This window comes from Oryctolagus cuniculus, chromosome 10, assembly GCF_051225735.1.
Source record: "Oryctolagus cuniculus isolate XC-2025 breed Fujian yellow rabbit chromosome 10, ASM5122573v1, whole genome shotgun sequence".
NCBI lineage: Eukaryota > Metazoa > Chordata > Mammalia > Lagomorpha > Leporidae > Oryctolagus > Oryctolagus cuniculus.
The window spans coordinates 111,895,859-112,037,250 of NC_142876.1; the positions used below are offsets into that span (position 1 = coordinate 111,895,859).

General features: G+C 51.0%; 3 protein-coding genes and 1 long non-coding RNA gene across 11 annotated transcripts in view; 2 read left to right on the forward strand and 2 right to left on the reverse strand.

Moving 5' to 3' along the window:
• Positions 1–583: 583 nt before the first annotated feature.
• LOC127492357 (uncharacterized) lies at positions 584–112,636 on the reverse strand. 6 transcript variants are annotated; one of them, XR_016214415.1, is made up of 4 exons: positions 112,382–112,636; positions 108,358–108,541; positions 5,019–5,152; positions 584–744 (listed from the first exon to the last, which is right to left on the reverse strand). XR_016214415.1 is itself a non-coding variant. In XM_089305604.1 (3 exons), the coding sequence occupies exons 1-3, from the start codon at positions 110,338–110,340 to the stop codon at positions 55,924–55,926; spliced, it is 909 nt and encodes a 302-aa protein (XP_089161730.1). In that variant the 5' UTR covers positions 110,341–110,818; the 3' UTR covers positions 44,538–55,923. The 6 variants fall into 6 exon arrangements, 1 of the variants encoding a protein (XP_089161730.1); XR_016214411.1 differs by lacking the exon at positions 112,382–112,636 and adding an exon at positions 110,161–110,809 and having other exon boundaries at positions 591–744; XR_016214412.1 differs by lacking the exon at positions 112,382–112,636 and adding an exon at positions 108,771–109,084 and having other exon boundaries at positions 591–744.
• On the forward strand, positions 23,859–88,765 carry KBTBD12 (kelch repeat and BTB domain containing 12). 2 transcript variants are annotated; one of them, XM_070051012.2, is made up of 7 exons: positions 23,877–23,999; positions 32,096–32,230; positions 32,974–34,152; positions 38,279–38,549; positions 40,547–40,697; positions 68,074–68,271; positions 86,829–88,765. In XM_070051012.2, the coding sequence occupies exons 3-7, from the start codon at positions 33,080–33,082 to the stop codon at positions 87,002–87,004; spliced, it is 1,869 nt and encodes a 622-aa protein (XP_069907113.2). In that variant the 5' UTR covers positions 23,877–23,999; positions 32,096–32,230; positions 32,974–33,079; the 3' UTR covers positions 87,005–88,765. The 2 variants fall into 2 exon arrangements, with proteins under 2 accessions (XP_008258543.3, XP_069907113.2); XM_008260321.4 differs by lacking the exon at positions 32,096–32,230 and having other exon boundaries at positions 23,859–23,999.
• A 14,280-nt stretch (positions 112,637–126,916) lies between the features above and the next one.
• Positions 126,917–128,317, reverse strand: LOC149124419 (uncharacterized). Of its 2 annotated transcripts, none has more exons than XR_016214417.1 (3): positions 128,229–128,317; positions 127,202–127,247; positions 126,917–127,107 (listed from the first exon to the last, which is right to left on the reverse strand). It is a non-coding gene; the product is annotated as an uncharacterized LOC149124419 (long non-coding RNA). The 2 variants fall into 2 exon arrangements; XR_016214416.1 differs by lacking the exon at positions 128,229–128,317 and adding an exon at positions 128,049–128,186.
• A 135-nt stretch (positions 128,318–128,452) lies between these two features.
• The window catches only part of SEC61A1 (SEC61 translocon subunit alpha 1), a 15,976-nt gene continuing 3,036 nt past the window's right edge, over positions 128,453–141,392 (forward strand). Inside the window, exons 1-11 of the mRNA XM_051851785.3 lie at positions 128,453–128,581; positions 128,846–128,913; positions 131,638–131,703; positions 131,789–131,867; positions 132,837–132,968; positions 134,831–134,940; positions 135,202–135,355; positions 138,196–138,356; positions 139,835–140,032; positions 140,580–140,771; positions 141,035–141,111. Coding sequence (XP_051707745.1) covers positions 128,575–128,581; positions 128,846–128,913; positions 131,638–131,703; positions 131,789–131,867; positions 132,837–132,968; positions 134,831–134,940; positions 135,202–135,355; positions 138,196–138,356; positions 139,835–140,032; positions 140,580–140,771; positions 141,035–141,111 — 1,244 coding nt within the window. The 5' untranslated portion in view covers positions 128,453–128,574. The remainder of the gene's footprint in view (positions 128,582–128,845; positions 128,914–131,637; positions 131,704–131,788; positions 131,868–132,836; positions 132,969–134,830; positions 134,941–135,201; positions 135,356–138,195; positions 138,357–139,834; positions 140,033–140,579; positions 140,772–141,034; positions 141,112–141,392) is intronic.

Here is a 141,392-nt window from a genome sequence, read left to right on the forward strand (position 1 = left end):
CTCACTGTCCACTCTGCCTGTCAAAAAAAAAAAAAAAAAAAAGAGGTGGGGAAACCAGGAGCTGATGAAGCCAGGATTCCTTTCTCCTGAACAGGGGCAGTAGCTTTTTTAAAAGAAAAATATTTATTTATTTATCTGAAAGGCAGAGTTAGAGAGAGAGAGAGAGAGAGAGAGAGAGAGAAAGAGAGAGAGAGATTCATCCTCCATCTGCTGGTTTGCTCCTCCAAACACCCACAACAAACATGGCTTGGCTAGGCCAAAGCCAGGAGCCCGGAACTTGGTCTCCCATATGGGTGGCCCAAGTATTTAGGCCATCCTCTGCTGTTTTCACATGATAAGGAGCTGGAATGGAAGTGGAGTAGCTGGGACTCCAACCATGCCACCAGCCCTGTGATGGGTGTCTGTCCACAAGGCTTGAAGTGTCGAGTTCTTTCCTTCTACCATTAGAGGATACCCCCAAGAAGGCACTGTCTATGTTATTTATTTATTTATTTTTGAGTTTTGGGTTAAGATGTAGTATTTACACATTTTTAAAGAGCTACAATACAACTTTTTTTAAAAAAATTTTTTTATTTGAAAGACAGAGTTACAGAAAGAGAGAGAGCCAGAGATAGAGACAGAGAGAGAGAGAGAGAGAGAGAGAGAGAGAGGTCTTCTATCCACTGGTTCACTCTCCAAATAACCGCACCAGGAGCCAGGAGCTTCTTCTGGGTCTCCCACGTGGGTGCAGGCCACGGCAGAGAGCTGAAAGGGAAGTGAAGTAGCCGGGACTTGAACCAGAGCCCATACGGGAGTCCCTATGCCACAGCGCCGGCCCCTACAAGGCGATTTCTCAACACAGAGACTTAGCTTCGAATGCTCTTGCCTGGCCACCGGCCCTGCTGATCCCTCATTTTTTCCTGTGAAGAAGGCACTGTCTTAGAAGCAGGGTGAGCTCCTCCCAGACATCAGGTTGCTGGTGCCCTCATCTTAGCCTGGCCCCCAGAACACTCAGGAAAAAAAAAATGTCTGTTCTTGTTCAATGACTCGGGTCAAGGTGTTTTGTTACAATCCCAAAAAACTTAAGACAGCTGGAAACACCTTGATTTTTCCCTACTATTCCAAGGACAATTGTGGAGGATCTACCTTTCCTTCCATACCCAGACTCTGCATGTCAGCCCCACTGCCTTCTGGCCCCCAGGGTTTCTGACGGGAAATCTGACGATGGCCCTGGGGGAAATGATGGCGTTAGCCACCTTCCTCTCAGCTCTGTGATGAGAGTAACGCAGCTGGTGGTGTCTTGGGCAACAGAACATTCCGTCACAGTATCACGGTGCCAGAAAAGCTGTACCATCATTATGAGACCCATCATTCAGAGGTTAAAGGGAAAGGAATGGGTATCTTGAGCGTAGACATTTGGAGGTCTTCAAAAGCCAAAAGCTGGGAGCCGGCACTGTGGAGCAGAGGGTTAACCCATGGTCTGCAGTGCCTGCATCCCATATGGGCACCAGTTCGAATCCCAGCTGCTCCACTTCCCATCCAGCTCCCTGCTAATGCGCCTGGGAAATCAGCAGACAACGGCCCAAGTCTTTGGGCCTTTGCATCCACGTGAGAGATCTGGAGGAAGCTCCTGGCTCCTGGCTTTGGATCGGTGCAGCTCTGGCCATTGCCATCATTTGGGCAGTGAACCAGCAGATGGAAAATCAATCAATCTCTCTCTCTCTCTCTCTCTCTCTCTCTCTCCCTTCTCTCTCTGTCACTTTCCCTTTCCCTCTGTAACTCAGTCTTTCAAATAAAAAAGTTTCTTTTTAAAGGCCAAAGGTTATTATCACTTGTTTAAACTAGAAAAGACCATTGAGACATCCTACAGGTTTTAATTTCTCAACATCAATCAATATCACCAACCTAAGCAAAAAGCTCTTGGGGTCCTACTTGTACTGAGGTGGAGGAGTCTTGAGAAAACCCCTTTGGATTAACTGCAGCTGTGATTGGTCCATTCCTTGCCCCAACTTCGTAAGGATCCACCATCATAAATTACAAATACGTACAATTCCCTGGTTGGGCTGAGTTGGATCGATTTCATCCTGACTTCATAAGGTGCCACTACTGCTATGTAATTCCGAAAGCGTACATCCAGCTGGCCCGCCTAACCCAGGGAGCCAATTCTGGAGACCTGTGTGACCAACCTAGGGATCCTGCTTGTTGAACTTTTTCCTTCATCTCTTGCTTTGTTCATTTGTGTCTTGGTCCATTTTATTTATTCTTTCCCCCCATTTAGGTTGTTTTTTCCCATCTATTTATTTTTTGGCCACTTTGCTTTTTTGCCAGTTTTAGACTTCTTAGCAGGAGCATGTTTGCAGCTTTCCTCCTCCTGTTGTCAGTTATTTAGCGTCTCGCTGCTTTGCACTGTTGGCGAGGACAGTAGAGCTGGTGCTGTGTAGCGCTCACATCAGTAGCCAGTCCCCGTGGATCCGTGTGTGAGATTAGGGATCAGAGTCAGGGGAGCTGATTAGTTAGTGTTCGTTGACGGAGTAGAAAGAGTAGTTTGAGACAACTGGTGAGTAGAGGCCCCGGAGCGTCCATCACACTCTTGACAGGCCAACCTTCCTGGACACCATCGCCCGGGCCGGCTGCAGCCCAGTGAGGCTCGCCCGCCACCTTGAATGGGCAAGAGGTGGCCGTGAAGATCCTGGGGCGACACTGCAGCCCCTCTACTTGCAGGCAGTGAAGTGGGAAGTGGCCCTCCCGAGGAGCCTGCGGCGCGAGAACGTTACCCGGCTCCTGGAGGAGAGGTGCACGGCCAAGCACGCGCTCCTGGCCATGGAGCTGGTGGGCGGGGGCTCTCTGCGGCACCACAGCTTGGAGCAGGGTGGCCTGGGGGAGGCCGAGGCCAGGTCCCCACTCAGCAAGACCCTATCAGGCAGGGCAGGGGCTCCCGCCACGCACCGGGCGGCACACAGAGACCTGAAGCAGGACAGCCTGCTGCACTCACACAGGAAGGCCCAGCTGGCCGACTTAGGGCTACGCTGGCCAAGGGCAGACTGGTGAGAGGGTTTTGCGGGACCCAGGAGTGCTACACCCCGAAAGTCTTTCTCAAGCAGGACTATGATGTCTTTAAGGCTGACAGGCTGGAGGCTGGGGATGATCCTGTCTGCCATGCTGGCCACGCCGCCGACCCTCTGTGGGAGGAACACAGCCGAGCTGCAGGACAGTGTCCCGTGCAGGTGCTACGTGCTGCCGCGTCCGGCCAGGCCAGCCCTGAGGGAGCTCCTTGCTTGGCTGCCCACCATGGATGCCTGGGAGAGGCCCCGGCAGGGCACCCGAGGACCCTGTCAGGAACTTGCCAAGGAGAGTGAGGTCACCTTTGTGCGGCTCCTGGGTGTTCCCTGGGACCCAGAGACCAGACCCCAGTGCTGCCCGGCACTGGGGCAGAGTGGATGCCAGGCCCTCGCAGCCACAGCCCCATCCCTGTAGCTGGTCTCCCAGAGCGCTGAGAGCCACCCCCGGCCTTAGCCTCCCATGATAGCCTCGCTGTGCAGTTCTTCTGTACCCTCCAACTCCAGAAAGGTCTTGAGCAAGTCTTCCCCTCCCGCCTCCCAGCCCCTGCTGCTGCAGGGCCTCCAGGAGCCCCCCATGGAGTCCCCACACTTGACTCTCCCCTACCTGGCCAGCTGAAGGAGTTACAGGGCCCTAGTCCCAGCCCAGCCCCCAAACCAGTCCCTGTGGCCTCCCCACCGACCCCCAGTGCCAGGAGCGGTGGGGACCACACGGAGCCAGAAGCTGTTGCAGCGAGTGAGCCCCAGGAAGCTGGGGCCAGCCACTGCCCGGGAGGAGAGCCACGGCCGGCAGGGCCCAGCAGGAGGGTCCACAGGTTCCTCACACAGGCCTGCTGCATCCTGCCGGCCCCAGCACCCGGCCCTGGCGTCTGCCGCTGAAGTGTGGTCCCCTGCAGTCCCACCCGGGGAAGGTCAAGAGCAGGGCCCTCGAGCTGAGCTGCCTGAAGGTTTTCATCTTCTTGAGGCTTCTGCAAGTGCTCTCATGAAGAAAAGCCCTAACTGCACGCTGTACTGGGTCCCGTGTGACATGTGGGTCCCGGTGTGCACCCGGGCAAAGTTCGACTGAGTTCACTGGCACGTGGATCACCAAGGAGAAATGTTGTCCCGTGTCACCTGTGTGGGGATTCCAGAAAGGCGGACCTCACAGAAGCAGAGGTGACGGTTCCCAGGCTGCGCTAAGCCACCGCCTGCAGCACCGGCATCCCAACTGGACGCCCATGTGAGTCCCGGCTATTCCACTTCTGATCCAGCTCCTTGCTAATGGCTTGGGAAAAGCAGCGGAAGACGGCCCAAGTCCTTGGGCCCCTGAAACCATACAGGAGACCCAGATGAAGCTCCAGGCTCCTGGCTTCAGCATGGCCCAGCCCCGGCCCTTGTAGCTACTTAGGGAGTGAACCAGCAAATGGAAGACATCTCTCTGTCTCTCTCTGTCTCTCTCTCTCTGTCTCTCTCTCTCTCTCTCTCTCTCTCTCTTCTTTCTCTAACTCTTCCTTTCAAATATATAAAACAAATCTTTAAAAACACACTCCCAGTTACTGCCCGTCTCCGGCTGGGCCATGCTGTAGCTCTGCAGGTCCCGTAGTGCAGGCTCCTGCTCCTCCTTCCCACCAGCCAGGGTCTCGCGGTCCCAGCGAGGCTGACGCTGCTCAGTTCACCCACCGTTTCCATTCTGTGCCCTTCCTCAGGCACAGGAATCACAAAATGGCCATTGTCACGAGGAAAGGGAAATGCGACAGAAAAAGCTCAAAAGTGTCTCAGAATACGCAACCATTACATAATAAAATGAAAACCGGGGTGATGCATCTAAACAGAGACGGGCATTTCGTAAAGGGTCAAGCGTGCGACACATCAGAGATCTGATGTTGTTTGCTTGTACTTTGACAATCCTGACACCACGTCCTAGTTAGGAGCACGTTACTCACCAGCAGGAGTGACGACGACAAGCCCCGACACACAGATTCTGCAGAGAGATTAGTCTCTTACCTTCCCCTCCTCCTCTCCAGCTGGGGTTACAAATAAAAATAAGAAGCCATGTTCCAGGTAGGCAGTCAGGAGGGTTCCAAGAACATTCTGTATTTGGCCAAGATTAGGATTTAAGGCTTATCACAAAAAATGATCTATGAAAAAGAAAGAGACAATAAACAATGTTAACAATCCATCGTAGAAGAATGAAGTACAGGGCACACTGCAGGTGCCTGAAAATATTCGTTAACAAGCGTATGGAACCCAGATCTCGCCGCATTCATCCAAACAGACCTCCACGCGCAGCCCAGGCTTAGGCGCCACCCTGGTTCCCTCCTGGGCCGGGGATCTGATCCAGCCGCCATGGTTACTGCTTTTGAGAACGTGTTTAACTTGGAAGGCCGCGCTGCGCTTTAACTTCACATCTGGCTCGGGGACCGCCCGCTTAGGGAGTCCACGCACGCCTGCGGGTGTTTCCACAAGCTTCATTTGGGGAATTTGCTGCACTCTGGCCTCGAAACACGTGTATGGGAGATTTTTAACATGAGGGGCCCTGTGTGCATTGTTCTCCTTAAATAAATGTACGCAACTGTAAGAATTCGTGTCTCGGGGGTGCTGCTGTCCACAGCTGACTGGGCACATTCCCAGGGAGGAAGTAAGGTCAGCGAAACAGCTGCAACCGTGAATGCAAAGGGGGCCCATGGCCAGGGTGCAGAACCAGTGAGAGTCTGCTTCCGTAGGAACGTGACGCTGCAGAGGTCACCACTCACAGGCAGAAAACGCTAAAGGTCGTGACTCCCACGAGGTGCCTCTTACAGGCCCATGAAATTATAAATTTATGGCTAGCACCTCATAGATGCACAGCTATCAAATGTTTCGGCTGGAAACTTTTCCCTAAACTCTGCTTGGCTGCAAAGTTGGGGAATGCTCAGGTTAATGGTGCCGGAAGCTATGGGACCTTTTTCTTCCTAGACAGCAGTAACATCTGTTCCCGTCTCAGGCCTGCTCCTGCCTAGTTTTGTGACCACAGGTTCATCATGGACAACCTGGGGCTCAATCCCCTCATCTGAAACCAAACAATGACCCGGAAATTGGTTATTTTGTCCCTCCCCACTGCTGCCCAGAATGTAATTCCCAGGCAACTTAATGTATTTGGTTCCGATACTGCCATTCTTTTAGTCAAGGACCGCGAGGAAAGAACGGTCAGAAACAGCTCTCCCTAGTCAAGGCTGATGTTCAGGGTATAGAAAACAACTGGCAAACACAGCCCCCAGTGTCCGGGCACTGCCTCACTGTCATTAGATTTTTTTGTTTGTTTGTTTGTTTTTGACAGGCAGAGTTAGACAGTGGAGAGAAAGATAGAAAGGTCTTCCTTCCGTTGGTTCACCCCCCAAGTGGCTGCTGCAGTCGGCGCGCTGCACCAATCCGAAGCTAGGAGCCAGGTGCTTCCTCCTGGTCTCCCATGTGGGTGCAGGGCCCAAGCACTTGGGCCATCCTCCACTGCACTCCCGGGCCACAGCAGAGAGCTGGACTAGAAGAGGAGTAACCAGGACAGAACCAGTGCTAGATCTTCGTTTGTGATAGCCATAAAATACTTAATAGAGCTGACATAATAATTTTTATCTATATTAGAGTAAAATGGACAAATTAAGTTCTATAAAGATATGTCAAGATTACTGGAAAATGAAACTCTATTTTGGTGCAAAAAAAAGGAAATTCATAGTTTTTCATAATATACATCTTCCATGATCTTTCTGAAAGCCTCTCACATTATCAGTGTGTTTTTGTCTGTTTCTCTTTACATCTTCTTCTTTTTTTTTAAATTATTTGAAAGGCAGAGAGAGAGAGAGAGAGAGGACACCTTCCATCCACCACTGGGACCGGCTGGGCCAAAGCCAGGAGCCCAGAACTCATTGCAGGTCTCCCACGTGGGTGGCAGAGGCCCAGGCACTCCCGCCATCACCCGCTGCTCCCCAGGGTGCACACGAGCAGGAAGCTGGAACTGTGACGGAGCCAGGACTCACACCCAGCGACTCCCACATGGGAAGTGGGCATCGCTAGCAGCACCTTAACCACTACCCGAGTCCTTCTTCACCTCCCCTGAGCACAGGCCTAATCAAGGAGCTGGGGTAGCATCTGATGCAGACACTTACACCTGCTCTATTTTTATGGTGGCTTGTATCCTCTGGCAATATAAGGCGGCAGTTTTGGGCCTGAATTTTACCTTGTGTAATACTAAGATCCTGTTCCCTACACATACACACACATGCACACACACACGCACACGTGTGCACACACACACACTGCCTTGTTGCAGGCATATCTTTACCCATCTTTTTACTTCCAGCTTTTCGACTTTATTTGGTGATTCAGTCTGAAAAATCTTTTCCTGACGAGCGAGTTCTACTCACATTTGTCAGCATGACGTAAGTGCTGGTCCTAGTTCTGTCCTGGCTTGTACGCTTTCCTTTTCTTGGGTACTGTACTTCTATCACATTTTCACACCTTGGAAATCGAGGCGTGTCTTACCGTGGATGCTAAGTCACCGCCTGATTGTCTACATGGCGTTCTCCTGTATGATGACTAAAATGACAGCGATCCTATGACCGAGGCGATCAAACAGTCTTTACCTGGGCACACGCATGTGTGTGCTGTGTCCTCCTTAGTTCCTGGTGCAGTTCGCCTGTGGAGGAGGACCTGCACCCTGCTCTACTGGCCATCTGTAAGAACCTACATGCTGGGATCTTTGCCTCCTTCGGCCAACACGCACTGCTTCCTTCCGAGAACAGGCTTTGTCTCTCCCAATACCCAGCCCCTCTGTCACCCCCCAGTTTTAGTCCCCGGTACTATTTGTGCTTTACCTCTTCCTTCGCAAGGAGAACATGATCTGTCAGTACTAACGATGCGGCAATCCCCAAGTGTCGCCTGCTCCCTCCCAGGACAGAAACACAGACGTTGCGTGTCAGGCGTCTTCCTGTGTTTAACAAAACACCCACGACTGTAATGGCTTCAAGCAGTGAACCATCCTCATCTCCTGCAGGGGCTGCTGGTCTGGGCGAGCGGCCATGTGGGGGCTACGGAGTCCGCGGCGGGCTTGCTCCTGGGAGACCCCCCCCCCCCCGGGTCCAGGTCCATGTCAGCTGAGGCACAAAGCCCGGGTCTCCATCTCCCGGCTGGCCAGCCTGGGCTTGTCCACACGCAGGCTGCAGAACTTCCAGCAGCGAGAGAGGGCAAGTCCCCCTCCCGGGCACGTTTCAAGTCTCTGCTTGCACTGCTTCTCCTATTGTTCCATTGGCCAAATGAGCCCCCGGCCAAGGCCGGCGTCGGCGTGGGAGACGGGTTACGGAGAGTCCACTCCACGCTTCATTCCGTCCATCCTTCCCCTTCTTTGCTTTTGTTTTGGGTTTGTGCTCAGATGTACTCAGCATTCAGCCCTCTTCCGAGGGTTCCCATTACCTCTGGGTCAGAGTTCATCCTCTGGGGTGGCAGTGGCGGGAGGGAACCCTGCCTTCTGGTTTGCACTAAGGCACTGTCAGGACCAGCCGCAGCCCTGCCCTTCAGCTGTCTCTGAGTCGGACAGAGTCTGTGGCTCCAGCGGTGGGCAGGGCTGCGGCTCTGGGGCATGAGGGCTCTGTAGAGAAACAGAACCAATGGGAGACAGATACAGAGGTGACAGAGGACATTATGGGGGCTGGCTCACAGCACTGCGGAAGCCGAGAAATGCTACCACCTGCACCTGGAGAACCAGGAAAGCTGCCAGTGTCAGCAAGTCGCAGTCCAAGGGCCCGAGAACCAGGGCAGCCACGGATGCCACTCCCGGTCAAGTTCAAAGGCCTGAGGACACGGATATCCAAGGGCAGGAGAAGTTGCGCGGCCCAGGTGGAGAGGAGCAAACCTGCCCTTCCTCTGCCCTTCTGCTTCATCGGGACCTGTGACAGGCGGGTTCCGGCTCAGCAGCACCGGGAAGCGCGGGTCTTCTCTGCTCAGTCCAGCACCTCAGATCCTGACCTCCCCCCTCACCGAAGCTCCCTCATAGTCACGCCCAGAAACAACCCATCACCAGCCTTCTGGGCATCCTGCAGCCCGGTCAAGTTAACACATAAAATTGAGCGCCATGTCCGGGCTGTTCTTTTGATGGTCTCACTAGGTCCAGAAAGAACTTCCTCACAGCCAGTAACCGCTCAGACCTCCTGGAGGGGCTCCCACCTCTGCAGCACCGTGCTGCACGCCGTACTCCTGAGCCGGCCGGCTCCGTAGCTGCAGGAGCAGACACCACACCCGGGCTGTGTAACTTCCACCCAGCCCGGAGGTTATACCTCCCTGGCCCTGGATGTGCTTTGGTCCATGAGACATGAGCAGATGAGCAGCAGGCAGAGGCTGGAGAGGCCTCGCATGGTTACATCAACCATCGCCGCAGCTGCCATTTCCACGAGAACATTCCTGCTGAGTCCACTGGTCCAAGGAGCCTAAAGGCTTCCCAGCTCAGCGGGATCTGCAGCCTGAAGCAGCGCCGGCCGACGGGGTCCAGGCCGGAGGAACCCCAGCCAACCCTGCGGCAGCCAGGCACGGCGTTCTCCGCACTTGCCTTTTGAAGTGGTTTTTACACAGCGGCACTGCTGACACTGGGTACGGCCTCTCGGCTTGTGAATATCAGTGTCTGTGGCTAAATCATGCTTGGGGGGGCGGTGGCAAGATGGCACTTCCTGGTGGGGACCCTGCCCTCGCCAGCTCAGGCTGGGACTTCTCCACAGCCACGCGAGGAATTCCACCCACAAGTGGCCAGGAGCCACGTGAGCGCGTGGCCTTTTCGTGTTTCCCAAGTTCTCCTTTTCTTTCCCACTCCCAGACTTTGAAATCTCCTCAGTTTCCTCTTGGGTTGAGTGCAGAGCTGTGGATGCGGGAGTCCGTTAATACCTGTTATTTGAAAAAATTCACGAATGAAGGCATTAGGAGGTCGTCTTTTCTAAAAGTGACAAAGGGCCCCCGGGAATTAAAAGGTAAGCCATTTGTTCTATTTAAATACACATTAAATAAATGCATTTAGATACACCAAATGGCCTTTTGAACAAATCAGCAAAATTATATCTCACCACCATTTTAGTTTGATTGCATCTCATTTCAGATCCAGCGCTAATAATTCAAGACTGACACGTTTTACTGGGCTGCTGGGAGCCCTTGACCAAAGCAGAGGTAAAATGCCCAGAAGCCCCTTCTAGCCCTTCCAGGACTGCTGTTAAGGGAACCGGCTTGGCCTAAAAGAAACTTGTCCCTTACACTAATAAACTCGCTTAATCACTCGCAGAATTAAAACTGGACTCTTAGCTGCTGTACTTCTCACAACTTTTAATATGCTAATGTACATTGTACGGCTCTCAGAGGGGGAATTAGCATGCAGCGATTCCTAAGCCAATTTGGCCCTGGAGCCCTGAGAACTTTCTGAGCCGGGGACATTTGTATGATTCCTATCAGCCCGTGGAACGCAGCTGGAGAAACTCTGATCTTTTCCACTGACCTACAAGGCAATGAATCATTCTGTCAGTTGCACAGTTGTATTTAAAATCCCACCTTCCTGGTCCGACGCTGACTGCCCGGTGGTTGGTCACCCTTTTGATGGCTCCACACTCTTGTGGGCATCCAATGAGGCCAGGGGCAGGAAGCGGTGGGTGGTGGACAGCCACCAAGCAAGTCAGAAATCACCGCAGTGGAAACACTTCTTTGGCGGCACCGAGTCTCACAAGTCCATAAAAGAACCCGTGGGTATCTCGCTATTCACCCGCACACTGGGTCTTTGACCACCAGAACCTGGTAACGGGGCCCGCACTAATGGCCGTGTTCTGAATGGTTCCAAGAATGCTGGGTCTTGGCACTGGCTGCTGGGACTCTGCTCTCTTTAACCCTTCTTGGTGAGGAGCTGTTCTCACATCTCACAGCCTGATCAGCACGGAGGCTGCACGTATATTCACGTGGAGTGAAACAGGTGCAAAATGGCAGAAGTCAGGGTCACAGTGAATTCCCAGTAAACCCGAGGACCACTGAGCCAAGCATAGCCAACCACATAGCACCAGAATACATGAATACCGGGGAAGAAATGATACCAACGTGTCCCTTGGGCTGTTCCCAATTGCACCCCGCTTAATTTAGAGTTATACAAGACAAGCAAAAACAAAAGAAAAATGCCTCCAGCCCAAGTGGCCCTCCAGAGGCATGACCTTGTGCCCACATGGGCTGAGCGCCAAGACAGCTCCACGGAGGCCTGAGCGGTGAAATGTCCTCCATGGGGCAGGACACAGGCCTGTGTCTGCTGCGCTGCCTGCTCCCAGCGCACGGCCCTGCGATGGCGCACAGGAGGCACTCAGCTGTGGGCAGCGGCCCATCCTAAGCACCATGGTAGGTATTCTCACACCAGGAATCAGGCACCCACATGTGAAGCAGGATTCCCGTTCAAGCAATAAGGCATACGCATGTGACATACAGCAGCCTGGTTATAGGATCCTGTACCTTCAGAAGGCCTTGTCCAAGAGCAGGGCCAATGAGGGCAGCCCACCTTACAGTGTGCACCAAGCCCTATGAACGAGTCAGTGCTTAGCCAGTGAGAAAATACAGTGGGAGAGAAGAGCGCCTCCTGATAGTACACAACTCTGAAACACACACTGAGCAAGCAACGCTCAAGAGGGCACAAAGCAAAAACCAAACCAGCAACAGGACAGGCTCCCAAGTGGGGAGGCGTGGTCTGGACCACAGATGGACTCTCAGTGTCGGACAAGTATTCTGTTCTCCCAAAATGATAGGAATACGTTACTTACCCACAATTCGAGATGAAACTATAAAATGAGGCTAAACGATTCTAAAACTGAAGTCAAAAAATACCTAAAGATAGCTAGGAAACTTCTGAAACAGATCAGAAACTGCCCCGGGTGTGTGTTTATGCTGAGATAAAGCCGCAAGAATCGCAGCACAATGCTCCTGAGGCAGGAGCAACAGACTAACAGGAAGACGGCGCACACATGCACGGAAGAGCCATATTAAAAGAGGTTCAACTGCAGGAATGATAAGCAGTGGGAAAAAAAAAAAAAAAAAAAAAAAAAAAAAAAAAAAACACAATTTCTTGCCTAACAGAACAGCACAGGTGAAAAAGACCATGAACAGGTGTTGGCCAAGATGCAGGATGGCGAATACTCCCCAAGCCTACAGTGCAGGCCACCGGGGGAAGAGATGGCAATGGACGTGACACACACCTTCTGCCCAGGATATCCCGTTCCTGAGACTCTCTCAGAAAGCTGCACATGCCAGCGTCACGTCACAGTAATGGTTCGGGTTGCTAAAACAAATGGCCAGCTGTGAGACACAGCTGAGTGAGTTCTGGTTTCCTCTGCTCGGTTCCACGCAGGCCCCAGAAGTTACGATCCATGGTCATGGACATGAAGAGCCGTTGTAAGTGGTGGTGCCGTCACGCCAAGTTCCAGAGGCATTGTGGGTCCCTGTCGGGGGCGGCAGGTGCAGTGATCCAGGTGGGTGTGCTGCACAGGTTGGCTCCCCACAGCCAGCCCTGCCGAAAGGGTTTTGTTCCTGTCGCTGCCGCTGTCCTCTGTGTTCAGAGTGCGATTACCATGTGTATGAGTTCATTTTCTGTTGCTATAATTCAAAACCTGAGGCTAGATACTTGTAGAGAAAATCAGTTCACTGAGTTCAGAGTTTTGGAGGCTGAAAAACCCAGATGAGGCGGTCCCATCTGTTTGGCCTCTGATAAAGACCTCCAGGGCAGATGGCTTCTCCACAGTGGGCGTGCATGGAAGGGACCTTGTGTGGGACAGGAAGCCAGGGGCCAGGCCACGCTTTTGAGAACAACCTGCTCTCAGGCTTCCCAAGGGCAGCACGTGACCCAGCCGGCTCCCACCAGGCCCTCCCCGCAACGTCAACACGGCTGTGCTGAGGACCACGATTCAGGGGATAGCCTCAAACCACACCCAGCCAGAGCCCTGGGCTTCCATAGAACCTTGTTTTAAGCACTATCTTCAACAGAGAAAAACAGGTGGGACCTTAGTGGGCAAGAGAGGCCAAAATTTTGTCACAGAACACCTCGTGGAGAGCCAGGCCTGCTCTACGAGTTAACCTAGACAAAAGGTACGTGGGAGACTGCGGGGATAGTCCACAGCTTTTTGTGGCTGGAAATTCCTTCAAGTGAAAGGAGAGACACACATCCCAGAACGGGCGACCCCGCAGGAGATCACTGAGCCACGCTGATGGGACTCAGGGCTGAACACGCTGACGGCCTGAGGCTCTACCCCGTGTCTCTGCTTGGCCTCCGAATCTCAAAAGCCTCTTGTTGTAGGCCCCCATCCCTCCCCTGAAAGCCCCCCACCTTATGCTCTAACAATAGGTCTAATCATGTCTTGAGGCCCCTGTTTACTCAGGGAAGCTGAAGATGTAGTCACGCATGTGCACAGGGAAGCCGGAGCCCTGCACGGCAAGCCGCCACCCAGGCATGCGTGGAAGGAGAGATCTAAGAGCAGAACCGAGGAGATCAGATGCTGGAGGCCTCTCGGCAGTGAGGGATCCACTGGCCGAGGAAGCTGGCGCTGGAACCCCTCTTGCTAAACCGTACCACAAACAGCCTGGTTCCTAGCCACTCCGGTCAGACCTTGCCTCGCCTGGCTTTCTGCACACCAGCTTCCCCTACCTCATGCACAGATCTTTCCCCACGTCCCAAACCGGGGAGACAGATCTGAGTCACCTTCCTGTCTCGTTCGCTGCTCGATCATCTCAAAACACCCACGTCCCAGATCCATCTTCACACACATCGAACGGTGACCCCACCTCAATCAGTAACAACATGGGCTCCAGGTGGGCAACTGTTGCAATGTATAAAACACAGATTAGGATTACTACAGATTGGTAAACTTGAAATTGATCCTTGGGAAATTTCCAGAATGTATAACCAAAGGAATGGATAGGGAAAAAACCATGAAGCTCTCTACAGGTCAACATGAATCACCCTACAGTAAATAAATAAATGCATGCAAATAAGGCCAAACTAACCTTATTTTCTAAGCTACGTGACAGAAGTGATCATCAGCCCAACGAACCCTGATGTAGCAAAGTTGCTGACTGGGTTGCTAACTCCGTCCTCCTGGATCAGATCATGCGAGCGCAGACTTGAAGGTGGCGGTGTCTTGCTTTGCCTTGGCTGCCCTATCAAAGAACCACAAACTGGGCGGGGTGACTTAACAGAAACGGATGTCTCACAGCTCTGCAGGCTGAGCCCAAGGTCAAGGAGTGCGCAGGGATGGCTCCCTCTGAGGACAGTGACGGGGACCAGGTCTCCCTGGCTGGCATTCTTCCCAGCTGTGTGCCGGTCTCCAACTTCCCCTTTCTGTAGCACCACTACTCACAATGCTTCCATTTGGGCTCAATCGCAGCTGCACAACTCCAACGAGGGCTGAGGGCTTGGGGCTAGGGCTCAATGTCTGGATCTGGGGAGACACAAGCCAGCCCTCACCTGGGCAGGTCCTAGCAGGAGGCAAGACAGCCCCCTCTGGGAAGCAGAGCGTGATGGAGGCCACACAGAGCCCGTCTGGGGAGCGCATCAAGAGGCAGGGAGACAGCACAGGCGAGGGCGGCCAGGCGCTGGGCTGTGCCCTGCTGCCATGCCCCATGCACCATCCCGAGGCCTGGCCTCCTCCAGTGTAGGGTGAGGAGTGAATGAGAGCAGGAGCAAAAGGCATTATGCAAACCAGGAGGAGCCCCACGTGAGCCACTAATCGCAGGCGCCGCCCCCTGCTGGGTGGGATGCCGGGCACATCCAAGCCGTCCTGTCTTTTGCGGCTGTGTTGCTCGGGTCGGGGACATGGGGATTTACTAATTCACTGATCTCATTGAGTGCTCATTTATAAAACATCTTCAGGAGGTTTCCACCCGTTTCCTGTTCTTCACACGAGCTGAGGGAAGAGACACAGTCATCCGAGAGATTCTCCTCCTCCCCGCCCCCCACCAGCAGCCAGCGTGGTCCTCACAAACCCCTTTATTTCGCTCCATCTCCCCTTCCCGGCAGGCCAGTGAAGACGGCTTGCTCTGTTCTCCTGCAGGGTTGGGAATCTCGCCCTCGCCATGGCTGTCGCGGTTTCCGTCTTCAGATGGATGTAAACCTTCTGTCCTAACGTGGCCTCGCGGGCTTTCCCAGGTGTGCCCCTGGGATCGCAGTCCGCGTGAGATCCACCGTCACATCAGAAACGGAGAGGCCCCAAAGTCCAGAACGTCCAGGAAACGCTTCGTCTCTCTTGGCAACCGTATTGCATCAGCTCCCTCTTCCCCTGCACGTTCTGACCTTGCGCCCTGCTGGGCGGGCACAATCCCGCACCTGCAAACACAGTGCATCTTCCTTTCCACCTTCTGCTTAACGACAGCCAACTGCTACTCCTGCAACTAGCACGAGGTTTGTTCGATGGGCGGTGGCCTAAGAATTTCAGGGGCTAACCTCAGATGAGGAAGGAGTGCACGACTACCCGTCCCTAACAGCCAAGGCTGTGTATCAAAGAAGTCCCGACAAAGTGGCATCAGGATGACTTCCAGAAGCGACCAAGAAACCCGGCTGACGACCTTCCCTAACCTCCCCCGAAGGCCCTGTCTCCTTTAAGGGTCCTGCTCACTTGCAGATTGGGGAAAGCGCTGGTGAGACTGCAGAAGTCCACCTTGTGCCCAAGACTGCTGGCCTCTGGAACACACCTATTCCCTGGCAGCCACTCTGGTCTCCAGCATGGAGCGGTGTGGGCCTATTTTAACCATTAGCATTAACTGTGCGATTCACCAGGACCTTTACTGCCGCATCCTGATCCTGCAACAAGGGATGTGGAACGCAGCATTTCCCAAACGGCTCTAACTCAGGACTCCTTTCTCCAAACATCGCAAGGGCTGAAGATCCCACCTCCACAGGTGCTGGCATCCCGTCTCCACCAAAATCCAGCCTTCCTTGCAGCTAGGTGTGGCCAGAGGAAGGAGGTGTCCACATCTCATCTATGCCTGACCCACACAAACCTCTCACTGGCTGGCCAGGGGACCTTGGCAGGGACATCAGGGCCTCTGAAGGGACTTCCTGGAGGAGCTGAGCGCCTTCCTGAGGCTGGTGCCTCCGTGAAAGATTAAATGTCAGCTTGTGAACCACGCAATGTTGAGGCTTGTTTACCCCATGGCCTAAGTCTACGCTGCCTTTCTTCTCTGCTCCCTGAGATTCACCCTCCGGTCCCGACCTCGCCACTGAGATGACCCCTAGTCGGCGAGTTCTGAGTCACACCCTGGGGCTTCGTCCCATTGCTCAGCCTCTTTGCAAAACCGGACCCTCTCCACCATCTCTTCCTCCCCTCTGGGTATCTGCTACCACGGCCAGTCTCTTTCTATCGTCCTCAGGCAGGAGAGTATTCTCACGGTCTCTGCTTTCTCTCGCTGCTCCTTCTCCCCAGCTTTGTGAGCGCCTCCGTCCACCGTCTGTGTTGGTCCTGGCTTTCCTAACACAGCTTCACCTCTCATCTCACGGCTTCTAGCCTCCCATCCACGCAGCCATTCAGCGCCCCAGGATGATGGCAGCTTGTCAAATCTCAGTACCTCTCCTGGCCTTACACCTGTTCCCCACAACTTTATTTTCAAGTTGCTAAGGCATTTCTTCACTTAGAATCACAGGCCGAACAACAGAAGTGGCCATAGTAGTCCTTTGGGACCCTGTAAGTCCCTGCTGTCCATCAGCTTCCCTCCACAGAGGGGCCTTCTCTGATTGCCTCCGCTGTGGTATTGCTCCACCTGGCCCCTCGTCCTGTGTCGTCATTCTCCCAAGCACTGCTGCTGCTTGGGCACACAGTATAATCTCCTTTGCAGCTTCTCTGCCACTAGAACACAAGCTCCACAGGGCACAAGATTTCTTCTGCTGCTGTATCACTGGAACCTGGGCAGTGCTTGACGCAAAGTAGGCGTTCAATAAGACTTTGTAGAAGGAACTGAGGCCAAAGCTGCTTCTACTCCAAGTCAGGTAGTTCGTGAAGGGGTTCAGACTTCAGACAGGTGTTCTGCCTCCGTGTCAGGTTCCTTCCACTGCCCAATCATCCTACATCATCTCAGACTCACAAAGTCTAAAACAGGAGCTCCGCCTCGGGCCTATGTCCATCACTGATAGCTTTATTCTTCCAGGCTGCCTGGTTGAAGACTGATGACCCTGTAGCTGTCTTTGATCTCTACCCTCTTCTGTCATCCAGGTCTGATCTATGGGATGTCTTCTTTCTCTCTGAAAGACGCCTCCTTGCGCACCTTTGACTCTATCCCAACACTGCAGCATCAAGCTCCTAAATAAACTGCTGATTGTCCTGTTCCCCTTCTCAGTCAAATACAAAGCACTGTATGACCTCAAGGCATGAATTCCACAGACTATTTCTAGAAGGAGACCCAAGAAAGCAACCAGAATCCCTCTGGATATGAGGAGCTGGGAGCTTGTCGAATTGGAGTACACTCTTCATTGTATGCGCTTTTGAATGGCATGGATTTTTATCAGTTGTATTATTTATTTTGCAGTTTAAAAAGTTTTAAAATATTGCTTCACATCCACATTTATTTTACAGGATCTTTTTTTTTGGGGGGGGGGAAGAAGAATAAATCTCTCAAATCATCCAGGCTAAAGGTATAACCTGACCTCACTGTCAGGTAAGAAATGTAACAGCTGTAAGATGGAAAGGAGGACCTCTGGTAACAAGCTTGAGAAGAGGGCACTGGTTTGGCTGGGCCATTTATAGCCACCAAGAGCAATTTTTTTTTTTTTTTTTTTGACAGGCAGAGTGGACGGTGTGTGAGAGAGAGAGAGAGAGAGAGAAAGGTCTTCCTTTGCCGTTGGTTCACCCTCCAATGGCTGCCGCGGCCGGCGCACCGCGCTGATCCAAAGGCAGGAGCCAGGTGCTTCTCCTGGTCTCCCATGGGGTGCAGGGCCCAAGTACTTGGGTCATCCTCCACTGCACTCCCTGGCCACAGCAGAGAGCTGGCCTGGAAGAGGGGCAACCGGGACAGAATCTGGCACCCCGACCGGGACTACAACCCGGTGTGCCAGTGCCGCAAGGCAGAGGATTAGCCTAGTGAGCCGCGGTGCCGGCCAAGAGCAATTCTTACAGAGTGGTAAGTGCAGGGGCAGAGAGGGCATGGGTGGTCAGGAGACTCACCACACTGTGCACACATCATGTGCCTTAAATTTTGGCACTGAAGAGAAATGATGAGAGGAAGTCACTGCTTGAGCAGCCAAGGGAACTGGAAAGTGAGATTTTTTTAAGGTCAGGAAAATGTTTCTATTTCTGCAAGCAAATGAGAATTGGACTGATCCTCTGTCCCCTTGCCGAACGGTATCCTCCAAGGGACCACATCCTCTCGATGCACAGCTGTTGTCAGCACCGTCTAGCTGTTGCCGGCACAGTATTGATGCTCAGTAGAGAGCTGTTGAGTCACTAGAGGAATGAATAGATGGAGAGGGAGGCACTGCCCTTCCAATGCCAATGCCAATGCCAAGGGAGTCTGGTAATGGAAAAGGAACCCAGAGTTCAAGTGGGTGTTCGGGGAGAAACAGGGTCACACGTTTGCACTGGCGGGCCGTGTGCTTCGTCGCCACAACCTCTCTTATGCAATACAGTGTGAGGGTCTCTGCTTGCGCTGAGCTCTCGCAGGTGGAAGGAACTAGCTTGGGGCATGACAGCAACAGAGCACTCTGGGAGAGGAGCTGTGATGAGCAGCGGTGGGCAGGAGCATATTATGGGAAAGCAGAAGCTCCCGCTGATTCCTCACCAAAGCCCTTTGCTCTCAAACACAACTGCATTCAGCAGGTGGCCCCATCTAAGTCTGTTTTCTGCTGCTACAACAAGACAGCCTAGACTGGGCAATGATAAAGAAAAGAAATGTATTTCTCATGGTTTGGAGGCTGGGACGCCCAGGATCGAGGGCCTGCACCTGGTGAGGGCCTTCCTGCTGCTTCGTAGCAGGGCAGAGTGGCAGACAGGCAGGGTGAACTCAGGAGCGCACTCCTGGGATAACTAACGCCTCCCATTATCATCAAGGCATCCACGAGGGCAGTGCTCTCCCCAGCCTGTCACCTCTGAAGGGTCCCACTTCCCAACACTGTCACAGTGGCAATTAAATTCCAACATGAAGCTTTCGCAAGAGACATTGGAGCCATAGCAGCCCTCCTGGGTGCTGATCCCTGGGGATGCAGGATGAGTGGGACTGCTCTCTGACCGGGGGAAGCTCACCACCCGGCCAGGCAGGAGACCCTTTACCTCTGTAATGCAATGGGCCCAGGCTATCTCCTGGCAGCCGGGCTGAGCAGGAGGGCCGCAGGAATTCTGCTGGAGACCTGCTCCCCAAAGAAAGAAGAGGTGACGGTGGAGCTGGATGTGGGAGAAAATGGGAAGCTCCCTGACGATGCTCATTCATTTACTCTAAACAATTCATTGAACACCTACTATGTGTCAGGCACCATCCTAGACTCTGGAGACAGAGGGTGAGCAGACACAGTCCCTCCCAACACGTGCAACTTAAGAGAAGCACTTCTGCACATACAGCGCCATGAACCCATGCAACTCTAAACCTGGCCAAGGGCTATAAGGATGTGCAAGGTTTTATGAAAGGTGAGACAAATGAATCTACAGAGAGCACATGTGCCAAAGATCGCTAGCTATGTCATAACATCCTGCTCCCCCCCTTTTTTTTTTTTAAATTTTTTTGACAGGCAGAGTGGACAGTGAGAGAGAAAGAGACAGAGAGGAAGGTCTTCCTTTTCCATTGGTTCACCCCCCAGTGGCCGCTGCGCCGCGCTGATCTGAAGCCAGGAGCCAGGTGCTTCTCCTGGTCTCCCATGGGGTGCAGGGCCCAAGCACTTGGGCCATCCTCCACTGCACTCCCGGGCCACAGCAGAGAGCTGGCCTGGAAGAGGAGCAACCGGGACAGAATCCAGCGCCCCGACCGGGACCACAACCCGGTGTGCCAGTGCCGCAGGCAGAGGATTAGCCTATTGAGCTGTGGCACCGGCCTCCTGCTCCCCTTTTTCTTAATACAACAACACTGGTCACCCAAGAGAGACTCCATTTCCCAGCCCCACAGCTTTATAGCAAGGTTTGGCCATGTGACTCAGTTACAGGCAATGGTCTACTAGCAGGAGCAATGCGGGGGACCTACAGTGTGTCCCTAAAGGAAAGGGTCTGTCTGCTCCTTCCCCCTTCCCCCTGGCTGAAGGCAGTGGGGAGCCATCTTGGAGCATGTGGGCAAGGGTAAAATCCAGCGACAAGAACACACGGGGCGGACAAGAACAGGGAAGACGTCTGGGCCAATGACACCGGAGCCACCTGAGAAGGAGCCTGGAATGTTCCAGGTCCTGCAGTTGTGCAAGAGAAAGTCACCGCCCTCTGGGTTAGGAAACTCATTCGAATTCTCTGTTAGAGCAGCCAAGCTTATGTTACTTATCTCACACCTAAGATCACTGGGCATGGCTTAATTATGCAACAAACAATAGCCATCAGTCAGGCCTGAGTTAAGAAACTGTGTGGACTCTTATCTGAGGGATGGGCATTGGCACCTGCATCCCACACTGGAGTGCAAGTCCTGGCTCCACTCCAGGTAGTAGCTTCCTGCTCACGCACCCCCTGGGAGGCAGAGGGTGACGGCTGAAGCACTTGAGTCCCTGCCACAGGCATTTGGGGAGTGACCCAGAGAACTGAAGATCTCTCGCTTCCTTTCAAATACATAAAATAGAATAATAAATTAATTTAAAATTCTTTAAATCAGTTTTGAATATTCATATGCTTAGGGTTTGAGGGATTCATTTGCTGAGGAAAATGAAATAATCTTGAAATGTTCAGAGCAATCGGGCTTCCTGCAGGCTTCTCGACTTTTAAAGAATCCCTACCTACTGGATGAAGTTGAGTGCGGCCTCGAATACCCTCAGGATGGCTGGCTGAGCACGGCTGCATCACCAGGGAGGTGAGAACCGAGTGCCTTGGCAGACAGGTAACTCCATCCTCCACGCTTCCTGAGATGGATTCTCACAGGGAGGAGCCTCCAAAGGCCCATATCTTGCCTCACGACCGACTGTAGGAAGTAGAGACTGGCAGTAGGGGATGGCTTTCTGCCCCATATTCAGGATCTTTGGAGAAAGGAGTTCCCATTGAGTGACACATGCGCTGTCAGAAGAAAACGACTTGGTGCTCCTCTCTGGTTCATGAAAGCACCTTTACACCGCTAACTCTCCGATTTCATCCTCTTAATAACTTGCATGCAGAAGAGACCCATTACCACCTGCCTGTTCACTCCAGGCCACCAGGCCTCAGGGAGCAAAGCTGGGCCAGGACACCTGCTGCCCTGCCCCAGTCCCCCACCCCCCACCCCCGTCCTTGTCACACACCTGCTCAGCCTCGAGACCCCCCCCACTTCCCTCAGCATTCCCTCGCCATCTGTTCTCCTGGGGACCTGAGCTAGGCACACGTGTGGGCCTCCGAGACGTGGAAGGGAAACGTGTCAGGTATCTGCAGAGGGCAGCGAGAGGGGCTTCCCAGGTGAGCACCAGGAGACACACCAGCAACAAGGCTCTGAGCCCTTCAGACCAAAGCTGCCAGCAAGGAGGGAAAGCAGGGTGTGGTGGCTGCTACAAGTCCCACCTCCCACAGGGGCTCACGTTTGCCGAATCTGATCCTTCTCTCTCCCACACAAAGACGCATATACAGAGAGACACGTGCATCAGGCCTGCCAACCCATTTTTGGAAATCAAGGTCAAGTCCCCTAGTCCCACTTTCCGCTAAAGAATTCTCTTTGATGAAGAGCAATACTTCATTAATCACTTGGCAACTGGATATTTTAATAATTAACCCAAGTCACACAGTGACCAAGCCCAGGATGTAAATTATCGTCCGTCCGGACTCCACACCCTGGCTCTTGCCTTCATGTCCTACTTCCTCCTGATGCAAAGGAGAAAGGTGAAATGAAGCCGCCAAACAGGAAACGGGGTGGGGCGGGGCCGTGCCGGCAGGCGGAGGACACTCCTTAGACTCCTTAGCTTCCCACAGACTCTGGGAAACAGTAGAGGGATCAAAACGGGTGCAGAGCAAGGCAAGGCTGTGGAAATGGAGACAGCACTCACCTCAGTGCCTGTGCGTGAATACAAACGCTGGGAGGGTGCCTCACTGACGCGCAAACCTCCAACAGCCAAGGGGGCCCCCACTTTCCAAAATGGGATTCGCTGCTTCCAATGTGCTATACGCATCCATACAGGGCACACACATATGGAATCACACATATATTGATATATAAGGGTACTTTCAAAAGCTCTTGGAAAATGGAGCTGGGAGACGTTTATTTTGGTACAAAAATTGTGAAATTCGGGGCCGCTGCTATGGTATAGTAGCCTAAGTCTCTGCCTAATGTACTAGCATAACATGTGGGCGCCGGTTCGAGTCCCGGCTGCTCCTCTTCAGATCCAACTCTCTGCCAATGGCCTGGGAAAGCAGTGGAAGATGACCCAAGTCCTTGGGACCCTGCACCCACATGGGAGACCCAGAGAAGCTCCTGCACTGACATCATCTGAGCTCCAGCCATTGTGGCTACTCAGGGAGTGACCAGCCTCTCTCATTGCCTCTCAAATAAATAAAACAATTTAAAAATTGTGAAATTCATGCACATGAGGGGGGTCTTCAAGAAGTTCATGGAAAACATGCATCATGGAAAAAGCACAGATGGCTTCCTATGTTATATATGTGTACATGTGAACACGTTCAGCCTTCAAAGAGGAAGGCAGTTCTGACGCCTGCTACAATCCGAGTGAACCCCAAGGACCTGGTGCTCACAGAGGGACCAGAACCACGTGCTCTGCCTTCGTAAGGTGCCTGGAGTCAGCACACTTAGAAACAGGGTGGAGCCCAGGTTCCCGGATGCTGGCAGGAGGAAGGGCCAGGAAGCTCTTGTTTAATGGGTGTGGGATTCTCTCGGGGATGAGGAAAAACTACAGGGTCTGGATCGTGGTGATGGCCGCACAGCACTGTTAATAAAGGCAATGCACTGGATGCTCCAAGATGATTAATGCTGAATTTCATGCTACATATACTTGACCACCATAACAGTAATAAAAAGGAAGTGGGGGCAGAGGTTAGTGGCGCTGTGGGAGGGACAGCACCAGGGTCCTGGCGCCGCTGAGGATGGAGGAGGGGGCCCGCAGCTGAAGACAAGCTGAACCCCAGGAGAAGCAGCCCTGCTCACACCTGCAGGTAATCCAGCCTGGCTCATTCTCCATTCAGACCTGCAGAGGTGTTAACATAATAAATGTGCCCCTGGCGCTGAAGCCGATTTGGTTTTGTTCTGCTTTCAACTAGCTTACCTAACACTGCAGAGGCCTGGGGCAAAAACCACAAGTTAAGGGCTTCTGTGGGGTTGCCAGGGGTGGCTGGTGCCCTGAATAAAAAAGCCAGATAAAGCCAGAACAGCGAGAAGCCTGGAGCTCATCGCCCAATCACCGAGCGACACACAAACACTGGTCCCACACCCACCCAAACATGCACCCAGGCAAGTGCCCCTGTTTATCCGGCAATCCCACCCAAGGGCCACGTTCCACGGGGCCACACGCACAGTATGATTTTGGCTGTGTCTGCAATCAAAAATAACAATACATGGGCAACTTGTCGTTTTCAAAATCCGGCTTCCAAGTTTTCTCTTGCAGCATGTCCAGCCCGAGGAACGAGGGCCAGTGCAGAATAGCTGAGCTGCCGTGGGAACCAGCAGTGCGGTCCAGGCTGGAGGGTGCACCTGTCGCCTGCGCGGCTATGTCGGCGCCCTCCCTCCAGGCCGCGGCCTCAGCCCTCCCCGCAAGGTCTATTTATATCGTTCGGCGGCACAGGCCCATATTGGGCAGTGTGGTCAGCAGGCCTGCGCCCTACCTGGCCTTGAGCGCCCGGCGGCGCCATCGTGGGCAGCCCTGTGGAGCGAGTGGGGCCGCACCTCAAGCCGGGGCGGAGCACTGTAAGTAGGGGCCCGGGCCGATACCCGCGCCCTCCCAGCCCCCGAGCCCGTGCCCGGGCCACCTCCTGTCCCTGGTGTCCAAAGGCGCTCCCCTGGGGAGGCCGCGGGCGTCAGAGGCGCTTCCTCCCTCCCTCGGGTCCCCTCCTCCCTGTGGCAAGCTCCGGACACCTGTCCCCTCTCAAAGGTGGAGACACTGCTGCCTTCCTGTTCCTGGCGTCTTCCTGGAACCCGCAAGGGGGCCTGGCAGTTAAAAAACGGTTCCTTTAAGTTCAGTAAACACGGGACGTCTCCCTGGGCAACTCTCCACTGTAAAGCCGGGAACATAATTGCCCTGCAGTTCCCCGCAGGATGTGGAGAGGAACTAATGAGCTGTAAGGCGTCTCGGAGCACTTTCAAAGTGGAAAGCCTGCGAGAATGCAAAACATCGTGAGCTTGAAGGGCGGGGGAGGGAGGAGGACTGCCAGCCGGGGATGAGTGCTTCCGCAGTCTGCCACCCCAGGGGAAAGCCTGGGGGCTACCTGGGGGGGGGGGGCGGCTGTCTGCAGAGCCATCTCCTACCAGCATCTGCAAAGACAGGACTGGAGCAGGATGATGACCCTGGAACCTGCTGAGGGTGGGATGCAGGGGGTCCAGGAGGGCTTGGAAACTCACCTGCAGGGATTGCAGGTGGGGGTGGGGGTGGGGTGGGGGTAGGGGTGGGAGAAACAACAGCTTATGAATCACAAATGCTGGAATGTTTCAGCTTTGCATAGTGACAAATAACTGACCAGAAAAGAAAAAGGAAAAAAAAAACCCTCTGGGGCCTTTGCTGTGGCATAGGTAATAGGTTAAGCCTGCAGCGCCAGCATCTCATACAGGCACTGGTGGGAGTCCCAGCTGCTCCACTTCCCATCCAACTCCCTGCTTAATGGGCCTGGGAAAGCAGCAGCAGATGGCTCAGGTCCTTGGACCCCTGCACCCACGTGGGAGACCTGTATGAAGCTCCCGGCTCCTGGCTCCCGCCTGAGCCATTGCAGCCATTTGGGGAGTGAACCAGAGGATGGAAGATCTCTCTCTCCCTCCCTGTCTCTGTAACTCTGCCTTTCAAATAATTAAAAATATAAAGAGAAAAGAAAGAACCATCGGGGCAGCCAGCTCATGAGCTCTGGCGTGAGGGAAGCAGAAACAGGCCGGGGCTTCCCGTGCTCCCTGAGGACAAAGGCTGACGCCCAGACAGCAGGGGAGGGCTGAGGTCTGGGAGTTCCTGTGTAGGGCAGGAGAGGCAGGTGGGTGTATCCTACTGCACCCAGCTGCAGTCAAGGGAATGACGGGATGATTCATTAGACTTGGCCCAAAGATGAGCAACTTGGAGCATTAAACATCACTTTCCTAGGCAGAGGAATAATCTTCAGGATACTGCTTTATTAAGTTTATGTTAGACCAACATGGAGAAAAAGTTATGAATTTGTAATTTAGGACTAAACAAAGCCTTAATATAATTGAACAAACCATACTGAGCATCTCTTATGTGCCAGGTATCATTCTTTAAAAAAAAAAGTTATTTATTTAAAAGGCAGTTGATGGAAAGTGAAGGAGAAAGAGAAATATTGATCTTCCATCTACTGATTCATTCCCTAAATGTCCTCAGTAGCTGAGACTAGGCCAGGAGGAAGCCAGAAGCTCCATCTGGGTCTCCCATGTGGGTGGCAGGGACCCAAGTGCTTGGGCCATCACCTACTGCCCTCCCCCCCAGCACACTAGCAGGAAGCTGGATTGCAAGTGTAGAGTAGCAGGGACTCGAACCAGGCATTCTTAGATGGGATGCAGGTGTCTCAAGTCTTAGCTTTACCCTCTGTGCCACAGCACGCACCCGCAGGTATCATTCTTATCAGACCAGGCTGGCAGATTGGTAGGCCAAGTTGTGGTTTCCACATGCATGGGGAAGAGGGACATTCTGACAGAGAACAGCAGGTGGATGGGCGTCAGATTCACTAGTGGCCCAGCTGAAAACAGGCCGGGAGAGGAGAGAGGAGAGGGCAGAGGTGCCGGATGGTGCGGTCTCCTGGAGTCTGGGTAGAGGGTTGGAAAGAGGCACAGTGTTTTTCAAAACGTGGAGTAATCATGTGGCCCACGGCAATCACCAGCTTATAAGAGGGCTTTGTTCTCTGGCTAGGACACTGTCTGATCTAGAATGTTCATGGTCCTTGGCTTGCTAGGCAAAGTCACTGGAATTTTGGAGTCCTGCCCCAGTTCTCCAGTCTTCGGTTTTTCCCAAAAGAAACCAAGGCTGTGGTGTGGATCCGCTCTATCACCACGGTGACCCCCGTCCCCACACCGCTCACCTCTGTGGGAGCAAGTGCACGCCCGTCAGGGATCCAGAAACTCCTTCTCCCACCCAAACAGGGGCGGGAACAGCGCCTGCCTCTCCTCACACACGCTGATGCCAGGGAAATTACGAATGAGCGAGGGTCCAAGGCAGCTCCCCTGCACACTGAATAAGGGGGTGGAAGTCTCTGTATCATCCCGTCACTCATCACGTGGCTGCCGACACTGCAGCGTGCTAAAACACAAATTCGGAATGCATGTTCTCTCTCTCTCTCCATGCATAGACGGATAAACAGATACCTCTATCAGAGATATATTTTAGTCATTGGAATATATACATTATATATTATTCATATATTATATATATCAGATATATGTTTTATTCATTGGCTATATATTCATTGGAATATATATATCTGATATGCCTGTTAGGTAATGCACAGACATGGTTTTCAATGTGAGTTAGGTCTTCAGAAACTTTGAAAGACTTTAGTGTTAATATGGTCTCCTACTTTTAGCTCACTTTGTGCAATGTTTAACACATGCACCCCAGCATAAGGAGTGAGACGGAATGTGCTGGACTCCTGTGTTACACAGGTGAAGCCCCTCGTCACCCACCAGCTTGCATGCCGTCCCCCCGCCTGTCCCCTAAGGCCACTGCCATCCCAAAGACAAGGTCCACCCCTGCCACTTCTCTTCATGGTCCTCCACCACAGTACGCATTCTTAACAAATCATTTTTTAAACTTATTAAAACATAATCCCCAACCTAACAAAAGCTCCAGAAAGCATACAAAAAGCTCCCCCATCCCTCTGCTGACTGCCCAAGGGTTTCTATCTGCATTGTCAGAGTGGATCAGCTGTTCACTCTGTATCGCACTGCCTGTGTCTAGTCTACCACACGTCCTGTCTGTGGGACCCACTCATGTTGAAACACAGTTTCCATTCAGTTCTGCTGTGCCCTGGGCTCTTGGGCGCACAAACACGCCACAGTCTGTTTGTCCTCCCATTAATGGATATTGAGGTTATTTCCAAATTTTTGCTATTACAGTGCTGTGAATTCAAACTAATGAAACAGTTTTTATGGAAAAGCATATTCCTGTGTCAGTCATTGTCTAGAAAAAGTGGCCAAAGACAATAAAATTAAACATCATCAAAGCAAAACATGAGTGGTTTAAGGAAACTGAAATTTTTGCACAATAAAATGTATAGAAGTTCACTTCTCAAAGCTGAGTATCATGGACATGGGTCCAACCGCACTTGGGATTTGCGAAGTAATTGGGCTTTATTCTCATGATTTATATTTATCCCTGCTACTCATTTTTCTTCATTATTATGGGTCCTGATATTATGAAGGCACCAGTTCAGTCTTGTATAAATTGGAGCAGAGAATCACTTCCCATTGATAGCACTGAGAACATTTATACATTTTGTTTTGCTGATGAAAGTAGAAAGTACTCCCGGCCTCATTGCAAGAAAAACAGTTGTTGTCAGCTTTCTTCATCTCCGAGCTGCGTCTGCAGCCGGTGATTTGTGTATGTACCGAAATATTTTTACATGACACGTGTTTGTACAGGTGACGGGCTGCTTCAGCTCTACAGAGAGAACTGCATATTGTACCTTCATGGCCTTATTTAGTTCTGCCAATTCTTCTCACGTAATCCTCAAAATGAATCCCAGCCAGGCATAGCAGCAAAGATGCTGCTTGGGACGCCTGTACCCCATACTGAGTGCCTGGTTCAAGTCCCAGCTTCCTGCTAATGCACACCCGGGAAGACACAGTGACGGCTCAGGTAGCTGTACCTCTGCCACCCACGTGGGAGACCTGGATTGAGTTCCGAGCCCCCGGCTTCCGCCTGGCCCAGCCCTGGCTGTTTTGGGCATTTGGGGAGTGAACCAGCAGAAGATGCAACAAATCCGCCCCCCTCTCACACACACTTCTCTCTCTGCCTTTCAAGTTAAATAGCTAATTTTAGAAAATGAATCCCAGGTGAGGATAGTGGAAGTTAAAGTTCAGATTGCCAGATAGTACAAGAGGGATTCAAACTCAGCAACCCAACCCAAAACTCCATGTTTCCAATCCTTGGAGCTACCCTGTGCTACAGACCTGTGAACTATTTATTTATTATTTCTTTATTGCACATGTGGATACCAAGGACTAGTCTCATTATTTACATATGTTGCTTCCATTTTATAGATGAATAAACCAAAGTTGAGAAAGGTTATATAATTTTAAGATTACAATAAGTAAGTGGCTGACCCGGAATTCAAACCCAGGGCTAGGTCCCTGCAAAATCCCCAGCTGCCAGGCCAGCGTCTTCTGTGCACCTTACACTACAAGAAACAGTGCTGCAAGTGGTTTTTAAGTGTGGTGCTCGCTTCAGTGCCTAGATATTTTCTCAGGACTTTCATGAACAGATCCCTTTGCTCTGTAAACCCACAGCAGTTAGAGTAGCCTCGGGGGTTGTACAAAAGGCCACTGGAAGAAAAAGATACTTGGTTAAGTGTTTGTGCCATTAAAATTATGTAATAAATAATCTTGAGAATGAATTATTTTTTAGAAGTTCTACTTTCTGTTGCTTATCGAAGTCAATGTTAGAGAGAAAGAGAGAGAGAGAAAGAGAGAAAATGCATCAAAGTATTTATTCAAGAAATTGGTCTGCAGATCTGCAGACAACCAGATGCCCTCAGTGAAGTAGCACCATTCTCCTCTCAGAACTCTTCACCTGGGTTTCGGCAGAGGTGGAGATCCAGCGCCCACATGGGATGCTGTCCCGCTTGTGATGTAGAAGATGGATTTATTTATGACATCAGAACTGGAGTTGGCAACCTGCTATTCTTGTATAGTCGATGACCCAAGAATGGCTTTTGTAATGGCAAGTGGATTTTAAAATCAAGAATCGTCTTTTCTGAGACGTGAGACTCTGACATGTGAAGAGACCTGAAATGGCAAGTCTCAACACCCGCACACATCTGACTGGAACATAGCCAGGCCTCTTTGTCTACATGTTGCGTGTGCAACAGCAGTGTTGGGTGGCGGCGGCAGGGACTACAGGGCTCAGAGCCTGCAAGATTTACGGTTTCCCGCCCTTGCACTTCAGCAGGTGGTTGCCAGGGCCGACCTTGAGTCAAACGGCATTGGGTTCAAGACTGAGTTCCGTCACCTGTAAAAGCCATTTAAGAAGAGAAACTCAGAAGACAAACGAGTGTGACTGTTGCCTTTTACCAAGGAGAAATGAGGATAAGTTGAGGCTTCTATGGCTCTCCTACTTGACAGTGTATAATAGAAATCTAAGAGTTTCACAAAAATGATACCGCATTAGACACCTTTAGAAATCTCGTGGAAAATGTGTTAGGAGAAAACTATGCATAGATTTCAAAAAAAATTTTTGCACCAAAATAAACACACCTTTTAATTTCACTTGTTCCACAAACTTTTTGAAGGACCCTCATATAATTATAATTAACTTAGGCAACTTTTCTCAATTTTCCTGCATATACCACTTCCACAAGTAAGGATTTTAAAAATATGAGAGGAATAGAGAGACACAGACAATGCTCCCATCCACAGGTGTACTCCCCGGGAGCCTGCGAGGCCCGGAGCTGGGAATGCCATGCAGGTCTCCCAACCGAGCGCCAGGAACCCCATTACTGCAGCCTTCACCACTGCCTGCCAGGTCTGCCTGAGCAGGAAGCTGGCGTGGGAGCTGCAGCCAGGCAAATGCAGGCGTCGTGACCTCCAGGCTCAACACCTGCCCTGAGTGAGCGTTCTTCATTACCACCCCCAACTCCAGTTCACGCTAGTTTAAAGAGCAAAGGGAACAGTTCGTCTCCCAAAGCTGAGTGATACAGATAGAAGGCGTCCTTCAAACTCCATTGCCCCGGCTCTCCTCCTTCCTGCCCTTGCTGGCTTTCAAAACAGGGCTGCAGCCATTCAGACCTCCCATCTGGACAACAGGGGCACAGCCCTGAGCTACACTCTCATTGGTTGATCTCAGCTCTCCCGCCTGTCCCTGGAATCCAGGGGAGCAACGAGGGAGTCGGTCCCACCCCAGGTGCACCAAGGGAAGACAGGTGGACACCGAGGGAACCCTGCCGCTGTCCCCTGGAGAGCTGTTTGTAAGATGCTACCCATCGTGTGCTTATGAAGAAAACAACCACATGGTTCACTTGTTCTTTCATTGTCCCTGAATAAATGTTACCTGTGTTTTTGTTAAAAATGACCTCGCCACCAGATAGCCCAACAAGATGTCATGGCTCTTCCTTCACAGACACGAAACCCCAGGGCTATGGGCTGAACACCTGGGTCCCCACATCTTAGCTGCCCCCAGGCACCCAGCACCAGAACTTTGGGAGCTGATGAGCTGGAATCAGCAGCAGCATGCCGGGCCATCTGGAGGCCACGCGTGGTCATCGAGCACTGTGAGGGCTGGTGTCCTCTGGGGTTCTTGTCTAAACGGACAAACGGAACGGGCGAGATCTTCGAATATTTCCTTACAAGAAGGCATCAGGCTTTTTGTCTCTGAGTAGCAGCTGTCACGTGTGATGCTGACTGATGTGTCTGCGTATAATGAAGCCTCCGTCTGTCACCTGACTGGGGCTGCTCCTAGTGTGTTACAGCAGAGTTCAGAAACAAAACCATCTCTTAATTACCCAAGACTGGATCGCCTTTGGACAAATGTGAAATACATAAATGCAAATGTTCATTTTTAACCATAAGCCCTCACCAACAAAGTCTTAAGCTATTAGTGAAATAAGACTGAGCCATTAATGCAAGGAAATCAGAAAGAGGGCTGGGCTCCTGTTTCAAGCATATGACTTCCAGCACTGACTAGTTATTATATCATTCTGCAAATTCCAGCACAGTCCTTTTTGTGTCTTACAATGCCATTATATAATTAAATATTCCTATCATGCATAACATTTGCTGCTTGAAATGAACTTTTAATTCAACACTCAGAAAAGTGCTATTTCTCATGAGATTTCTAATTCTTTACTGGGTTACAGAAATTTAGAAAATTCCTAACTTTTATAGCTGACAAATTTTGTGCTCATGTTATTGGACTTATTATAACTCCTTTTTTTAACGTTTATTTATACTTGTCTACTTGAAAGGCAGAGTTGGGGGAGGGGGAGAAGGAGAGAGAGAGAGAGAGAGGGAGTGTGTGTGAGTCTTCCACCTGCTGGGTCACTCCTCAAATGACTACAATAGCTGGGACTGGGCCACGCTGAAGCCAGGAGCCTCAACCGCAATCTGGTTCTCCCCCATGGGTGGCAAGGACCCCAATTACTGGGCCATCATCCACAGCCCTCAAGGTGCATGATGAGGAACCTGGATTGGAAGCAGAGCATCCAGAACTGGAACTGGCACTCAATCTAGTACGTGGGCCAAGTATATGTACACAGTGTATGTCCCAGAGGCAGCTTCACCTGCTGTGCCACAGAGCCTTTCCTAAGCTCTCCTTTTTCAACTCCCAATACTAACATTTCTTCCATCAATTTATCGTTTACTTATTTGAGAAGAGGATGAGAGAGAGAGAACAAGAGATCCCACCTGCTGGTTTACTCCTCAAAGGCCCACAATGACCAGGGGGCTGCAGCTGGGAGCCAGCAACTCAATCCAGGTTTCCCACAGGAGCGGGTGGCAGGAGCCCAGCCATGAGCCAACTGCATAACAGGAAGCTGCACTCGGAAGCCAGAGCTGGGACTCAAACCCAGAAGCTGCACCTGGGAGTCGAGCATCTCAGCCACTGGGCTAAACACCTGCTCCATCCGTGTCCCTTCTTCTTGCAGGCACCTTAGAACCACGCAAGAGCAAGAAAAGCGGCAGAGACTTGAGGGCCTCCCCGCACATCCGGGGAAGTCCTGCTTTCAGTCAGAGCAGCTGATTAACTTCCTTGAAAGCCCCTGCCTCCAACCCCTAGGAAGGTGAGGACGCCATAGCCATCTCGAGAGACCAAATTAGACCAGGGCGTCTTAGGGCAAGAAGGGACTGGGTCTGTGCCACTGTGATGAAGGGAGTCAAGGAAAGCTGAGCAAGGGAGAAAGAGCGAGACGCTGGCCCTGTGCGTCTCCTGAGCCGAGGATGTAGTTGTAGGGCAACTGTCGTCAAGTCTCAGGTCAGCAGACATCTGGTTGTGATCCCAAAGCTTAGGGGAGATGATCTTGGCGTGCTGCTCGGTTTGGGCAGGCTTTTCTTGCCCTCAGTCTTCCCACCTCCCCAGGGCGCACCCTGAATGGCCTCCATCATGCATCTGTGGACTGGCCACCCTAATATTTGGGTGCATTGTCGGAGGGTGTGCACAATCCTTTAGGGCAATGCACGTCTCCTGGGAAATATTGGTGATGGGCGCCCTGCACCCCCAACCTGCCATCAGCCACACCCCACTGAAAATGGAACCCCGCACCGCACCCATCTTTTCTCTCTTCCTTCCCACTGGGAGGTATGAATTCCCAGCCTTCAAAAATCTGTGCTACTAATTAGGAAAACACCGTGTTGGCAGTTAATAATTTACTATTTACATGACCAAACACCTCATTTTCAAAGGTGGTTGCCTTCAACTGCTTTGTTTGGAAGGAACATGTAGTTATGAATACTTGTTAGAACTACCGCTGCATATTTAGATTATAGAGGATTTTTCCTAGAACACTGCTTCTTTTCTTTCCCTCAGGAATGTTCCCTGGCATCTGTGCTGTTTTGTGGTGATCAGACATGCTCAGAGCCCCTCCGGACTCAGGCTGAACTTAAAGACGACAGACTGAGAAAGCTCAGAGTGCATGATGGAGTGCAAGACTGAGGGAAAAGAAAAACAGCAGCACAGCCTGAGCCTACTGACCAAAATCCAGAGCATGAAGGAATTAGCAGAAATGATTGACGTCGTACTCATAGCGGAAGAGGAGAAATTCCCTTGCCACAGGCTGGTCCTGGCTGCCTTCAGCCCTTATTTCAAGGCGATGTTCACCTGCGGACTACTTGAATGCACTCAGCAGGAAGTGGTCCTCTATGACATCACGGCAGAAAGTGTGTCGGTGATACTGAACTACATGTACAGTGCGGCCCTGGAGATCAACCACGCCAACGTGCAGACGGTAGCCATGGCCGCCTACTTCATGCAGATGGAGGAAGTCTTCAGCGTGTGTCAGAGGTACATGATGGACCACATGGATGCCTCCAACTGTGTAGGTATCTATTATTTTGCAAAGCAGATCGGAGCTGAGGAGTTATCCGATCAGTCAAAGAGATACCTGTATCAGCACTTTGCCGAGGTGAGCTTACACGAAGAAATACTGGACGTCGAAGTGCACCAGTTTCTGACGCTCATTAAATCAGATGACCTTAACATATCCAGAGAGGAGAGCATTCTGGATTTGGTTCTGAGATGGGTCAATCATAACCGGGAACTGCGCACGGAGCACCTCGTTGAGCTTTTGAAGCAAGTCAGACTGGAACTTGTAAACCCTTCTTTTTTAAGACAGGCCCTTAAGAGGAATACAATGCTCCTATGTGATGCAGGTTGTATTGACATCATTCAGAATGCATTCAAAGCCATCAAGACGCCCCAGCAGCACGCGCTAAACCTCCGCTACGGCATGGAGACCACCAGCCTTCTGCTTTGCATTGGCAACAACTCCTCAGGGATCAGATCAAGACACAGGAGCTATGGGGATGCCAGTTTCTGTTACGATCCGGTGTCTCGGAAGACCTATTTCATCTCCTCTCCCAAGTATGGGGAGGGTTTAGGCACCGTGTGCGCGGGTGTCGTCCTGGAGAATAACACGATCGTCGTGGCTGGAGAAGCGAGTGCCTCCAGACTCTCTAGACAAAGGAACAAGAACATTGAAATCTACAGGTATGTATCCAGGAACAAGTGAGTCCCTTTCTCACACCCATACCTCGAAGATATGTCCGACCTCCCTTGGTAGCGAGTATGGAGAATGCGGAGCCCCGGATGACCCCAGGCCGCGGTGGCTGCAGCTGGCCCTGAGCCACAGGGGTAGCGTCCATGCAGGACTGTCAGGGGTGGACCGCAGAGCCAGGACATGGGATCCGTACAGGAGGAGGATGCCGTGGCATCCTCCGGTCGGTGCCTCTCGTGGGATCCCTGCACTTGGTTAGGCGCCCTTCTTCCCATGTCAGGGCCTCCTGGCCAAGGCCCTCAGATTCTTTGGGTAGCTCTTTGGCTTTCTCATCAGGATAGCACATGATTAAACCATCAGAACACTTGTCAAAAATGAAATCCAGCCATGTCAAAAGTCTTTGACCCTTACACATCTACTTTTTGACCATTCTGAGGACCTTCTCTCCTTGCTTGTGTCCTGTGTCCAACCATTTGTCCCATGTTTCCCTTCCCATTCATCTGGCACTCAGCCAGGCTGTCTTCACTAACAAGCTGCTCCACAATGGTCAGAACCAGGGTCCAAGGAAGCAGTCATCCCACTATCTCCTCCACTAATGAAACTGTCAGCAAGGCAAGTGATGAAATTATTGCAAGCATTGCCTTGGGCTTAAATGAGATTTCTGCCTGATGTCTGGAGAGTTAAAATCTCCCAACACCACAGTCACTTCATTGCCAGTTTTGTGAAATGTATGAGAATTATGTATAATCCTGAGGTGCATTCCTACATGAGCGCACTTCAAAAAAGTGGTAGAGAAACACATTCCTAAAAGATAAGTTTAGGGAGCAGGTGTTCAGCCTCGCAGTTAGGATGCCTATGTCCCACGTGGACTACCTGGGTTCAAGTCTCAGCTCTGGTGCCTGATTCTAGCTTCCTGCTAATGTGGACCCTGGAAGGCAGCAGAAAGCTCAAGTAACTGGGTTCCTGGAATCCTCCTGGGAGACCTGGATTGAGGTCTAGTTCCTGACTTTGGCCCGGCCCAACCCAACCCTAACCATTAGAGGCCTTGGAGGAGTGAGTCAGCAGATGGAAGATCTCTGTTGGTTGGCTGTCTACTTATCTCTCTCTCTCTCTCTGCCTCTCCAATAAATGTTTAAATAAAAAGTAAAACATGTTTGTTTTGGTGCAAAAAATTGTAAAGTCCATGCATGGTTTCTTGATGATGCACATTTTTCACATACTTTTTGGAGACGTGTCCTCTGCATGGATGTCAACATTTTTTTGCGCCAACACAAGACTATCTTTTCATTCCATTTGCCACACACTTTTGTAGAATGCTGACCCATTTCTTCTTGACTTGAAAGCTGAAGGAGACTAGAAGTCCGCTGGGCTGTGTCTTTTCAGTACGCTGTACCTCTCCCTCTGCTTTGTTCACCTGCCGCTCGCTGGCACATGAGCGCCTGAGGATGCAGGAACTGCCTGAACTGCCGACCTCCGTTAACACCGAACGCTCCGGTCACTGTGGCTCCTTGTTATGTCAAATCCACTTTTCTTAACAATAAGTTTTTTAGTTTTATCTGAGCATTTTCTCTCCCCAATTTCAGTTCTAAATTTAAAACCAAAATCAGCCTGGCAAGTCACCCAGCAAACCTATACTCCCCAGCCTTCACAGAATGTATTTCAGTCTTAGCCTATTTTCTTAAACTGCGGCTCAGAAAACCAAAACCCATTATTTAGTTCTATTTATATACATTCATTCAGTTGGCTTTATTTCATGAGCCCCCACAAAAGGCAACCAATCAGCCCTTCTCTTCTAAAATCCATACAATTAAAAACACTGGTGAAGGGAGTGGGCATTTAGCCTCCCAGTTAAGACACCAGTGTCCCAACCAGAGTACCGGGCTCTAGCTTTTGTTTCCAGCTTCCTGATAATGTGGACTGCAGGAGGCAGCAGTGATGGCTCAAGGCAGTGCCTGCCACCCACATGGGAGACTTGGTCTGCATTCCCAGCTCCCAGCTTCAGCCACAGCCCCAGCCCAGCCCAGCCCGCCTGTCTCAGGCATCTGGGGAATGACCCAGTGGAATCTCTCTCTCTCTTCCTCTCCCCGCCTCCCTCCCTCTCGAATAATTAAGTAAATAAACAATAGTGGTAAAATATCACCCGTGATTCCAGGACTTGGTTTGCTGTCTAGAATTACATAGAAGGCAGCCATCATAAATCTGGATAGAATTCTGCATGCAGATGGGACGACCCAGGCGTTATCCCGAAGAGGAGAGCACACCTTCCCACTTCGCTGCCAAGCCTGGGGTAAAATCTCACCTCATGAAGAACGGAGGTTTGGCCTGGAACCATGAGGAAAAACTCCTGTAACATGATTAACTGTCACACAATTAGCACAAGATAAGTAGTCTACACTTAATTCATTCCGTACAAATCCCTATATCAAAATCTCTTCATTTGGTTCCAAACAGAGTAACTTTTTTGTCTTACTTGCCCTGTTTTCCTGATGTTTGTGCTTTGTTAGTTTTGAGTTCAGGTATACTTTCTGGGACATCTTAACTTCAGGACTTTTATCCCACTGTCCCAGTGAGCACTTCACTTCGTCTCACACTCATCATTGAGTCGGGACAACCGAAAGCCACCAATTCACAGATGCAAGGACTGTGTCATGTTCTACTCACAGGTGCGGGGACTGTGTCATGTTCTACTACCCCACCCCCAACACAGACCATCAGTTAGTGTGCTGGGCTCCAGAGCACACTGCAAGAACAGATACCCTGGCGGCCCTACCTCCCAAGGGTCGTCTTAGACGATATAACTATTCATGAAATAAATTACCAAAATTACCATATCTATTCAATTACAATAGGCGTTAAATGCCCAGTAGGCATCTACAAGTGAGTTTTCATACAGTGTTCTTGACCCAGTTTTAAGCCAGTAAGAATTACAACAATCTTAAAACTCTGCATCTCCTACATTATCCAGTTAGAAATTCTGAACTGGAGAGACTTTCAGGTCCCCGGCCCTAAAGCTATTTTTTTACTGCACTATTAAAGTGATGATACGTCTCTTGCACACAGAATAAGGCATTGGAAATTTTTTTTTAATTCATTCTTCTTTCATGGTAAAACTGTAGATGATTTGCTTAAAACCTTTACCATGTGCTCTTGGTTTTTGCAGAATTAGCAAACAAATGCTAGTCTTGGATAATGTTTACTTTTTCCATGTGTGATTTTGTTACCGGTGAATGGCAGGGTTCTTGTCTTCACACAAGAAAGAATTCAGGCGTGAGACAGAGAGCAGTGGGAAGTAAAGTAGCAAAGTTTATTAGTTAAGGGACATCCGTAAGAACGGATGGGCACCTCTCCAGACAGGACCTGAGAGAGAGCGCCCAGTCGCTCGGACGGGGGGAGAGCGGGGTTACATGGCTGAGTGGAGAGATTACACCTGGGCAGGCCAGGCAGGCAGCTCAGCAGAGAGGCAGAGGGCTGCACGCAGTCTGGTTGAGGCTGGGGGTTTTTAAGGAGATGGGTCTTTGTATTCATACATCTCCTCCTGAAACAAAAGACTTTATGGATGTAAATACTAAAAAACTCCTGAGTTTTCCCCCTGAAGGTATCAGACAGAAGGAAGCCTGGTTGGCGCCACCCTGAGTTAGAGGAAGGGTGAGCAAGACCCCCTGGAGAATCAGGATGGGAGCAGGGTATTTGAAATGCAGATACTGGGCTACATCTGGAAGATTATCAGGCAGAAGGGGCAGGGACCCCCACCTGGCAGGTTATCCGGTAGAAGGGGGCAGGGCAGGATGCAAATACTGGGCTGCCCCTGAAACATTATCCGGATGACTTTAAGATGCATATGCTGGACATAGACATCTTCTCTTTAGGGCTTTGTCACACACACATAAGCTCATATCTGACTTCCTACCCAACAATTTTTCTAGCATTCTCCAGAGAGGTGTGGTTAATCATTTTTAAGTACATTATATTTTGTTCTTCAGTCTGAGAGAGAGAGAGAAAGGCAAACTTATACCACTGTGTTGCATCAAAAGCCTTAGTATTTCTGGGGTCGGTGGTTTTCAGGTCGATGCTAATGCCAGTTTCTCTCTCCCTCTCTCTCTCCCTCTCTCTCACTTACAGGTATCATGACAGAGGAAACCAGTTTTGGGAAAAGCTGTGCACAGCCGAATATCGAGAGCTCTACGCCCTGGGCAGCGTCGGTAACGACCTGTATGTCATAGGAGGGCAGATGAAAGTTAAAAACCAGTATCTGATCAGCAACTGCGTTGATAAGTACTCGGCGGACCGCGCCGCCTGGAGGAGGGTGGCTCCCCTGCCCCTGGTGCTGGCGTGTCACGCGGCGGTGGCCCTGAAGGAGAAGCTGTACGTGATCGGCGGCTGGACCCCGCAGGTGAAGCGGCTGCGGGACGGGGCTGCGGGCGTCCGTGTGGCGGGAGGCTCTAAGGGGTGGAGGCGGGTCGGGTGTGTGCAGGTGTGCGGGGAGCAGGCTGCGGGGGAGGCGGGACGCCGGCTCCACTTCAGCAGCCGTGCGACCAGGCACAAGCCACTCTCGAGCCTTGCACACATTCAAAATCCTTCCCCTGGGTGGGAAACCCGAAAACCGACCCCACGAAGCGCGGGCGTCGGCAGAGAGGAGCCCGAACATGGCGGCCGCGGAGCCCACGCGGCCTCTGCTCGCGGGCGCCCCCGCGCGGCCGGCCCCGCGGCTGCTCGCTGCGCCGGCCGTCCAGGCTCCGCAGTGCACATTAACCTAACCTAACCTAACCTGACCTAACACACGGGGAATTTACAATCAGTCTCTTTTTTTGCCTATATTATCTCCTTTCTTCAGATTTGCTTCATGATAACACTAATACATTCTCATTCATTTCATAAGCTCGGCTTTGCCGCTGAGAGTGTATCATATCTGTTTTTAAAAACTCAGAATTTTGCCACGGAGAATATATCCTACGTGTTTTAAAAACTCAGAGTTCAAGTAGATTTTTTTATTTGTGATATCTATCCAAAAAAGGTGTGGATTTCATCACAGCTAGTACAGAAACCTGACAAATTCTTTGCAATTAAATTTTTTCAAGACCATTATTTAGTTAGTTTTGCAAGAGTAAGTTCCAAAGACAATTTATAAGCTTTGTGGTTTTTTTACTAAAATAAGAATTGCTTAAATTAAAAGAATGGAAAACTGAAACCATAAGGTAAATATTTGTTAATTGATAGCATGTGAACACTTAGAGCCTAACAAGGGCTTTTGCTACTGATCTGAGTACTGATACAACACAGTAAGTACAAGATAGCATAGTGCTGTGAGCAGACCCGAGTGATAACCTGGCACATTTAAAGTAAACTAAAATTAACTGTGTGCAATGTTCATAATTATTTATCTTTGACTTTTCAAGTTTATTAACCAGTTAGTTTTATTTACTTGAACGGCTCAGCTGTCCTGTGCACTGGGTCACCCACACCCTGAATGCGCACAGTAACAGGGGTGGGCCAGCCGGGAGGCAGGAATCTTGAACTCAGTCCTGGTCTCCCACGTGGCTGGCAGGAACCCCGCTGTCTGAATCATCATCCGCTGTCCCTCAGGGAGGGCATGACCAGGAGGCCGGAATCAGAGGCAGCGCCAGGACTGGCACCCACGCACGCCAGCCCGGGGTGAGGGCGCTGCGAATGGCACCAACCACAAAGCCAAGGCCTGCCCCTCATAACTGTTCCTTACTTGAACATTCACATCCCCAAAAAAGAGAAACTATGAACTCTTAATCCTTAGCTTGAAGTCAAATAAAGTTCCAGCCACACGTTATGCAAAAAACATTATTTAACCTGAAGTTTATGAGTAGGAGAAACCACTTGTTTTTGTGTAAGAATAAAGTTACTCAATTTGTTCTGTCTCTAAATCAAAAAATACTTAAGAAGTATATGAAATAACTTCAAATAAATTATATTAATTCATATATCTTGAAAACAGAATTTAGACCATTGATAGACAGGTCATCATTATGGTGTAAAAATAATTACTAAAACACTAAAATGTTCTTGCAAGTTCATTCCATATGAATTAGAAAAAAGAAAAAGAAAAATTGCTTATAAGTGATTCAAGTTAGTTTCTCATACTAAAATCCCCAACTATAAAGAGTGGTGAAATCAAATTATAGCTTGAATACTGGTCAAGAGAACTGGGTTTCATTTTTTTGAGACTTTACGAATGCATTATTAAAAAAAAAAAAAGGCAGCTGTCTCACCGCTAAGGTTACAGAGCTGTCGGCTCACCCCGCGCTGGCAGAGCAGAACTCCCCGACACTGGCTGTGTCCCCGCAGCCCCGCCTCTGGGTTGAGAGCCCTGCTGGCCGCGCCGATGCTCACACAGCTAAGAGGCTGCCGTGTCTCATTCAGATGGATCTTCCTGATGAAGAACCTGATCGACTAAGCAACAAACTCCTGCAGTACGACCCCAGCCAGGACCGGTGGCGAGAGCGGGCGCCCATGCAGTACTCCAAGTACCGCTTCAGCACGGCTGTGGTCAACGGCGAGCTCTACGTGTTGGGTAAGACGAGACCAGCTGGCGTTTTCCCCTACAGTCTCCCCTCCTCTTCCATCCCAGCTCAGATATACGCACGGCTGGCCGAACGCTGGCTTTCATTTCTTCTTTTCTAGAGCTCAAATAAGATTAAATGAAACTCTGACTTCCTACTGAGAGCAGTTACTGCTAGGGCATTTTCAGGTGCCTTGGGATGAAGCGATGGTAGCGATCCACCCGCACACAGGGAGTACCGCGCAGATACACTTGGGTGGGAACAAGAGCCCTTGGCCACCGCCAGTCAGTAACTCGTGGGCTCGTGGGCTCCGGACTGTGACTGTCTTTGCTGGTAGGAGGGAACAGCACCAGGGGTGGGAGCACCCTGCAGGTCACACGGGTCCTCATCTGTTGGTTCACCACCCAAATGCCTGCAACAGCCAGGGCTGGGCCAGGAATTCGATCCAGGTCTGTCGCGTGCATGGCAGCCACCTAAGCACTTGGGCCATCATCCTTCCCAGGCCCATTAGCAGGAAGCTGGATTGGAAGTGGAGCACTCAATCAGGTGCTCCAGTATGGTGTGTGGGGTCCCAGGTGGTTTAACCCCTGCCTGCCTCATGTATGTCTTCCTTATCTCTTGAATAAATGCGGTGTTATACTAATCAGCAGGGATTTAAGAAAGACCTCGATTTGGTTCCAGCAAACTGGGCATAAACAACTCCGCAACATCCCCTGCACCCCGCCCCCCGCCTTTACTCCTCGGGTTCTTTGTTCATTAAGCCCTTTGCTCCTCTAGGTCCGATCCCTCTCTGTTCCCCTCCCCCAACCCTGCAATGGGGGACAGGAGGCTGACTGGTGAAATGATAACTATGCCACTTCCTTATTTCATCCCATCTGCACTGAGAGCTGACAGGCAAAAACGGGGGTGGGGGTGGGGGTGGGGGGGCAGCAAAGAGCTGGCAAAGGAAAAACAGGAAGTCAGGGATGAAAGCAGACCAAGCGAGCGATTGAATAGAAATGATTTTTTTTTTTTTTTTTTTTTTTTTTACTAAAGAGAGGCCATTATCCCTTGACTGTTTGCACAGCATGAAGCAAAATAATTCAAGTACTTAAGTATTAATCATTGTCTCAGGATTTTAAGAACAAGAACATTACGCAGTATAATGTATGACTACCTCAGTTATGGAAGTCACTTATGATAATTAAGTTTTTTTCTCTTACTTCATTATAACTGTTTGCCCTGTCATAGGCCCAGAAGAGATAAGCCCTAAGTTCTGATAGGTTGCCTAGGAGAAGCATATAACTCAAGGGGGTCGAGGGCCACCTCTTGTATTACAGTGGGAGGTGGCCTGAAAGTGATGTCACCAAGTGAACCAGAAGGAGATGTCCCCTAATACGGCACCAAAGCTAAGCTAGATCTGCAATAGAAATGATAACATCTTGTTTGGTAAATCATTCGGGGAAAGGCACCCTGGAGTCTATTAGGTTGCACTTTGTGGCATGAACATACATCCACGGAATGAATGAGAACAGGTAAATCTTAAAGGACCTCTAAGACTTCATTGGGTGAAATAGAGAAAGAATCATGGGAAAGTAAGCAGTAGGAGGAGGAGGGGGAGGGGGTGGAAGGGAGAGACTGTCCGGGATTTAATAAGACCCGGAGTCTCGTAATAATCAGAATGTCTAGGGTATGATCCCAAATCACTCATCATACAATAAGGGTCTAAAAACTCTTAACTCACAAGGAAAAAAAAAAAACAATTGACCATGAAAATGTGCTACAGTTCTTTTTCAAAGGCTTTAAAGCAACTATCCTAAAAATATTTTTAAAATCTATTGTGAACATGCTTCAAATAAATGCTAAAGTTGAAAGTCCCAACAAAGAAATAGAAGAAAAAAAAATGGAGAATTCAGAACTGAAAATACCATCACCAAAATAAAAGATGTTTCAGATCCACTCAAGCTGGCTGGAGGCGGCACAGGAGACAGGCAGCGGATGTGAAGGGAGACCGACAGAAACGACGCAGTCTGGCTGACAGAAAAGTACTGAAAGGGACGGAATGAAACCCCAGGAAGCTGTGCAACAATTCCAGAAGCTCTCCTGCTCAGGTGACTGCAATCCCAGAATTCAAGGAGCAAGGACGCGGGCTGAGAAAGAGGCTTGCAGGGATAATGACTTGAACCCTTCCAAGTACAAAGCCATAAGCTTCCATTTTCAAGATGCTGAGCAAGCCACAAATAGAATAAATCTACCAAATCCATGCCCAGACACATCACAAATAGCCGAAAAATAAAGGCAAAAAAAGGAATCCTAAAAGTAGCCAGACAAAAACATTTGCCTTCCCCAGGGAACAACAGTTTGGATGACTAGAAACTCCTCAGCAGAGACCATGGGAAGGGGCTAGTGGGTAGCCCAATGGTTAGACACCTGCGTCTCATCTCACAGGACCTGGGTGCAGTGCCCTGCTCCTGACTCCCACCTTCCTGCTAATGCAGACGCTGGGAGAAAGCAGGATGGCTCCAGTAACTAGCTTCCCGCCGCCCTTGTGGGGAGACCTGGACTGAGTTCAGCCCAGAATCTGGGAAGTGAACCAGCAGATCAGGGAGCTCTCTTGCTCTAAAATAAATACTTTTTTTTTTTTTTTTTTTTTGGTCAGGCAGAGTGGACAGTGAGAGAGAGAGATAGAGAGAAAGGTCTTCCTTTGCCGTTGGTTCACCCTCCAATGGCCGCCGCGGCCGGCGCGCTGCGGCCGGCGCACCGCCTTGATCCGATGGCAGGAGCCAGGAGCCAGGTGCTTTTCCTGGTCTCCCATGGGGTGCAGGGCCCAAGCACCTGGGCCATCCTCCACTGCACTCCCTGGCCACAGCAGAGGGCTGGCCTGGAAGAGGGGCAACCGGGACAGAATCCGGCGCCCCGACCGGGACTAGAACCCGGTGTGCCGGCGCCGCTAGGCGGAGGATTAGCCTAGTGAGCCGCGGCGCCGGCCTAAAATAAATACATTTTTTAAAATAAAAAAATTAAGAAAGCATGAGAGCCAGAAGGAAGTGTAAACGTTTTTAATTTCTAAAATGCTAAGGAAAAAGAATTGTCAACCCAAAGTTCCATATCCCATGAAAATATCCTTCAGGGATGGAGGTGAAAACAGTGTATTCAAAGACAAAGGAAAACCGAGAGAATGCATGCAAAGTAGGTCTGCTGCAAAAGAGTAGTGAAATAACGCCCCAGACAGAAAGGGGAGGACAAAGGGGAGCTCACAAGTCAGGAGTGAAATAAGGTCAACAGGAATTATCGACATCTGGGTAAATAAAGCAGAATATTATTCTGCTTTTGAGTTTTTTTGATGACTGAAATGGTAAATTATTACATTTTACATGGTTTCCAATGCATGCAGATGTAATCTATGGGACATATTTTATACAGCTTAAAAGGGGACCTGACGGCTGGGAGGTTCCAACATTCCAGTTATGGTGGTAAAATCCTGATTCTCAGTAAACTTCAGTGTTAGAGTCACATTTTGTAATCCCCAAAGAAAGGCTAATCAAAGAGATATAGTTAAAATTACAATAAATACACTAAGATGTAAGACTTTAAAATTTTCAAAATAGTCACATAATCCAAAAGAAGCTGGTGTTGTGGTGTAGCAGGTAAAGCCACTGCCTGCAGTGCTAGCATCCCATATGGGCACCGGTTTGAGTCCCAGCTGCTCCACTTCCAATCTAGCTCTCTGCTATGGCCTGGGAAAGCAGTGGAAGATGGCCCACATCCTTGGGCCCTCCCTGCATGGGAGACCCAGAGGAAGCTCTTTGCTTCAGATGGTTGCAGATGTGGCTGTTATGGCCATCTGGGGAGGGAACCAGCAGATAGAAGACCTCTCTCTGTCTCTCTGCTTCAGCTTCTCTGTAACTCTGCCTTTCGAATAAAATAAATAAATCTTTTAAAAAAATAATAATCCAAAAGAGAGCTGAGCAGGTAAAACAGAACAGCAGAGAGAACAAACAAAAAACAAATAACACAGTGGCAGACCTAAGTCTGGCCATGAACATAATCATGTTATGTTTATAACATAATGACGACTTAGAAGACAGAAACTGCCAGACTGCATTACAAATGTAATAACCTAACAATATTTTCTATAAAAACCTACCTCAGTTAGAACATTGTAGGTTAAAAGTGCAAGAACAGAAAACATACACCAGCCGAAGTCTAACTGATAGAAAGGTGAGGCTGCTATGCCACCATCAAAGTACACTTTGGCAGAGAGAAAATCACCAGCACAGAGGATTTTACACAATGATCAAGTGGCTGACTCACAAAGAAGACATAGCAACACTAAATGTGCATTCAGCTAGCAGAGCCTCAAAAACACCAAGAACTGACAGAACTAGAAGAAACGGTCAACCTGCAGTCACAGTTGAAGATTTCAGCATTCCTCTCCGTGATATGTAGGATCAGTAGACAGCAAACCAGCAAGATCTAGAACTCACAACACTAGCAATCAACTCGGTCCCGCTGAAACGTACCGTCTGTCCCTCCCCAGCAGAGCACATGGAACACTCCCCAGAACAGACTGGATCCCTAGTTATAAAACAAGCCTTCAAGTTTCAGGAAGTGGAATCATACAAGTCATCTGCTCCAGCAGTGGGATTACACTGGAAAGCAGGAACAGAGAGAAAAGTCTTGAGAACTGTGCAGCACATTTAAGAATTCATGGGTCAAAGAGGGATCTCACGAGAAGTTAGAAAATGTGCTGGGCTGAATGGAGATACAAGTGTAACACAGCAATGCAGAGTGCAGCTTACGCAGTGCTCAGAAGGGAATTTACAGCATTATGTGCTTATATTAGAAAATCACATCCTCAGATCTACAGTCCAAGCATCTAGCTTAAGGAACTAGAAAAATAAGACCAATAGAAACTGAAATCAAACAGAAAGAAGTAAATAATAAAGATAACAGCAGAAAACAACAGAACCAGAAGCTGAAAAGAGAGAAAATCAGTGAAACCATGCTGTTTCTTTGAAGATATCAAGCCGGGGGCCTGCGCCAAGTTACAGGAGGCTAATCCTCTGCCTGTGGCACTGCATCCCACATGGGCACCAGTTCTAGTCCCGGTTGCTCCTCTTCGGTCCAGCTCTCTGCTGTGGCCTGGGAAAGCAGCAGAGGATGGCCCAAGTGCTTGGGCCCCTGCACCTGCGTGGGAGATCCACCGGAAGCTCCTGGCTCCGGAGTGATGCAGCTCTGGCTGTTGCAGGCATTAGGGGAGTGAACCAACAGAAGGAAGACCTTTCTCTCTGTCTCTCCCTCTCACTGTCCGTAACTCTACCTCTCAAATAAATTTAAAAAAATATTTAAAAAGAAACTATCAATCCAGTTAATAAACCTCTAGCAAGACTAACCAATTAGAAGAGACAACAAGGGACAAATGATCAACATCAGGAATGTGAAAGCGGCTCGCACGACAGCCCCGCGGACGTGAAAGGCTAACGGGCATTCCACAACCCCCCCGACACACACCTCTGAAGACTTGGATGAAATGCTCCAATTTCTTGAAAACCATAAACTACTTAAAACCACCCAAGATTAAACAGATAACTCAAAACTATGAGGGTAGGCCAGCGCCACGGCTCACTAGGCTAATCCTCCACCTTGCAGCGCCGGCACACCGGGTTCTAGTCCCAGTCGGGACGCCGGATTCTGTCCCGGTTGCCCCTCTTCCAGGCCAGCTCTCTGCTGTGGCCAGGGAGTGCAGTGGAGGATGGCCCAAGTGCTTGGGCCCTGCACCCCATGGGAGACCGGGAGAAGCACCTGGTTCCTGCCTTCGGATCAGCGTGGTGCGCCGGCCGCAGCGCACCGGCCGCGGCGGCCATTGGAGGGTGAACCAACAGCAAAGGAAGACCTTTCTGTCTCTCTCACTGTCCACTCTGCCTGTCAAAAAAAAAAAAAAAAAAAAAAAACCTATGAGGGTAGTACATGAAACATAGGATTAGAAGGTAAATTTATTTTGATGCAGCAGAAATTGAAATCCATCCACATAAGAAGTCTTCAAAAAGTTCATGAAAATGGCATGTTATGAGACATTGTGCATGAATTTCAAAGACTTCTGCCCCAAAATAAACATATATTTTAATTCCATTTTTCCACAAACTTTTTGAAGTGCCTTCCTATTAAATACATTATATTCTTAATTGAAAACATTCCAAGAGACAAATTTCCAGGCCCAGCTGGTTTCACTGGTGAACTGAACCAAGCATTTACAAATAAATATGAGTAACACCAGTTCTGCAACTTCCTTCAGAACACAGAGGAGGGAGGAACAGTCCTCAACTGAACAGCATCAGCACATACCAAAGCTGGCAAAAGATTTTACAGAAAAGCTGTACACAGACCAACATCCCTCACGAACAGACACAAAATCCTCAGAAGCATATTAGCAAGTTCAATAAAGCAATATATTAAAAGAGGAACCATGACAAATATGCTTCATCCAGGGAATGCAAGTTTAGGTCAATATTTAGAAACCAGTCAGAATCTAAGTTAACAGTCTAGAAAAGCAAAGCCACATGATCCCGTCAGCTGATGCCAAAAAAATCACTTGAGAAGAAAAAATAACCTCCATTCGTGCTATAGCATTCTCAGGAAACCAGGAAAGTAAAAGAACTTCTTCACTTTCTCCACCTGACAGGGGTCACCTAAGAAAACTTTCCAGTAAAATGGCAAAATGGAATGCTTTTCCCCCGAGTTCATGAGCAGGGCAAGGATGTCACTCGTGCTGCTAACTGTGCCACACTGCAACAGGAAGCGTGCGGTCTGTGCCACTGGAAGGGAAGAGAAAAAACTGTCCCTGTTTCAGGTGACATGATTATCTACATAGAAAATCTCAAAAGATCAATTTTTGAAATTCTGAAAACTCATCAACTTAGTGTGGTCAAAGAATACAGAGGTCATTCTTATTTCCTCTTTTAATAAAAATTATATGTATTGAAGGTATACATGTTTTGATATAACAAATTTGAGTACATAATGAATGATTATATTCAAACTAATCACCATATCTCCTCCTTTGGTCACTCTGTGTGTGTGCGCGGTGAGCATCTGAGATCTTAGTGAACGTCCCCTCTGTTAACTACATGGGCAGTACTCACTGTGTACATCACACCGTATGTCTGATCTCTAATTCATGCTGCAGAACTGCAGCTTTGTACCCCGTGACCACAGTCTTCCCCTTCTCCCTGCCTCTGACAGCCGCAGTTGGCTCTCTGCTTCTGTGGACTTGACTCTCTCAGGCCCCACCCGTAGTGAGATCATACAGTATTTTTCTTTCTGTATCTGAGTCATTCATTAACGAACCCAGTGTCCTCTGGTTCATCCATGTTGTCCCAAGTGGCAGGATCTGCTCTCTGGAGGCTGACTAACACTCCATGTCTGCATCCGGTCCTCCTCTGGCACTCACTTCGGTCATTTCCACATGGTGGCTGCCGTGAGCAGTGCAGCAAGGACTGGGGGGCACAGGTGTCCCTTTGGGGAAGTGGCTTCCTTTCCTCTGGGGACCCCTGCAGAAGAGGGGTTGCTGGATCTCACAGTGGTTCTTCCCCCTGGTTCTTCCCTGGGTGACCCTGCTGGGCACCCCTGTCTCGGGGACTCTAAGTGGTAAATTATTTTCTCAAAGGCATTCACTTCTCCGTGCCATCCCTCAGTCACGTCTGTAAACTAAAATCCCACAGATACAACTGAGACAAATCAACTAGTCAGCTATATATATATGAGACAGAGAGATACCCTCAGCTTAAACCTCACACCTTATGCAAAAATTAACTCAAAATGGAACACAGAGGTAAATGCAAAATATATGAATTTAAAATTTGCAGAGGATAACACAAGGAAGTCCTGTGACCTTAAGCTAGGCAAAGAGTTCTTGGACATGAGACCAAACAAGAACTAACAGTGATAAACAGTACTTCCTCACAACTGGTAACTTGTGCTGTGTCAAACATGGCTGAGAAAATGAACAGCAACTACAGACTTGGAAAAAAACATCTGCAAATCAAATCTGACAAAGAGCTTTTTCCAGAATGTACAAAGAGTTTTCCAAACTCAGCAACAAAAAATAAGCAAAAGACACGAAAAGATCCTTTACCTAGTAAGGATATAAAGATGGGAAAATAAACACTTGATAAAATATTCAACATCATTCGCCATTAGTGAGATGCAAATTGAAATCAGTTAGGAAAAGACACCATATACAAAAACATACAAATGTTAAGGGTTCAGGTATATCAGCCTAACAAAAGTTGCACAACACTTTGGAAAAAATTATGAAACATTATTGAGGCCATTAAAGAGTAGAAAAGCCTAGTGTTGTAAATATGTTCATTCTTCCCCAGAATACAGGACAGTCTCAAACTCTGAATATTTTCTTTTACCTTGACAGGCTCATTCTATGTTTATGTGTAAAATGTGTAAAGAGACAATAATAGGTAAGATAATGCTTGAAGAAGAACACGGTAGGATAGTCTGGTTTATCAAACAGACATATATATATATTTTTTTATATATATATATAAAAGTGGTCATACTTATAACATCATAGCACTTCCATAAAGATAGACGAATGTTTAACTGGAGTGGAAACCCCAGAGAAAACCCACACATACATGGACACTTGACATCACAGACGTGGCACTGAAGATCAGCCAGGGGAAAGGTGAACCTTCCAGTATATGATGCTGGGACTCGTGGGTACATGTTCGAGGGAAAATGAGAGCCCAACTCCACCTCCTACTGTTCATGGGTAGTAGTCTACACTGAGGGAGACCTGAATCCAAAACAGAAAACATACGGTGCACTTCAAGTGTCACTTTTTACAAACAATCTAGCCCTGACTGGCGGGTTTGGACCATGTCCATTTCACATACATATTCATATGCCTGCTACCTTGCTATGCTTTTGTTCTGTGTTTCTTTATTCCTCGTTTCCTCCCTCCATTTGCATTATTTTTATTCCACTTTTGAAATTTTATGTGCATGTTATTTCCGTTAGTTGCCCTGGCTACTTCAGTGTGCATCCCTAACTCCTCAGTCTGCCTTCTACCATGTCTCAGAACAGACAAGAATCTGACTCCATCCCTTCAACCCACTGCACTTTTGGGGTTGTAATCAACCACAGTGCTCTTCAACAAGCTCACGGAAAGCACACATTATGAAAAAAAATGATGCAAGGATTTCAAGATTCTGCACACCAAAGTAAACTGATCTTTTAATTCCATTGTCCAAGAACCTTTGGCACCTCATCTTTTTTTTAACATACACTCACATTGTGGTTTAAACAACCCTTGAGGAAATGTGAGGAGTCGGATGGTTAATGGAAAGTCAGGGGATCCCTACGGAATTTGGGGTGGAAAATATTTGCTTCCTTCCCCACAGCTTTATCTTCATCAAGAACAAACAGGCTGCCCTCCTTCCTTCAGAATCTCCCAGTTTACCATGAGAACAGCAAGGGCGCTCCCGCCGAGCTCACCGAGCTCACCGCTTATTGTGGAAACAAGTTGCTTAGCTGGCCAGACAGGATGGAGAATTGTAAATGAGGTCTTTTGCTGGTTTTTGTCCCCACCTGGTAACTGAATGCCAACCTGATTGTGAAGTTTTTTGTACTTAAAGCCGGCCGCCACCAGAGTCCCTGGGGTTTTCCTCTCTTGGAAGCCCCCACCGCTCTGCCTGGAGGTCCTATATACTAATAAATACAACAAACAACTTTTTACACTTCTTCATGAAATCACCCTTTCCGGTACTCCTCCCAGCAGGGAGAACTCACCCTTACCCTGACACTGTCCCTTCCATATTCCTGCCAGCCCGGGACTGCTGGAGACTGATTCTCCTGGCGTTGGAGTCTCTGCATACGTGTTTTGTCTTCGTTTTTTGAAGCCCATCTTGCTGGTAAACAGAATTATAGGCTGGCAGTATATTTTTCTTTCAACAATTCTAGTGTGTCATTCTCCTTCACCTGGCTTTCATGGTTTGTATTTAAAAAGCTAATGTGGCTCCCTTGAAGGAAATGCGGCCATTCTCCCTCTAAAGTTTTTCTCTCTGCCTCTGTTTTCAGCAGTTTCACCTAAGTGTGGTTCCTTTGTTTTCATTCTGCGCCGGGTTCACAGAGCATCTATAATTTATAGACTGAAGCTCTCATCTGTGTTGGGGAAGTCCTCTGCTCCTGCCTTTTTAAACATTGCTTCTCTTTTATTCTCTCTCTTCTTGCCTTGTGAGACTCCAATTAGCGCTATGCTAGACCTTTAGATCTATGCACCATCTATCGCAGATCTTATCTGAATTCTCTTTCCTATTTCCTTGTTTTCCTTTGTACCATCTTCAGAATCACTGTCCATCTCCTAATGTGTCCAGTTTGCTGTTAACCCATCCAGTGAGCTCTTATTTTCCTAGTTTTCAGTTCTAGAATATCTACCTCATACTCTTTCACAGATTCCAGTGCCTGAGTGAACTTACCCTTTTCTCCATATTTTCCTCTTAATAATCAGTTATGTTATTCGTCTGCTACTTCCACTGTGTGCATATCTCATGAGTCTACTTCTAGCAAGTTTCCTCTTGTATCGGCCGTATTTCCCCACTGCTTGCGTGCCCGGTAACTTTTCGCTGCACGCTGAGCTATGGGACAGACCACAGGCTCCTGATGCTACCCTTCGCCACAGAGGCACAGGGTGCGAGGGACTGGGCCCTGCCGGGTAATCAGGGATGAAGCTGCGCCAGGGCCTTGTTCCAGCCTCGGGCGGCCCCCGTCCACCTGTGGCTTGCCCACGTTCCTCAGGCACGGCCCTCCCGGCCTTGGGACAGCAAGCCCAGCAGCGCGCCGCCTCCTCCATCCTGAATCACCGGCAGCACTTGGCTGCTCGTTCCTCAGCTCTCAGCCTCCCTGGCAGGCATCTCCCAGGAGACCACTTGCTCCCATGCTAATGGCAAGGGCTCCCTCCCCTTGGCCAGACTTGCTCTCCTACTTAGCACGTCCGTGTGAGGGATTTCTCATGACCGCCCGAAGTGTCTGGCCCAGAATCGCAGGCTGCCCCAGTCATCCGCACGTACAGGAGAAAACCAGCCACGCGCTGCAGGTGCCTGTGTGCGGCTCCTTCTGCTTCCAGTCTGTCACCCGAAACCCATGCAACCACCACAGGCTCCCCTGCTTTTTCTTCCCCTCCCTGGAGTCCTCCCTGTGTGCCAGCTAGACCAGAATTAACCAGTGCCTGAGGGCAGAAGACCATCTAGGACGGGCTCTCCCCTGGCTGCCATCTAGCTCTCCTTGTCCTGTTTCCATGCACCTCCCGTGCCTCTTAAAACACACTCTGCCCATTTAGGCATTTTTTTCTAGTTGCATGATGATCACTGGCTGGCTGCAACACCAAGAGGCAGGAAAATGGTTACTCTCCACGCCACAGACATCCTTAGTTTCACACACACATTTCTTCCTGTACATTTGCTTCACAATTTTATTAAGGGAACGAAGGAAGAGAATGGACTCTCAGAGGGACCAGTACTTTATCCAGGCACGGCTGTGAAGTGCACACAGAAATCAGGACCAGGCATCTGAGGGTAGGGCTCTGACCCACCGTACGGCTCATGCCTAGGCTGCCGTTCTACTGCGCCCATGTCAGTAGCCATCCTAAGGGGTTAGGCCCTTGGGGAAACACCTGGTTCTGTCTGTACCCTGACTGCACTGAGGCAGGGCAGTAACTGTGGAGTTGTACGTTGGTGAATGCTGGCCCCGTGCTCTCTGGTACTCTGGCCTTCAGAATTCCGGCACAGCCTTATCTCTTGCCAAAGATCATAAACTAGACTCTCTCCATAGGGGCTGACTGAGGGAAATGGTTCACCACCACGGATGAATATAAATTCTGGAATGTTTTCCCATAACTGGAAGTGTGGAATAAGCCACAAACTCACACATCCCAGCCAAGGTCAACATCTCACCCATAAATGCTCCTTCCACACCAGGGCCTCTCCAAGCACGCTGGCCCTGTGGAGCTAGGGCCTCCCTGTCTGGATTAGCCCCAAGGCTCATCACCAAGTGACTTCTTCCCCCTGGCGAGAAGGCACGATCAGCCACTTGTGCTAGATTCACGCTCCTGGGATCATCTCATGAAATGGTTTGAGCCCAAATTGGGATTCAGTTGCACAAAACAAGCAAAGACAGTGAAAGGGTCAAGACAGGAAGGAAGCCAGTTTCTAGCTGCAGAATAAGCTAACCTCTCCTGAAATTGAAACATTCTAGCTTAATGCCTGTCTGGCACACAGTCAGGACTCTGCAAATATTTTTGCAAGAACCCTGCTAGCGATCAGTTCCCCCCGACTCACTTGCAACCATTATCTGTTCACTGGGTGGACAGTCCACAAAAAACTAACTACTGGAGATGCCAGAGGTTCACACCAACTGGAGAAACCTGGTGCGGAAGATGCACCAGACGGACGGAACCCAGTGCACCGACTGCTATGCTTAGAGACTTCGGCAAACCTCAGGATTCAGAAGGCTGACCCTGAGCTCGCCCTTGAAAGATCAGGGACTTGCTCAGCCGACGAGCAGAGAGAGGGAGCGCCTTGGCCAGAGACGTCCCACAGCAAGGGGTGTCTGTTACCCGTCTGTGGTTCAGGAACCAGCTACATGATGCACCAATGGCAGATTAACCTGGAGAGGACAGCTTCACAGAACACACGCTGGAACTCAAACCCTGTCCCTAAACGGTGGCGAGCCACCGGAGAATTCCAACAGCAAAGTCACAGTGCTTTTCAAGAACCAGACCCCTCCATTCTACCGGCACACATTCGCAAGACATTGAACGGCTTTGCCTATGTGGACGTTTTCACATGGAGACTGTGACTGTCTGGGGTCTACCCGCTGCCCTCTGCCCTAAACAGCACTTGCGAGTGGCCAGATGGGCAATAATTCCAACCCCGGCAGCCCAAGTCACAACAGCCAAGCTGAGAAACAGACGGATCAAAACTCAAAGTTCTAGAAATTCTCACCTTCTAGAGACTAATCCAAGTGAGATCTCTGCTCTTTGCTATACCTACACTTAATTTTTTATAAGATTTATTTATTTGAAAGGCAGAGTTACAGAGAATCAGAGGCAGAGAGACAGAGAGAGAGAGAGAGAAAGAGAGAGAGAGAGAGAGAGGTCTTTCATCTGCTGATTCACACCCCACATGGCCGCAATGGCTGGAGCTGCATTGATCTAAAGCCAGGAGCCAGGAGCTTCCCCTGAGACTGCCAAGTGGGTGGAGGGGCCTGAGGACTTGGGCCATCTTCTACTGCTTTGCCAGGCCATAGCAGAGAGCTGGATCAGAAGAGGAGCAGCCGGGACTTGAACTGGCGCCTATATGGGATGCCAGTGCTACAGGTGGTAGCTTTACCCGCTACGCCACAGTGTTGGCCCCTATACCTGTATTTAAATACAACACCGTCTGTGTGTCAGCCAGGTGGTAAGCCAGAAAAAAAGGGAATCAAATTAGGTAATTGTGCCCTCTGACTCCATGCTCTTACAAATGGTTTTCCAGGGCAATAGCTGAAGTACAGCTTCAATAGAGGGTACATTTTTATTATCTGTGTTTTGTTTTCTTTTAATATGAAAATTTAAGAGTTAGCTTTAGAGTTTGACCCGTTAGGTTAAGATAAGATTGTAATGTGATTTCTGTGACATTTTAAGTTTTGGAATTTTGTTCATTATCCTCTGAACGTAATAGAGTATTATTTTTGCAACATTTATGAAAAAACACAAAATACGCCATGTAAGAAAGAGGTAAAAGGAGGGGGAAAAAGCACATACTAGGAAAAGGAAAAATGGTTTCTAAATTCAAAATGATTGCAGTGAGGGGAGCAGGAAGAGAGTAGCGGGGCCCCAGGCTAATGAGGAGGAAGCATCCAGAGACTTAGAAACAAACAGTCCTTAGGAGCTGGATGAGCGAAAATGAAGTCTGACACCCCCCCCCCCAAAGGAGGGAAGAGATAACTGAATGGAAAGAAAGCCTTTCTAAGTAGTCAGTGAAATTCAATTGAGCAGCATTAGTGCCAGGGAGACCAGCGATTTCCACCGGAGAGATACTGAATTTTCTTATTATGCTATAATTTCATTAAACAAATACTTGCTAGGGCAAAGAACAAGCCACACCCTGGGCTGGGAGATGAGCACCCAGAGGGGACAGACTCCAGCCCAGGGGGCCTGTCAGACTAGGACGACACAGGGCTGTGCACGCAGGGAAGGGCGGACCCCAGGGACACAGTGGAACACCAGCTAACCCACTCCACAGGGAGGAATCAAGTAAAGAAAAAGACGGAAGTAGTAAGTTGTCATAGCCAAGATTCAGGAGCGAGTGTTTAGTCAGTTAAATGGCAATTACTGATTACAGTTAAAGGGCCGACCGCCGTTCAGTGTCTGAAATCCAAAAAGCTGAACATGACATGCCCATCAAGCAAGCTGGTCTCACGCAGCCCTGTGGGCGGGGGCTTGCTGGGATTACTACTGGTGACAAAGGTGGGAATGGGCCACTGTCGCACAGCAGTGCGGTCACGCTCACTACCGAGGCGGGAGCGGCCCAGGTCAGCCTGCGGAGCAGCTCTGCAGGGTCAGTCAGCCACCGAGGGCTCCCTGTTGGAGGGCGAGTCCGTCTCCACCTCCAGATGTGTGCTGACTGCAGCAAGCTGTCACGGAGCGATTCACCAGGCTGGAAACCAGTTCTGACTCTGACTCGGGATGGGGCTGTGAAACAAGTGGGCTTTTCCTGGGAGTGAGGGGCTCTGGTCTACCCCACTGCCCAGTTGGATCTTCTGTCAGCTAAAGCCGCAGGAGAGACCAGGAGGAGCTGTCCCGATACGCATCGCTGCTGCCTGTCCTTAAAGACAGGGCTTGGCGCGTGGGTCTGGTGCTCAGTTCACGTGTCTGTCGGCCTGAGTTCACCTGCTCTTGTCCTCCGGGCACCTGTTAGGAACACGGCCATGTGGATGTAGGACTGTAAACAGCAAGCTGTGCAACAAACAGTTGAACAAAGTTTACGAGGGCAGTCTGATGGAAAGATCTAGATTTCCCAGGTTTCACCACGAGAACAACGCTGAGTCTTCCTTAATGGTTGGTTTGCCTTTTCACTTTGCTTGGACAGAGGTTTCTTTGCCTCATCCAGGGTGGTGACACAGGTTCATCAGCAGTGGCAGGGACACACTCTGGTCAGCAAGAGAAAACCCAAGCTGTGCCATCCAGAACCACTTGGATGACTACTAGAGGAGGTGGACCTGGGTTGCTGTGCCCCAAGGCCCGGGCTCTACTGTTCTCTGTATCAGCCCAAGGTAGAACGACCCCCACTTCTGGGACTGTGCCCCTTTGGAGTCTGCCCTGCAGGGTGTACGGGCACATCCTTGTGGGTTCTCAGGGGTCAGGGTCCCATGGGGGTGTGGGGCTGTCACCCACTTGGAGGATCTAACAGACTGGCTGGCATCAAAGAATCTGATCTCCACACAGGAAGAACCATGGGCTCCCGCCTGGTTCTGCAGGCGTCTTGTCTGTGGTCTCGTGGACGTTTTTATCTCCCACTGTCGGTGCCGGCCCTGCTTCCCACTTGTGTACCATCTCAGCAGTAACACTGGTGTAACCATCTCCACGCCAGATGTAGAGGAGAACCGAGCTGTCAAGTTAGGATGGTCCTGCTCCTTCGCCAGCAAACAAGAAACACAGGCTCCCAGGGTCACACAAGACAAATGCACGAGAAGGGGCTGCACGCAGAAGCACTGACTTCGGGCGGCTGCTTCCTCGTCCAAGGAGCTTCCTGCAGAGCAGAGGCCTGTAGGTTACCTGGAGAGCCTCAGTTTACCCCCGAGGGTCTGTGTCCGGCTCTGCTCACTTTCTAAAGCTCGTGAGAAGTGCCCACCCCAGGCGGGGACAGCTCCAGTATCAGGGACTCCGCATTCCAATTTGTCTTTTTCTGAGACTCCTTTTTCAGGACAGACTCCGTTTACCAAAGCAGGGGAAAGGCCCGCTGCACGGCGGCTACTGGGTCTCCCCAGAGAGCCGTCGGAGCGTTTCCCACGGGCCACGCTTACCGCGTCCTGTAGCTTCACGTTTACCGATTTACCATGGTGAGTCTTTGACCCTATGATGCATCCATCACTTCTCAGGTAATTACCTGGGTAAGCTGCCGCCCTACTTATGGGCGGAACATTCTCCAGTTAGCAGGTGAAACACCTCGACAGAGGGCAAAGTTGTCTTCCTGGCCTGACAGGAAATGAGTGATTCTGTAGTCATGTGTTCCGAATGACCAAGGCATCTTTATTTGATAACATTTACAACAAGGAAAAAAAGGATTCTAGGTTATCCCTCCTCAGAGTCATGAAAGGCTTCTTTGAAGGAAATATTATTCATTTACATCATGCCTATAAATATGTTTTTAATGATTTAGTTATTCAAAAGGCAGAGTTTACAGAGAGAGAGGAGAGACAGAGAGAAATCTTCCATCCATTGGTTCACTCCCCACATGACTGCAATGGCCAGGCCCAGGCCAGGATGTGGCAGGTTCCCCAGGTCTCCCATGTGGCTGCAGGGGCCCAACCACTTGGGCCGTCTTCCGCTGTTTTTCCAGGCGCATTAGCAGGGAGCTAGATCAGAAGTGGAACAGCTCAGACTAGAACAGGTGCCCAAATGGCATGCTGGCACTGCAGCAGTGGCTTTACCCACTACGCCACATTGCCAGTCCCATCTATATTTTTGAAATTCATTAGCGCCATGTGATTTTTACCGAATAACCTAACCTGAGTCTGTCTGCTTCATGAACAAAGCAGCGAGGGTGATGACAAGACGTCATTACCCCATGCGGTTCTCGTGACGCTTGCGAGACGATGTCATCCACATGCTGACTGCTGTGCCTGGCACATGACTGCTCCATAAACGATGGACACCATCATTGTCGTCGCTGGCAATGAGTGGCAAGAGGTCTATGATGCTTCCGTGCCCTCGCGACACTCAGCCCAGGCATCTGGTCTTCCGTGTCCTGCACGATCCCCTGGGGAGGCACGACTGTGCCGGGCTCTTTCATGCCTGGGGCGCCAGAGGACCAGGTCCTCCTGTGGCCTCACTGCGAACCCGCGCCAAGCACATACTGCACGTCCATGCCCCCTGCTTCCGGGGTGGCGCTTGGGGAACTCGTGGAAAACAGTGTGCTCACGGGAAGTCAGGAGGGGGACTGTAAGCCACGAGACCGTGAGGCAAACACCCACCCTGGAGTTTTGCTTTGAGTCATGAAGCTTAGAACAATGGCCCTCGGTGAGAATCTCTGCTGAGTTCTGAACTCTGGGAAAAGCGTGCGTTGCCACAGATGCCGTGAATAACTCAAATTTAGATGAAAACAACCCCAGCGGAGGGGCGGGCTCGGCACGGGTTGGGTGGCCTTTCCAGGCCCTCCGTAGTCAGCCTTCTTAACCTAACAAGGATGAGACGCGGTGCCGGCTTAAGGGGCTCCAGGCTTCACCTGGCTTCCTGTGTGGATTTTATCAGCTTTGCCACCTCCTGGCTGGCTCTCCTGTTGGGCTGCTTGCTGGAAAGGTGAACATCATGTAAACAGTCTAGGTAAGCCCCATGAAGAAAGGATACCTTTAGCAACACGTAGGTATTTAACCCGGCTCAGTTACCTTTTGGCTTTTTATTCCCCCTGAGAATTTTCTGCAGATCATCACCGTTTGGGTCAGAAACGCAGACAGAGCCACTGAATCCCCCGGGAAGACAGCCAGCAAGTGTGCTGTTTCAGGCCAGGTGTTGTAAGATGCCTCACCAAGAAACAGCTGTCCTGTGCACAGTGAAAGCTCATTATAAGAGGCAGTGTAAGCTACGTGAATCCAAAGTGAATCCAGTTTCCCTAAAGCAGTCAGTCCAGAAAGCACAGGTTCACACAGGGACTTCCAGAAGTTTGTGGAACAGGGAATTGAAGCTCGTTCTGCTGCAAAAATATTTTTAAAATCATGCAGCTCTTTTCATACCATGCATCTTCCATGGGCTTTCCTGTTGCTCTAAGAATTGTTAACTCCTTGCTTTCCAGTCTTTATTTTATTTTATTTTTATTTTTGACAGGCAGAGTGGACAGTGAGAGAGACAGAGAGAAAGGTCTTCCTTTACCGCTGGTTCACCCTTCAATGGCCGCTGCGGCCGGCGCACAGCACTGATCCGAAGCCAGAAGCCAGGTGCTTCTCCTGGTCTCCCATGCGGGTGCAGGGCCCAAACACTTGGGCCATCCTCCACTGCCTTCCCAGGCCACAGCAGAGAGTTGGCCTGGAAGAGGGGCAACCAGGACAGAATCTGGCGCCCCGACCAGGACTAGAACCCAGTGTGCCGGTGCTGCAGGTGAAGGATTAGCCTAGTGAGCCACGGCACCGGCCTCCTTCCCAGTCTTTAAATCCTATTTTTATGAACAATTAAATAGAAAGTAAGGGGACATCCTAGCTCCACTTCGTTAACGGCTCGCTGTGAGTGCTTACCAAGGCCTCTGTTAGAGACACTGGCTCATAAATCATTCCTGTGTCAGATAAAACTAGCCAGCATTTTAGATCTCATAGTATTGGTTGTGCTTTTGAATTTTTCAAAAAACATTTTTAAAATTTATTTGAAAGGTAGAGTGACAGGGGAGAGACAGAAATAAATCTTCCATCTGCTGGTTCACTCTCCAAAAGGCCTCAACAGCCTGGGCTGGGCCAGGCTGAAGCCAGGAAGCCTGGAACCCCATCCGAGACTCTCACATGAGTGCAGGGGCCTGAGTACCTGCGGCACCACCCACTGCTTTCCCAGGCACAGAAGCAGAACAGCCAGGGCTTGAACCAGCGCTCTGATAGGTGATGACAGCATCACATGGAGGATTCACCCTTTGTGCCACTACGCCAGCTTTGGTTATGCTTTTAAGTAAAGTGTGCTTGCTTCTAAAATGAAAATATGTGCTCATAAAACTGCTTTTGCTTTCCATCAGGCATTTTTTTTTTTTTTTTTTTTTTTGGACAGGCAGAGTGGACAGTGAGAGAGAGAGACAGAGAGACAGAGAGAAAGGTCTTCCTTTTTGCCGTTGGTTCACCCTCCAATGGCCGCTGCGCTTCGGCCGGCGCACCACGCTGATCTGATGGCAGGAGCCAGGTACTTATCCTGGTCTCCCATGGGGTGCAGGGCCCAAGCACTTGGGCCATCCTCCACTGCCTTCCCGGGCCACAGCAGAGAGCTGGCCTGGAAGAGGAGCAACCGGGACAGAATATGCTTTTTAAGACTGCCTGATGGGCCAGCGCCGCAGCTCACCAGGCTAATCCTCCACCTTGCGACGCTGGCACACCGGGTTCTAGTCCCAGTCGGGGCGCCGGATTCTGTCCCGGTTGCCCCTCTTCCAGGCCAGCTCTCTGCTGTGGCCCGGGAAGGCAGTGGAGGATGGCCCAAGTGCTTGGGCCCTGCATCCCATGGGAGACCAGGAGGAAGCACTTGGCTCCTGGCCTCGGATCAGCGCAGCGCGCTGGCCGTAATGGCCATTTCGGGGGTGAACCAATGGAAAAGGAAGACCTTTCTCTCTCTCTCTCTCTCTCTCTCTCTCTCTCTCTCTCTCTCTCTCACTGTCTAACTCTGCCTGTCTAAATAAATAAATAAATAGCATATTCAAGAGTTGCATCCACTTGATGGGTCAGGCAAAATCAAATGTAGAAAGTGGGCTGCAGAGGCTGGTGCTGTGGTGTAGCGGGTTAAGCCGCTGCCTGCAGTGCCAGCATCCCACATGGGCGCTGGTTCTAGTCCCGGCTGCTCCACTTCTGATTTAGCTCGCTACTGACGTACCTGGGAAAGCAACAGAAGATGACCCAAGTGCTTCGGTCCTTACACCCATATGGGCCCCTGCACCCAGATGAAGCTTCTGGCTTCCACCTGACCCAGTTCTGGCTGTTGGGGCTGTTTGGGGAGTGAACCAGCAGATGGAAAATCTTTTGGTCTTTTCTTCTTTCTCATGAAGTCTTCCAAGTAAGTAAGAAAACTTTCAAAAAAAAGTGAGCCCCAGAGTGTGCAAACCAGCCCTGCTAGCCTCCAGCCTCAGCTCCCTCCAACCCCACACCACTTGCCCTCCAGACACAGGGACCCTGGTGGCTTCCTGAACACACCTGCCTCCCTGGCCTCTGTCTACCCTCCCACCGTGCACGGCGCTGGCAGGCTCCTACACATCCTACAAGTCCCATCTCCTCGCCATCACAGCTCATGTGACCCTGCCTGGGCTGTGCCACACAATGCTCAACCTGTCCCTGTCTCAGTCACACTAGCTCACACGTCCCCAAGAAGACACCTGGCCGCCCTCACCTTTGTCTTGGTTAAAAGCCAGCCCTGGGCCTGGCTTCAGGTGATGGATGCATGGGGAACACGTGTGCATGGAACTGAGCCGCCTCCTCCCTGCAGACTGTCCTGCTCCCGCACCATGTGAAAAGCCACCAGGGTCACTGGCCGTGGGGCGTGTGCCATGCCTGGAGCACTGTGTCCACATGGCTCAAGCCCCACACTGCCAGCGCTGTTCTCTCCAGGAAACCATTCTGTGCTTCCCTGGCTGACCGAAAACCCAACAGCACTGCCTGCGTTGGCTTCTCAGCTTGAATGCCATTAAGAGCGGGGGAGGGAGTCGGGAGGTAAAAGGCTGGGTGATTACAGAAAATGCATCTCAAAGCTCACTTTCCTGGTGAATTGTTTTATGAGATGAGAGGACCAAGCTCCCCAGGGGCCAGATCTGGCCTTTTCTGTTGAAACCTTACTAAGATTCAAAGCAATCTTTCAAAACCCATGTGTTTCTCACATCATGGAGACTGCTGATGGGATGGCTGCTGCCTCGACCTTGCTGCCGGGTGAGTCCGAAGGTGTGAAACGGTGCCTGGGAACCTGATTCTCATCTTTCAGGCAATGCTGGTGTGAACGCCGCCGCCAGGCTGCAGCTTAGGACCCGCAGACCCTGTGAGGGAAGTGGTGAGGCCAGGCTGATAATGAGACACCCTGTGCTCACAGTATTCCCCAGGCACGCGTTCCGCACACCAGGCCCTGTCGGTAGACTCACGGAGATGTGCAGGACGGTGCCACGTACCCCGTGTTCTAGGCGGTTGGGTACAGTTATTTGGTCAAAGCATCCAGGCACAAAGCAGTTCTTGGAGCGCCCCATCCGGCACATCCCAGTCTGATCACACGAGCTTTCCAGGCTTGGATACACTTTTCCCAAGGTCTTGCTGAGTCAGGAGAGAAACACACATGACTGAGAACAGGCGTGAGGGCACCCCCAGTGCCTCCTTGTGCTGAGAAAAACTGGACTTAGAGGTTCGGCAGCTGCAAAGACCTTGAACCATGTTTGGCTTAAAGCACCCGGAAAACATATTTCCAGTTAAGAATACGAAGTGCTGGAGACCTCCATCACCTGACACCCTCAGTGGGATACTCAGAAATATTTACTCCAAGTGACCAAAGTTTGCCTCTGACCCCCAAATTCCAAGTTGCGACAGTGAGAGAGAAACCGTGTCTAACGCCACTGCTGCATGACATATGGTTTCACGTTCGGCTGATTTCCCAGCAGACTCTGAGCGTCTTACGGACAAAACAAAGCAAAACCTTAAACTCTGACACCCAGTGCAAACACAAAGTGGCTATCCACAAATTATACTTTTACGTTAAAGCTAACTAGAAGTTGGAAGCACTTCTGATTTTGAAGTCAGAATGTCTGGAAATCTCTGTGCTGGGAAAGCCTCAGCAGGCAGTGCTGGGAACAGACGAGAAGCAAACCAGGAGAATTCTGCCACAGCTACACCCGGGTGTAGCTGTTGTGTGTGCCTACAGGAAAACAGTTACACAGCCAGAGCTGCACAATCACACAGGCCATGCTCTGCTCTTATGAAAAAGAGGAAAACCTGCTAAAAAGCCATGCCAGTAGGCAGCGATGCCTCAAGAAAGCAAGTCTTGGGTATGATTCCACACAACTCAATGCATCAGGCTCTCTGTAGGTAAGGAGTGTGATGACAGAAGATCATATGTTACTACTTAATTTGTAAGAAAATGTGAAGTTATCTTCAATTCATTGGAACAGAAAAGAATGTAACAAATGTTTCAAAACATTATAAAGAGGGACTGGCGCTGTAGCACAGCAGTTTAATTCTCAACCTGCAGCACTGGCATCCCATAAGGACACTGGTTCAAGACCCGGCTGCTCCACTTCTGGTCCAGCTCTCTGCTATGGCCTGGGGAAACAGTGGAAGAAGGCCCAAGTGCTTGGACCCTTGCACCTGAGTGGGAGACCCAGAGGAAGCTCCTGGCTTCATATCTGCCCAGCTCCAGCTGTTGCAGCTATTTGGGGAGTGAACCAGTGATGGAAGATCTTTCCCATTCTCTATAAACTCTGGCTTTCAATAAAAAAAATCATAAGGAACTGAAACAAAAATTTCCATGCTTTAAAGAAGAAATATTAATTATCAAACAATCCTGTCATCTTGATTAAAATGTATTTTCTTCAATTTGTTTATCCTAATTCATATATGATAAACTGCTAATTACTCCCTTTATCAGTTCTTCAGGTAAATGAGGAAATAAGCACAAATGATCCCTTTCTGCAGGTCACTTTATTTAGACACAGATAAATACAGCAAAGACTTACCAGGATCTTATTCCCTTAATTGTTTATGAAAGAGCCAGTGCCAAGCACCCCTCTGGAGTCACACAGCATGCCCGGCCCCCCAGGGAATACAAAGGTGTGTGCCTGGCCCCACAGGGCCCATGTCCTGTGTCTGCCTCCCTGTGTGGTGGCAGAATACATCCCATTGCCAGGCCTCTGCGAGGCCTCCTCACAGAAACACAAGTACGCCCTGTTAGGCGAGGCCAATGGTCCATGAAGTCAGGAGCCCTGGACGAGGAGAACGAGCCCAACCCCGATTTCTCTCAGCACCTGTGGGCGGAGGTGCCTGTACCCTCAAGGAGATGACTGCAAACCAGGCAATGAGTGCTAACCTGTTTGGACTCAGGACTTGCTATGCTGTAGAAAGCTAGCCACTGATGATTTTCCTTTTAATATTTTTTTGCATCCAAATAGAACTTTATCTTTAGATTCCCTTTTCCACACACCCCCAAGATTTATTGATTTATTTATATGAAAGGCAGAATTACAGAAAAAGAGGTCTTCCATCTGCTGGTTCACTTCCCAAATGGCCACAATGGCCAGAGCTGGGCCAGAATGACACCAGGAGCTTCTTCCAGGTCTCCCACATGGGTACAGGGACCCAAGGACTTGGGCTACCTTCTACTGCTTCCCAGGACATACGAGCAGAGAGGTAGATCAGAACTGGAGCAGTTGGAACTCAAACCAGTGCCCACATGGGATGCCAGTGCCATAGGCTGCGGCTTAACTCACTGCACCACCACGCCAGGCTAGCCCACTTTCTGTTTTAAGAAAACAGCACTGGGATGAACGTAGGCGCCGATGCCCTCATGCGTTCAGTTCAGTGCTTATTTGTTGCCTCTCTGGACCCAGTGTCAAAAATGCTGAGAATTTTCGTGGCATCACAATGAATACAGAGACACATGATTGTCTTCACTTAGTCTGATGGAGAACCGGTGGCAAGGGACTGAGCGCAGGGTCAGCAAGTGGGAGAATGGCTGGGGGCTGCACCCGTGCTCCGTGACAGTGCTGAGACTGGCACATCCCAGGAAGCGGGAGAGGCAGGTCAGCCGGCTCTCCACCCGGCCTGCAGGGCGTTTTCCTAAGACACCCCTGTGTTAGACTTGAGAAAGTGACAAGAAGCAGGCCTCCTGTTTTCTCCAAATCTGGAATTCTAAAATGAAGGTGCGAAAGAATGTGGGAGCCGTAACTCAGGTGACAATGAGCTAAGCTGTCGCGAGCACTGTGTTAGCCGAGGAGATTGTATTTGACACCCAGGTCTGGAAGCGGCCCCTCCACTGCAGCATGTGGGCCAGCAGCGCCCCCAGAGACCTGCACATTATGAGACCCTCTTCTGTCCTGAGCGATTGCCCACTGACAGCTCTGTCTGCTGGCTCGCTCTTGCCAGTGTTTATGACCAAACGAGTTACTGGAAGTCGTGCCAGAGTGTGTCTCCCTCCAACCGAAAGTCTAGCTCTGCGTATTTCTTAGCTTTTCGCCCTCCTGGTTCTTTCTTTCAGCCTCAAAAGAAACATCTAACTTGGCCACCAAGCCAGGAAACCATCATAGACATGGCAATAATTAAATAGAGGATAATCCAACGTAGATTTCACAGGGACACAACAACTCTGCATTCCTCCTCACCCTTTACCCCCTTCGCAGGGTAATCTAAGAACGGAATCTTCACAACAATTTGTGAAACTGATATTGTCCTCAATACACAGGTAAGAAAGTTGAAACTTCGAGAGATTAAACTGACCCACTCTGTCCAGCTGGTGGGAACAGGAAGCAGGGTCTATTTCCCACAGCTCACGGGTGCTGTGACAGTGACAAAGTGTGTGTTCTGCCCAGGCAGTGACAAAGTGTGTGTTCTGCCCAGGGCTCCTTTGGCAACTGCTCTGGAGCGTAGCAGAGCTACGGCACAGCTCCCTCCCGTTCTGGATCCAGCCCCAGAAGCACAGCATCAGCCGCCACCTTGAGGCTCCCTGGGGGCAGAAGGGCATTGGGAGCCCGCGCCACCATATTCAAGGGCAACTTGGACGCAGATCCTTGGAGCGGACCAGAGAAGAGCCATCCCCCTCTGCCCTCAGCCGGCCCCTGCCAGGCTCTCGGGGAAGGAGGTTTTCTCCCAATCCAGAACACAAGAACACAAGAAGAGGGAATATCTACCTCGGCAGAAATGAGAGGGGAGGGCGGCACTGCTTGTCGATCACCCCAAAACCACCGCATAGAACCTGCACTTGAGGGCCACTTGGGTCGGACTTGCAAGGAAGATTTCCACTCATCTGTCTGCTTTTGAACAAAGAGAAGTGATGCTCAGAGCTTGTGGTAGCATATAAATTAAAGATCCCGAGGTCTCTCATTGAAATTCTACAGAAGTGCCGCTCCTACCCTAGGACTCCTCTCTTCAAAAGATCGCTCTTGTCGCGCTGGTGCTGACTTATTAATAAAGACCACGCTTTTATTTGATTATTTATCTAATCAAGATTCACCTTCAGCTTAAGCTCATTAAGCCTGCTGCTTGCAGAGTGTAGCTGCTGGTGGAATTACAGCCAGGTGACACAGAGTGGTGTGCAGGCAGAACCCCCCGTGGTCCCTGTCACTCTGGAGCACAGCCTGTGGACGGTCCGCCAGCCACAGAGAAAGGACGCCACCGACTCACGAGGTCAGTTCTGGCAGAGCTGGGGCTGAACATTAGCCATGGACGCTCAGCAGCAGGGCAGCACTCTAACTCTCCCAAAGAGCAAGGGGAGGAAGCCCGCCCTGCACGCCCTGTGCCGCACAGCTCCCAACCGGCCTCTAGGCGGAACTTCCACATTACACACCGGAGGGTGGCTGCTCCCCGGGCCCCAGCCTGAGCCCCAGCGACGAGCCATCAACCTGTTTGCTTCCACTCACTGGTCCCCTAGAGCGTCTGGGGTGTGAGCACCTGGGTGCAAGCCCTCCCAGGTCTTCTCCAGATAACCGGACCATCTTACTCCTACCTCAGGGGTACGTGCTGGGCTCATCTGCTATGGATAAACCTTCTTCTTTAAGGGCCCCCGCCCCACCAACAGGAAATCTCACTCTGTCAGGCCCAGACACCCCTCGCCACAGCAGCACCCCCGTGACCGGGGGCCCGCGGGTCGCAGAGCCTGCCGCTCACCCAGGCCCGTGCACCCCGCCCCCTCCCTGACAGCTCCTGCCTCATACTTGGCACTGGGACCGGCTGAATTATTTATCCAGTCGGGTAAGAGAGAAAGCAGCTAAAAGCTTCCCTAGAGCCTCACTCCCTGGATACTGAGACAGAGGCGGCCGAGCTCCATCTGCGAAGCAGGAGTGGGGAGACTTTTCCTCCAAAGTCCCCTCCCAGCGTCGTTTATGCTGGTCAAAGTCGACTGTGCCCGTCAATCTTCTTGGGGGCACAAGGCATGGCCTTTGCCCTTAGTGGACACAGAGCTGTCCCACCGGACAGCTGGGACGGCAGAGGCAGAGGTGATGGTCTTGTTGTGCCAGGCATCGTGCTGGGTTCTGGGGCTGCGAGGCTCAGGACCACAGTCAGTGAGCAAGACAGGCGTGCAGGTGACGTGGGGACACTGTCCAGTCGCCGCTGGTCAGGGTGACAGCTGCTAAACAGCGGGGAGAGGAACGGGCCTGAGGCGGTGCCCGGCTGATTTCTCAAGAGATGGGGGCAGTTCTTGGTTTTGGCCCCCACAGTGAGGTCAACATCACCTGCTCAGCCAGTCCCCATCCGACGTGAGTGATGGCCACACTCGGGGGCATCTGTGGTAAAGAGTTGGCTTAGCCCAGGCTGGCACAGCACGGATCTTTGGTTGGCCATGCGGGCTGGGCAGGAGTCTGGGCGACGAGGCCACTGATGACAGCCCTGCCACAGGGAACTCACCTTCTACCCTCCAAGTCAGGGAGTGCAGCCCAGACTGCTGGACCTGTCACCGCGGGACCCCAGAGGGAAAACAACACAAAGAATTGCTCACAAACATGTGCCTCCCGTTCCGACGGGCTGGGAGCTCTTACATGGCTGCTTCTCCCCTGGGGGTGGTGCTGAACGTCACCTTGTGCTGCTGTCGCTCGTCACCTCCTCTGACTTCAGAACCCAATTTCTATCTTTTTTCGGACACCTGCTGAGATGCCCACTGTTCCATTTATTCGTACACGTGACCCCTTCCACCCCATTAACTTCTTAAGACCTGCCTCACTGGTCTTTTTAAACTCCTTGTCACTTCGCTCATCGCTTTCATCGTATAGGCATTGAATGAACAGCGGCTAAATGGATCGTAAACCCAAGGATGACCCTAACCCTAACTCTAACCCTGACCCTGACCCTAACCCTAAGCGAGATACCAGCCTGCGATGGTGAGGGAGGGGAAGGACACCTCCCCAGCTGGCCAGTCAGGAGGTCTCTGCGAACAGCCCACAGTGAAGCAGGTGTCCAAGTCAGGTCAGCCCCATGCTCAGCCCTGAGGTTCGACAGTAGAAGGGGTGCTCTTGGGTGCCAGCACCGGGCTCTTGGGAAGCACAGGCCTACAGCAGAAGCAGCCTCATGCACAGGCACAAACAGGAAGCGTCCTGAATAAAGCTGGCCTTGCATCCTGACCACGGACTGGGCAGTATACGTTGCTATTGCTGAGAAATTCGCTTAGAATTAGCACCAGGCAAGACAGAGAACGAAGGCCCACAGGTCTGCGACACAGACCCACGGGGCAAGGGTGCTGTCCGTTGGGGGGGTGTCTGTTCTTATCTAACTTCTGGGCGTGATTCTCTGCAGGTGGAATTGGCTGCGTTGGTCGAGATAAAGGCCAGGTTCGGAAATGCCTTGACGTGGTGGAGATCTACAACCCGGATGGGGACTTCTGGCGCGAGGGCCCGCCCATGCCGAGTCCCCTCCTCTCACTGCGAACCAATTCTACCAACGCAGGAGCGGTGGACGGGAAGCTGTATGTCTGCGGGGGATTCCACGGAGCAGGTACCGGGCCGGGTTTCAGTGTTCTGTTACCTCCTCTGATGCTGCTCTTGACCTCCCCTTCCTGACCCGATCACTAGTGCATGCTGCCCAGAGCCTGCGTGCTGCCGAGGGCCTGGCTTGGGAGCTCAGGGAGCCAGAACAACTCACCCGGCCTTGGACATGGGTTTCCTTATCTACCAAATGCAGCCATGATGTCCACTGCTGTTGCACAATTCCATGGGATCTGGCTTATAATGCATCTGGCGTGCGGCAGACACTCCGTATGTGCTGGGTGCGTGGAGTATGGTGAGAGGAGGAGTGGAGAGGTAGACTGATGCCTGTTAGCAGGGCTCATGGAGACAGTGAAGCACAGGAAGAACAGACAGAAGAAGAGGATCGACCAGACGCATGGGGTAGCGTCTCTGTCGTCGTCAACTGAGACCCACAAGACTCGTCTTCCTGCATTTCTAGAATAATCCCCAGTGCTGAACTTGGTTTCCAGGAATCCCATAGTACCATCACTGTGTTCTGCAGCAAGGAGTCACAAGTTTTTGTATAAGAAGGAAACTTGGAAACGTACATTAATCTGGTAGGCAGACGTCTCCGAAGTTCGATTAGCTGCATCAGCAAACCAGGCAGAGTGCGGTTCTGTTTTCCGTGACTGCTGAATTCTTAGCCACTAGTGGAGGCACGGGCCAGCAGTGCCCACGGAGCAGAGGCCTCGGGGTACACAGAGTTGTAAGAATTCTAGATGAGAACAGAGCTGACGCTGCAGCAAGGGGACTTTTCTAAGTCCCCTTCCTTTTATGAGCACACAGTGGCAAGCAAGTTAAGGAACACGGTGCTCTTTATGAATTACGAGACTAGAAATACAGGAACGAAATGCAACAGGCGGGTCTTGTCTTACTCGAGTCTTCACTCCAACAAATCTTCCGTACGAAAATTATGTTTCAGGGAACCTGGGAAATCTGAGCATGGACCAGCATGTGAAATGGTAGACATTAAGGAATTACTAATTTCCTCTGAGATGACAATGGTGCTGCAGTTTTACACAAAAGACAAGAGGAAAGAAGTTTGGGTCAATCTGAGGCCGAGCAGACATATTTCCGAGTGAAAATGATACACTCTTGGCATCTGCTTTCCCCTACTGCAGCACATATTCCTAAGCCAGGAGCAGGGAGGAGAACAGAGCGGAGCCTGCGGGCAGGGGGTGGGAGCTGCTGCAGCCTGGGCTCGCTGTCGCTTTGACTGCTTCGCTTCCGTCCACCTGAAGATGAGGGATTTTACTTTGCCTCTCTCCATCCGCTCTTCCAAGGACTCTGTAGGCAGTGTTCTGTCTGTTTTGTTTTTTTCACATTAAACGCCACACGCCACGCTAGGGTAAAGTTTGGAACCTGTCTGAGCAGCAAGAAACCTGGCCTGGCGAGGAGGCCTGAGAAGTACCCGGCTCAAGCTCTGCCTGTGATTAGGGAGCTGTGGGGACAGGAACCAAGGCCCAGGCACTGGGAGCCAGGGCACCGAGCGCTCCCTCCTGGCCGGCCTGGGGGAGGCTCCTGGCACATGCCTTCGCCGGCTCCTGGCTGGCCTGGGAGAGGCTCTGGGTCTGTGCCTGGTAGGCTCCTGGCCCATCCGGCGAGCTCCTCCCAGCCCCTGGTCTTCTGCTTTCTCCAGACAGAAAAGATGGACAGAGTGTGCCAGGGGAAGCAAGGCTGGAGGTAATTAGCTTCTGAGGTCCTGGAAGGCTTTCTGTTCTTCTTCCTTTATCTTATCTTCCTTGGCAGAAGCCTGAGCTAGAGAACCTTTTTTTTTTCCTAAATTTGCCAAATGCACGCTGTGAGCCGACCTCGTTCGTGGTGCTCTAACAGGCTAATTTGCAGCCAGAGGGAGAGGGATTCACTCCATGAGCTCTCCAAGTCCACTTTAATTATTTGGTTCTAAAATGGTAGACTGTCTGGGATTAGCTGAATGAACTGTCTCTGGGATTTTATGCAAAACAGAACAATTACATAACAGCCCATTGTGATCAAGCCGACCCCATCATCATCAGACCAAGCGCAGACACTGAATTTTCTCTCCCCATGTGACACACACCGACTTGTCCCATTTATTAATTCAGAAAGAAATTAATCTCCGGTAACGCATTTTGTCAATTAAAATATCTGATTGAAACATATCTTGAACAGGCATCTGGGATACAATCTCGAGATGAACACAGACTCATACTTGTGTTACAAATGGAGCGATTTGGTTCTGCTTAAAATAGTAGCAGGCTGAACACCTCTGTTTCCTCGCCACGCCCACTGCAGCGACGGCAGATGAACAAGCTCAGTTAGACAGGGAGAGGAGGGAGGACAATGGCGCCGCAGTTTGGGAAGCTGCAAAGCAGATGAATGAGCAATCACCAGCTGGATCTGAGGAAGTGCAGTCCTACCCTGGCAACGGGAAAAGCAAAGAAAAACCCGGATTTGTGCCGCAGACCCCCAGGGCATCTCAGAGTCTGGAAGAGGAAGGGCAGGAGGCACAGGAGACAGAGACCCCTCAGCACTGCTCGGTTCTCTGTGCCCCCGTCCTGCCTTCGTCCCCTGGGACGCTGGAGTGGAGGCCAGGAGGCCAGGTCAGGCTGCCGGTGCTGGAAACGGGATGCAGTGAGCATGACCTCCCTGCTGCCTCCCTCGCGGGCTCCCAGCACGTGGGCAGCAAGATAAGAAGGTTCTCGCTTGAGGATCTCGCCAGCCCCAGAAAGGCAAAGCCAGCCAGCCCTGTGGGAAATCTCACAGAGCCTCCCACGGGACCCGGATGAGCCCGTTACCCTGCTCTACAGCTATGGGAGTGAACCGGGGCAGCTGCCCTGATGAAAAAGGTCACTGAGCTCCAGTGGCTGGAGGCCCTGGTCTCTGGGGAGGGCGCCGTGCAGGGCAGCATCCGGAGGGAGCTGGCACATCACCAGACAAGAAGCCAAGAGCAGTCAGGGCCGGGCTCACACTGCTACAACAACTTTTCTCAAGAACTCGGGGTCCCCTGAGAGCTCCCTGCGCCTCCTCTCAAGGCAGTACCCCAATGGCTGAAGGACGTCCCACCAGGCTTCATCTTCAGCCATTCACACTGAGGACCAAGCTTCCCACACATGGGTCTTGAGGAACACACCCAAAGCACAGCAGTGCCCATTTTTACTTTTTTTTTTTTTTAATTTGACAGATAGAGTTACAGACAGTGAGAGACAGACAGAGAGAAAGTTCTTCCTTCCATTGGTTCACTCCCCAAGTGGCCGCCACAGCCGGCGCGCTGCTCTGATCCGAAGCCAGGAGCCAGGTGCTTCCTCTTGGTCTCCCATGCAGGTACAGGGCCCAAGCACCCAGGTCATCCTCCACCGCCCTCCCAGGCCACAGCAGAGAGCTGGACCGGAAGAGGAGCAACCGGGACTAGAACCCGGCACCTACATGGGATGTCGGTGCTGCAGGCAAAGGATTAACCAAGTGAGCCACGGCGCTGGTCCAGCAGTGCTCGTTCTTAAAGTAGACCAAACAGCCAAGGATCACCAGCATTGTGGCAAAGCATATCCACCAAAGATGGAAAGCAAAACAAAGAAAAACCACGTGGGGGGAACAAGAGGCTGTGCCTCAGGGAGAAGAGAAAATGCAGCATCAACAGAATGGGGAAGGGGCTTTAAAGATTTCTTAGAAACCAAAAATACTACAGCAGACATGGAAGCCACAGCGGAAAACGCAGAGGGGACAGTGAGGAAACGGCCCAGAAGGCAGAGCACGTGCCTGGAAAATGAGACGTGAGGTCCGGGAAGCCAATGTTGGCGTAACAGGAGCTCCGACAGGAGAGAGCGGAGCAAGAGCCACAAGTCCCATGGGAAGTAAATTTAAGGACCACAGCAGAGCTGAAGTCGCCAGACGGATGGACAAGCTGAACCCCAGGACAGTGAAGGAAAATGTTCCCAAACCCAACTCAGCAGAGCGATGCCAGAGTCCCCAAGTTTCTAGGGAGAACAAAAACAGTTTCAAATGCACTGCCAGGAAACAGGCTCTGACTATGGCACTGAAAGCTGGAAGAAAAGTAAGCAAATGCCTTCAAAACTTTCATGGGAAAATGATTTCTCACCTATACTTCTTTTTATAGAGTTACAGAGACAGGGAGACACACACACACACACACACACACAGTGTGCGTGCACGCGCAAGCGAGCCATCTTCCATCCATTGGTTCACTTCCCAAATGGCTGCAACAGCCAGGACTGAGCCAAGCCAAAGCCAGGAGCCTCAAGTTTTTTCTGGGTCCCAAGCACTTGGGCCATCTTCTGCTACTTTCCCAGGCAGGGAGCTGGATCAGAAGCAGAGCAGCTGGGTCTCAAACCAGTGCCCCTATGGGATGCCAGCATCACAGGCAGTAGCTTAACCTGCTACACCACAATGCCAACTCCTCACCTGTACTGCTACACCTGCTGCACTGTTAAGTGTAAGGGCTCATTTTCAGACTTGTAATGATCAAAAAGTTTTTCTACCATGTGCCCTTTCATCAGAATAAGCTTCTGCGGAATCTACAGGATCAAATGTGCTTGTTAACCAACCATGTGGGACACCTGCATCCCTCATCAAAGTGCCTGGATTCAATTCCTACCTCTGCTTCCCATCCAGCTTCCTGCTAGTACACCCAGCAGGTAGCACATGATGGCTAAGGTACTTGAGTTCCTGCCACCCACGTGGGAGACCCAGATGGAGTCCCTAGGTCCTGGCTATAGCCTGGCCAGTCTCTGCTGCTGTGGGCATCTGGGGAGTGAACCAGCAGACGGATTTCTCTCTATGTCTCTCCCTCTCTGTCCCTGTGCCTTTCAAACAAATGAGGTTTTTTAAATGAATATATAAACCAAGGACGAGCAGACATGAGATCTAGAGGTCAAATTAAACATAGCACAGAGACCAGGAAACCCCTAGGAGGGGAGTGAGCGAAGGCCCAGGAGTGGCGGCCACACGTTGGGCCCAGGGTACAGCCTGGGTGATGGAACTGGACAAGGGGATCTGTGGGAGGGGGCTCCAAGAAGAGAAAAAGGATGAAACCTCATTATTAGCAAAGGAGACCTAAATATTTGGACATGTGAAGAAGAGCAATGGAAAGTAACAAAGATGAAACAACTTCAGAATAAACCAATGGTAAGCTGTGCAGGGCAGAAAAAGCAGGCCACGCGGCACGTTATATAGTCTCATAATCAAGTATACACTCAATTCTGAGCTAACCAGAACCATGCCTTAAGTGTACTGGGAAAACAGGAAACAGAGAGTAGGCAGATGTGGCAGGGATGTGAGAGGAAGCCACACCCAGGCTCTGGTGGGAGCCCAGAGCCTTTGACACCTTCATCTGAGAAATCGAAAAGTGGCAGCAGCAAGGAACGCTAGCTACAGATACGTCCGTCAGGGCCAGGAGCATCAGCCACAGTGGAGAGGAGCAAGATGAGTAGTGGGGTAGAGACAGCTACTTGTAACAGCTAAGACTTAGAGAGCTATCTGCCTTTTTTAAAAAAAAAAAGGTTTATTTATTTATGTGAAAGGCAGAGTTACAGAGAGGCAGAGCGAGAAAGGTCTTCCATCCATTGGTTCACTCCCTAAATTGCGGCAACGGGTGGAGTTGGAGCAATCCGAAGCCAAGAGCTTCTTCAGGTCTCACATGGGTGCAGGGGCCCAAGCATTTGGGCCATCTTCTGCTGCTTTCCTAGGTACATTAACATGGAGCTGGATGGGAAGTGGAGCAACCAGGACTTGAACCGGCACCCATATGAGATGCCAGCACCGCAGGCAGCAGCTTTAACCACTATGCCACAGTGTCGGCCCCATATCTAACTTTTTAAATCGTGTGAATGTGCAGCTGATAAAAGCAAAAGCTGAATTCAAAATGCTTACCACAGAGGAGTAATAGGAGGCTGTTAAGGAGAGCAGGAGCAGGAGAAACCACTGGGAGACAGTTCTCCACGGCTCTCGGGTGTTTCTGCGTGTCCTCTGAGCGGACACTGGCTGCCTCTGTTCTAGACTGTGCAAGCACCCTTATACAGCACACAGCCTTACAGGACACGGTGTCTCCCTCCACAGCAAAGGGCAGGCACACTTGCCAGTCCTCACAAGATTCAGGTTCCCTAAGCTCCGGCCTTGTCTCCAGCAATGCAGGCCACTGTCAGCCAGCGTCCTTCCTGTTGCCCTGTGGGAACTGGGGCTCAAATAACTAATGTTTACAATGCTGGTGCCCCAGGGCCTGCACTGTGGTACAGTGGGCTAAGCCTCCGCCTGCAGTGCCAATATCCCACATGGGCAACAGTTTGTATCCTGGCTGCTCCACTTCTGATCCAGCTCTCTGCCATGGCCTGGGAAAGCAACAGAAGATGGCCCAAGTCCTTGGGCCCCTGCACTCACGTTGGAGACCCAGTAGAAGCTCCTGGCTCTTGACTTTGGATTGCCCAGCTCTGGCCATTGCAGCCATTTGGGGAGTGAATCAGCAGATGGAAGACCTCTCTCTATATATCTGTAACTCTACCTGTCAAATAAAGTAAATAAATCTTTTTTAAAAAATGCTGGCAGCCCAGCTATGCTACTGCCATGTTGACGATGTCCTTCAGCCCTGAGCTGGGAGTCCCGTATCTTCTGTCAGCACCCCTGAGAGTGAGCTGAGGAAATCGCAGAGCCTTCACAGAGCTTGACAGGGTGCTGGCACTCACCAGGAGGGCTCTGTTCTCTACCGACAACACAGGACAAGGGAGACGGTGCTGTGCTCCCAGAAGCTCAGAGCTCCTAGTGCCAACCCTTCACAAACTCTCGCAACACACAGAAGAGGGAACACTTCCCAACTCATTCTGTGAGGCCATATTATCCAAAACCAGACAAAAATGTTTCTAGAAAACTGTAGGTCAATATTCTTCATGAATATGGATGCAAAAATCCCCAGTGCAACACTAGCAAAGTGAATCCAGGAACACAGAAAAATAGTTATCTATCATGACAACAGATTTATCCCAAAAACTCAAGGTTGGCTTACCATCTGCAAATTACCTAAGGGCTACCACGTTAACGGAACGGGGGACAGCGACAGGATGAATCTCTCAACAGATGCAGAAAAGGGGTCGGACAAAATCCAATACTCGCCACGACAGAAATACTTAACCAGCAAGAAACAAAAGGTGACTTCCTCAACCTGATAAAGGGCATCTGTGAAAAATCCACAGCCTGCGTCACAGTTCACGGTCACAGACAGAAAGTGATTCCCCTAAAAGGAGGAACAACACAAGGACGTCCACTGTCGCCACGTCTACTCAGTGTTGTACTGGAGGTTCCGACCAGGCAGTTAGGAGAAATACCGGGCACCGAAGCTGGAAAATAATAACTATTGTATAGGACATGATCTTGTGCTTAGAGACTCGTAAGGAATTACTGTACCCAAAGAAAAACCTCATCTAATAAGCAAGTTCAGCAAGGTTTCAAGACACAGGATCAATATACTGAAAGCAATTGCATGTCTGCATACTTGCAATGAACAATTCAAAAATGAAAAGAAGAAAACAATTCAATCTATAATAGCAACAAAAAGAATAAAACACTTAAATTTAATAAAAATGTATACACTGAAAAATTTAAATCATTAAAAGAAATTGAAAATCTAAATAAATATCACATATACAAAAACTGATGAGCTCATCCTAAAATTGATACAGAAATTCAAGAGGGGCTGGCACTGTGGCATAGTGGGCTAAGCCTCCAAATGCAGCACCAGCATCCCATATGAGCTCTGGTTTGTGTCCCAGCTGTTCCTCTTCCAATCCAGCTCTCTTCTATGGCCTGGGAGAGCAGTGGAAGATGGCTCAAGTGCTCGGGCTCCTGCACCCATGTGGGAGACCTGGAAGAAGCTCCTGGCTCCTGGCTTCAGATCAGCCTAGCTCCAGCTGTTGTGGCCATTTGGGGAGTGAACAAGCGGACAGAAGACCTGTCTCTCCCTCTCTCTGTCTGCAAATCTACCTTTTAAATAAGTAAAGTCTTTAAAAAGAAAATTCAAGAGACCCAGAAATCCAAAACAATCAGCGCGGTGCGCCAGCCGCGGCGGCCATTGGAGGGTGAACCAACGGCAAAGGAAGACCTTTCTCTCTGTCTCTCTCTCTCACTGTCCACTCTGCCTGTCAAAACAAAACAAAACAAAAAAAAATCTTGCAGATGAAGAACAAAATTGGAAGACTCATACTTCCTAATTCAAAACCATATATCAAAGCTACAATAATCAAGAGCATGTGGTACTGGCCCAATAAAAGACGTACAGATCAGTGGAACAGAGTGGGGAGTCCAGAAACAATCCTATTTACAGTCGGCTGATTTGCAACAAGGCTTCCAGGATGACTTAATAGGCAAAGGATCCTTGTGGCAGCAAATGGTGAATAACTGGAAATCCAGGTGCAACGGAGTGACTTGGAAACCCTACTTTATACCATGCAAAAAAATGGATCAAAAACCCAAACATGAGCGTGAGAACAATAAAAATATTAGAAGAAAACATGGGCTTAAACCTTTAACACACAAAGTAGATAAATTGCACTTCAGAATTTAACACTTTTGAGCGTCAAAAGGTAGTATAAAGAAAATGAAAAGACAACCCACAGGAAAAAAGAAAATACTTGCAAATTATGTGTCTGGTAAGAGACTTGCATCTAAAATGTACACAGAAATCTTACTAAGACAATGACCTATTTTTTAAATTGACCAAGGAGCTGAACAGAGACAAATGGTCATGTTCTCTATCCTCAGCCATTAAAGAAAAGCAAATCCGGTGCATGAACCAGTGCTTCCTAGCCACTAGCAGGCTGACCGTACAAAGAGGGCAGATAATAACAAGCATGACAAGGATGAGAGAATTCGGAACCTCAGACTCTGCGGGGGATGAGACAAGTGGAACTGCTGTGGACAAGGGCCCTGGCAGCTCCTCAGTGTGGGGAGCAGGGCCCGTCTCCCGTAACATGGCAGGGCCCGTCGCCCAGGAGACAAATAAGTACTGAGACTGTGCACAAATAAATACTGAGGACAAATACTGAGATTACCGAGACTAGACTAAATTACTGGAACTGCTAAGACTAACTCTATGCATCTGATCTCCCACCATATGGCGCTGAGAGAGAGTAAACAGCTTCCACACAGCTGCCTCACCAATTCGACTAACAAGCTGCAGGAGCTGATCCTGCCCCTGATTGGAGGAGAGCAGCGTGCTCAGCGTGTGGGGAGAGAACGCCAGCAGAGTTGGGATTGGTGGAAGAGGACTATAAAGGAGGAGAGAGACAACATGCAGGAGGAACATCTGAGGAACCCCTGAGAGAGCCGACTGGCGGTGTGCCGCTCCTCCGCGGAAGCGGGGGAAGCAGCGGGGGTGCCGCCCCACCACAGAGGCAGCGGGGTGGGGTGGGGGGGCCAGCAGCTAATCCGGGGAGGACCCGGGAAAGAAACAACAGCAAATCCGTTGCCGCTCCTCCGCAGACACTCAGGAGGCTGAACACAGACTTATGTGAACCCATGAGAGAGTAAAACGCCCCACACTAGCACATGGATGTTCTTCGCAGCAGTACTCCTAACCACCAAAATGTGGAAAGAACCACCTGTTGACCCACTGAAGAATGGGTAAGCACGGTCCATTCACACGGGGGAATGTTGTTTATTCAAGAGGAAAAGGAAATGAAACATTAATTCATATGCTGCAATATAAATGAACCTTGAAAATGTCAGGCCAGGTCAAAGAAGGCAGTCTCGAAAGGCCACAGTCGTGGGCTCGGCGTCTGGGAAACACCCAGAAGAGACAGAAGCCAGGGACGGAAAGCAGGCTTCTGGCAGTCGGAGCCTGGGAGAAGGGAAGGGGCGACCATGGGTGCGGGGTTCATTGTGGTGATGAACAGGTTCTGACACCATACAGTGGCAGTGGCTGCAGAGCTGTGTCAACACACTAAAATTCCCTGAATTATATACATTTAAAAGCTTACAAGGCATTGATTACATCGCCAAAAGGCTGTGTTAAAGGGAAAGAGAACTCTTCCCCTTCTGTCCTCCAGGGCTAGGGGGGTGTCCCTCCTGCTCACAGGACAGCAAAGGGCTCTGCCTCCTCTACGCAGCAAAGCTTCCCTCAAGTCACCCCCTCTGTCTTCTCCAGTCCTCTCTTAATGGTGGAAAGGCTGCAGAGGACAAATCTGAATTAGAAACATGCAGCGGAAGCTATTTCAAAAATGTATTCCCTCACTAACAAATGAAAAGTAAAATTGACAGCTGTCAGTCACCTGGCAGTGGTTCTGTACTGTTCTGAGCGCTTACCTGGTCCTCACAAGTGTCTGCAGGGTGGACGGATATACTATCCGTTTCATAAGAACAGACACTGGGACCACCTAGCAAGGTCACATGAGGGTAAATGTTGAATCTGGGAATCACATCTAGATACTCTGGCCCCAAAGTCTAGATTGTTACCCAATGGGCTAAACTCTGTCCATACCCATCAACTTGGAATATTTGGGTATGAGGCCTGGACAACTATCTATCTATATTTACAGCAGTTTCAGACTATTCTAATTTGCAACTGGGGCTGATTCCCTAGCTGATGTCTGTTGGTTTCCATTCATTCAACAGACCTTTATCAAATGCCTTCTAGGCCATGAGTCCAAGTAAACTCCCAGAATACAGATCCAAATGTGTTTTGTTCTAGTCCTGAAAGAGGTAACTGGGGGAAGAATGAGGAAGTGTCTATATTAGTGGAATAACGGAGCTGGCCAGCTTCTTAGAACACGGCTGTGCCCCCTAGGGAGCAGCCGATTCCAGGTCTGGAGCACGGACACCTCATCATCCCAGACAGCAAGCCCGGCTCGGAGACTTCGGGGAGTCGGGAGATGAGAAGCCAGCCCAACAGGCCAGTCACTGGCCGAACAGTCACATGGACATCCCAAGTCACGTCTCACGGCAATTCACTCAAACGGTTTGAATGAAAAGCCTGCTGATCAATGTAGAAAGTCTGGTAGAAGGACAGATAAGATCACTGTAACCCTAACTAACTAACTGGTTCAAGCAAAAGCCATAAATGGATGCTGAAAGCACTGGCTGAAAGGTTCTATAGAACCAGATACTCAGACGGCACCAAAGCACTCCCCTGCAGGTCCCACGCGCACCGCAGTGAGAACAACGCACATCTTCACTGCTGTAACCAAACCATCATCACTGAGAGCGGGGACTGTCATGGAACCCAGACCCTAGGGGGTACAATGTGCAGTCTCCTTGTCCCTGTGCCTGCAAAGCACTTAGCTTGTTTCTAATCAAACTTCTGCACTTCACTCCAGCTTATAAGAAGTAAAAGAGGAACAAGGTAGGTGACCCTGTGAGAAAAAAATAAATTCTGAACGTGAGACGTTCTACAAGAAAACCGGCTTGGACATAACAAAACATCCAAGTCATGGAGGAAAACCCCAAGATGGGAGCCATCCTGAGGGAAAGGAGACCAACAAGATAGAGCAACAAATACAATGTGTGACATTTGGCTCCAGGTTTGAAACAGCAGCTATATTAGGCAATTTGGGGACGATGGGGAAATGAGAATCCTGGCTGTTGAGGTTATCAGTAACTACTGTAGAGTTAATGTTGCCCTTTCTGAGGTATGCTAACAGCTTTGTAGTTATGAGAAGGGATATCTTGTTCTTAGAAAAAGCCTGCTGAGTATTCAGGCGTAAACTTTCTGCAAGTGTTCTTCAGGGTTCTAGAAAAAGTGTGTGTGTGTGTGCATGCTGTGTGTGTGTGCGTGCAGTGTGTGTGTGTACGTGCACGTTGTGTGTGTGCATGCGCGCTGTGTGCATGCGAGCTGTGTGTGTGTGTGTGTGCTGTGTGTGTGTGCGCAGTGTGTGTGCGTGCACGTTTGTGTGTGAGTGCATGCGCGCTGTGTGTGTGTGCGTGTGCATGCGCGCGCACATGGGGTGGGGGAGAGCAAATGTGGCAAACGTTAAGTAATACTCAATTCACCTGCAGAGGCATCAGGCTGCACTGCACTGTCCTCTCCCCTTTGCTGTTCGCTTGCGATTTCCCAGCATGACGTCGCTCACCGCACCCGCCCCGGGCGGCATCACACTGGCCCTGGGATGCCCCAGGCGAGACCTGCTACCTTTATTTCCAGTGTCATGTACACATCACAATATAGACTGTCTGCCAAAAGGTTGGTGGGAAATGGAAGTAAAAGATGGGCTTATTTTGGTGCAAAAACAAAGTTTGAAATCCATGCATGGTTTTTACGTAATATATTTTCCATAACTTTCAGAACACCTTTGTAAGTATAGATTTCAAAATGGCTTTTACCCCAAAATAATCTTTTAATTCCATTCTTTATTGAAGTCTCCTTCATATATATATATAAAATACACTACATATACCATTTCTGTGTCCAAAAAGAATGGAGACAACTTAATGAAAAAGCATAAATACAACAGCACTAAAAACATGCTGAGCAGTAAGTGCAGGGAGTGCTTATATCAGAAGCCTAAGCTAAGAACAATTTCCCGAATTCAGCTCATTTTCCGAGCCACCAAGGCCCAGGAAGAAAGCGAGGGCTCTGAGGCTGTGGTGGTGGGAGGCACCCGGATCTCTGCTCCGCCTGCCTCTCGTCCCAGGTCTGCCTCCTGCTTGCCCCTCTTATCCATCCATACTCTTCTCAGGGGCCCTCCGTGACACAGGGCACCCACTGCACCCTGCGCTATCACGCCGCGGCCTTCAGACCTGGCTTTCTGTGACAGCGGTGGCCGGGGCTGGTCAGGTGTGGGCCATCAGGAAGGTGACATCCCAGAAGTCCGGCAGGGACTAGCTCCCCGTCCACATCATCCAACCCATTCTTCCCCCCTCCCCACCATCACACTTGACTTCATTTTCTAATTAGGTTTCCAAAGAATAAAAATAATCATCTGTCTCAGTTTGGGCTCCTCCACAAGCCCTGAAACCAAGACTGGGGTGAGAGCAGCTTCCCAGGAGGCCGCAGCAGGAGGAAGAGGATGAGACAGGAAGGGAGCTCACCTGACAGCTTCCTGCTGCGGCCACTGGGACTCATCCCATTGGCAAACCCAGACTTGCCCCACCGCAAGCAGGAGGACTCCAAGCTATTTATCCTCAGACTCGCTTCTTGATTCTTCCCATTTGCCCTGCGTGAGCGGGGAGAAAATCCCTGGCAAACAGCAGCAGATGGACACAGCCAGCGTGTTCTGGAGTGGCCATCGCACAGGAGACACGGCTGGCAGCTGATGTGCCAGTGGATATTTCTGATTGTTTCTACGCCATCCAAACCACCCGCCCCTAAACAGTGGTTCACAGATTGACTGCGCTTAACCCCGAATCACACAGGACATCAGGAAGGCGCTGTGGGTCGGCGGGGACGGACTCAGCTCCAGTGGAGGCAGCAGACCGCAGCTGCTGCCTCTTACCAGGGAATCACTGGTTTCCTGGAATGCGTGCGAGCACAGAAACCCGCACTGAGCCGACAGCCGGATCTCGAGGGCCGATGCACGGATCCTTTACAGCTGTGTAGGATTTTGCACACTTGGAAGACTGGCAGCGACTGCTCAGCATGCAACAGAATTTTCTCCCCATTCTGCAGCAAGCTAGGAGAGGCAAAGGAAGTCGGCAACCGGCTAGGCTTCGGACAGCACAGAAAGCCAACACCCACTGACCTCGTGAAAGAACTGAGGGGAGCGCTTTTTGTTTAAACTCTCATTTGAAATGACTTCAAACTTACAGAAGAGTTGCAGAGATAAAAATGCTGTCACGAGCCCCCACCTTCACCTCTTGTAAACATTTTGCCTCATTTGCGTTATTCAGTGCTGGTGCAGCCGCTGCGTCTACCTGTGCACCTGCGCTCACACTTGCCAACAGAGGTATAGTTCCTACCACGTGCGAGTAACTCACACGCAATCCGCCCTAGATGCCTGAAGACTCAGTGCACCAGTGCACCAGGTCAGATTATTGTCTTATATAAGCACCGAGAGCCAACAGTTTTGGGAATTTTAACGTTGATTCCACATCTTTATTTATTCTATTCTTAATATTCCAATTTTGTCAGTTGGCCTGATAATGATAATGTACTGGTTTCTTTCTTTAAAAAAAAATTTATTTATTTATTTGAAAGTCAGAGTTTCAGAGAGAGAGGAGAGGCAGAGAGAGAGAAGTCTTCCATCCGATGGTTCACTCCCCAGTCTCCCACGCGGGTACAGGGGCCCAAGGACTTGGGCCATCTTCTGCTGCTATCCCAGGCCACAGCAGAGAGCTGGAAAGGAAGAGGAGCAGCCGGGACTAGAACCGGCGCCCATATGGGATGTTGGTGCTTCAGGCCAGGCGTTAACCTGCTGAGCCACAGCACCGGCCCCAATGTACTGGGTTTCTATGTACACTTGCTTGCCCTTTTCCAATAGTGACATTTTAAAGTAAAACAATTTCCTCTCTTTAATATTCATGGTTTTTTAAGTCTATCGTTTCCCTTAGATTAAATTCAGGTCCTGTAATCCTGGCTGGAATCTCACATAATTCATATATAGCTGTGGAAGCCAACCCTGTCGCTCACCAGCAGCGTTAGTTTTCATTACCTGGCCGAAATACTGCCTGATTTCACCGCTGTGACGTTATTATTTTTTCCTCTGCTACAGAGAGGAGAGCCTTTCAAACCTGCATTTTACTTTTTTTGCTTGACAGTGTTTCCAGAAAATTCCTCCCTGTCAAGCCGTAGAGGTGACCTTGCTTGTGTGCAGAGGTAGACAGTGCTGCATGTGTGCACGGACCACAGGAACTCTGATCCAGGTCCTTGGTCGGAGCAATGCCCCACCATCTCTTTGGGCCAAAACCCAGGCCAGGTCCTGCGCTATGGGCACACTGCAGCGCTGGGCTCCAGTGAGCATGCTCCCCTGTCGGCACACTGCAGTGCTGGGCTCCAGTGAGCACGCTCCCCTGTCAGCACACTGCAGCACTGGACTCCAGTGAGCACACTCCCCTGTCGGCACACTGCAGCGCTGGGCTCCAGTGAGCACACTCCCCCAGCTGTCCCACTGGATGCATAGAACGTGGGTGGTAGCTAAGGGAGGACCCTGAACAGTGAATGGTGGGGGCAGACTGGGGAAGGAAATCAGAACTGAGCAACAAATGAGCCCGAAGTGTCCTAGATTTCTCCTCCCTCAGTATCTCGGGCTGGACTCAAAGCCAGCGGACACCTAGGGCTTCGTGCCACTCATGGACGGAAGCAGCTCCTCCTTCCCCAGGAGCAGGGGAGAGGATCCCCACGCAGCAGACAGGGTGGCAGGAACTGGTTTGTTTCCTTTTTCCTTTTCATTCTCTATGGCAGACCCAGCTCTCAGAAAATCCCAAGATGGGGCTGCAGCAGGGGCCAGGCTGGCCCCCTCCTCTCCGACCAGGGAAACCGGGTCCCAAGACTGCAAGGAGAGTCCCTACTGCTTTCCTATCTTGATCCACCGTGGAGCACCCACGGTCCGGCAGAGTGTGCAGCAGAGAAGCCAAAGCCCAGTGCTTTTTCAGCCAGAAGACCAGGAAGAGGGTAGGGGGCTCCTGGGACCAGGAAAGCGTGAGGAAGACTGCAGATGGGAGGAGCTGAGGAAGCAGCCCCACGACGTGGGATGTGAACGCCGGGGCTCACCCCAAGATGCTCACGCACAACTCGGCCCCCACTGAGGAACGGATCGGTGAGCAAACTCCTGCTTAGCCCCAGCCTGGCACTGGGTGATGCACACGTGGAACAGATCCAAAGAGCACAGCAAAGGCTCTGAAAACGGAAACACGGCCCACGGGAGGCAGCTGCCTCGCGGGCTCGGTTACCTGCTGACACAAACCGTCTTCCACAGCATCCCCCTCCACTGACGAGCAACCACATACACTCAGCCATTTGTTTCTTTCTTTTTTGCTTGTCTGAATGGATATCAGCCTCCTCAACTGGCCAAGGCCATCACCTGCCATCAGCCTACCTGTGACACTCACGACGCCCTTCTTTAACCTGCCCCTGTCACTGGCAGGAGCCTCGCCCACCACCAGAGGGCAGGAGACAGCCCTCAAGAGCAGTTACCTGGGTCAGTCAACGCATGCTTTAGTATTCGGGCCAATCTCTCTTGGATCTTGTGAGAGGCTGGAGTATGGAGGAGAGTGTACCCTGTTCTGGATCTGCACTGTCCTTAAGGCAGAAAACAAACAAACAAACAAACAAACAAAAAAACCCGCAGCTTGGAAGACTCCCATCTCTTAAACACGAGAGAAGTCTTCTCAGACTCACGGAGGGGCGTGGCCGAAGTCTGATGATCAATAAGCGTTTTGCCAGAGAGCAAGTCAGGAAGAAGCGATTCTGCCAGGGCCCAGACACATCCTGTTCCAGTTTCCTGATGCTCCAACGTGATACACCGTGAAATTCCGACGAACGCGGCCCTTCTCAAGTCTCCCCCCGTACCCCTCCCAGCAGCAGAGGGGGCCCCTGCAAGCTCGAGGGGTACAGCCCAAGGTGGCGACCACACGCAGGGAAAGTCTGTGACACCCACTTACCCACCTAAAAATCGCGAGAGTGTTTTCTCTACTCCTTGTTTCCCGTGGAGGAGGAGGAAGGGTGGGCGGTTCCCACCACCCCACGATGAGCAGGATGCCCCTCACTGGCTTGAGAACAAAGACATGCTGTCCAGCCCCATCTCTTTTCCATATGAGTGTGATACAGTTCTAAGAACCCAAACCCACCTATGTAGGAAGGTAGAAATGCCACGCAGTTTTCACTGCTTTAGGAGCTCTGTTGGGTCAAGACATAGGAGAGCAAAACAAGTGACCCCAAGAAGGTTACTCTTGGGGGAAATCTTGGCAGGTCTGTGTTGTCCTGAGAGATCAGGACTCCGGAGTCATACAGAAGGTCTGTTAGCTAGAACACTCTGTCAAGGTGAAGAAAGCGCGTGACTGCCTTCTTCATTTTACCATTAGACCAGTAATTTTCACTCCAGGTAATTAATGTGAGAGACTGCCAGAGAGGCACACAGGGTTTTACCAAGATCTGCTCCACAAACACTGACATGAGCGCACAGCAAGTCTGTGCTGATGCTGTGGGAGGTCCAGCCTGCGACAGTTGGAACGAGGACCCTGGAACCTTCATCCAGCTCCAGCAGGACAGAACCCGGGCGTGGCTATGGCAAAGGACACTCTTTGCCTGCACAGGAGGAGCAACCAGGAAAATGGCAGTGGTGCTGTTGTGTTTCCAGCCACCCACCGCCGACAGCCCTCTCACCTTCCTGTTAGGCTTACTGCCTACTCCCACTGGAGGCTGGGGGCCTTCCGCACCCATCTAAGCAGAGTCCACAGCGAGCCATTCAGCCTCTCCCTGCTGAGTCTCAGAAGGGTACAGCAGCCGTGCCCAGCTGCAGTGGGCAGTGGGAGGCGCACTGTAGAACCCTGGCCTTACTGGGCCCATGGCCCAGCCCCCAGTTCTCCTGGGTAAGCTGCCTTCCTGCTCACTGACCCCCGTGTCACTAACCCCAGCCCCCAGTGGTTTCTGTCGGTGCTCCCATGAGCTCAAGCACAACAGGCTTGACCCCAACAACACAGCTTTGAAATGCATACAGAGAAGCTGCTAGAGATACTAAGATAAATGGATAACCCCGAAGACTGCATGGAATTCTGGACACATGGCTCAGAAATGGATGGGCCATAAATAGGTGGCAGCCACGTGTCCATTTGAATTTTAATTTAAGCTATTCAAATTAGATAGAATCTAGCAGTCGGTCAATTTGGATGACAGCATTCCACACGTGCCCAGTGGGTGCTGCATCAGATGTGTACCCTACTGGGCATTTCCCTCGATCCATTTGTCTGAAGTATTTAAATAGCACAGTAAGCTTAATTTTCTAGAAATACAGAGCCCTATACCAAGCATGCAAAAAACAAACACTGCTCTTAAACACTTCTGATATACATTAAGTAACCATAAACTAAGGCAAAATAAAATGTCAATATATTTCCCAAAGTAGAAATTGTGGGACCTACACATCCTGTCCATAATATAAGCAAACTACAAATTCACAATGAAAGGACAGCCTGCACACACATGCACACTTACACACACTCCACTGGAAATTTTTAAACCTTTTTCTAAACAAATCTTGGGTTCCTGAAAGTAAAAAACCATGAAGAAATTTGAACCACACTAGCAACGTTCTAAAAGCAGTATGCCAAAGAAAATGTATGGTAGTAGACACTGGAAGATGGCTGAGCATTAGCACCTGACCCAAAGCACAAGTTCAGGGTTGGCAGCACTCACATGGGGTCATGGACTCCAGCCGTGCCCTCCTCATGGGCAAGGCAGCTTCACCTTGCTCCCATCCCTACCGAGTCATCAGCACAGCCCTGGACGCCTCACAGCTGGGACTCAGGTTTCTTAAGTGTGGAGAATGCTACGTCTTCTGCTCCAAGTGTGTCTGTTCGGTTGGCTGTTAACTGATTCTTGGAGCTTGATGCCCTTCAGATGAAGTCAGCTCGTTCAGTGACGGGGGGTTCTGGATTTTGCACCCCCATGATGCTTTGTCGTCCTCCTTTGCTGTTTTTCAGATCGCCATGAGGTTATCTCCAAAGAAATCCTGGAGCTGGACCCCTGGGAAAACCAGTGGAACGTGGTTGCCGTCAACGTGCTCATGCACGACAGCTATGACGTCTGCCTGGTGGCCAGGATGAACCCCCGGGACCTCATCCCCCCGCCCGCAGACCTGGTGGACGAGGACAGTTAGCACGGAGGCCCTCCTGCCGCGCCTGGGCACCCGGCCATCACTGACACAAGCACTGCATGCGTAGCGGCCCCTGGGCAGAGTGTGCTGGTGCCACCAGGAGCGGTGGACGCAGTAGATGAGACACCAGGGGCAAAGCATTGGAATGGCCACAGGAAGAGCCCCGGGGTGAGGCCACAGGGGCGCAGGAGATGGAGGCGTCTCAGCCAGCAGTGGCCTCTTACCTGGCCACGACCTCACAGGTGCAGCTGATGGTCAGGTCACAGAAATGGCCAAGCAGAGGCCCTGTGCTGGCAAAGCCTCCAGGGGGCCAGGTGGCCTAGGGCACAGGGTTCACTGCTAAGGTTAGGAAAAGTAGATGGAGCTAATTGATGGCCAGCTGAAAGGACCAGGAGTGTGGACCTGGTCACTGCGCAGAGGGGTATCTCGGGTAGGGATGTGAAAGGCAGGCTTCTCTCTGGGCTCTGTCCTGTCTTCAGTCTTACACACTGTACTGCAGCAACATGGCCCGGAGCTGGGCTGGCTGTGGCCCATTCCCAGCACACCACCATGAACAGACATGTCTGCTCTGGGCGGAGCGTGTGTGCACACAGAGGTGCAGGATTCTGCGGTCCTGAGCCACTCTGGGGTTGGCACTGAGGATCCGGGATGAGGCTTGCCCAGGCTGCCCTCGTCTGCTCTCAGACATACACAGCCTCTCTGCAGGCTGGCGCCAGGTGAGGAGAACTGGCCCCAACCCCGGGCCAGCACTGGCTCCGGAGTGAGGGGAAAGGAAACAGCCTCTCTGGCCTGGCCATCTGCTGCCTTCTTAACCTCAGCCCTTAAATACCATCCCCAATGTTGGGGTGAGGACAGAGCCACTGGCTTTAGCCCAGGGACACTATTTAAGTGATACATAGGAAAGCCACCTATTTTCCTACCATCCATTTGTATTTCTGGAAGCACCATGAACTCTAAGAATGTATTTTGATGGCTGCTTTTCAACTGCATTTCAAAAGTTCATGGGGAACAAGGTGCTTTTTTAAGCAGGAGAGATCAGTGAATTCTCTATGACCCTCCCAAGACCGCTGCTCTGCGGCACGGAGCTACGCGTCCCCAGCTCCAGCTGCTCACCCAGGGAGCAGAGGCAGGTCCAAAGGAACAGGAGCCACCTAGAAACCGACTTCTGCCCCGAGGAAGGGGACCGGGTTCCCAGCCCTGTGTGTTCTGAGTAGACTAGACTCTAGGAGGGCAGGGGCCCTGTCTACCTCCTTGCAACTGCAAGGACCTGGCCTAAGGTGGATCTTAGTGGCAAGTTAGGGAGGCATCTCTGAGCACAGCTGGGAGTCTGGGTTAAAGTGAGCTCATTTCTCTCCTGGGGAAAGGTCATAATCCGTGGGTTCTTCTCCTTGCTGCAAAGACAGAGCAGTTCTGAGTTGGCTATGTCAGCTGCTGGTAGCCACAGCTGAGGGCCTCCAGTCCCGAGCTCCTCTTCACAGAATCACTGTGCCTGCTGCACCTACTGAAACATTCTAGAAGCTGCCAGTTCCCTGAATCTAGGGAGGCCTTGTCAGCGTGTCACTGCCGATCTAGATGCTGTGGGCTCGAGTTCCACCTCAACTTACCTAGTAGCCGTGCGACCTTACACGGGATAATCTTTCCAAAGTCCTTTTTTTGCTCATGTGCAAAATGGGAAAGAAAATGCTACATGCTTTATATATAAGAAAATGCTGAGCAAAATACCTGCTAAATACTAAAGCAATAAACACGCATTAGCTGCCATCATCATCGTCATCAGCATCACTGCCTTCAGCATTTCCCAGAGCAAGGTGTCCCAGGAGGAATCCAGCACTGTAAGGGACCCCTGCAGTGGAGAGACACACCGGTGACCAGAGACGGCTCCTGACAGCCCAGACCCAGCCACTTGGCTCCTCCAGGGGCTGAGAAGCAAGCAAGGGAGGCCCTGATGCCTCTCAGATGGATGCCTTCCTGGAGGGCGGGGGTAAAACGGCCACCGCTGTCCCATGAAAGGTCTCATGGGGTCACTGCGTCCAAAGCTCTTCAGGGAGTTTCAAGAGAGCACAGAGGACAGATGACCTTGGCCTGGAGCCGGGGTGGTCAGCGCCCCTGGGCTGGTTTCACCCTGGAGGGCAAGCTCCCATCAAGAAGCAGAATGTCTCAAACTGGTTCTGCCAAATGGGCGTGCGACGTCATGGGGAGCAGCCGTCCGGCTGTCATTTGTCTTTACGTAACAGGCTCCTGCTTCCTTGCTTCTGTGCTCAGTGGAAGCCCTAGGTGCTTTTCTTATTTGTAATGAAACCCATGGGCCCTTGCCCCCTTGCCGTCAAACACTGTCAGAGATCCAACTGTGAAGCGTTTTCCTCTCACTCCTTCCTTCACTGTGACCCAAGCCTGTCCCAGCATCTCGTGGTGGGCTCTTTCCAAACCTCCCCCGTTGCCGGTTCTCAGCACGGTGACACAGGACTTCCAGGCGCTGGGCAGGGACACGCGTAGGGAGGGAATTTGGCTGCTGAGACCGACAGAGACTGCAGCTGTCCACCATACCCAGCCTGGTTTGTGTTCAACAAGACGGCACCATTGTTCTCAGACTGACTTCATGAAGAGCGAAGGCTTTACATGTGAACTTACAACATAAATCTTTGTGAACAAAAGACAGAGCGTTCATCTTGGTTTCCAGATTGCAATTCAGTGCCAGTTTGGGGCAGGGGCAGCAGGTGGCGCCATTCCCAGGAAGGCTGAAGCACAGAAGGGTGCCAGGAAAAGCAGCCAAAGCTGACCACAGACGACCCCGAGGGCCACACCCGGCAGTCGGGTGTCCACGCAGGAGCCTCACTCTGCAGGCCCCTCCCTGTAGCCAGCAGGAAGCACAGCAGGGCCGGTGTTGGGGAGCCTGACCTGACCCAGGAGCAGTGCACTGAGAGCTACAGCTGAGTCCGTGGGGCCGGGGGTAGGGGGTGCCGGCACGTGCTGGCAGACTGAGAGCATGGAGGTGCCACGGGTTTGACCAGACAGCCAAAACCAGAGACCTTCAAGGGAGCCCCCACCTCTCCACCAGTGTTCCTTAGGGAATGGCCACCCACACAGCTTTGGCTCCTCCCCCCAGGCCGAGTGGGCTCACCAAGAGCCAGGAGAGGCCCTGCGGCACAGGGTCAAGTCACTCCACTTCTTGGCCAACCCTTGCAGACACAGTCAGGTGAGCTCTACGGCCGCCCCCAGCATACAGACAAGGGCCCTGCACAGCATCAACCAGGCATTACAATGTTTTTCCTTCTGGTGCTTAGTGTAACGTGGCCCATGGCACTATACTGGCCAGAGACATCACAGAGCTGTGCAGAGGGGCTCGAAAAATTCTTCTCACTCTAAGAGAGACATAGAAGAAGAGAATGGACTACGGAGAGGCTATTCTCTGCTGAGGCTCTCTAAGCTGACCTGCTCCCTGGAACACTGCGACTGCCCTGCAGCCAGCAGGGGGCGGTCAGACACCACTGCAGTCCACCGCTCCGAGAACCGGGATCCTGGATGCTGTGAAGCCGCTAACTGCCCTGCCAGGGGCCACTGGTCTAAGTGTTCACTGCCGTTCAGGTCACCTGGAGCTACGTGCAACCCAAGACGTCCTAACAGATACTTCACCCGCCCTCCCCAAGGCCACCCTCTGTTAGGACAACATCTGTTACTCCAGCCAAAGGGGAGGACTCAGTCCCAGGTCCCCCAGAGGTCTGGGGACAAGGCTGCTGCCCAGTGCTACAGGGTAAATTCTGCCCAGCCTGCAAGTGCTTACTATGTCCAGTCACTTAGCTATTTCTCTGCTATTTCTCTCAGATCTTCAACATTTTTGTTTACTGCAAAGCCCACCACCATCTGCTTTTGCAGACAGTGTTTTCCTGGAACCCAGCAACCCCCATGCATCGGTGCGTCATCTGCAGCTGCTTCCGGTGCAGCCCGTGGCCCTTGCAGAGGTTTGCTGACTTCCCGTGCCCCCACCCAATTACCTTGAAGACAAGTTCTGAGCTAAGCGAATGGATGCAATGAGGGACCGAAGGGGGCGTCACAGTTCATTTCTAGGAACTTTCTCAAGATTCCTCGTAAGCATGGATTTCAACATTTTTGCATCAAAATAAGCTTAACGTTTAATTCCATATTCCATGAACTCTCTAAAACATCCCTGTAAAGGCATACTCTCCCTCTGCTGACACATTTAACATGGTATGGATCCATTCTTTCACTCAATGATGTATTTTATTTTTTTTTTTTTTGACAGGCAGAGTTAGTGAGAGGGATGAGACAGAGACAAAGGTCTTCTTTCCGCTGGTTCACCTCCCAAATGGCTGTCATGGTCGGCGCACTGGGGTGCGCCACAGTGAGCGCAAGCCAAGGGCAGGAAGGGTTCCCACAGTACCAGACAAAAGCCACTCTCTGCCCTTTATCTCTGCTTAGCACCTGTGGGTGCTCAGCACCAAACAAGGTGCTCCCGGGATACCAGAAGTAGCGCAGGGGGCACCCTCGCCCTGAGGATCGGCACCAAGAGAAGGAAAGTGTGACAAGATGGCGAAGCCCCAGCCAGTGTGCACCAGGCACGGTGCCGGGCAGACTCGTGCCATGACGTCCAGCCCCGGCTCAGGCACAGTGCCGGACAGACTCATGCCATGACGTCCGACTCCAGCTCAGGTTCTGCAGAACAAAGAGCTATGTGTGTGAGTGAAGTTCCCTCCTCCAAGGAGTGAGTGCCCAACCCAGCACAGTAGGCAAAAACACCACAGAGCCCAAGCTTCCTCACCACAGCTCCCCACCACCACCGTAACTGACCACCATACGGCAGCTTAGAACCACATGAATCCATTCTCTTACACCCCAGTAGTACAGAAGCCCTCTAAGGCTCTCATGAGCTAAAGTCAAGGTTCTCAAAGGGCTGTAGAGGCTCGGAGGAGAGCCAAGGTTCTGGCTTTTTCCACCTTTAGAATCCACTGCCATCTCTCAGCTTGTGGTCCTCCCTCCAACGTCAAAGCCGCCAGCCATCAGGCCCTGACTCACTTCCACTGCCTGCAGGGGCCCGCGTGGACAGTGCAGGAGACCCTACCCAGTTACGGTCAGCTGATTAGCAACCTAAGGTCATGTGCGGCCCTAACTGCCCTCTGCCATGTGACATTACGTACACAGCAGCTCTGGGATTAAGATGTGGATGTGTTAGGGAAGCCAGTATTCTGCCTATTGCAGCCCCCAGGCCCGTGGAATCAGTGCAATGCACACTGATGTGTGTACAATGTTTACAGGACGTCACACACACAGCGAAGTCAGGGGGTACACAGACACAGGTCATTGAAAGCATGCACCCTAGGGATGTCCATGACCAGGAAGGACACGCGGTGAGGTTCTGGATGGAGAAAACATCCGGCCTGGGATTGGCTGGCATCCAGCTTGAGCCCACGAGGGGCCAGGCACGGATGAAGTCCGCACCACAGAAGGGGAATTGCTGGCATAAAGAACTGGATCAGGGACAGCGTTACTGTGCCCCTGATTAAGCCAGTCCCACTCTGCGTTTTCAGAGCCAGCACATCACACCCCCGTGGGCACACACCAAGACATCTGGGGAGCAGTGCAGGAGGTGGGAACAAGGAGCAGGGAGCCACAAGGTCACCATCCAGGCTCAGAAGCTTCCATGGTTGTACAAATGCTGGCTCAGCTGGGGGCGGGGCCAGTGCACATGGCGCTCGAATGCTAGGGGCCTGTGGGCCGGACTCCAGATGCTGGAGCATGCCTCATGGGACCTCATCGTCTCTGTCCTATGAGAGCTCCACTAAGGCCTTGAAGGCAGAGGGGGGCCCTCTGTGACCTGGCCGTGAAAAATCAGAGATGGAAGATGCCCTTCCCGAAAAACTGGGCCGAGGCCACACAGGCTCTCGTTCCTTGTAACTGCATGTGGATCTGCAATTATCTCCAAATAACAAGTTTAATTACACAAGAGAGAAGGCTGCCCCTTCGGCCTCCAGACTACAGGGAGCCAGCTTGGCAGGAGCCCAGTGGCTCAGAGCCGGGCTCTCAGCACCTGGGTTCTCTACCCAGCCCCTAAACTCACCAGTTCTGGGACTGTGGGTAACTTAAACAGCCCAGAAAGACCCAACAGCAATCAAGCAGGGAAGACAGACACAGCGAAGGGAGGGAGGGGCGGGCATCTGGCCTGTGGCTAAGACACCTGCATCCCATACTGGAGTACCTACGATCGACTTTCAGCTCTGTTTCCAACCTGTATCCCCATTCCTAGCTTTACCACTCATCAAGCAAAAACTCAGCACAGACACTTTTGGACAGGTGAAAATTCAAAAAACATTTTGATCCAGTCGTCTACCATTGTATAACAAACTACAGCCAAACTTGTCACATCCCATGACCATGGACAAGTGACTCAGCTTGTCACTTCTCTACTCCTCGCAGTACTCGGGCCTGGCCTGGTGCACAGACCTGGGAGATGGCACGGACAGCTATGAAGCCAGGCTCCAACTGAGGCCCCACGGCCACCGCAGGCCCACACCCCACTCTGCAGCAAGGCCGGCAGCGACACGGCCTACCACAGGTTTCTTAGCATCACTCTTACCACACTTTATGAGTTCATGCAGCCACAGGTCTCAGACTCCGGGGGAAGGAGGTAAACCTCTCTCTCCATGACAGGAGAACCAAAGAACATGCACCACGCTATAGAACTTCCATCTCTGCCATGCACTTCCTCAAAGGCTCCTCTAGGGTGCGCTCGAGCAGAACGAAGGAAAAAACCAGGGCCATGGAGCAGGAAACAACGTGCTGTGTGCCAGGGAGCTCTCCCCCGAGGTGGGAGAAAGGCAAAGAACTGCTGGAAAGAGTTCCAGCATAAAAACAAAAACCAGCTCAATGGTAGAACATGGGGAAAGAATTAACTGTATAAATGGAGGGAATGGGGCTGGCACTGTGGTGTAGCGGGTAAAACCTCTACCTGCATTGCTGGCATCCCATACGGGCACTGTTTCGAGTCCTGGCTGCTGCACTCCCTGGGATAGCAGTAGAAGATGGCCCCAAGCCCTTGGGTCCCTGCACCCGATGTGGGAGACCCGGAGGAAGCTCCTGGCTTCCGATGGGCGCAGCTCTGGCCGTTGCGCCCAACTGGGGAGTGAACCAGCAGACAGAAGACCTCTCTTGCTGCCTCTTCCTCTCCTTCTCTATTTAACTCCGACTTTCAAGTAAGTAAGTAAGTAAATAAATAAATAAATAATGGAGGGAACTTCACCAGTGAAAACCTGAAGCAGTTATTACTCTAATAAAGAAACAAAAAGTACTTGTAAATACAGGGAACCAACCACCTGGGTCTGAAAGGAACAGTCTCTCACAGTCATAATATAATAATTGAAAAAAATAATCATTTGGGTGCAGAGGTGTGTGTAAGAGGCTAAACATTCAGCTGAGCAATTCACCGGGAAGCTGCAGCATAACCTTATTACTTAAAATCACTGGGTGACCACAGCAACAAGAACACTTCCTCGAAGACCTCTCTAAGGAGTGGGCCTGCAGACAGGAATGGGGGTCGCGGGTCCTCATGTAATTATCGGCTTTTGGAAATTTTTCTATACGTGTACTAATTCGTAAAGTGCTAAATGCTTTAATGTTTAAAATAAAGGAGGAACTGAGGGTCTCGAGGTCCCCGTCATAATGGACTCCCTGCGCCAGAGAGGCCCCCAAAGACACTTGGGGTGGGGAGGTGACAGAGGCCTCTGGTGTGAGAACGGCCTCAGCTGAGCCAGCTGCGGCTGTGTGCGGTCAAAGAGCAGCCTTTGATCACCCCGATGTTTGTTCAGACAGCCCCAGGAGGATGGAAAGGCCAAAGGCCAAAGAAAAAGCAGCAGCAGCATCAAGTGGCCAGGAAGCGACTTATCCTCAAATGCGTCGTTGCACAGGGAACAGGCAGCCCAGCCTGCCCCTCGGCCCAGGGCTGCCCCACTCCTGGCTCTGCTCCCTGAGGGCCAGGCCCACTCGCAGGGAGTGGGGACAAAGGACTTCCCCCCGTGCCAGGCCCTACGAATGGCTTCTCCCAGGAAACCCAAGAGTCTCTGGCAAAACCTGAAGCCTCCCTTGCTATGTGTTTTTAAACCTGGGACTGACTTGGCCCCAGGGGTCACTTTTCCCATGGGCTAAACATCACTTCCAGTTATTCACTTGCCTCCTCTCGGCACCAGGCTGGCACTGGAATCCAGGCAAGGCCTGTGACAGAGGGGCTGAGAGTGCAGGAGGCAGGGCCAGGAGGTGGCCAACAGGCCCTCCCAGCCATCCAGGGTGCAGTAACCATGGTGGCGCCTTTTTGGAGATTCATTTGACAACAGGATGCATTTTAAATACTTCCACCCTGTGCCCAGCAGCTTTGTCCCTACAGAGGCCCCCGACTAGCCTGGGACACAAAGACATCATCAGAACAGCCCAGTTAAGGCAGGAAACAGGCTCAGCAGGTGCTGTCCACACCTGATGGCGGATCTACACTGGGACTACTATGGAGTCATTAAAGGGAATGAAGCTGACAGGTAGGGCTGTGGGATAAACTCCAGGTGCGGCTAAGTCCAGGAAATAAGAAAAAGGAAAGGAGGTGTAGGAAACCACTGTTTGCATAAAAAAAGGTGGAAGACACATATAGAAATGAACGTGTGTACGCACACTGAACCTTCTAGAATGATGCAGAAGACACAAGATACTAGAAGACTACAAGTAGGAGTAGTAGAACTTACTTCTCAGCGAGCATCCATTCAAACTGTTTGGCTCTTTTTGCATGTGCATAAAATACCCAGGAATCAGTGCCGGGCAAGGACGCCTGCCTGCCCGGAGACCAGAGCACATGCGCACTGCTGGTGGCAATCAATGGTGCAGCCGCAGGGGGAAGCAGTCTGGCTGTTTGTCAGAAAACTAAATTAGCATCACCATATGTCCCAGCAATTTCACTTCTGGGTATATTCCCAAAAGACTTGGGAAAAAAAAAAAAAAAACACAGGGACTCAAACAGATTTGTACACCAATATTCACAGCAGTGTCACTCGCGAGAGCCAACAGGTAGAAGCGACCCAGGCGCCTCCCAACGGATAAACAAAGCGTGGTCCACGCAGACGAGGGAATGTCATTCAGCCTCCGAGGGGAAGGAGGCTGTGACACGCCACAGCATGGATGACCCGGCACAGGAGCACAAATGCCGCCCGGTTCCATCACACGGGGTCCCTGGGGTAGCCAGCGTCTTAGAGATGGAAGAGGGGACGGTGGTGCTGTGGCGGAGGAGCAGGAACCGGGACATACTTTGGGTAAGGACAGAGTTTCAGTTTGGGAAGACAACGAAGCTCAGAGGCGGATGGTGTTGATAATCATACAATAGGGTGAATGTGCTCGAAGCCACTGAACTGTATGTTTAAAGTGGTTAAAATGGTCGATTTTATGCTCTATTTATTTTACCACAGTAACATATTTGCTGCATTTCCAGAGAGGTTCTGGAAGGCAGCTATGAACTCTGCGCCAGGGAAGCTGTCTCTCCGAGATGCAGGCTCCAAGGAGGAGGAGCCCCTCCTGCCCCAGAGCCCCCCAAGACCCGTGACCCCTGCTGAGGCCTCAGGTCCCCGGGAACCCACCCTGGGCAGTCTGCAGCCCTAAAGCAAGGCAGAGTGGCTAGACTGCCATGGGCCCTCAGCACATCACACGGATCAGCCTCGTGGCCCAGAACGCGGTGGCCAAAGACGAGCTGGACACAGCTGTGGCTCCATGTTGACACTGTGGCGTCCATGCGTCTGCACCCGCTTGAGCCAGCACTTGGCACAGGCAACTGACAGGAGAGGTCCACCGGCAGCTGGGGGCTGTGGAGGAGGAGGAGCCCTGGAAGAAGGGAGAGACCCAGACCCTTCCCTCTTTAAACGAGTTGGCACCCACCTTCCGCAGGTGGCAAAGCAAGATTCTGGAGGTGCCATCTCTACGGGTTGGCTCACTCAGCCATCACGGTCTTCCACATTGGGCTGGGTTCTCCCATTTGAGAGAGAGAGAGAGACCAGCTGTGACTTCACCTGCACGCCTCCCCAGTGGCCACTGCTGGGCTGGAAACAGCTAGAAGCCCCACAAACACCTCCCTTTCCAACCAGGGCCAGCCGCAGGCTCTGTTCAGCCCAGAGGAGGGCACTGCACAGAGGGGGCTTCCTTCTCTGGGTCTTGAACAAACTCCAAATCGGAAGCCTCCTGGTCCCAGTCCTGTGAGAACAAGATGCAGTCCCACCCGAGGACGGGACACACACACTCCCACGGCTGGCCACGGAGGCTGCTCAGGGACGCCGGAAGGGGTGGGTGCAGCCCTCGAGTCAGCTGTCTGCGCCCCTGTGCTGTTGGCCCTGCCACTTGCCCACTGCCAGCCCTGGTGTAGCCACCTCCTCTCCTCTCCGTGAGAAACAGCAACCTCCCCTCCAATCCCTGGACCAACGCCGGGCTAAGGACGGTAATGTAGAGCAAACAGGGCGACGTTGATGAGACAGGCAATGGGGGGAAGAGGAGCTGTGATTAAGCCCCCCACTCAAATTCTGAAAAAAATCATGAGACCATCCAGTTGATGACAAAATGAGATTTGGAGGAATTCAACATACCTTCTCAGTTTTTAAAACTCTTAATAAAACAGGAAAATACAGATTCTTCCTTAACATAATTTTTTTATTTGACAGGCAGAGTCATAGACAGAGAGACAGAGAGAAAAGTCTTCCTTCCATTGGTTCACTCCCCAAATGGCCGCCATGGCCAGCACGCTGCGCCAATCTGAAGCCAGGAGCCAGGTGCTTCCTCCTGGTCTCCCATGTGGGTGCAGGGCCCAAGCACTTGGGTCATCCTCCACTGCCCTCCCAGGCCACAGCAGAGAGCTGCACTGGAAGAGGAGCAACTGGGACTAGAACTCAGCGCCCATATGGGATGCTGGCGCCACAAGGTGGAGGATTAACCAAGTGAGCCACGGGGCCGGCCCAACATAATTTTTTTCAAATATACAAAGTCCTTCTAGCCAAGTGAGACTAACCAGACTAGCATTTGCTTTCACTGTGAGCCACTAGAAAACACCTGTTGGGACTGGCACTGTGGCGTAGCGGGTAAAGCCACTGTCTGCAGTGCCGGCATCCCATATGGACACTGGTTTGAGTCCCAGCTGCTCCACTTCCAATCTAGCTCTCTGTTATGGCCTGGGAAGGCAGTGGAGGATGGCCCAAGTCCTTGGGCCCCTGCACCCACATGGGAGACCCAGAAGAAGCTCCTAGCTCCTGGCTTCGGATCAGCACAGCTCCGGCCATTGTGGCCAATTGGGAAGTGAACCACGGATGGAAAACCTCCCTCCCTCCCTCCCTCTCTCTGTAACTCTTTCAAGTAAATAAATAAATCTTTTTTAAAAATGTGCCCAAAATTTAAAGAAAATGTGAACATAATCAATAAAGATATGAGAGCTACAAAAAATGATCTGGGCAGCCAGGTGGCCCAGCAGGTAAGATGCTGGTTCCTGTATTGGGTACAGTACCCGGCTCCAGCTCCTGATTCCAGCCTCCTGCTCATGTGGACCCCGGGAGGCAACGGTGACAGCTTTGTCACTCATGTCACACCCCAAGACTGGCTTCTTGGCTCCCAGCTTAGACTACAAACCAGCCCCGTCCATGTGGGCACTTGGGGAGTGAGCCAGCCAATGGGCTCTCTAGATAGATGGACGGACAGACATATATATGTCTGTCTATCTGTGAAAATACATTTTTTTAAAAAGACTCTAATAGGCCTTCTGGAAGTGGGACAATCTGAAGCGATGTGTGTTCAGCTGGGACACCAGGAGGGGCTGAGAAGTTTAGATAATAACATGCTAAACCTGACGAAAATCATAAATGCACATCTCCAGGGAACGCAGTGACCCCACGTGGGAAACAGAAAGCTGAGCAGTTCCCACCGGGGAATGCAGGCTGCAGAGCGCCCTCTGCTGACCACTCCTCCAGGACAGCCTCATCTTGCAGACAGAGCCACTCTGTGGTTCAAGGCCACACTTGGCCAGCCAGCAAGACAGGCATCCAGTGACTGAACCTGGGGAAATACGGCGGCCAGCCACGTGGCTCCGGGCAGGGACATTCAACCGGCAGGTCCTGCTCCAGAGCCCCTGCCAGATGGGAGAGTACATGAGGCCTGACTCAAGTTCTAAGTCACTGTCGAAGCCTGCTCCACCTCCACCTTTCACAGGTCTGGCTGGACATCTGCTACCTGCTTCCTTCCCACTTCCCAGGAGCCCCGCCAGCCACACCTGAGCAGCACAAACAGAAGACAGCCTGCAGCAGCACATCCTGATCCAAAACTGAGAAGCAGGGATGGGGGGGGGGTGGCAGAGAAGGGTCTCACGGAAAACTCAGCAAGCCAGCAGACAGGGAAACACCTGGAAGGAGACTCCGAGACCCTACAAATCCACACCCTGCAACCAAAGACGACGGCCACATACAGGCTGGTGCTCAACCAAGCCAAAGCTGAGAGAGTCTGTCACCCGCAGGGAACAGCAACACATAAAGCATTGGAAGCTGTTCTTCGAGCCAAAGATAAATGATTCCAGATAAAAATCCTAGAGCTAAATGAAAGGATGGAAATTTATAGAAACGAGAGAGGCATCAGTAAATATGAAAACCTTTACAAGAGTTCTGTGTTACATATTATACGTGAACAAGTGCAATATTATTTGAACGTACACTATCATCACTTAGAGGTGCATATCGCAAACCCTAGAGCAACCACAACAAAACAGAGAAAATGAAAAGGTACAGCTAACAATAATGAAGATGAGTGGAGATACTAAACATGAATTAATGCAAAGAAGACAGGAAAAGAATAAAAACGAGCCAAGAACAGAAGGGATAAACAGAGAAACAGCGAGACAGCGGGTGGAAACACGAACGTTTGAAAACCTACGTTAAATATAAATGACCTAGGTATGCAAATAAAAAAAGATCACATTAGATGATAAAGCAAGCCTTGGTGATACACTATCTACGAGAAATTTAGTGTTAACATGGAGACACAGATAAACTACAAAAGGACAAGTCTTGAAGCACTAATCAATTCTAATACACAAATAAATTTAGTGTGTATAGCTATTTTGTCTGATAAAAATATAGGCAACCCATGGGACAGGTGTCTAGCCCAGTACTTAAGATGCTGGTTGAGGCCAGCGCAAGGCTCAATAGGCTAATCCTCTGCCTTACAGTGCCAGCACCCTGGCCTCTAGTCCCGGTTGGGGCGCCGGATTCTGTCCTGGTTGCTCCTCTTCCAGGCCAGCTCTCTGCTGTGGCCCGGGAAGGCGGTGGAGGATGGCCCAAGTGTTTGGGCCCTACACCCCATGGGAGACCAGGAGAAGCACCTGGCTCCCGCCTTCCGATCGACGCAGGGAAGACCTTTCTCTCTGTCTCTTTCTCTTACTGTCTAACTCTGCCTGTCAAAAAAAAAAGAAAAAAAAAAAAAGATGCTGGTTGAGATACCTGTGTCCCACATCAGAGTACCTGGGTTTGACACCTGGCTCTAACTCCTGACTCCAGCTTCCTGTTAACGCAGACCTTAGGAGGCAGAAGGTGATGGCTCAAGTCCCTGGGTCCCTGCCATCCACATGCACAGAGCTCCACATTCCTGGCTTCCACCTGGGTCAGACCACCTATTGCAGGCATTTGTGGAGTAAACCAGTGGATGGAGATCTCTCTCTCTCTCTCTTTTTTTTTTAAGATTTATTTATAGGGCTGGCACTGTGGCGCAGGGGGCATCCCATATCAGCAACAGTTCAAGCCCCGGCTACTCCACTTCTGATCCATCTCTCTGCTACAGCCTGGGAAAGCAGTACAAGATGGCCCAAATCCTTGGGCCCCTGCACCCACGTGGGAGACCCAGAGGAAGCTCCTGGCTCCTGGCTTCAGATTGGCACAGCTCCAGCAGTTGCAGCCAACTGGGGAGTAAACCAGAGGATAGAAAACCTCTCTCTCTCTCTCTGCCTCTCCTTTTCTCTCTGTGTAACTCTGACTTCAAATAAATGCATAAATCTTTAAAAAAAAAAGATTTATTTATTATTTGAAAGATCTCGAACCAGTGCCCATATGGGATGCCAGCACTGCAGGCAGTGGCTTTACCCTCTACATCACAGCACTGGCTCAATGTCTCTCTCTCTCTTTTTTTTTTTTAAGTTAAAAGAATAGGGAATATATTCTCTAACTAAAAACACAGTTAAAAATAAATTGTAAATTTGTAACAATTTTGTGCTTTTAAATATTCAAACATTTGGAAATTGAACAAACACTTTTAATTACCTAAAGGTCAAAGAAGATGGTAGGAGAAATTAGGAAATATTTCAACTCAATGAAAATAAAATACAGCATACAAAATTTATTAGATGTAGCTAATTCGGGGTTTACAGTGTAATTTACCAAGCTAAATGTTTATATTTGAACAGAAAAAGGTCACAAATTAGTAAAACTGGGTAATACATTTATAAATGTCCTAAGACAGAAGTTCTACCCACAAAAAATATTTTTATAAACCAGAAATAACAAATTGGTAAATAGAATTTAAAGATTATGTCCTTTAGATTTTCAAAAAACAGACCATAGAATAAGGATAAATTTAATATACTTTGAGCTCACCCTACCCACTGAAAACGGCAGTGTATGCCCGAAAGTGATTTCTAAAGGCCTAAACCAACGTAGAGATCGACCACGCTCAAGGACTGAAAGACTTCGTACTATACAACAGTTCTCCCACACTGGTCCAAAAAATTCAATGAGAACTCAGTGAGAAACCCACAGCCTACTTGTAAAACCCAACAAGCTAGTTCTCAAACTAGAGAATGCAAAGAACCTTAAGTAGTCCAGACACTTAAAAAAAAAAAAAGAGCAAAGCCTGTGGAACACACTTTCCAACCTCAAGGGCTCTCACAATGTGACTGCGACGTGCACTGTGTGCAAAGGCACAAAGCTAGACAGGAGGTCACTGGGGCAGAACAGAGGGCCCAGAGATGGACGGACGGATGGACGGACACACACCCACATGCGGTGGCTCATTATTACCAAACTCCCCAGGTAATCCAATATGCAAAGACAGACTTCTCAGCAGGTGGCCCCTAGCGCTGCAGCAAGGGAACAAGTCAACCTTGACCCTCAGCCTCTCACGTACAGCAAAACAACTTACATGAACATGAAGGTAAAACTATAAAACCGCCAGAACGTGATATTTAAGATACTAAGCTTAGAACAGAAAACTTGTGTTAAAAAAAATCAACCAACTGGGCGTCAATAAAATTAAAAATTCCTGCTCTTCAAAACATACTATTAAGAAAATGAAAACATAAGACACAGATTGGAAGCAAACATTGCTTATACATACAGAAGCTGTAAGAGAACTCGTATCTGGAACATACAAAGAACATTCACAATAAAAGAACACGGGCAATCGGGGAGTAGGCACTTGGCCTGGCAGTTAAGACCCTGGTGTCAGAGGGCCTGAGTTTGAGTCCAAGCTCTGCTCCCAACTCCAGCTTCTTATTCATGGGAGGCAGCAGCTGATGGCCCAAGGAATTGGGTTCCTGCCACCCACACAGGGGGCCTGGACTGAGTTCCTGGCTCCCAGCTTCAGCCTGACCCGGCCCAGCTGTTGTGTGCATTTAGGGAATAAATGACGTGAACAGGAGCACACTCTGTGTCTCTGAAAACTTTATAAAAAATACAAGCAATAAAAACGGGCCAAAGTCACAAACAGATGTTTGCCACAGAAGACATGTGGGTGTTAAATAAGCATATGACAGACGCTCAACATCCTTAGCCATTAGGAAAATGCAAATTCAAGCTATACCAAGGGGCCAGCATTGTGGTGTAGCAAGTGAAGCAGCCACCTTCCATGCCAGCAGCCCACAAGGGCATCCATTTGTGTCTCCACTGCTCCACTTCAGATCCAGCTCCCTGCTAGTGCACCTGGGAAAGCAGCAGAGGATGGCCCAAGTGCTTGGGCCCCTGCTACCCATGTAGGAGAGCCAGAAGAAGCTCCTGGCTTCAGCTTGGTCCAACCCTGGCTGTTGCATCCCATTTGGGGAATGAACCAGCAGACAGAAGATTTCTGTCTCTGCCTCTATCACTTTCAAATAAATAAATAAATCCTAAAAAAAAAAAAAACATACAATGAGGTACTACTTCACATCCACTGGAACCCTTGGGGAGGATACAGGATAACCGGAACCCGCACTCACGATGGTGATGTAAAATGGCATATCCACTTTGGGAAACAGTCTGGCAGTTTCTTTTGTTAAATGTTTTCTAAGATTTATTTCTCTATTTGAAAAGCAGAGTAAAAGAGAGGCACAGAACAAGAGATCTTCCAGGTGCTGCTTCACTTCTCAAATGGCTGCATCCGCCAGGGCTGGGACAGGCAGAAGCCAGGAACCGGAGACTTCACCCAGGTCTCCCACCTGGTGCCAAGAAATCAAGCACCGGGGCCATCATCTGATGCTTACCAGCTACATCAGCAGGGAGCTGGATCGGAAGCAGAGTAAGCGCCGCTCAAATCAGCACTCAGATGGGGGTGCCAGGGTGCCAAGCGCTGGCTTAACCTGATGCACCCGCAATAGCTGCCTAGCGGCAGTTTCTCAAGTCCCAGCATGGACACCTACCATGTGTCCCATCCATCTCTCGACCAAGCAGTTACCCAAGCAGAATGACATTGTGCATCTACACAAAGGCTTAGAGCTTTGAATGTTCATAGCAGCTTAATGTGCAAGAGCCCCAAAGTGGAAAAACCCCGAATGTCCATCACAGGTGAATGGACAAACAGTGTGTATCCAACTGCCGAAATACTACATAGCAATAAAAACAATGAATTATTGATACGACATGGATGGACCTCAAAATAATTATGTGGCGTGAAGAGGCTGGGTCAAAGGCAGTACACGCTGAGCGAGCACATCGGTGGTGGTCTCGGGGCTCTCCGGATGGGAGGGGAAGGGGCTGGAGGCAGCAGTGACTATGAGCCGTAGGTAGACTCTGGGAGACGATGGATGAGCACTGTCTTGAATGGAGTGATGAATTACATGTATGGACAGGCGTCAACACTTCAACTATGGACATGTCATCATCATCCTTTATCAAGCTTGTTTTTTAGCACAAAGGTAGGTACCATCACGGTGGTACTATTAACCCACTAATATGGATAGAACTTAAAAGATGGGTCATATAAACTGTTGATAAGATACAGATTTAACCAGAACCCTCAGAAATTGCTGGTTGGGGTTAAAAGGACGGGTGGGCACTGGGCCTACGAGTTAAGACATCCACATCCCATTTCAGAGTGCCCAGGTTCAACCTGCAGGTCTGGCTCCTGACTCCAGCTTCCTGCTAATGCAGACCCTGGGAGGCAATGATGATGGCTCAGATCTCTGGGCTCCTGCGTCCCATGTGCAAGGCCTGCACGGAGCTCCTGGCTCCCAGCTTCAGCCCTCCCCGAGCCCCAGATGTTAAAGCCATCTGCACCTCCTTGAAAGAATAAATAAAACTTTTAAAAGTGTCCTGCAGCTGCTTAGGAAAATAGTCCTGCAGTTTCTCACAAATTAACCACTGGGGCTGGTGCGGTGGTGTAAAGGGTGAAGCTGCCACCTCCAGCACCAACATCCCCTATGGCAGTCAGTTCAAGTCCCAGCTGCTCCACTTCTGATCCAGCTCCCTGGTAATGCGCCTGGAAAAGCAACAGAAGATGGCCCAAATCCCTGGTCTCCTGCACCCACATGGGAGATCTGGAACAAACTCCTGGCTCCTGGATTCAGCCTGGCCCAGACCTGGCCACTGCAGCCATCTGGAGAGTGACCCAGCGGGTGGAGACTGGATGGTCCAATTCTGACTTTTAAAAAATTAACCATAAAGAACATTCCCAAGTATTTCCATGAGAAATGAATGCCTCTCTCCAAATGTTAACAACAGCTTTAGGCCTAACAGCCAAATCCTGAAAAGCAACCTAATTGTCCATCAGGAGGTGAATGGTTAGACTTTTGCAGCACAGTCACGTAAGGGTAATAAAAAAGGAAAAGCTCATCATTACTGCATACTCGAAACACCACACGGAATAAAACAAAACACACGAGTGCATTCTGTGCCCTCCTCTCCACACACTGCTCCACGATGGGCAGAGGTGACCAGCGGTTGACAGGTCCAGGCACAGGGTGGGAGAACCGGCCTCCGTGGGACGTAACAGGCTAGAAGGGTGCTGAAGGGGCTCTGTGCCTTGCTTCTGGTGGTGCCAACATGTCTTCCGAGATCAGACGAGATCGGGCGCGTTCAGGGTGGTATGGCCGTAGACCCAACTCGTCTTCAACCATTTACTTCACATGAGCAAGGCCCATTTTAAATAAATTAAACCTCACCAACCTAAGTTAAGACAGAGACAGAGACCGCAACCAAGTCACAGGCCTCAGACACACTGGCTTCTCACTTTCAAACTGGGAAAAACAATTTTAAGACATGAGGAAAGATAAACATGATCTAGATGTATGCTAAGATTAACAGCATATTATAAATATTGTTTTAAAAATACAATGCTGATTTATTATTTTTCAAAAGATTTATTTATTTATTTTCAAAGTCAGAGTTACAGAAAGAAAGGAGGGGAGAAGAGGGGAGGGAGGGGAAGAGAGGGCAAAAGGAGGGAAAGAGATACAGGGTGATCTTCCATCCACTGGTTCACTCCCCAGATGGCCACAATGGCCAGTGGTAGGCCAGGCTGAAGCCAGGAGCCGGGAGCATGATCCAGGTCCCCCAGATGGCTGGCAGGGACCCAAACACTTAGGCCATCCTCCCTGCTTTTCCAAGGCCATCAAGGAGTTGGATGGGAAGTGGAGGTGCCAGGACATAAACCAGTGCCTATATGGGATGCCAGCGTCACAGGTGGCAACTTTGCCCAGTACGTCACCATGCCAGCCCCTGATTTGCTATTTTTTTTTTAAGATTTCCTATCTTTTATGGACATACAATGAAGTATTTGCAGATGAAATGATAGGGTTCTGGTATCTGTTTCAAAATCCTCTGTGGACGGGGACATGGGAGGGATTAAGGATGACTTCTGGAGCTGGGTGATGGGAACCTGGTGGCCCCTTGCGCAGCCTCTGCCTTTGTGTACATTTGAGTTTTCAATACAACAGGAGCGTGAAGCGCAACCTCCATGTGACACTGGGCACCTGCCTCTGGTCACCAGTTTTCTTGCGGCTGCCTAGGGCGCCCCATGGCGCTGCCCTGTCGGACATCGGTCACCGTCAGAGGTGCAGGGCACGCGGCTGGGGATGCGGAAGTCCCGAGGCCAGTGACTTAACTCTGTTCCTCGGCTTCCTTACTGGTGCAGCAGAAGCCTCCGCCTCGGGCTACCGTGAGGACTCAGAGCACCCAGTGCAGCAGCCGGGACAGGCGAGCTCACCACTGCCAATGTCAAGGTCAGTCACACCAGGGTCCATCCCAGGCAGCTCTGTTTCATTGGGGTTTCCACCCCAAAGGTGTCACTGCCCATGGCAAATACTCCTATCTGCAAGTATGGAGTAACTAATTTAAATTTCATACAACGCAGACCAAACGAGTGGCCTTCTCGCCATGGTCACTGTGCAAAATGCCAGCCTGTGGCCTCTGCAAGGTCAGAACGATGAGGGGGGGCAGGTCGGTGCCCCTTCCTGGACAGACAGCCAGCAGAGGGAGCAGGCTAGCAGGCACGGAGACATGACGACTGGAGCAGGGGTCACAGACAGCAGCCAGGCTGCCTCCGCCATGCCTGGGGTACGGCAATGAGGCTCTCACTGCAGTCAGAGAACGTTGGCCAGGATGGGGCCGCCCCCCTGGTGACCATCGGTCTTGGAGAAGCAAGACCCAAAGGGTAGGACGGGACAGAGGGACCGGCAGCTCTCTGCACTATGGTTTCACCTGTTCATACAACAGGAGCAGACAAACCCCACAGAGAACGCAGCCCGCATCTGCTGGTGGACTGTGGCATGCCTGCCCCCACTCCCAGATTCACCATCCCCAGCACCTGTGATCAACAGGAAGGTGGAGGAAGGACGCTGGCAGCCAACACACATGTGCTGGCAGCCGGGGTGGGGGTGTCGGAGAAGCACCCCTCACATGGCTCAGCTGAGGGCAACTCTGGCCACCAACTGCTCCAGTCAAAGGTCACCCTGACCCCATCTACCACTAAGGCTCCACCTCCTGCCTGTCAGAGTGTGGGCGGGTCCTCCAGCAGCCCAGGCTGAGCTGGAGCTGGGCGTGCAGAGAGCTCATGGAAGGGCTGGGGCGCAAGGGGGATCAGCTGGGGAGCGGTGAGCAGAGCGCTGAGGCTGGGGCATGGCTGAGGACGCACCAAGCCCTCACAGCTCTGTGTGCGGGACGCCATCCGCCTCGCCTCAGGGCCAAAGCCAAGGCCCACCCTGACCTCTGGAGGAAGCTGGCTGACAACCGGGACACCAGTCCTTCCTTGAAGGAAAACTGGGGGTCCCCCCACCATGTACCCACCCCCAGTCAATGAAACAAAACACAAACACCCCTCCGGTATCCATGAGGATGGGCTGGTCCCAGGCTCCCCCAGGACACCCAAACCTGCAGGTGCCCAAGCCCCTTACATGTAAAATGGCAAGGGACCGGCCCGTACCCTCCACACCTCCTCCCGCACACCTTAGTCTCTGCTGCCGAGGCGAGCACCCCTCCCGTACACTTGAAATCATCCCTAGATGACTTAGCACACGTAATGCAACATAAATGCCCAGAAACAGGCTGCATCGCTTAGGGAGTAAGAACAAGAAAACAGCGAAAGGTCCATCCACTGGTTCACTCCTGGCCACAGCCAAAGCCAGCTGCTTCACCCTGGCCTCCCACCTGGGCAGCAGGACCCAAGCACCCGAGTCGGCAGGGGGCGCACTGGCGGGAAGCTGGTGCGGAGGTCCAGCAGCGGCACCCATCCCAAGGTGACTCTTCGTAAACAAGCATTTCTGGTGTGCAGTCCGTCGAACCCAGGGCGAGAGCCGCCTGCAGCCCTGGGCCCGGGCCTCGCTCCCATCTCTGCGCATACCTGGATCTCCGCCGGCCTCTGGTCCCGACTCTCCCCGCCTCTGCGGACCACGCTCCCGCAGAGGCCGAGGGCGCAGGCCCCAGCAAGGCGCCAGCCGTCCAGGGCCTCACCTGCCCTCGCCCCACTCACTGCCCGCTCTGCCCCGCACACCTGTGCCATTCTTCTGGAACCTCCCCACCCCCGCATTGCCCTCCACGGCCACAGGGCCCGGCCTTGCCCCTCTCGGCTGGTGACTCAGGACTTAACCCTGCCATTTCCCTCATTTCCCTCTCCCCCGGCCAGCCTACCTTCCACCTGCGCCACTGGGCTGACCCCCGGGGCCCCATTCCAGCGTCCCTTCGGCCTTTCCTGGGAAGGCGGCTCCGCCGCCATCCTGCTGACATCATTGCCTTCGCACGTGGCAGAGCTGCCTGGCGCCAGGTGCAGGAGAGTCTCCAGGTGCTGAGAGCCACACCATCTAAGAGCCGCTTTCTACAAAGGAGATCGGTGAAATGTTAATAACATATTTAATTTGCATTTTAATACATATACCCTATGACATGATATTATAAATAATTTTATAGAACTCAATAAACAAATATTGTCATGTGGACACAATGAATATAAACATCTATAATCAAATATGTGATATATACAGTGGGATACTTGACTTTTTTTTTTGCACTAAGTCCTGGAAATCTAGTGTGTATTTGACACCCACAGAACAGAGTGAGGGGCAGCTCAGGTGCTCAAGATGCTGCTCAGGTGGTCCCGGGTGCCCCGAAACAGTGCCGCAGTGGCCTCCTTACTGGGGTCCCTCGTACCAGTGTGATCATCCTTTTCTGCCCAGGAGGGGGCGCTCACCCCATGCACCTGGCCCTCAACTGACAGCCAGCTCCTGGGCCTGCTGTGCCAGCCACACTCCCAGCAGGACCTGAGGGCTCCCTGACTCGTGCCCTTCCCATTTCTGGCCTTATCCACCTGTCGGGGGTTTGTCAAGAGGCTGGTTGTCCAATGACACCTCTTGGATATCTTTATCTGCGTTTCTCTAATTACTAATGACCTCCTCTAGTTGCTGAGCTACCTGTAGACTTCTCCAACCTAAACAGGCATTGATCCCATTGATTGGCTGCAGGCTTGCTGTTGGGCCACTCTGTAGTAACGGAGCACCACAGAGCTGTGTGAAGCCCAGGTGCTAAAGTCCTTTATGATGCGGGGATGTGGGCGGCAGAGCTGGGAGCCCAGCTTCATGCAGCACAAGGCCAGGAGGGAAACGGCTCTGGTGCAGCCCCACACAACCCCGCTCAGCTGTCCTGGCCAGTGCTCTCTCCTCCAGCCTGCTCTGAGGGCCGGAGAGGCTGGGGGTTCCCAGCCAGTCCCTTCACGGTCTGAGTCCTGAACAACTGCAGGGGGAGAGAAAGGGGTGAATGTGTCTATGCATGCCTATGGGCAGGTGTGTATGTGTCTTTAGTGGTGGCAAGATTCCTAGGAAGTCTTCAGGGGACAGCTGTGTGGTACAGCAAGACACGTTTGGGATGCCTGCCTCCTGCACTAGCGTGCCTGAGTTCAAGTCCCAGCTATGCCTCTGCTGGGAGGCAGTGGAGATGACTCAAGTGCATGGGTCCCTGTCACCCAGAAGGGAGACCTGGATGGAGTGACAGGTCCCTACCTTCAGCCTGGCCCAGTTCTAGCTATTGTGGACATTTGGGGAGTAAACCAGCTGATGGAAGATCAATCTCTATTTCAAATAAAAATAAGTAAATAATACATAAATAGAAGGGGTAAGTTTATGTGATATGCAAATCATCCTCAGTGAGGTTTTTATTTTAAAGCCTGCATACCCTCAGGACTAGGCGGCTGGGAACTGGGGTTGGGGCTGGGAAGGGGACTAGAGGTCTGCATCCCCTGCATAGCAGTGGAACTCAGCACACGCACCACCTTGTGGGGAAAAAGCATCCTTCCAGGCCCCTTTGCAGGGTCTGCTGGAGGCTTTTCTCCGTGAACTCTGCCAGCCCAGCTCCAGGCAGAGTGCCCCCGACTCCCCCCTCATCGCACGTCACCCTCCAGGTAGCCCCCAGCACAGCTGCCCAGCCCTGTGAGGAGGTCCATACCATTATCGTTCCATCCACTGGCCTGAGGTCAAACAAGGCTGGAGGCACACCGGGGCCAGAACTCGCACTCAGATCTGCCCAAGTGCGGAGCCCTGCACCAACCACAAGCCCACTGTCCATGAATTCTGGAGTCCCAGTGAGCAGGAGCCCATCCGCCTCCTCCGCTGGCTCCTGGGACATCTTCACCTCTCAGCCCCAAGCCCTGATCCTCGCTCAGAGCCACGCCACACAGGCTGCACTGTCTGGGTTCCAACTCAGCTGCTCTCTGCCCCATCCCCTGCTCCCAATGCCAGGCACCAGCCCAAGTCCAGCCCTGTAGCAGCTGTAGCTCCGACAGGAAGCTAAATTGAGTGAAAATTGAGTGCAGCCGGGACTCCAGAGCCAAAGAACACTAATTACAGCAGGATCCCTGCAGGAGGAGAGGGCTCAGGCTGCCAGGAGCACTCTGTGGTTCATTTAAAACCAAGAAGGATAAAGAATGACAGTGCAGTGAGCAGGAACACCCAACAGGAGGCAGAGATGTGGAGTGGACCTGGCGTTGGCCTCCAGCCCCAGCCCTGGCCTGGCCTGTGGGCAGCTGAGGAATTCTTGTCCTCATGAACACGTGAGAACATTGCACAGTCAAGATGGACTGCCTGCTTTGTCAGGTTGGGCAGGCTGAAGACAACCCCAGAAAGCAAGGGCCATCCCTCCCCCATCGCCATCTGGGGGTCTTATGCTGATCAAGCAGTAATCCTATAGCCCCCCTCCCCTTTTTCCCCTGGTGCCAAAAGACACTGTCCAAACCCCCTCCTCCTCCTGCTGACACCTGCTCAGCCCCGCCTCCCTCTGTGGTTTCCCAGCCTGAGCTGACCCCAGCATGAGGGCAAGACACAGCAGTAAATGGAGCAGGTCCTCCCCCTGGTGGCCAGACAGGACCCTGCACTGAGACAATGGACAGGCCCTGACATCCAGAAGGCTGTGCACCTCAGGGCCAGCCAGGCCACCTGGCAGGTGCAGAGCAGACTGGTGACACAACCTGGACAGCCGACGTCACCAGAAACAAGCAAGTAAGCAACAACTGTCCCGACATAGTGTGCATAGAGACGATCAGGAAAAAAATTAGGAAACACTGGGATCCCAGAAAGGGAACCTTGAATGACCAATAAACAGATGAAAAAGTGCTCAGCCTGATAGGATTCAGGGAGGAGCGAATTCCAACCACAATGCGATACCACTTCACCAGCAAACACTGATGGCCTGACCCAGCCACTGCCATTGGGCGCACTCTAGCACAAACACCTCGGAAAACAGGTTAGCAAGGTGTAGCCTAGCAGTGAAGATGCCTGCATCCCAGATTGGAAGGCCTGGGTTCAACTCCCAGCTCTGACTCCGGATTCTACTTTGTGCTAACGCACAGCCCTGGAGGCAAGTGGTGATGGCACAAGTAATTGGGGCTCTGCCACCCCCATGGGAGACCTGAATTGAGTTCCAGGCTCCCAGCTTCAGCTCAGCCATGGAAGGCATTTGGGGGAGCGAACCAGTGGATGGGAACCCTCTGTCTCTCAAATAAATAAAAGCTTAAGGAGCAGATGTCCTGCCTCCCCTCCGCAGGTGCAGACCCAGAGAATCCCACGCCCTGGGGCACATGAGGTTCTTCACAGCACTCTCTGGGCAGGGCAGTGGGTGTCCCTCAACAGGATAGTGGCTGAACAACCCAGAGCACCACAGCTGCACAGAGGAATCTCAGAAACATAACAGTACGTGAAAATTAGCAAGTCAGTGCTGGTGTTGTGGCCTCCGCCTGTGACACCAGCATCCCATATGGGCACCTGTTCAAGACCAGGCTGCTCCACTTTCTATCCAGCTCTCTGCTAATGCACCTGGGAAAGCAGTGGAAGATATCCCAAATCCTTGGGCCTCTGCACCCACGTGGGAGACCTGAAAGAAGCTCCTGGCTCCTGGTTTCAGATCGACCCAGCTCCGGCTGTTGCTACCATTTGGGGAGTGAACCAGCAGATGGAAGATCTCTCTCTCCTCCTGTCTCTGTAACTCTGCCTTTCAAATAAATGAAAGACAAATATTTAGCGGGAAAAAAAGAAAAAACTAGCAAGTCACAGAATCATAGATGCCATAAGACACTGCTTATACAAAGCTTAAAACATGCAAAATGCATTAGACACGATTTAGAGATGTATCTGTGCATAACAAAAAAATGACAACAGGGATGGCAAAGATGTACCTGCAGGGAGGGAGAGAAAGGGAAGAGGGCCCAGTGCAGCTTCAGCTGCATCTGAAATGTCTCACTTGCTTGAATGATTCGGAGCTGGGTATGACAAAACGTCAAGCCTGGGGCATGAGTTTTATCCTCTACAGGTGACTGGCACAGCCATGAAGACCTGCTTGGGACACCTGCATCCCAAAGGGAAGTGCCTGGTTCAAGTCCTGACTCCTTTGCTTCTGATTCGCACTGCTTGCTAACTGACACCCTGTGGGGAGCAACTCAGACTAGACTAAGTTACTGGAATTAAGACTTATTCTATGCATCTGCTCTCCTACAATATGGCGCTGGGAGAGGAGTAAACAACTTCTACACAGCTGCCTCCAGTTCGACCAATAACCTGCAGGAGCTGATCCTACTCCTGATTGGAGGAGAGCAGCGTACTCGGCGTGTGGGTAGCAGAGTTGGGATTGGTGGAAGAGGACTATAAAGGAGGAGAGAGACAACATGCACCAGGAACATCTAAAGGGAACATCCGGATAACATCTGAGCAGCCCCCGAGAGAGCCGGCCCACGGTGTGCCGCTCCCCCACAGAAGTGGGGAAAGTGGCAGGGGGAACCGCCCTTCCATGGAGGTGGAAGGGTCGGCAGCCAACCCGGGAAGAACCAGCAGAAAACCTGGGAAGGGCCGAGCAGACAAAAGAACAGCACAGGGTTTAGTGTCGTTCCTCCACGAAGAGGGGGAGCGACAACACCCCAGGAGGCAGCAGGTGATGGCCCCAGCAGGTGGGTCCCTGCCACCCACATGGGAGACCTGGATACAGTTCCTGACTCCTGGCTTTGGCCTGGCCCGAGCCAGGAGAACCTGGCAGATATTTGGGAAGTGAACCAGCAGATGGAAGATCCATCTCTTTCTCTCCTTCTCTCTCTCTCTCTGCCTTTTAAGTAAAATGAAAATGTTTAAAATAAAATATATTTGATAATTGTGCAATATGCTTGTACACACTGGCTTGGGTTGGAACCTACACAAAACCCCCTCATTCCCCACCGCCTGCCCCCCAGGTGAACGACCCTGGCCTACCACTCAGTCTATCTGAATTTTATTTTGTTGTCTACACAAGGAAAACAGGGAGATCTGTCCCAATAAACCAGAGAAAGGAAGAAGTCATAGTTGAGAAGAAAAAAAATTATCTTGTGTGCCTGCTACGTGGCCAGCAAACTGATGGACAAACACTGGGAGACAGAGGCTGGTTCACTCAGCCCTAAATCAGGGTGGGGGCCAGGCAGGTGCTAAGCCAGAGTCCCCGGCATGTGGGGCAACCCCTCCTGGGGCCAGGCGACTACAGTCGGTGGCAGCCCAGGTAAAGTCCACGACTGTTCTCGTGACAGAGCTGCTTCCATTTCAGGTCCCCAAAAGCCCCTTCTTTTGTGTAAAGGATGGGTGTCCACAGGGTCTGACCCCAACATGCAACTCTCTTTGTAACTGAAAGACCACAGGCCACGGCCGAAGTCGGCCTGCCTGGTGTGTGTGGTTGGTGCCCTTAGTTGCTGGTTTTCCACTGAAACCATACCAGTTCCTTCTGACATACACTGGTGAATGTGAAAATCGACTGAAAGAGAAACAGAAACCGAACACCCTGAAGCGATTCAGAGGGTTTGTCGATGTGGCAGAAACCAGGGGTGACACGCCAAGGGTGAGCTGTGGGAAACTCCGGGTGAAAGGAGGGGCTCTGTGAGGAGCTCAGGCCAAGGGGCTCGCCCAAAGAAGAGGAACAGGAGGACGGGGAGAGGACAGGTGGCCGGGGGTAGCCAGATCTAGGGCACAGAGCGGACTTCCTGGTTTCCCAATCTCAGTGTTTCTAGCAGTGTGGGCAAATCTGTAAGGGGCCAGGCAGCAAATATTTCAGGCTGTGCCAGGCGTGTGGTCTCTGTGGCATATTCTTCGTTGGCTTTTGTTTTAGAGGCTCAATCTTTTTCAAATGCCATTCTTGCACCAAAGTCCATCATTTGGCAGAAATCACCTGGGCACAGCTGCAACAGTGCAGATTCCTAGGCCCCACCCCCAGATACTGTGGCTGGGGTCGTAGGTCAGGCCTGGGAACATGCATTTCCTGGGTGTGGCGTTCTCTCCCTCCACCTTGCTCCCACCCACCTCCCCCTGCCCAGGGAGCCTGCTTTGAGAAACACTCAGACAGAGGCTGTCCCAGACTGCAGCAGCTGGGCCAGGTCGGGGTGTGCTGTGCAGTGCCCAGGGAGCCTCAGTAGGTGCACTGTGTGTGAATCACCTGGGCCGTGACTAACCAGGTCTGGTCACCTCACACCTCTGCCCGACTCCCTCCCAGCTCATGACAAAAGTGTCTGTGACACAAGGAGGCAGAGCGGGGATGTGGTCACAGCCTCTGTTAACCCCGGGCAAGGCACTGCACCTCAGCCCTCTCCTCTGAGCAAACACCCAGTGCCTTGTTCTTCGGCTCACCACAGACCCTGGCACTGTATTCCATCTCAATACCAGGGCCAATGCAAGGACAAGACAGTCCACTTGCAATCCCACCCATCCACCTCTGTCGTCACACTCTGGTACAAGGGCAGCAAGGGCACTGGCTTATACACGTGAGCAATAACGGGATGGCCGGGCTTGGGACCAGGACTGGAGTCACAGCTGGGCTACCACACTCTCCGCCAGGCGAGGACTTGGGCTGTCAGGAGAATCCCGACTGGACCTCCAGCCTGCCACACTAACAGAGGACAGCAGTGAGCAAGCGTATGCTCTATCGTGACACATTTCACCCATTTGAGTGTCACCAATTTGATGGTGCTGAGACTATACGGAGCTGTGTGACCATCACCACGACCAACTACAGAACATCGTTTTGTTTTGTTTTGTTTTGTTTTGTTTTGTTTTGTTTTGTTTTGTTTTGTTAACACCCTAGGACGTGGAGTGATGGGAGCTGGTGTGTGGAGCAGCAGGTTAAGCCACCACATGCGATGCTGGGCATCCCTTATCAGAGTGCCAGTTCAAGTCCTCGCTGTTCTGGTTCTGATCAGGCTCCCTGCTGATGCACCTTCAAAAGCTGAAGTTGTTCCAAGTACTTGAGCCTCTGCCACCCATGTGGGAAACCCGGATGGAGTCTCTGGCTCCTGGCTTCAGCCTGGCACAGCCCCAAGCTGTTGCAGCCATTTAGGGAGTGAACCAGAAGATAGACAATATCAGTCTCCTCCTCCCTGTCACTCTTTCAAGTTCATTTTTTTAAGTGGAGTGATAAAAGAATCCCAAGAATACAAGGAAATAATGGGTAAAAGACACCTGTGGGGGCTGGCGCTGTGGCATAGCGGGTAAAGCTGATCAGAAGTGGAGCATCTGGGACACGAACCAGCATCCAAATGGGATGGTGGTGTCACATGAAGTGGCTGTACCCGCTTCACCCGGTGGGCCCAGAGGTTTTTTAGTTTCAACTTCTCTGTGTCTTTGAATCCTAACTATCTCTCTGTGGACTGCAGATATGAGGGCACTTCAAAAAGTTCAAGGAAAATGGAACTAAAAAGTAAATTTTCCTACAAGAAAATTTGAAAATCATACTTGGCTTTTTTTCAGAATACACATTTTGCTGTGAGCTTTTTGAAATACCCTTGCACTTGGATCTCGATTGTCATCCAATCTCTGCCTTTTGCTTGGAAAGTTTAATCCATTTGCACTTAATGTCATCACTGACGTAGGCAAACTTACATCTGCTACCTTATTTTTCCCCCTGTACGTCTCACATCTTTTCATTTCTACATTTCTATCACTTTCTCTTGCGTTAAGTGAATCTTTCCTGGTATAACATCATCCTAGTTCATTTTGTGTGTTCCAGCAAAATACCAAAGGCTATGCACTATATAAAGAATATCTACTTGGCTCCTGTTTGAGGTAGCTGGAATGCCCAATACAACGGTGCTAGCATCCAAGCAATGGTCCCCCAGCTACGTCACAATATGATGGAGTTGGCCGGTGCCACGGCTCAATAGGCTAATCCTCCGGCACACTGGGTTCCAGTCCCAGTCAGGGAACCAGATTCTGTCCCAGTTGCCCCTCTTCCAGTCCAGCTCTCTGCTGTGGCCTGGGAGTGCAGTGGAGGATGGCCCAAGTCATTGGGCCCTGCACCCGCATGGGAGACCAGAAGCACCTGGCTCCTGGCTTCTGATCAGCGCGGTATGCCAGCCGCAGTAGCCATTGGAGGGTGAACCAACGGTAAAGGAAGACCTTTCTCTCTGTCTCTCTCTCACTGTCCTCTCTGCCTGTCAAAAAAAAAAAAAAAAAGATGGAGTTGTAGAAAGGGAAGCAGTTACTCACAGAAAGGCCAAGTGGATGGGACGGCCTCGCTTTGCAGGAACCCACTCCCGTGAGATGGTATTAATCCACTTATGAGGTTGGTGCCTCCATGACCCAATTACTCTGCACTGATTCCCACCACTATCCTGGGGACCCAGCTCCCATATGTGAAACATTGAAGGACAAATCATATCTAAAATCTAGCAAACGTTTTAAGTCCTTTAATTATTTTTTTCACTACATTTTAAAAAGTTATTTTCTTGGTGCTTTCTCTAGGACTCACCGTAATGCATCGCAACTTATCAGACTATGTGTACCTTAGACTTAGGCAAACAATTCCAGTGAGGTGTAGAAATGTTACTTCTGTATAGTTCTATTCCCTCTCCCCACTGGCATGCTAATGTTGTGGTACCTACCGCACCTACATGTTCGAGACCCCATGATGCCCTGATAAAATAATTACTCTCTATATCTTTAACAGTTAAAATGATAATCTTGCTATTTTATATAATTATAATGCATGTGTGTAATTACACATCTGAGAGAAGAAAGGAGGGCAAATATTTATCAAGTTTGCTATTTTAACCATCTTATTTATCTCTTCTGGTTCTCTTCATTTCTTCTTGTGGATTTGAGTTACCATCTGGAGTCATTCCCTTACTCTAGTAGCTTGTACTATCATTTGAAATAATTACATCTCTATATGGTATATGTTCCACAAAATAATGATATACTTATTGCTTTATATATTGCGTTTTAAGTCAATTAAGAGATGAAAGGAGAAAAACATGCATTTATTTTTTTTTATTTTTTTTTTATTTTTTGACAGGCAGAGTGGACAGTGAGAGAGAGAGACAGAGAGAAAGGTCTTCCTTTGCCGTTGGTTCACCCTCCAATGGCCGCCGCGGCCGGCGCGCTGCAGCCGGCGCACCGCGCTGATCCGATGGCAGGAGCCAGGAGCCAGGTGCTTTTCCTGGTCTCCCATGGGGTGCAGGGCCCAAGCACCTGGGCCATCCTCCACTGCACTCCCGGGCCACAGCAGAGAGCTGGCCTGGAAGAGGGGCAACCGGGACAGAATCCGGCGCCCCGACCGGGACTAGAACCCGGTGTGCCGGCGCCGCTAGGCGGAGGATTAGCCTATTGAGCCGCGGCGCCGGCCCAAAAACATGCATTTAAATTGTCTTTTATAATTACAGAATTTCCTTCATTCTTCTCTGTCTGGGGTCACTTGCCTTTCTCCTGAAGAATTTTCTTCAGGATTCCTTGCAGGGCAGCCTGTTGGCAGCAAATCCTTCCAGTTTTGTTTATCTGGAAATGTCTTTATTTTGCCTTCATCTTACTGTGTGTGAGATTCTTGGTCAATACCTTTTTCTCTCGGCACTGGGTCCTACTGCCTCCTGACTTCCATTTTTTTCTGAGCAGGCACCTGCTCGTTGTGGTTCCCTTCCGTGCAGAGTCATTTTGCTCTTGCTGCTCCCCTCTGTTTTCGTCTTCCTGCAGTTTACTGAGCTGTGTCTGGGTGCGGATATCTGTGATTATCTTGGGAGCTCATGGAACTTCTTGGGTTCATATACCAACGGGATCAAGTCTGGGAAGGTTTTAACAACTGTTTCTTTGAAGTTTCTCTCTCTCTCTCCTCTCCTTTTGATAGTCCTATTACACGTGCTTTGGCGTACTTCCTGGTTCATACATTCTTCTCCGGATTGTATCATCTGTCAGTCTTCAGTTTCACGTTCACCAATTCCTTCTCTGCCAGCTCAAATCTATTCCCGAGCCCCTCTGCTGAATTCATTTCGGTTACTGTACTTTTCCACTCCAGAATTTCCACTTTTTCACAGTTTCTATCCCTTTATTGATGTTTTCTGTCTGGTGGAGCATCGTGCTCATGCCTCCATCGCTTCTTGAAGCGTGGTGAGTTCCAGTCTTTTACCATATTTATAAAAGCTACTTCAAGATCTGACATCTGGCCCTCTACAGGTGGCTTCAGTTGTCTGCTTTATTTTTCCTGTGTGTGGGTCCCACCTTCCTTTTCCTTCCCACGTCTCATAGCTTGCTTGCTTTTTTTTTTTTTTTTTTTTTTTTTAGAAAGCTTGGGGTACATACACCGACTCTGCATACTGATCTCCCAGCCTCCCTCCAAGAGCTCTGTTGCAGCACACTTGTTTTTCGGTTTAGTACTTGGCTGGGTGATTTTGGTGACACCTGTTTCCCCCATGGTGTGTAAGCGCTAACCTTGCTCCTCAGGGCCGCAGCCTCTGACCCGTCCACAGTCACTCTGAGATGATGATGGCTTCTGCCAGGCTCTCTTTGACAGCTCCCTTCCCAGGTAGCTTTGCATCAGTATCACGTTGACCCCCATTAATTGCTAATCACTGTATTGTTTTACATAAAGCATTGGGACATATACCGTACCACAGTCTGATCCAGTTACACATGGGGCACTTTACAGCAGCAGCCCGAGTCCAGCCTTTTTCTTATGATGCAAAGACAGATCTTCCTACCTATCTCCTTCCCTGCTGCTCTTCAGTACACTGGCTGGTCTGTGGCTTCTCTTAGTGCTCACAGAGCTACCAGCCTCCTCTTAATTTTTTTTTTTCATATTTATTTATTTAGTTCACAGGCATATTACAAAGAAAGGGAGAAAGAGAGATTTTCCATCCACTGGTTCACTCCCTAAATGGCCTCAACGGCTGGCCAGAGCTGTAAAGATTTGAAGCCAGGAGCCAGAAGCTGCTTCCGGGTTTCACACACAGGTGCAGGGGCCCAGGCACTTGGGCCATCTTCCACTGCTATCCCAGGCCATAAGCAGGGAGCTGGATCGGAAGTGGAGCAGCTGGGACTCAAATGGATGCTCAAAAGGGGTGCCGGCACTGCAGGCGGATGCCCAACCTTCTACGCCACAGTGCACAGTGCCGGCCCCTCCTCTTAATTTCTTACCACAAAAATTTGCCCTACTTTTGAGAGAGCCCTCAGGTTTGAACTTTCCTACTTTCCATGAAAAATACAGTCAGCTCCTTTTGGGGAGAGCTTTGGAGCTCTCTGAACTTGAGTCTTCCTCTTGCTCAGAGCTTCTCAGAAACTAGAGGTGGGAGCAGTCATCCGCTTGTCTCAGAATGACACCCCGCCTAGAGACAGGAGCCTCTGCTCTACCCAGCTTGCCTCTCCTGGGGTAGGACCTCTTCCCTATAAACAAGCGAGGGCAATGGTGGCAGAAACCTTACTAATTCCAATGTGCCATGCCTGAATTAGAGTTTCTGCTCTACACACAGGATGTAGGCAGAAGGCAGGCCTCAACCTCTCAGCCACACTTCCCTAAACTTTAATCTTTGCAACACACAGCTGGAGGTAGGGGACAAGGCGGAGTGCATAAGAAAGTTAACACTGCACACGTGCAGACCAATCCTCCCCATGCCTTTCTTTGCAAATAAAGGTATACCAGAACACAAGCTTGCATGCCCCTCATTCACTGTTGTCTGTGGGTGGTTTCACGCTGAAGGAGCAGCACTGAGGAGCTGCAAGAGACAGCCATGGCCTCAAAAAGCAGTGGTCCTTGTTCAAAAAATTTTCTAGAAGCAGCCAGGGCTGTGGTGGAGTGGGTTTGAGTCCCAGCTGCTCCACTTTTGATCCAGGTCCCTGCTGATGTACCAGGGAAAGCGGTGGAAGATGGCTGGGCCCCTGCACCCACGAGGGAGACCCAGAGGAAGCTCCTGTCTTAAGCCTGGCCCAGCTCCACCTGTTGCAGCCATTTGGGGAGTGAACCAGTGGATGGAAGCTTGCTCGCTCGCGCTCTCTCTCTCTCTCTCTCTGTAACTCTGCCCTTTCAAATAAATAAATATTTAAAAAAAAAATCCCAACCAGCAGGGCAGTAGCTGTCCTTCAAGAGGTGGGCAGTTCCTGAAAGCCCCATCGGAGCTTCTGGGGTGCTGGTGAGCTCCTTTCTCCATCTGTGTGCTGCTTGTGTGGTCGTGTTCACTTCGAAAAACTCTGCTATGACTCGTGATTGGGACACTTTTCTGTACATCTTTTTTTAAGCAAAAGATTACCAAAATAACATTCTCTCTGCTACCTAAAGACAGCAATGAGAATTCACAGTAAAAGACCACAAGGCCAAAGAGAAAAGGGAAGAGACAATAACAGGTGAAACATGACCAAGGAACTTCCAAAGTTGGAAAACAGATGAACAGGGGGTGATTTTGATGCCCTCTGTCAACTGTTTACAAGAGATGGGGTGCAGGGAGGAGGAAGGTCAGGAATTGGAGGCACACACGTGTGGGCAGAGCTTAACATCCAAAGGAGTGGGGCTGTAAGCTCTTGCCTGACCGCAATGTCTCTGTGCTACTTTCAGGCTTGTGTGACAGTTTGGTTGCTATATAGAAATCTGGGTTGAAAATCAAAGTCGCTCTAATAGTTAAACATAGATGCCTCCCCCAGCTCTCTCACTGGGTGGCTGACCCTCCCTAGCAGGGAAACGAGGTCTCCATCTGGATAGAGTTGCCAGATTCAGCAAACTAAAAATAAAAAACCAAGATGTCCAACTAAAATCGAATTTCAGCTAGGCAACAATTTATTATTAAGTATGTCCCATATGGTGCAAGGGACACTTACACTTGCTAGAAAGCATTAAGTTGCTTATCTGAAATGTGAATTCAACTGGGGCTCCTAGGATTTATCAGCAGGAAATCTTACACCTGGAGGAATGAACCAGGGACCCGGGATGGGGCACGCCGGCCCAGCCAGAGAGGGCAGTGCTGGGACAGAGGGCGAGCATGAAAGCTGAGCTCCAGTCTCACTTCACTCCCAGACCAAGCAGAATGGCTTCAGACTTCTCAACAGTGGTGGGCAAGCTATCCCGCTGTTGCGGCTATTTGGGGACTGAACCAGCACATAGAAACTATCAATTTCTCTCTCTCTCCCTCTCTCCAAATACACAATCACATTATATATTTGACAGCGAATCTGAAACACTTTTTTTTAAGGTTTTAATTTTTTACTTGAGAGGGAGGGTTACAGACAGTGAAAGGGAAAGAGAGAAAGGTCCTACCTCCACTGGTTCACTCCCCAAATGGCCACAACGGCCGGAGCTGCTCCGATCCGAAGCCAGGAGCTTCTTTCTCATCTCCCATGTGGGTGCAGGGGCCCAAGCACTTGGGCCATCTTCCACTGCTTTCCTAGGCCACAGCAGAGAGCTGGTGTGGAAGAGGAGCAGCCAGGACTAGAACCGACGCCCATAGGGGAAGCCGGCGCCACAGGCAGAGGATTAACCTACTGCACCACAGTGCCAGCCCTGTAACATATTTTTAAAACTCTCAAAACTCAGTACTTTTTAAAAATCTATTTTTTTAAATATTTATTTTCTTGAAAGGCAAAGTTAAAGAAAGAGATCGATCTCCCATCTCCTGGTTCACTCCCGAAATGGCTGTGACAGCCAGGGCTGAGCCAGGCCAAAGCCAGGAGCCAGGAGCTTCATCCGGGTCTCCAGGTGGGTGGCAGGGGCCCAAGCATTTAGGCCATCTGCTGCTGCTTTCTGAGACACACTGGTAGGGAGCTAGGGAGCTGAATTGAATTAGAGCAGCTGGGACTCAAACAGCACCAGTATGGGCTGCAGGCAGTGGCTTAACCCACTGGTGCCAACCCCCAAAACCAATTTTTTAAATAGGGAAAATAAGCACATGAAAAGATGTTCAACATCATTAGAAAAATAAAATTTAAAACCACAAGGAGTGACCATATTAGAATAACTACCTTTAAATAAAAGTAATTTGGAGCCAGTGCTGTGGCACAATGGGTTAGAGCTCCAGACTGAGGCTCTGGCATCCCATATGGGCACTGGTTCTAGTCTCGGCTGCTCCTCTTCTGATCCAGCAGTCTGCTATGGCCTGGGATAGCAGTAGAAGATGGCCCAAGTCCTCAGGCCCCTGCACCTACGTGGGAGACCCAGAAGAAGCTCCTGGTTCCTGGCTTCAGATTGGCACAACTCTGGCCGTTGCAGCCATCTGGGGAGTGAACCAATGGATGGAAGACCTCTCTCTCTCTACCTCTCTCTGTAACTCTTTCAAATAAATAAAATAAATCTTAAAAAAAAAAAAAAGTTATTTGACTCAGACCTGGGGGTAAACCCTGGTACTCCATCCAATCTGAGACACAGGTGTCTTAACCAGAAACTTAATCACCAGGCTAAATGCCTACCCCAAGAGGTAAATTTTAATGAATTAAATTAGGCTTTAATATAATAAAGAGAAAAATATGGTCACTACAGACAGCAGTGCAAAGTGACCAAGTAAAGACAGGTAGACATTCTGGGCAGTGCCAGGGGCCCTCTGAGCTGGGGTGAATTTACAGTGGACCCAACTTCCCCGGTAATGTTCAGCATCACGGGATTTTGCCAGACATGTGCTCTGAAACACAGAAGTGCAAAGATAGTACACCAGGGAGGGAAGTGCATTAGAGAGACTGACAGGAGACATGGAGGCCTGGAAATCGCAATGAGATGCAGAACCCGCCATCTAGGGAGTGGGGACGTTGAGTTCCTGCCTGGCTTTCTGAGGTCCTGACATTATAAAGTCTGGGACGCTGTGAGATAATTATAAAAGCAAATGTGCTGTATGCACCTGCCAAGGCACAGCACGCCACAGCAGCAGACAGCACGATGAAACTGGTCCCAGCTTGGAGGAGTGGGCAAGACTGTGAGGAGGTGGCAACACTGTGCTGAGCTCCGAGGATGAGTGTGATGTGTGTCAGTGAGGCAAGGTTGGGAGGCAGGGAGGAAGAGGAGGAAAGACCCAGGGGCGAGACAGCATCTGGAGCAACCGGGAGAGGGAAGAGCAGAGTGAGGGAGTGCAGTACACATCAGTGGAGAGCTATGGGTCTTTTTTTTTTTTTTTTTTTTTTTTTTTTGACAGGCAGAGTGGACAGTGAGAGAGAGACAGAGAGAAAGGTCTTCCTTTGCCGTTGGTTCACCCTCCAATGGCCGCTGCAGCTGTCTCACCGTGCTAATCCAAAGCCAGGAGCCAGGGGCTTCTCCTGGTCTCCCATGTGGGTGCAGGGCCCAAGCACTTGGGCCATCTTCCACTGCACTCCCAGGCCACAGCAGATAGCTGGACTGGAAGAGGGGCAACCGGGACAGAATCCAGTGCCCCGACCGGGACTAGAACCCAGTATGCCGGCGCCACAGACGGAGGATTAGCCTAATGAGCCACGGCGCCGGCCAAGCTATGGGTCTTGACCCTAGTGTGGACAAGGAGACATCACAGGATTCCTGGTCAGCCCCCAATATTTCTTCCCCGTTTCTTCCATACTAATAGAATAATATGCACTTCAGTCAAATACATGACTATCTGGAATAACGACTCAGCAATTCTACCTCTAGGTAAATACCCAAGAGAACGACAAACATACAAGGGTTGTTCAAAAAGTTCATGGAAAATATAAATCAAAAAAAAAAAAAACCACTAGGTATGGATTTCAAAATTTTTATGCACCAAAATAAACGTTAAATTCCATTCTTCCATGACCTTTTTGATGCATCTTCACGTCCACCCGAAGACGTGCACAAGAATGTTTATGGCAGCTTTATTTTTAAAAGCTGGCCAAAAACCTGAGATAACACAAGTCTGCACTAATAAGTGAATGGATGAACAGTGGTGGAATGCTAGAGTGATTAAAAAGAACTAAGTAGTGCTATATGCAGTAACATGGGTGAATCTCAGACATAAGGCCCAGTGAATCGATCCAGACGCAAAGGATTCCATCCAAATGTTTCAATGCATTGACCCCCTTAGGATTGGTACAGTAAGTAGCCAATGGTGATAGAGGTCAGGGTAGAGGTTACCTGGGGGATGTCTCACAACCAGGAGCCAACGCAAGGAAGCCTACTGGGACACAGAAGGTGCTTCTGTGTCTTGAGCCCGGTGTGGTTACCCAGGTATGCACGTACATGCACACTGACCAAGCAGTACAAGCATCCTCACACGTTACGTAATTCAGCGTAAGCAGTATGTCCCTGTGTCAGCCCATTTTGATTTTCAATGTATTTTTTCTTTCTTTTTTAATTAGAAAGGCAGAGAGAAAGGGAGAAACACAGAGAGATCTTCCATGCTCAGGTTCACTTTCCAAAACGCCCACAACAGCTGGGGCTGGAACAGTCTCAAGTCAGGAGCCTGGAACTCCGTCTGGGTCTCACAGATGGGTGGCAGAGCCAAGTACTTGAGCCATCATCTGCTGCCTCCCAGGATGCACACTGGCAGGAAGCTGGATCAAAAGCAGAGTAGCTGGGACGCAGGCCTCCCAAGCAGCAGCTTAACCCCTACACCATCACAGCTGCCTGCTAGCCCATTTTCTGCGGCTGTAACAAAGCACCTGAGGCTGGGTACTGCATGAAGTCTAATTCACAGCTCTGGAGATTCAGGAGCACGGCAGAGACATCGGCTGGTCATGATGGATGGCTTCAGAATAGCAGGAACCTGTGCAGAAAGGGTCATGTAGCCAGCCGGGAGGCCAGGGCAAGAGAGCTGTTTTTTGTTGTTGTTGCTGTTGTTTTTAATTTTTTTGACAGGTAGAGTGGACAGTGAGAGAGAGACAGAGAGAAAGGTCTTCCTTTTCCGTTGGTTCACCCTCCAATGGCCGCTGCAGCTGGCGCACCGCGCTGATCCGATGGCAGAAGCCAGGTGCTTCTCCTGGTCTCCCATGGGGTGCAGGGCCCAAGCACTTGGGCCATCCTCCACTGCACTCCCGGGCCACAGCAGAGAGCTGGCCTGGAAGAGGGGCAACCGGGACAGAATCCGGCACCCTGACCGGGACTAGAACCTGGTGTGCCGGCGCCACAAGGTGGAGGATTAGCCTAGTGAGCCACAGCGCCAGCCCAAGAGAACTGTTTTATCACCATTCTTTCACGAGAACCAACCCACTAAGACCTACATTAATCCCTGCCAAACGCAATGCCCCATGAGTTAACTTGCACCCCTTCCTGATCCTGCCACAGAAGTGTGCACCTCTGTATACGAACCCTTGGCGGACAAGTCACATCCCGGCTCTAAGTAGTGCCCCAGCCCGCCTTGTAGTCATGTGTGATTTAGGCTAAATCCTCACCTAACCAGAAGCTGTGTGCACAAACTTCAGGAAAGGTCCTTCGATGACACCTACTAATAAACCACGTAGTTCCAAATAAACCACATTTCACAACTGCTGTATTTCCTTTAAGTTATTTGGAAGAGATAAAATACACTCCAGACTGTTTATGTTTTTGTCCTCTTTCTGGAGGCGAAGTACAGTGAACGAGACAGCTGGTTACATTCTCAGCTCCAGGGTTTTGGTAAACATTTTTGTATTTCGGAGATGAAAGTTGGGAAGGTTTTAAAAAACGAAATGAGGGGAGACTGGTGTTGTGGTACAGTGGGTTAAGCTACTGAGTGCTGCCTTGAGTCCGGGCTGCTCTGCTTCTGATCCAGTTTCCTGCTAACGATGCACCCGGGAAAGCAGCGGATGACGGCCCTAGTGCTGACTCGTGGCTTCAGCCTGGCCTAGCTCTGGGTGTTGCAGCCATCTGGGGAGTGAACCAGCGGCCCAGCTCTGGGTGTTGCAGCCATCTGGGGAGTGAACCAGCGGCCCAGCTCTGGGTGTTGCAGCCATCTGGGGGGTGAACCAGCGGCCCAGTTCTGGGTGTTGCAGCCATCTGGGGGTGAATCAACCATGGATGATCTCTCTCTCAGCTGCTAGGCCAGATGCCTACCCTCTTCTTCCTTCTGCTCCCCTTCCCTTCTCATTTTCGTCCTTCCTTCCTTTATTTATTCCAACGGCAGAGCAAAAGAGAGATACCCTCCATCTGCTGGCTAACTCCCTAAATGCTCTAACTGCCAGGCCTGGGCCAGGCCAGAGCCAGGAGCCAGGAACTCAGTTTGGGCAGCAGGAACTCAACTGCTTGGGCCATCATTTGCTGTCTCCCAGGTGCATGAGCAGGAAGCTGGACTGGAAGTAGAGGCGAGACTGAGCCCCAGACACGCCAATATGGAACATGGTGTCTCAAGTGGAGGCTTAACACGCAGAACAACTCCTACCCCCTGTCTCTTAATGACAGAACTTCTGAGCACTGTTTCAGCCAACATTTCTAACAAGTCAACTTCTTGGTTGAAAAACAGTGGTGTCAGCACTGCCGCACAGCAAGCTGGGCCACCGCTTGTGACGCCAGCATCCCTTGCCAGTGCCGCCTTGAGTCCCAGCCACTCTGCTTCCAACCCAGCTTCCTGTCAACGCACCTGGGAGGAGAGCAGAAGACGGCTCATGTACTTGGGTTCCTGTCACCCATCTGGGAGACCCACATGGATTTCCCAGCTTCCTCCTGGCTCCAGCCCTGGCTGTTGCAGCCTTCTGGGGATTGAACCACAGAATGGAAAATTTCTGTGCGTGTGCTCTCCATGTCATTCTGCCTTCAAGTAAAGAGATAAATCTTGAAAAAAAAGAAAAGAAAATCAAATTATTCTTCATTCCAGAGCTATAAATTTTGTATAATGAACATTTTATTTATTTTGATTTTTGCATACCATCAAAGTTTCAGGCTTGGAGTACTATAATTTCTCCATTGTGTTGCTGCAGGTCAACAAGATTCATATTTATTATATTTAAAGTTCAAAAATTTAACCCAGATTTTATCATCTCTAATTCTAGGTTTCTACATAATAAAAGTCCTAAATGCATAAATATAAAAACACTGCACACCTACTTTCCAAAGAATTACAATCTGCTAAAGACACGAAAGTGTCCTAAGTAGTGATTCTCCTAAAGCAATTAGTTTGTCAACACATGCAACTTGGCCACAACCCCTCGAGCGACCTCGGCCAGGCTCTCAGGATGCCGGGCCATTATCAATGGGGCCTTCATCCTGTAACCATCACTACAAATCTAGGGACCTTCATCCTGTAACCATCACTACAAATCTACCAGCTTCTCCTCCTCCTAAGGCTCCCGGCAGAAAACGTCTCTCTCTTTCGGATTACTTATCACATCCTCTGCAATTAGACATGCCACCCCCACCCGTCCCTCTACACACAGCCTCGCTTCGGCCCCAGAGGGCTTTCCCCCACGGCCTCTGGGCAGCCAGCGCCAGGCCCGACCCGCAGGACCCTCCCCCCCAATTCCTCGTCGCCAGAAGCGGCCAGCTCCTCCTCCGGGAAGCCTTCCTGGACTCCAGCAGGCCGCGCGACTCCCCGAGCTGCCTGGGTCCTCCTCTGGCCTAAGGTCTCTTTAGGAACCCAGCCCCTTCGTCCTCGGGTGGCAGGGGCCAAGGCCCGGCACAGGTCTCGGGTTTGCTGAATGACCCAACAAACGGCGCTGTTCCGTCGGTGCCACCAGCGTGCGTCCATCCAGCACACAATGATTCTCCACACGTACCCGGCGCCCCGGTAGGCGCCTACCGGGTGCTCGCTAACTTTACTGAGCTGGAGCCCCCGGGCCTCCGCCGACCGGCAGAGCGCTTCACGCACTCAGCGCCTGGCGCCTGCCTCCGTGTCTCCGCGAGTCCGCGCCGCCCCAGCCCACTGAGGTGTGACGAGCCCTTCCCAGCGCGCTCACCGCTGCCTACTCTGCGCAGCCGCACACTTCCCATCCCGGCGTGCCCCGCGCTACGCAGCCTCTTCCCGACAGGCCGCGGCCGCCCCGCTGCACGCCGGGAGTTGTGGTCGCGGCGGAGACGGCGCGGCGGCCGGCCGGCCGGCGAGCGTGGCAGGAAGCGGAAGCGGCCCGCGGCCCGCCCCCGGCCCCGCCCCGCCCCGCGCCGCGCCGCTCGCCGTGGGACTAGCACTGACGTGTCTCTCAGCGAAGGCGCTGCGCCCCGGAGCAGGCTGGGCCGCGGTCAGCGCCGCCTCACTCGGAACGGAGCGGAGCCCAAGCGGGACGCCGAGCCGGAGCAGCCGCCGCCATGGCGAGTGAGTCCTCCGAGGGGCAGCCCCGGGACCGATCGGACCCCCCCCGATCCCGTCCCTCGCGTGTTCGGGACCCCTCGCCCAGGCCCGTCCGGGCCCCGGCGGAGCGCAGCCGGTACTCTCGGCCCTCGTCGGGGGTCCGCGTGCCGCACCTGCTCCCGTGGCGCCGCCGGCTCCCGCTGGTCCCGGGGCAGGCGGCTTCCCTGCACAGCGCGGGAGGTTTCTCTGCGCCCTAACTCCTCTTCTTTTGTTTTTCTCCCATCCAAGTCAAATTTCTGGAAGTCATCAAGCCCTTCTGTGTCATCCTGCCGGAAATTCAGAAGCCAGAGAGGAAGGTGAGTGCCCAAGTCGCCTTCCGAACCGCAGGCTGCTTGCAACCGGGCGCTGGAAGTTTGGGGCACAATTAAAGATGGCCTCGACACGCCGGATGGGGAGACTCCTTTCGCTTCCCCCGGGACAGTGGCCGTGTGTCCTGGGGTGGGCCGGCGCCACCGACATCGGCCCGCTTTGTTCCCAGCCCCTCTGTTGGATATTCTCGGTGAACAAAGCCCCCGGTGTGCCCTGTCCCCAAAATGGATCCGGGTGTGAATGAATAAGGCCTCAGTTAGGACACTCGGCTTGCGGTGCCCTCCCCTCTCTACCTCCGGCAGGAGCAGGACTGGCTTGGGTTTTTTTTCCCCCTGGGAAATGCCCTTTGTGTCGGCTGCGGAAGGAGAAAGCGGTCCCTTCAGCCTGTACACACGGGTCTGTGCCTTTTGTGTAGGTGGTCACAGTTCCGAGGATAGAGGCATTTTGTGGAGTGGAGGGCTTCTCGGAGCAGGCACATTCAAGGAAGAAATGTAGAGCCGTGATGAGTCGTTATCCGAATTTCTGCACAGCTACAGCCGAGAGGGAGAGAGAGAGAGAGAAAGATGGGCCTATGAAAGTAAAGCTGTCACACAAGGAGGAAAAGTTTCATTAGGTCCATATGTTGGAGTATGAATAGTATTTTGTGCCCACATTCTTCTCAGACTGTTCCTAACACACTCACATATGTTCATCTGTAATTGATAGCCACATGGAGTGGGCTCTTGGAGCCTACTTTTTCGGTTACAATGGTTTTATATAAATGCCTACATGTATATTACCTGTGATGGGTTGATTGGCCAGGCCCTACTCCCTCGCCCCCCCACGATGGGAATGGTATTAGTGGAGGAGCCAGGCAGGTGTCCGTCCCACCCTTTAATATGGCCTCTTTATAACCATGTAACCTTGGCCTTGTTACTGAGTGCAAGTGGAACAAGGGAAATGGGCGAGGTGCAGGTACCAGTGGCTTAGGAGGGGGTTAATTCTGGAAGAGGGGCTGTGTGACGGTGGCTTAGAAGGACAGTTTCCTGGAGGGAGTGGAAAGGAATTGCAGGCAAAAGAAATTACCGACTGACCGAGAGTTTGCAAGACTGGTGTGTTTAGAGGGGAGGTGTTAGGTGTAGTTCATGGTGACAGTGTAGAGGGTAGGTGGGGAGCCCTGGGAGATCAGTGAAAAGGGAGGGGCAGGATTAGAGTGGTGTGGGGACTGTCCCTTGGAGGGGGAGCACTGGGGCTTGGCTTGGCTGGATTTAGCAGCTCCTTAAGAGGCGGAGAGGCCGGACAGGGTGGAGAGACTCATGTTTTGTTGTGAGATGTGGTTGTATCCTGCAGTCTTGACAAAGCTGTCCATTTTTTTTTTTTTGGCCCATAACGAGTGATTTCACTGCTGGTCCGTCTAAAATGGTGTTGGGTCCCTTGACTGACTTCTGATTTCTCTGGTATGGTGGGGACGACAGCTGGGAAAGAGCTTCCTCACGGAGGAGACGGGAGTCCTGTGCCTCCCCCAGCTCCGTGTGGAGTGCCGGGTGTGAAATGCGCGTCGTACCTGACCTGCCTGCTGTGGACTGGTACGGAGAGGCCTGCGCCTTCCACGCAGGGCGCCAGGACACTGACTCGGCGCCCACGTAGAGGTCTCCTCCTCTCACGTGTTCACGCTGCAGTGTTGTTCACTGAAGGCTGTCAGTTTCCGTCTCACAATGCCCAGGCTGCACAGCTCTCGGGTGGCGCCCTCTGAAGCCGTTTTTGGGGTGGAGGCAGTGGCAGTCGCAGAGAGGCAAAGACTCCAGTTCCCACTCCACTACGGAGGGAGGCGCCGGGGGTGGGGATTCACACTTTTCCAATACTTAGTAGTCAGGTAAAAATTTTTTTAAAGACTTAGTTATTTGAAAGGCAGAGTGACAGCAGGAGAAAGTACACAGGAGTCTTCCATCGGCGGATTCGCTCGCGAGATTCCCACAGCAGCGAGGTCTGGGCCAGGCCGAAGGCAGGATCCCACGTACTTGAGCATCGTCCTGCCTCCCAGGGTGTGCATTAGCAGAAAGCTGAAACAGAAGCGGAGTAGCCAGGACGCAAACCAGGCACTCTGGTGTGAGTGGATGTGGGCATTGCACAGGCAGCTTACTCCGCTGTGCCACGATGCCTGCGTACCGTGGTTCTGGTCGCCTCTCTGGCTGACACAGCTGAGAAGATGGGAAACTTCGTGATCAGATCTTAGTGGAAGTGAGTGAGGACATGAAGTGTGTAACTCTCCCTGCCCTCTCCCAGTATAGTTTATTAGATTGTGTGACCCGTAAGTCTTGGAAACTACGCTTGAACAATCCCAAATGTCATCCAGTTGACAGCAGAACACGATTTTGTTACCTGAAATGAAAGGTTGCCCGTGTGTTTAAAGGTTTGTGGGTTTGGCATCTGGGATGTGGCATTTCTTTGCTCCTGGGCCTAAACTGGTAGTGTAGCATTCACTTCAGCTGTGGGATTCGAAGCAAGTCACCTTCCTAGGATTCGTTTTCTCTGTGAGATGTCAGCGCCATGTGGCGTGGAGGCTGGCGTGATGCCCGTGCGGCGCTCTGCCCCATGCCCCTGTGATACTCGCGGTGCCTAGGTTTGGTTCCGGGTTTGTCTTTGGTGATCAAAGACAGGGGCCTGGTGAAAGTCCGTTTGTGGGAATCTGCTTGTGAAACTAACTGCTGGCTGCAATGCATTCTGTTCTCTAGATCCAGTTCAAGGAGAAGGTGCTATGGACAGCCATCACCCTCTTCATCTTCCTAGTGTGCTGCCAGGTAAACCCGGGCCCCGCGCGGCCGGCTGGGGCGGGGAGTCTGCGTGGCCGGAACAGTTTGCCGACTTGGTTCTCGTTGCCTGCAGATTCCCCTGTTTGGTATCATGTCTTCCGATTCTGCCGACCCTTTCTATTGGATGAGAGTGATTCTGGCCTCGAACAGAGGTAGGCCTCTTTCTCTGCCTTTCTTGGTGCAGCGTGGTCGTGACTAGTCTCATTTAGTTCAGTTACAAGGCTTGGCTTTACCTAGAGAGCCGAGAGTGTGAAAACACGTGGCTCAGAAAATCGCGTGGAGCGTTCCTGTGCCGTGTTGAATAGCCTCATTACGTGCCGAGTTCAGCACCAAGGCGTCGTCGTGTCTGGATTGGGTTTGAATGCTACACAAAACCTGTAATAACAAGATAAGTCTACGTTGCAGAGAATAAAACAGCCTGCCGGAAACAATATTTTATGAATACCTGGGATGATGCCGTTTTCATTGATAACATTCTGTAGACTGCGTAATTTGTTTCTCAGCCGCATCTTTATATCTATAGGTTCCATGTATCTGTCAAAAAATGTAGAACCGTGTTTTGTCTGCTCCAACCAGGCACCTGTGGGCAGTGAGGAGGATTGCGAATGAGTCTGTTGATACTGCATTTGATTAACTCTTTTACAATGAGTTCAAATTAAATTCCAAATCAGTTGGAAATAGAGCTCATTTTAGCATAATGTGAAGTAGACGTTTATTCACAGCTAGATAGAATTGTACAGGCCCCCTTTGCAGACTCTGGAAATTATTTGAATGTTATCCAGATATTTTATTAACTGATGAAGGGACAAACCTTTCTTATCTCTGTAAAGCCAGAACGAAGCTGTTTATGGTGAATTTAAATGCAGCGATCTGTTAGCTGCCATGTGACTTCCTCGGCAGAGTAAGACGCTGCCTGGCAGGCTGCAGAGTGAAGTGCGTGACACCCAGTTCACTGACGCTCGGGGTTATTGTCTGCGTTAAATGCTGCTAGCACACTGAATGACACGGAACTTGTCTAAGCCGTGCCCTGTCAAATTTTGCTCATTCGTTTTCCTTTCCCCCAAATAATGTTTGCTGTGGCAAGCTAATGTTGGCTGTGCTTTGCTCCGCTTCTCCTCAAGGCACACTGATGGAGCTGGGTATCTCTCCCATCGTCACCTCCGGCCTCATCATGCAGCTTTTGGCTGGTGCTAAGATCATCGAAGTTGGAGACACTCCAAAAGACAGAGCTCTCTTCAACGGAGCCCAGAAGTGTAAGAAAGACTGTAATAATGTTCTGGTATAATCTATAACGGAGAACTTGAATTTGCTACAGAGTTTGGGGCATCAAAACACTTTTGCCCAGGGTGCTGTGACCTCCTGGCCCACCAACCTTGCACCGCTCTCTGGTGTGTGTTAATGCAAGAGAGCACTCCTGGGAGGGCAGAGGGGCCAGTGCTGCGTGTGTGCCGGGCAGGGCAGGGCGGGCAGGGCAGAGGTTCTGGGATGCCCCCAGGGCTGCACGCTGAAGTGGAAGGAGTAGGGGTTGGAGGTCTCCCCTCTAGGGCCACAATGTCCTTGCCACTTGGCACCTTCAGAACTGTAAGGATGGAGTTGAGTACTTGCGCTCTCAGTGCTCAGCACCACATAGCGGTTACTGTGTTCTCTCTTCCGGGCTTTTAAAAGGATTTAACTGAGGGGAAGGGTGATCCTCGCAGTTCAGCTCTGCCACTTCCTAGCTCTGTGATACGGGGAAGACGAGACGAGATCTCTGGAGTCTCCGCTTCTTCATCTGTAAATAGGAGGAGTGACAACGGTGTCGCTGTTCACAGTGACGATCATCAGAATTAACCATGGTCAGCCTCAGTTAACTGTATTACTCGGAAATGAGATTCTCAGTTCTACCTCAGCATGTCTTACAGATATCTAAAGTTAGTGTGGCAAGTAATTGAGAATTTCATCTCATTTGGATTTGCCTGTTTCAGACACAAATCGGAATTTCAAATATACATGCAGGTTTTTTTTCAAAAGCACAAATTAGTCTCTTTCTCTTTGCTCATACAATTTTTTTTTGCCTTAAGAATTCACTGTTACTGAGCACTTTGGAAAAACTCCAATTGGGACTGTATTTGATGAGCACTTTGAAGTAAAGAAAAAAAAATTTTAAGATTTATTTATTTATTTGAGAGGCAGAATTACAGACAGAGGGAGAGACATTTCCCATCCAGTGGTTCACTCCCCAAATGGCCACAGTAGCCAAAGCTGGGTTGATCCAAAGGCAAGAGCCAGGAGCTTCTTCCAGGTCTGCCATGTGGGTGCAGGGGCCCAAAGACTGGGGCCATCTTCCACTGCCTTCTTAGGCCATTAGCAGGGAGCTGGATCAGAAGTGGAATAGCCAGGATTCGAACTGGCGCCTATATGGGATGCTGGCGCTGCAGGTGGAGGCTTAACCTACTACACCACAGTGCCAGCACCTGAAGTAAAATTTAGTTTATGTAGCAGACTAAGCAGAGAAACTTCACCTGAAGTCCAAACCTTACTTAAGAACCCAATAAAATGTGTGAACCTCATTGTGCCTGGCAGTGAAATACAGCAGGAAGACAGTCCACAAAAAATGAAAGTTTTCTTAGGCCAAAGGTACTTGGAAGAAGTCAGTGGAACTAGAAACCAAGCTGATGGTTTTGTGGGTGCAGATGAGAGAAAGGTTTGCTCCGTCGTGGAGGTAACACTCTAGGCTCAGTCTTGGTCCCACGTGGTCAGCTGCAGCGTAGTCAGTCCCCTTAAGAACCGCTCGGCTCCTGAGTGACCTGACAGCGAATGTGCTACTGCTCATGGTGACCACTTCGTTGTCTCTGCTGTCACCTTGAGCTGATTTTGTTCCCTCATCTGCCTTGTGTAACAGCCAAGTTTGCCATGCTTCACCTCTTACTCCTCCTGCTTCTGGAAGGGAAGTGAATTTAGGGACAGTTGAGATGTGACACTGTGGCTGTTTGACGTTTCCCCACCCACGCCCCTTGGGGGCATCAGTGCTTCCACCTCTGGGCCCCCCTCCACCTGGCGTTGAGGAGCGTGCAGACTTTCCTGTGCTGCCAAGTGGTGTCCCACTCTGTGAACACGGGTTTCCTTTGGTTTCTAGTGTTTGGCATGATCATCACCATTGGCCAGTCTATCGTGTATGTGATGACAGGAATGTACGGGGACCCTTCCGAGATGGGGGCTGGAATCTGCCTGTTAATCACCATTCAGGTAATTATGACATTTACATCCTCTCCTGACTAACAGTTCTCAAACAGCAAACTGAGAGGAAGCCAGGTACCCCGGGGTTGCCTGCCTGGATCCAGCGGAGGCAGGGGGCTCTGCAACTGCTCTGCGCAGCTGAGGGCGAGCTCCAACCCTGCCTTCAGCGTGTCCGTCAGAGGGCCCACGACTGAAGGGGGGGGACCGTGTCCTTGGGGACAGGTACACAGTGTCAGATTCTTTACCTTTGTGACTTTTTAAATTTTACAGCTCTTTGTTGCTGGCTTAATTGTCTTGCTTTTGGATGAACTCCTGCAAAAAGGGTATGGCCTAGGCTCTGGTATCTCCCTCTTCATTGCAACTAACATCTGTGAGACCATCGTATGGAAGGCATTCAGCCCCACAACTGTCAACACTGGCCGAGGTAAGAGCCCTCAGCTGCCCTGGTGACACAGTGCCGTCACGAGTACTGACGTGGACCAGGCAGAAGGCGGAGGTTCCCCGTCCCACAGTCCCATTGGAGCTGCACCTCTGGCTCTTTCTGTGTGCACCTGCAGCATGTTTGTAAACACAGATGGCTTCATACACTTAATGCTGCCTAACTTGCATTTTTTCTATTAAGAGTATTTCATGGGCATTTGGTGTGCTAGAATAATTTTCTGCGTGATTTTTCTTAGCATGAACTTGTAATGGAAGGATGAAGTCATATTTACTTTAACCAGTTATCTTGTGATATTTAAGTACTTGGTAGTTTTTTTGACTTGTTAACATTAAACATCCTTTACAGTCACTCCCAGCAGATTACGTTTCAGAAGATGCTGTTACTAACCCCGAGCACCCAGTCGTGCATGCAGGGACAACCTTGTGAGAGCAGCCTGGACTCGGGTTTGTTTACCACCTGGGTTCAGATCCTGGCTGTTCTTGCTAGTTGTGTGGGCTTTGGGCATATTCCTGCCCTGTGGAGCCTCGGGCACCAGCAGAAATGAGCAACAAGATGAAATTGTATGATGGCGAATTTTTCCATTTACATAATACCTAACAGTAAATCAGATCAGATATTGGTATGCTCCATTGTATCCACTGATAATGCCACTGAGAAGTCTTGTGATGGGGTGTTTGTAACAAAGGTTTCTAAACACGTAAGGGAAGCCTTAGAACAAGACTTGATAGAAAAGGAGAGCAGGCAGTTTTTGTTGCTAAATACGTTACTCAGAAGAGTCCCATGAGAAATGTTTGTGTACGTTTGAGTGTTTTCTTGGAATTGAATGCTGGAAATTGTCCCTGGCTTCCAGAGACCATATCCTCTCTTCACTGAGACCAAAAATGAGTCCCAGGACAAGTGAAGGCCACCTGTGCCTTCCAGAGAAGGGAGTACACCTGAGCGGGGAGACGTTTGGGGAGCCTTAGAATGAATGAGCTCAGAGTTTACTGCCTTGAGCATTTCCTAGTGTTTTAGGAAATCCAAGGCAAATTGGGAGAAGCTAGGGAACCGAAGGCATGGTTTTTGCAGAGTCGAATATGAGAAGGCAGGACGATCGAGGTGCAGTCGGATCCAGGTGTTTGGTGATAACCCTGGTTGTCCCTGGCCCTGGGGGAAACCTGAGCTAGAAGGAAGTAATATAGGAGTGGAAGCCAAGGTAGGGCAGTCAGGGAAGGCCCAGGAGACTGGCAGCAGCTGGACAAAGCTCACACGCCGTCCTGGAACAGGGCACTGAGTGCCAGGAGTAGCGGCTGGAAGGAAAGATTTGCTCCATTCTGGAAGACTGGCGCAGACGGCGGTCCAGTGAATGCAGCACTGCTCTGGTCTTGGCCAGCCAGCCTGGCAGAAGCATGGAGTCAGGGCACCAAGAGGAGAACACGCAAGAGATGAGACACAGGAGGCACATTCAGGGCTGTGAGAAACTTTGAAGTAAACGTGTCACAGGGTCCATCGGCCATTGGGAGGTGGCTGGAGCAGAGGTGCATTTGGGGAGGAGGTTGCCCGGTTTCCTGTGTGTGGGTGGTCCATGGCGCTGGAGGGAGCACTGTGCTGGCTGCGGAGCAGCAGGGAGGACAGTGGAGTCACCAGGACCCACCTCGGGGAAGGGCGGGTAGGTGTGCAGGGCCGCGGGGAAAGGCTGGCCTTCCAGCTGTGCCTGGAGCTGAGCTGCCCTTGGCCTGACACACAGGTAGGGGCTGTTGAGTGGACCCTCCGTTGCTTTTCCTGGACATCGAGAACAATCTCGAACGGGGAATCAGCAGGGACAGCTCAGGCACAGAACAGCCTTGCTCCTGAAGTCCCTCTAGCACCTAGAAACTTCTCCCAAAGGTTCAGCAGGTAGTGAATTTGAGAAATAATTAAAAAATTAGAAGATAGATATTAGAAGAGTTATGGCCTAAGCCTGGCACTGCCGTTAGCTACCTTCCTTCCAACAAATACCTCATGTATTCAGTAAGTACTAGGTGCTGCTGTAGACACTGGGGAGACAGAGCGAATAAAACACATGCTGTGTGTCAGTTGGTGCCACAGGGACCCTGGAGCAAAACCAAGCAGAAGAAGGCGGAACTCCCGGGGAAGTTGCTGCTCTGTGAGTCTGGGCAGGAAGGAAGGCCTCACTGACAGTGGAGTAAAGTTCTGAGAGATGAGGGAGGGACACAGCGGGAGCAAAGGCCCTGAGGTAGAAATGCACCTGGTGGGTTCCAGGATCAGCATCTGTAGCCAGAGCAGAATGAACAAGGTGAGATCAGAACTGGGGGAGTGGGGCATGAATAGTTTCCTTCCTTCCCCGGCACTAGCTTCCCTGTAACCTGCAAGGCAGGGAGACAGGCCAGTGTTGTCCCATAGGCTACAAGGTGGGGAGGGTGAGGCCTTAGAGAAGATCACCACAAGTGAGGTGAGGAAGCCCGGACAGTTGAGACGGTGCTCCCCCAGCTCGGCCACCTCCCATGGCTGCGGTGGTCAGCAGCGGTGCTGCTTAGGTGTCTGCCTGATGCCGTCTCTGAGTGTCCAGGCAGAGGCAGCAGGTGCATCCAGCTGTCATCTGTTAGAAACTTGAGGAAAACATCCCAGGGTGTACCTCATGCTCCTCACAGTCCCGATAACATTGCCTGCCCCGCCCACAGAGCTGGGTCTCTGGAAATGGCATCCACTTCCTGCCAGGACAAGGGGCACACGTGGCCAGCCTTCATGGGACTAGAGCTGTGCCAACCTGGAACAGCAGAATTTGCACTGTGAGGCGATGCTGTTTGTCCCTTCACCACATTTGTCCCCCGCTTCACAAACAGGGATGGAATTTGAAGGTGCCATCATCGCCCTCTTCCACCTGCTGGCCACACGCACAGACAAGGTGCGAGCCCTCCGAGAGGCGTTCTACCGCCAGAACCTGCCCAACCTCATGAACCTCATCGCCACCATCTTTGTCTTTGCAGTGGTCATCTATTTCCAGGTGCGTCAGAACTGGCCACAGGCAGTCGTGGGGGCCTGGGTTTGCGTTTCTGGGTGCCTGCCTCTGTGCATCCCTGTGTTGGGGGTTGCCACGTCATCACAATATGGAGATGTGGAGGTGGCACTCGAGCCACACACAGTGTATTCACTGCATCATGGGAACTTGAGCCAACTAAGCAGAATTCACATTTCTGAAATCACGTTCCCTTGGCTGGCCTGCCAGCAGATGAGATATACAGATGAGATATATTAATGAGGGACGGATTTCAGGATCCCCAAAGCCCACAGTTGCTCAAGTGTCGTGTATAAAATAACACAGTATTCGCATTTAACTACAGTTATCCCCTTGTGTGCATGAAATCCTTTCATATATGATACCTGATACAAGTGTGATTTAAGTATTTTAGATTGTATTGTTTAACAAATAAGAAAGTGCGTATCTGGTAGACGATTTTCTTCTAGTATTTTCCACCCGTGGTTGCTTGAATCCATGGACGCAGAACCCACGGACGCAGAGGGCTGGCTGTTTGAGTTCTTAGTTGAGGAGAAGTGAAAAGGAAGCAGGCTCTGAAACGCCTGCTGCTTCAGCGGCGTAGTCACAGAGGGTGTGTGGGCAGTGTATTCATCCAGGAACAGGCTCTTCCTCTCGAGAGGAAGGTGGAAATTATCACTCTCCCTGACTTCTGGATAAGAGACCTGATCCGGTAGTTGCGAGGCTGTGCACTGGCTTGTCTTTTGTACTCTGTGATTGTCCACGCCATGTGTTTTTATTGAGAAAGGAGGAGACGCGGCAAAGCAGTGTGGCGTTTGTGAGGAGGTCATTGTACCGACCACATGCTTTTACTTGACCAAATAATCAACCTGTCCGCGCTACTAGGACTGAGTCAGGTGTCTGAATCACAGCAGACTCGTCGGGGGCTTGGCAGGTGTGGCCGTCGGAGCATTAAGAACTTGTTACTGGAGTGCTCTGAGGCTGCGCCCTCTTAGGTACCGAGAGTTATAAAACTGCTGAAAAGGAGTGTTCTCCGACATCTCAGAGACGGGGGTTGCTTTCGTGGCACATTAGACTTTCCCGTTCAGGATCAAACCCCAGGCCCGCTCGGTGGCATGAGGCTGATGTAGTGGCCCTGGCCCAGGGCCGGGAGACGCACTGTTAGGATTTGGGTATGTGCCCTTGCGGGCTTCTCTGTGTATCCACATGGGTGTGGCTACCATGTGGTAACTTGGTTTTTAATAAAAGTGGGGTCATACCAGTATGCTGCGTTAAAGCCCATTTTTAACCCAGGCTTTCTGGGACTGCCCTGCCTGTGTGCCCACGTAACAGTGCTGGCAGCGGTGGGCAGTGAAAGGGCGTGAGCTCCCAGATGCTCTCCCAGACCACCTCCCTCCTGCCTGACCTGAGCACCCCCACCCCATCTTTCTCTGAGCACTGGCAGCACTGAGCAGTGACCAGCGTTTTTGTTCTCTTTGGCTTCTCAGGGCTTCCGAGTGGACCTGCCAATCAAGTCAGCCCGCTACCGTGGCCAGTACAACACCTACCCCATCAAGCTCTTCTACACCTCCAACATCCCCATCATCCTGCAGTCCGCCCTCGTGTCAAACCTGTACGTCATCTCCCAGATGCTGTCCGCGCGCTTCAGCGGCAACCTGCTGGTTAGCCTGCTGGGCACCTGGTCTGTGAGTACACTCTGTGCACAGAATTATTTTCGGCAGTGGTTCTTGCTTGTGACAGATCATGTTACCCAGAGATATTTTCTAATTGTGCCTTTTACAAATTCAGCATATTGCAAATTGTTTTTAGCAAGGAAATTGCTTGACTAAAAGGTATTCTTTGGTTTGCTCAGAGCTGTCTTTCTGTGCTGGCACTGAAGTTCAGTGAAACAACGCCACAGGGCAGAGGTGTGGTGCAGAGTCGAGGTGCCCCCGTGCCCGCCTCCCCAGCAGAGTGCCAGGCTTGCATCCGCTCCACCTGCCTGCTAATGCTCCGGGGAGGTAGCAGGTGGTGGTCTGTGCACTCGCCACTTCCATGGGAACCCAGACGGAGTTCCCAGCTCTTGGCTTTGGCTGGCGCAGCTCCAGCCATTTTGGGGTGAATCAGTGGGTGGAAGATACCTCTCCATCTGTCTCTTTCTCTCTCTGCCTTTCAAATAAAATGAATGAATAAGTGTAAGTCTGTATATTTAAAGCAAGAAACAGCCTTCACAGGCATTTTGGTGCTTTGCAGGACACCAGCTCCGGGGGCCCGGCGCGCGCTTACCCCGTGGGTGGCCTCTGCTATTACCTGTCTCCTCCCGAGTCCTTCGGCTCTGTGCTGGAGGACCCCGTCCATGCCGTTGTGTACATCGTCTTCATGCTGGGCTCCTGCGCCTTCTTCTCCAAAACGTGGATTGAGGTCTCGGGTTCTTCTGCCAAAGATGTAAGTAGAAGTACAGACGTCCGAGATTCGGTTGTTGCTGGCATGAGGGGTACTGACTCTGACCTCCTCCTGTGAGAGCCAGCTCAGAAGCAGGCAGGGCCAGCAGCTGGAGCCCAGCAGCCTATCAGCACCGGGCTTTGTCACGTGACTTCCTTGTGGCAGCCCTCAGATTCTCTCTGTAAATAGTGTTAGGGCTGGGGAAGGAAATCTGCCCTGTGTAGTGTCACATGACTGCCTGCACGCCTCTGGTTGGTGCCCTGCAGGTTGCAAAGCAGCTGAAGGAGCAGCAGATGGTGATGAGAGGCCACCGGGAGACGTCCATGGTCCACGAGCTCAATCGGTAAGTGCAGCCCAGTCCCTGACCTCCCATTATTGCACCTGCGCTGTTTTCTTACACAGCTGGGTCTCATCCTCGGTCACTGAACAGTAAGGTCCCTGTGGAAAGAAATACTTGGGAAATTGCTAAGTGCCAGACACTGCTGAACACAGTAAAGTGAAGCTGCAGAGGCCCCCTCTGAGGGTGGCGAGATGGGAGCTTGTGGCCAGAGGCGGGTACAGGACGGTATGGCAAGGCCCTGAGTGCGGTGCAGGCTGTAGTGGCCCTCACCTCTCTTCATCCCC

What these genes read in the sequence shown, in the direction of transcription:
- KBTBD12 (XM_008260321.4), top strand. Translation starts at nt 33,080, where the DNA reads ATGATGGAGTGCAAGACTGAGGGAAAAGAAAAACAGCAGCACAGCCTG. An exon ending in AAGAACATTGAAATCTACAG is followed by an intron (nt 34,153 to 38,278) that starts GTATGTATCCAG and finishes TCTCACTTACAG; the next exon opens with GTATCATGACAGAGGAAACC. An exon ending in CGGCGAGCTCTACGTGTTGG is followed by an intron (nt 40,698 to 68,073) that starts GTAAGACGAGAC and finishes GATTCTCTGCAG; the next exon opens with GTGGAATTGGCTGCGTTGGT.
- LOC127492357 (XM_089305604.1), bottom strand. Translation starts at nt 110,340, where the DNA reads ATGTCCCAGGAGCCAGCGGAGGAGGCGGATGGGCTCCTGCTCACTGGG. An exon ending in CAGTGGATGGAACGATAATG is followed by an intron (nt 108,542 to 110,160) that starts GTATGGACCTCC and finishes TCTCCTTTGTAG; the next exon opens with AAAGCGGCTCTTAGATGGTG. An exon ending in CCCAGTGGCGCAGGTGGAAG is followed by an intron (nt 56,469 to 108,357) that starts GTAGGCTGGCCG and finishes TCTGCTCTGCAG; the next exon opens with GAAGCTCCTTGGACGAGGAA.